Source organism: Schistocerca serialis, chromosome 12 (genome assembly GCF_023864345.2).
Source record: "Schistocerca serialis cubense isolate TAMUIC-IGC-003099 chromosome 12, iqSchSeri2.2, whole genome shotgun sequence".
In the NCBI taxonomy this organism is placed as follows: Eukaryota; Metazoa; Arthropoda; class Insecta; order Orthoptera; family Acrididae; genus Schistocerca; species Schistocerca serialis.
The window spans coordinates 142,335,282-142,479,460 of record NC_064649.1 but is presented as its reverse complement, the minus strand read 5'-3'; the positions used below and the strand labels follow the sequence as shown (position 1 = coordinate 142,479,460).

The 144,179-nt window shown below is 43.7% G+C and overlaps 1 protein-coding gene and 1 pseudogene across 1 annotated transcript; one reads left to right on the top strand and one right to left on the bottom strand.

The window, feature by feature from the left end:
• Window positions 1-11,186: 11,186 nt before the first annotated feature.
• On the bottom strand, window positions 11,187-11,304 carry LOC126428514 (5S ribosomal RNA; annotated as a pseudogene).
• Window positions 11,305-62,551: 51,247 nt separating this feature from the next.
• LOC126428005 (putative uncharacterized protein DDB_G0271606) lies at window positions 62,552-124,159 on the top strand. The gene is made up of 7 exons (XM_050089888.1): window positions 62,552-62,793; window positions 75,109-75,301; window positions 93,964-94,152; window positions 102,166-102,512; window positions 107,254-107,467; window positions 110,337-110,498; window positions 123,956-124,159. Exons 1-7 carry the CDS (start codon window positions 62,552-62,554, stop codon window positions 124,157-124,159), a joined length of 1,551 nt encoding a protein of 516 aa, XP_049945845.1.
• Window positions 124,160-144,179: the final 20,020 nt, after the last annotated feature.

Below are 144,179 nucleotides of genomic sequence, written 5' to 3'. Positions count from 1 at the left end.
GTTGACTCAGGCATCGAGACATGGCTGCACGATCCGTTACAGCTATGCGGATAAGATGCCTGTCCCCTCTACTGCTGTGATACGAGGCCGTTTGGATCCAGCACGGAGTTCTGTATTACCCTCCTGAACCCACCGATTCCATATTCTGCTAACAGTCATTGGATCTCGACCAACGCGAGCTGCAATGTCGCGGTACGATATACCGCAATCGCGACAGGCTACAATCCGACTTTTATCAAAGTCGGAAACGTGGTGGTACGCATTTGTCCTCCCTACACGGTGCATCATAATAAGTTTCACCAGGCAACGCCGGGAAACATTCCTCACACACAAATAAAGAAAAGATGTTATGTAGACATGTGTCCGGAAACGCTTAATTTCCATGTTAGAGCTCATTTTAGTTTCGTCAGTATGTACTGTACTTCCTCGATTCACCGCCAGTTGGCCCAATTGAAGGAAGGTAATGTTGACTTCGGTGCTTGTGTTGACATGTGACTCATTGCTCTACAGTACTAGCATCAAGCACATCAGTACGCAGCATCGACAGGTTAATGTTCGTCGCGAACGTGGTTTTACAGTCAGTGCAATGTTTACAAATGCGGAATTGCCAGATGCCCATTTGATGTATGGATTAGCACGGGGCAATAGCCGTGGCGCGGTACGTTTGTATCGAGACAGATTTCCAGAACGAAGGTGTCGTGACAGGAAGACGTTCAAAGTAATTGATCGGCGTCTTAGGGAGCACGGAACATTCCAGCCTATGACTCGCGACTGGGGAAGACCTAGAACGACGTGGACACCTGCAATGGACGAGGCAATTCTTCGTACAGTTGACGATAACCCTAATGTCAGCGTCAGAGAAGTTGCTGCTGTACAAGGTAACGTTGACCACGTCACCGTATGGAGAGTGCTACAAGAGAACCAGTTGTTTCCGTACCGTGTACAGCGTGTGCAGGCACTATCAGCAGCCGATTGGCCTCCACGCATACACTTCTGCGAATAGTTCATCCAACAATGTGTCAATCCTCATTTCAGTGCAAATGTTCTCTTTACGCATGGGGCTTCATTCCAACGTGATCAAATTGTAAATTTTCGCAATCAACATGTGTGGGCTGACGAGAATCCGCACGCAGTTGTGCAATCACGTCATCAACACAGATTTTCTGTCAACGTTTGGGCAGGTATTATTGGTGATGTCTTGATTGGGCCCCATGGTCTTCCACCTACGCTCAATGGAGCACGTTATCATGATTTCACACGGGATACTCTACTTGTGCTGCTAGAACATGTGCCTTTACGACACAACATGTGGTTCATGCACGATGGAACTCGTGCACATCTCAGTCGAAGTGTTCGTACGCTTTTCAACAGCAGATTCGGTGACCGATGGATTGGTAGAGGCGGACCAATTCCATGGCCTCCACGCTCTCCTGACCTCAACCCTCTTGACTTTCATTTATGGGGGCATTTGAAAGCTCATGTCTACGCAACCCCGGTACCAAATGTAGAGACTCTTCGTGGTCGTATTGTGGACGGCTGTGATACAATACGCCATTCTCCAGGGCTGCATGAGCGCATCATGGATTCCATGCGACGGAGGGTGGATGCACGTATCCTCGCTAACGGAGAACATTTTGAACATTTCCTGTAACAAAGTGTTTGAAGCCACGCTGGTACGTTCTGTTGTTGTGTGTTTCCATTCCATGATTAATGTGATTTGAAGAGAAGTAATAAAATGAGCTCTAACATGGAAGGTAAGCGTTTCCGGACACATGTCCACATAGCATATTTTCTTTCTTTGTGTGTGAGGAATGTATCCTGAAAGTTTGGCCGTACCTTTCTGTAACACCCTGTATATTGCTTCTAATGCCTTAATTTGCGTGAAAAGTTTAGGTGTTGCAATTTGCGAACAGGTTAAAGATCCGATTAAACAATAACGAAAAAGAAGGAGGTCTGAGTACGCCACACAGTGTACCAGAGCGAAGCGGTGGAGTCTGAGGTCGTTACTAATACGCAGGATAACAGGTAGCACCATTAGTTGCGCGGTTGGACCGTAACTCCTGAAGTACCATGCAGGCTGTGTGTGCGGCTGACACATAGCGTCCCTGACACCCTCGGCTCTTCTCTGTTAGGAGACTTTCACCGGCTCGCCGCGCCGGGCATCCCGCGCCCGTAGTGCGTCGCGCCATTAGCACGCGCCTTTCGCTTTGCGATAGCGATACCACTGCAGGCTGACACCGCATCCACGCCGCCGGCACTCAGATAAACTGACGGACAGCCCGCCGTCCCTCTCCAGCGCAACCAGCCGTTGGAACGGCAGCTGTGCCTTTTTCATGGCGTTCACTTGCGTTTCACCAGCCCGACGATACACAGTGTGCCATCAAAGTACCTGAACCCGCATATGAAATCGATTTAAGACGTAATACAATTTGCGAGATATTCGCAATAATCTTTCACAGCGATCCAGGAAATAGTTATCCTAAAACCATTCACTGACTGCAAAACCAGGTAATTGACTTCCGTCAACGATGACCATCGTCAGACCCAAAAACAATGAACATACAGAGGCAGCTCGGTGTACAATCTTCCCAAGTAAATAAAATACAGAATGAGAAATCATTATTCGTATATCCAGTACACTACACGATTCGTTTCAGTACGTGTATAGATAGTACAGTCGGGTTAATCAGCCACATAAGCTAAGTCACAAAATTATATATTCTGAGTACCACGGATTTCGTTATGCTCTACACGAGGCTCCCTGCTAAACTCGCAGGACAGGACAGGTAGTTTAAGTTGTGGAAAGGGGTCAAAGTAAGCGGCTGTCAGTTACTCTCGAACATTACAAGAGCCAAGAAAAATTAAAAAAAAAAAAACACACACAGCTTTAGTTCAAATGGTTCAAATGGCTCTGACCACTGTGGGACTTAACTGCTGAGGTCATCAGTTCCCTAGAACTTAGAACTACTTAAACCTAACTAACCTAAGGACATCACACACATCCATGCCCGAGGCAGGATTCGAACCTGCGACCGTAGCGATCGCAGCCTGCCGGGGTGGCCGAGCGGTTCTAGGCGGTACAGCTGGTACCGCGCGACCGCTACGGTCGCAGGTTCGAATCCTGCCTCGGGCATGGGTGTGTGTGATGTCCTTAGGTTAGTTAGGTTTAAGTAGTTCTAAGTTCTAGGGGACTGATGACCTTAGAATTTAAGTCCCATAGTGCTCAGAGCCATTTGAACTTTTTTTTTTTTTTTTGTAGCGGTCGCGCATTTCCACACTGTAGCGCCTAGAACTGCTCAGCCACTCTGGCCGGCACATATTTAGTTCTCGAACTTAATTATCGGCTGAATGCTCCGTAGAATCTCATGCCTTAACGGCAAGATCACTTTAATTTAAAAACAGCTGAGCCAATAACACAACCAAAATCAGAAATTTAAAAGGCAAAGCCTTATTTTAAAACAGTTCCTTAATTAGGCTGAGCCCCAAAGAATCTGACAGTTTAAGAGCAAAGTACTTAAATTCAAAATCGGCTGAAGGCCCAACTCTTATGACTCAGTAACATTAATTTTAAAAATGGCAAAGGTTTACGTAAAACAGTTCTTAGGCTGAAGGCCTAAACCATCTGACGCACTAAGGGCAAAAAAACCTTAATCGAAAAATAGGCTAGAAGCTATACAAGTAAATACAACAAGAACAAGCAAGAAAAGGCAGTACACTCAAAGGCGCTCACAAGTTGCGAGCGTCGGCCTGCAATTGAAACACTATCGCTCGGTTAGGTGAGACAGGCAGTCGGCCCTGCCATTGTCGATCCGACGACAACCCAACCGACAGACAGTCAGTGGACCCACCGACAGGGTAACCTCCGCTTCACCCGACCAGCACACAACAGGGAGTTCAATGGAACAACGTAGAAGGTGTTGCCGCCCACAGCCAATCATACACGGAGTTGTCAAACTACACACCGTGCTGGACAGCGACAACACAATGAGGAAAATTCACTGGCTGAATTTACGTCAACGGCCAGGGCAGGTGATCGGAACGTTTACGGCCACAAAGCAGAAAATTCTGCTGGTGTAACTCAAAATAACCAAGTACAGTTAAACTCCAGCGGAAGGTGACTAAAATTTGCCAACTTGAAAACAAACGTTGTTCAAATGGTTCAAATGGCTCTGAGCACTATGGGACTTAACATCTATGGTCATCAGTCCCCTAGAACTTAGAACTACTTGAACCTAACTAACCTAAGGACATCACACACATCCATGCCCGAGGCAGGATTCGAACCTGCGACCGTAGCAGTCGCACGGTTCCGGACTGCGCGCCTAGAACCGCGAGACCACCGCGGCCAGCACAAACGTTGTTGCTCGTGGGAATATCCCAACAGTGGACAACGAATTCCAAACGACACGAAGTGAACAGTCGTGATTCGCTGGCAGATTAAGTGAAAACTCAAGTTTCATGTCCAGGATCGTTGAGCCACGAACCTTGTAGGAATGGGAACAGCACTCGATACTGCGACACCGCACAGAGGTCGCCAGCGGGCCCGGCCAAACCACGCGCCGCAGAGACTTCCTCGCTCTTCCGCGCCAACCGACCAAACTGCCCGCACACAGCCCAGCCGGAAACTATAAGCGCCAGGCCAAAGATAGTACAAGGTGCGAATATCGATACACACCGCTGCTGCCACCCGAGGAAAGAGAGGATAACAGCATGATCGCGAGAACCACAGGAAACTAAACACAGAATATCAACCAAGGTTTAATCCAGTGCATAGCATCAGGCAGCCAGGGCTCACTACATATTGACACTTTAAATACACTACTGTCCAAAATTAAAGCAACACACGGAAATTTTGCAAGGTTGCGTTTATCTTTCCAGAAAACAATATAAATGGATGACAGTACAGTAGAAACAATGGAGAGAGTACAAAACGTAAGCAAATGCAACATGCGTAACGGTGGACAAGAATGTTACCCGTTTTTTCCAACTTAACAGATTTGCACACACATTCCGACAACTGGTTGATGGGCTCAGTACGGGGTGTGACCTCCTCTAGAAGCAATAGAGGCCTGACAAAAGACGGAGCATGCAGTGAATGATGTCATCAATCTCACGTTGACTCTGTAACGCCCGTTCTTCCTGCAGCGCTGCTCGCAAGTCTTGGCGAATGCTTGGTGTGTGCTGACGTGATGCAACCCGTCTTCCTAGTGTATCGCAGACGTGCTCTATGGGTTTCACATCGGGAGAGCGACCAGCCACACAATGCGTGCAATATCTTCCGTTTCCAAGAAAACATCAGCCACCCGTGATCCATGAGATCCAGCATTATCGTCCATTGGTACGACGTCTGGGCCCACAGCACGTGAGGTCCAAACATCTCGTCACGATACTTGACAGCAGCCAAACTTTAGCGACTCACTAGTACAATTTCATGGTCAGCATAATGCATGCACACACTATTACGGCTCCTGCTCGACATCGGTCTCTTTCCACATTGTTTGGGTTCCGAAATCGTGTTCTACATTTCAGCCAAATGCGAATCCGTCGAGAATCAGTCTCCACACCGAGTGAAAAGAACACTGGCCCACCGTTGCATCATCCAGGTGTCATATTGACGGCTCCACTCTAGACGTTATCTTCCGTGAAGACGCGCCAGAGGTAAACAGACAGCAGGTCTCCAACAATAAAGGCCACTCTGCTGAAGCCTTCTGTACACCGTTTGCCTCGATACAAAACTTCCAGTGGGTGCTGCGAAGTCAAGAGGCCAGTTGCCGCGCAGTACTAAGGCGGTACCGATATGCCCTTACCGCTAAACAACGGTCCACTCTTTCTGATGTCATACTTGGTCGGCCTTATCCCAGTCTATGAGATACAGTTTCGGTCTGTATAAACTGTCGCCACATCGGAGAAACAACGATTCACGTTAACCGGTCGGGCTGCATCAGTCCGCGACTGTCCTGCTTCCATTCTTCCTATCGCCCTCCAACACAGAGAATGTCTGCCATTCTGCACCATCTGTGGCTGTGCACAAAGCGACTGTGGATCTGGGGCTACCCGGAAAACACTACCAACACCGACTCAAAGGAAGGCCTCGGCGCTTGTTGGTGACGTCACGTCAGCTAGGCACGGCGAACGCCAGGTCTGTTGCAGGCATACTCGTAATTGTGGTGTCTCCCTCCCTGACACAGGAAAATGGGAAACTATTGGCGGTAGTTGACCAACACACATTATTCCGAGAGATTTCTAAAATCAGTTAATTGTGCAATTCATTACACTTCTTAACAAATAGTGTACTCCTGAACTTAAATTTCCACCTGTTTTAAGGATTGACATACAAAAACGCCTTCACGGCCCAGCAGCAACAGAAATCGAGCTTCTTCACCTTATTTCTAAATCTGAGGAAGTTACATTTGTACTGGGTTGCTTTTACAAGAAACTGTGAACATATTGGTGCTCTTCTTTAGGTATCTTGGTTGACTATGGGGTGAGGAGCAATGAATGATAATGAATTATCTTGTGATTGTACACGTTGGGGGAGCGGGTGGGGGACAGAAGAAGAGGCAAAAGAGAGATACTTGTTTTTTGAAATAATTTTTTTTAATCTTATAAAGTTTCTCCTTTCAGTTGCAAGAGAGGAATATTTATCTTTTCTAATGTGCATGTTTAAAAAAGGTTAAGCACAGCAGTATTTTCGATGTATGTAGCTATTTTGTTTCCTGTTTAGAATTCCTTTCGTTGAAAACGACTGTAATCTAATGACTGGCAACAGTTGGACATTTACACATGTAAATTAGTTCACATTTCCAGTGAAGATGTTAAACTACAATAAATAAATAAAGAAACGAGTTAATTGTAAGGGGGTTGGGGTGTTTCGATAACAAAATGGATCAAGTAAATATAGTTTCTTGAATGTAAAAATTCCGAAGCTCGCAGTGGGGCAAAGCATCTTCTCATATTGATATACGTTTGTTTCGACAGGATTCAGTAGTACAGAACTATGATCTTCGTTTGTAGCTTTACGATAGTAAGAAAATCTTTCATCTAAATAAAACTGCAGAATCCAAAAACAACACCAAACGTTTTGTCCAAAAATAAGAGATTTATAGTGATAAGCACGGCCAGCCGTTTCTGCCTGCAACAGACCTGGCGTTCGCCGTGCCTAGCATCTGCACGAACAGTTCGACGATGTTTGCAGCAGCATGGCCTATCAGCTCGGAGACCGTGGCTGCGGTTACCCTTGACGCTGCATCACAGACAGGAGCGCCTGCGATGGTGTACTCGTCGACGAACCTGGGTGCACGAATGGCAAAACGTCATTTTTTCGGATGAATCCAGGTTGTGTTTACAGCATCACCATGGTAGCATCCGTGTTTGGCGACATCGCGGTGAACGCGCATTGGAAGCGTGTATTCGTCATCGCCATACTGGCGTATCACCCGGCGTGATGGTATGGGGTGCCATTGGTTACACGTCTCGGTCACGTCTTGTTCGCATTGACGGCACTCTGAACAACGGACGTTACATTTCAGATGTGTTACGACCCGTGGCTGTACCCTTCATCCGATCGCTGCGAAACCCTACATTTCAGCAGGATAATGCACGACCGCATGTCGCAGGTCCTGTACGGGCCTTTCTGGATAAAGAAAATGTTCGACTGCTGCCCTGGCCAGCACATTCTCCAGATCTCTCACAAATTGAAAACGTCCGGTCAATGGCGGCCGAACAACTGGCTCGTCACAACACGCTGGTCACTACTCTTGAAGAACTGTACACGCCATCCAAGCTCTGTTTGACTTAATGCCCAGGCGTATCAGATGGTTCAAATGGCTCTGAGCACTATGGGACTTAACATCTGCGGTCATTAGTCCCCTAGAACTTAGAACTACTTAAACCTAACTAACCTAAGGACATCACACACATCCATGCCCGAGGCAGGTTCGAACCTGCGACCGTAGCGGTCACGCGGTTCCAGGCTGAAGCGCCTAGAACCGCACGGCCACAACGGCCGGCCCCAGGCGTATCAAGGCCGTTATTACGGCCAGAGGTGGTTGTTTTGGGTACTGATTTCTGAGGCTCTATGCACGCAAACTGCGTGAAAATGTAATCACATGGCAGTTCTAGCATAATATATTTGTCCAATGAATACCCGTTTATCATCTGCATTTCTTCTTGGTGTAGCAATTTTAATGGCCAGTAGTGTAAGTTATCACAATCCATTCTTTGCTTTTGGAAAAGTCACCCGATTCGTGCGAATGACACAAACCGATTTGAGTCCGGCGTGCTGTATTCTGAAGGCTGTGCGTCCGGGTGTTTAGATCGATTGCACTGAGCCCGCACTAGCTTACTGCTTAGAAAAGATCGGTCGTCTTCGGCCGATGTCGGTCGTCGGCGGAATCCCCCGAAGTCGGTACCGCTGCGACCGCAACGTAACGAGCAGAATTACAAGCGCGGTTAATATAAACGCTCCACGCTATTGCGGGTAATGACGTGGTAAAGATGTAATCTGCGGCTATTAACGGTAGCGTTCCACATTTTTAGAATTACCCGAGGAGTTCAGCAAATCACACCTTTCACCTCGCCGGCGCAGAAATTACTAATCCCCGGATAGTTTGACGTAACCGCGCTGCACGCCGTACAATCGGCGAGACGCGGTTAGATGAAGGCCACGCGATGCAGCCGCGACTTTCACGCACCTCCCAAGATCAGATGCTGTCGACTGCAGCTTGTTTCTGCAACTCTTGCCACTTGTCAGGACACAAAACTGCCCTTTACTTCTTAGGAGTAGGCGCTAAGTTGTGCCCTTGCTAGCTCCCATCTCCCAAATTACAGTGAGAATAATGAAGACTGTTAGAGAATGAAGCAGTAGCCCGAGAGTTATCTTATTCTAAAAAAAAAAAACTTAAGTTCGAATAGGCCATAGGGGCCCGACGGTACCGACCGGCCGCCGTGTCATCCTCAGCTACAGGCATCACTGGATGCGGATGTGGAGGGTCACGTGGTCAGCACACCGCTCTCCCAGCCGTATGCCAGTTTACGAGACCGGAGCTGCTGCTTCTCACTGGGAAAGTACTTGGGCTCGAACAAATACACCAAAATCGTGTGAGAAATAATGTGAACGTCTCTTATTGCACTAGTGATACTCCCGCATCTGCAAAACTCTGCAGTCGTCCGTTAGAGGCCTCTGCGTACGCCGTGCCGCATTGCACACTGACCTGCCGGTACGCCAGTCGGGACCAGTAGGGACGGTGCAGTGTGCCTCTGAAGTTGCGTTTTGTGACATTATTTGTGTATTGAAGCGTCAGGTGGCTCGGCGATTGGTAATCAATCCTGCTAATGTACTGCGATTGGTTGAGATGAAGTTACAAAGAACCCTTCTTCGTGAAGATGGTATTGGTGTAGAAGACGAATCACTCGCATGTTATCTGGTATCTATTATAGTGCGGAAATATGAGCATAAGTTAGAAACATATACTGTTGTAACACTAACACATAATGATGATGATAGGGACGATAATGACGAACAACTCACTGCAAACGGTAGTGCTGCGGCAAGTGCTGGAAGAGGCGATGGAAGCAGTGACAGTGAATACCTACCGTCTCCCAAGTAGAAGGTTAAAGTTGCAAGTACCATCACGGCATTTGATGACAACACACTGGAGAACATGTGCGATGATTATTACGTAAGAGGTTTCGACACGTACGACAAGCTTCTGAAAAGATACCCTAAACTGAAGTCTAAAAGCAATATTAAAAACATACTGGATTACGTGGCAAAGAAAAGAGAAGGAAATACAGTTTCCAAAGGAAATCGTACACTGCTGTTCAAGACCATCAAGGAGCGTGTAATGGCGAAATTCGATGAAGCGCGAGAATGCGCTTCAGCCGTTCATTATTGGCATTTACAACATTTGCCATTGGACGTAGCCGGAAATCTCGAGTGTACAAACTTTACAGCTTCACTAGGATTTATTACTAATTTGAAAAAGGAGTTTAGGCTAACATCACGTCGTATCACTGTGCTCCAAGCACGAAAAGATAAGGATGACGAAGAAGAGCTGATTGAAAGACCTCAAACGTTGGTTGCTGACGTCAATGAGCATATCACGAGAGAAAACATCGATATTAGTTCTGTATGGAACTGTGATCAGAGTCAGTTCAACTATGAACTTTCTGGTGGCAGAACACTGTCCATGAAAGGGGAGAGAAACACTGTCGCGATGTTGCAATCAGTTAACTGTGCAACACACAGTTACACGATCGATGTTGCTATATCAATGGACGGACGATTGGCAGACAAACTCTATATTTGCTTCTAAGAATCCAGTGGAAAGTTTGGACCCCGCGAGTCAAGGGAAACAGAAACGCGGTGCCCTCCAAATGTCGTCGTCGATGGAAGTGGGAAGATGACGAAACAACATCCGAAGACGTTTTTTCTGTCAGTTTTGAATCCACATTTGTCGGGAAAGTCATTAGTACTCTGTGACTCCTGGTTTGGATATAAGGATGAACGAGTGCTACTGGAAGCATCTGGAGGAAAACATGTAGATTTAAATATCATTTCGCCTAAAACTACAAAATATGCACAACCTCTGGATGTGTATTTCTGCAGGCAATATAAAATATATGGCAAGAGAATAACAGACGTCATTAACCTACGTTCCAGTAATGTGCAGCCGAAATTGCACGACAGATTCTTTATCATGAATATGCATTCTGTCATTTACAATCAGTTATCTGCGCGAGTATACAAACCGATGCTTCGTTACACGTGGCAGAACGCTGGCTACTATATTGGTGAACCAGTGAACAACTTCAAAAGTGTCATTGACACGGCGTTCAACACTGATATTATAGAATGTGCAAATACGCCATGCGATCAACTTGCATTTCTTCACTGTGCGTTTTGCAGTCATTCGTATTGCTCGGAGCATTTTATTCACATTCCGCATTTACATTTATAGTTAAGATTGCTGCATTGCGTATGGCGTCTACAATTACATTTACAGTGATATCTAGAGCATGACTGCGGAGTTTTGCAGAAAAACGGCACCCACCGGCACATTCAGAGGTACATAATGGTGCAGTAACCAAACGTTCATACAGATCTGTTTGTTCGAGCCCAAGTACTTTCCTGGTCAGTCAAGTAGCTGCTCAGTTTGCCTCACAAGGGCTGAGTACACCCCGCTTGCCAACAGCGCTCGGCAGACCGGATGGTCACCCATCCAAGTGCTAGCCCAGCCCGACAGCGCTTAACCTCGGTGATCTGACGGGGACCGGTGTTACCACTGCGGCAAAGCCGTTGGCAGTTATCTTACACTACCTGCTGAAAATAGACTGACGAGCAGAAAATGTTATTACTACCGCTCACCACGACGTTGGAAGCCGCCTTGTGGCGTCAAGGGCACGTGACGTGGTAACAGAAGTGTGTAATCGGTTCACACACGGAAGGGGGTTCACCCTAGCGAAGATCTGGAAATGGGAAAATCCACTGATACGACTCTGATAGGCAGACTATTATTATGCACAGCCTGTGAACGAGTATCTCGAAAACAGCGAAGCTGGTCGATTGTTCACGTGCTACTGTCGTGAGCATCTACCAAAAGAGGTAGAAGGACAGTGAAACTAAAGCGGTTTGTCGTCCAGGACTCTTCGCAGATCGCGGATTTCGGATGCTTGTCTGTAAAGTGAGATAGATACTCGTCTGTGGAAAAAAATTGTGGTGTCTGGCGGTGACACCACAAAAATGGCACTATGTGACTTAACATCTGAGGTTATCAGTCCCCTAAACTTAGAACCACTTAAACCTAACTAACCTAAGGACATCACACACATCCATGCCCGAGGCAGGATTCGCGCGGTTCCAGACTGTGGCGCCTAGAACCACTCGCCCACTCCGGCCGGCCAGACAGAAAGGTATAAAATACGATGACATGGACGTGCGTGCTACGTATGAAAGTACAACCACTCGATAACTCGTGTCAGTCGCGTCGACTGATAAAGAAACGAACGAACAGCGTGCGGGGTGACTGGTGGGGGCGGTGTGGGTGGAAATGCAGGCGGCCCGGCAAAGGGACGGGGGGGGGGGGGGGGGGAAACAGGGGCAACGAGATGTACGGGCCCTGCAACGAGCTTGTGACGTCATACTAGTCGCCTTGTCCGCCACTCTTCGCGAACGCTCGGCTCCGTGCAAGAGGTCAGTGGGTAATTGAAGAGGTACCCACTAAAGCTCTCAATTTCGTCATGTGCTGTTGAGAACTTACATGCATTTAAATTAATAAACTCGTCTGATATACTTACTCGCTCCCTGCCGGAGACGACTGCTGGCGCTCTGAATACCTGTGATGTCACGTGCTGTGACGTACACACCAGGGTCTGTCGTCCTCGTGGGCCTGATGATGGGGCAACGCACAGATTTGAATAGCACCAGTTTTCTGTCTACATATGCGTCAAAACATACAGTACATTTATTTTATGTTCACCTCATATTCAGATGTTTACATTTCTTTAAGTGTCGTGAACATAGTTTGTACCCTTACGACGATTCACAGTCTTAAAAACTTGTGTTGCAAAATTCTGCAACGCTGATATTAACTGTTGTGTACATAGTTCCGCGTAGTCAGCGCGTACACAACTTTCCCACTAGAGCGCGCCCCGCTAAGCACAACAGCGCAGGCGCAGCGCTCATCCGTCTCCGCACTACGAGATGGCGCTGCCTTAGAGACGGACCAAATTCTGCTTCCACCGATCCACGTATTAATATGTAACGCAGCCAATGAGATCGCTGCTAATGTAGAAGCTTTTCTCCTCACGGATCACACTCGCGCAGTGATACATGAACGCACGAGGTATTATAACGAGTGTACAGACCTCCGATTAGTCAGTCTGCATTTGTCTGCACCAGTCTGCGTTTGTCTGTACCAGTCTATAGTCAAGTTTCAGTCTGCGCCTAATAAGATTATCATATTCCTGTACATAGCCATGAAGATAAATGCATAGACACTTTGTCAAGTATCAGATATATGTGAGAATAAGATTAACGTACCAATACTGAAGGAACTTCAGACTGTCAATTGTAAACAGCATCCAGAATCAAATGAAGTAATTTTTATGCTTGTTATTATTTTAATAAATGTGTGTGAAAATTAATCAAGTTCTGTTTAAAGTCGGTCACCGTCAATCTGCTACTCTAAGCGTGCAAGTGGCATTTCTATCGTCTTACCTAACGGCAGAAGATAAACACGCCACGATAAGACCACGAGACATATTGCAGACACTCGCCTACTTCCTTAGAGCGACAAGTCAAATAATCTGATGGTGTGTGCACCAAAGGTCTTACAGTACGCGCACCACACTAACGATACAATTTTGTAACACGTAAACAACGTAAACATCTTGTAATCTCACCCCATAAAAATAAATACTTGTGAAAACAACTGGTTCCCGCTATTTCATTAAAAATTGACTTCCATTTCAACAGCTTCACTATTCTATGCTGAAGCGCCAAAGAAACTGGTATAGGCATGCAGAAAAATGTAAACAGACAGAATATGGTGCTGTGTTCGGCGACGCCTGTATAAGAGAAAAAGTGTCTGGCAAAGTTATTAGAACAGTTACTGCTGCTACAATGGCAGGCTCAAATAGCTCTGAGCACTATGAGACTTAACTTCTGAGGTCATCAGTCCCCTAGAACTTAGAACTACTTAAACCTAACTAACCTAAGGACATCACACACATCCATGCCCGAGGCAGGATTCGAATCTGCGACCGTAGCGGTCTCGCGGTTCCATATTCTAGCGCCTAGAACCGCTCGTCCACCACAGCCGGCCTTTATCTCTCTGTCACCCATTAATTTCTTCCGCGGGATGAGCTGAATGCATTAGCGGGCCGCCCGTGCTGTAGAATGCGGCATTCACTCGCTGTGACGTCACAGTCGCTGCCTGTGGAAACCCAGGCTATTGCTCGTCGCAGTCCGCCGTACGTAGCGGATGGGCGGAAGTCACGACCTTGGCAGTGGCCAGCCCGGTCCAGCGCGGTCACGCGATGCGCGGCATTCGACGGCACGGCTGCCAACGAAAGCGGCACCGGCTGTGCGACTGGAGTGAACTCGTGTCCGACTGTAGAAAGGCCAACAGCGCTTTCCTTCTCCGCCGCCCGCTGAATCAGCCGCTGCGCAGGGCCGCGTGGGGAATGCGAGATGCGTGTCGTGACCGCGGCCAGAAACGCACACGCGTGCCACGCAGCCCAAAATGCTTGGACGGCAGCGTCATGGTGGCGTGGTGGTGGATTCTGCCAGAACTGCCTCCTACCGCGTCTAAGAGACGCTGTTACACTCTGTGGCCAAAATAATTGGCAACGCCGACGTTAATAACGAATCGGCCCTCGAAGGAAGTGAGGAACATTGCGGCTTAACGTTCCGTCGTCATCGAGATTGTAAACTTTCTGTATAAATTTATCTATAAATGAAAGAATGAATATTATTTTTTCAAAAAACTTTCTCCTCGTCTGCTTCAGATATCGTATTCAACCGTTGAGCAATACTGACTGACCCCGTGTTGCGGATCTGAACAGGATCGTGAAACAAAACTCTAAACTTGCTGAAATACTAAATTTAAAATAATGAAAATAAATCTAATTATATGCCAAAAGAAAAAAAATAGTGTACTTAGTGAGAATCATTTAACTGTAACTCAATACTGAAGTACGGTATTGCCGGCCGGGGTGGCCGAGCGGTTCTAGGCGCTACAGTCTGGAACCGCGCGACCCCTACGGTCGTAGGTTCGAATCCTGCCTCGGGCATGTATGTATGTGATGTCCTTAGGTTAGTTAGGTTTAAGTAGTTCTGCGTTCTAGGGGACTGATGACCTCAGATGTTAAGTCCCGTAGTGGTCAGAGCCATTTGAACCATTTTTGAAGTACGTTATTAAAGTTGCGTAACATCAAAGTTTGGCTTGAAATATCTAAGAAATACAATACTCCTCGGTAAAAAATAACTGTTTAATATTACCTACACTGTTCGCTGTAAATTAATCTGCTTGATAAGCACAACGCGTGAAAAATTTTGACCGTGTACTCTTTGCTGACAAGTACCGGGTGATCAAAAAGTCAGCATAAATTTGAAAACTTAGTAAACCACGGAACAATGTAGATAGAGAGGTAAAAATTGACACACATGATTGGAATGACATGGGGTTTTATTAGAACAAAAAAAAAAAGTATTGCTAGACGGGTGAAAGATCTCTTGCGCGCGTCGTTTGGTGATGATCGTGTGCTCAGCCGCCACTTTCGTCATGCTTGGCCTCCCAGGTCCCCAGACCTCAGTCCGTGCGATTATTGGCTTTGGGGTTACCTGAAGTCGCAAGTGTATCGTGATCGACCGACATCTCTAGGGATTCTGAAAGACAACATCCGGCGCCAATGCCTCACCATAACTGCGGACATGCTTTACAGTGCTGTTCACAACATTATTCCGCGACTACAGCTATTGTTGAGGAATGATGGTGGACATATTGAGCATTTCCTATAAAGAACATCATCTTTGCTTTGTCTTACTCTGTTATGCTAATTATTGCTATTCTGATCAGATAAAGCGCCATCTGTCGGTCTTTTTTTTGAACGTATTGTATTTTTTTGGTTCTAATAAAACCCCATGTCATTCCAAGCATGTGTGTCAATTTGTACCTTTCTATCTACATTAATCCGTAATTTATTCAGTTTTCAAATTTATACTGACTTTTTGATCACCCTGTATGCAGAGTGGGGTCTGCTCTGAAACGTAACTGACCTCATGCTGAGGACGCCGTTTTGTGTATCTTGTGTACTGAGGTTCTCGAAAGCAAATTGAAATCAGCAGATGCAGGAGTTAAAGAAAAAATAGATAAACTACTCACTTCAAAATTAGTTTTTTGCTGTCAGAAACAATGTGTGGCTTCGTGTGCCGTAAGAGGCAATGCATACATGACAAAATATTCAAAACTGTACTGAGAAGAGGCAATGCATACATGACAAAATATTCAAAACTTTACTGAGCATGATGGAGGAAGATTTTGCTTTGAAGAAAGTCGTTCTTGAGAAATTAAATTCTGGTTATTGTTAAAAAGACTGTAGAACCTAAGAAGATCCTAACAATTGCGAAATTCTCTCAATAGAAAAATTACAGAGATTCCAACCAATTGCGTCATTTGTGACATAATAAAAACGAAGAGATTAAATTAACACCAATCATGAATAGCATTAGTTACCTGACGGACAAAGATTTCCTTCAATTAACGGTCCTGGCTCAGATAGCTCTGAGCACTATGGGACTTAACTTCTGGGGTCATCAGTCCCCTAGAACGTAGAACTACTTAAACCTAACTAACCTAAGGACATCACACACATCCATGCCCGAGGCAGGATTCGAACCTGCGACCGTAGCGCCTAGAACCGCTCGGCCACAGCGCCCGGCAATTAATGGTCCTGAGTAAGAAACATTTTATTCTGGCGCATACATTGTCACCTTGCAATATTGCTCCAAAAAACTCTTCTCTAGCAGTAGACTCAGTAACATAGTTGTGCCAGATAATTTCTCTCAGATTCACTAGTATCAAATCTCCTTCTCTAAAAATGTTGCTCAAATGTGTGTGAAATATTACGAGACTTAACTGCTAAGGTCATCAGTCCCTAAGCTTACACACTACTTAACCTAAATTACTAAATTATTCTAAGCACAAACACACACACCCATGCCTGAGGGAGGACTCGAACCTCCACCGGGACCAGCCGCACAGTCCATGACTGCAGCGCCACAGACCGCTCGGCTAATCCCGCGTGGGTCCTTCTCTAAAACCTCGACTGCTGACTACTATGCCTCAAATAAGAATGCCCAGAGCGGACAAATGACAGGCGACCAAGTGCACCACAGATCTCATTAAACACAGAATCAACGATCTTATCCTCTATACGTGCAGCGCGCTCATGCAGCTTTGTCCTAGTAGAGTAAAGGAGAATTATTTACGACGCCAGAAAACGTACGGAAACCTTATAAAATCATTAGTGACGGAGCACAAGATGGGATTATTCCAACGATAAGGAACTAAATCGCCCATGCCTTTCAAAGGAACCGCCCCAGCGTTTGCGTGAGCGATTTGGGAATACCGTAGAAAAACTGAATCTCGATGGCCGGTAGCAGATTTGAACTGTCGTCCTTCTGAATGCAATTCCATGTTGCTGACCACTGGGTCACAACCCTCGATATGTACCTCGAAACGGAAGCAATATATCAAGGTATCGACCCTGCAAAGTGTTGGAGTAATGTTTCATGTACCTTACAAGTGGTACCAACAAATGATCTTGTATACGAGTGTATCGGTTCTGCCGGCCGCGGTGGCCGAGCAGTTCTAGGCGCTTCAGTGCGGAACCGCGCGACTGCTACGGTAGCAGGTTCGAATCCTCCCTTGGGCATGGATGTGTGTGATGTCCTTAGGTTAGTTAGATTTAAGTAGTTCTAAGTTCTAGGGGACTGATGACCTCAGATGTTGTTGGTGTGATGGTGGTATTCAGTCCGAATCTTTGCTTTGATGCAGCTCACCGTGCTAGTCATCCTGTCGAAGTCCCTTCATCTCTGTATAACTACCACAACCTACATCACACTGAACATACCCATGTAATAAAACCTTGGTCTCCCCCCAAAATTTTTACCTGCCCTCACCACACTTCCCTCCATGACCAAAATAATGATTCCTTGATACCTCAGGACAGGTTATATCAACCCGTCCCTTCTTTCACTCATTTTACCCCAAAAATTTCTTTCTTCCCGATTTAACTCAGTACACCCTCATTTGTTATCCGCTCTGCACACTTAATCTTCAGCATTTCTCCGCAGTAACTCTTGTCGAAAGCTTCTACTGTATTCTAGTCCGAACTGCTTATCGTCCACGTTTGACTTCTATACAAGGCTACATTGCCAACAAATAGCTTCAGGATAAGTCCTCTGACTCTTACATCTACATACGATGTTAAGAAATTTCTCCTTTTTAGAAATGTTTTCTCTGCTATTACCAATCTGCATCTTGTAATCCCTCTACTTCTTTGAACATGAACACAAATTTGAAAAATATGTAAAAGTCTACCAACTGGTTGCATAGGTTTTCTATATACCTTGACCAGGTTTCGTCACTCTAAGGGTGACTTCATCATCTACTTCTGCTATCATTAGATATTTTGCTGACCAAATAACAAAACTAATCTACTAGTCGTGATCTCTCATTTCTTAATGTGATTCCCGCAGCCTGATTTAATTCGACTATAATGCATTACAATTGTTTTTAATTTGTTTACGTTCACGTTGCATTTCCTTTCCAAACCACTGTACATAATAAGTCCTTCACTGCCTTTGACGAAATAACACTGTCATCGGCAAACCGAAACGTCTCAATTTTCCTCTGCCTGAACGTTAACTTCGTTTTTCAATTTCTTATTGATTTCCTCACTGCTTGCTCAATGTACAGATTGAATAACATCGGAGCCCGGCTACACTCATTCGCTTCTGAACCACTACTTCCCTTTAACGCCCCTCGACTCTTACAACTACCGTCTGGTTAATGTGCAAGTTGTAAGTAGACGCCGGCCGCAGTGGTCTCGCGGTTCTAGGCACGCAGTCCGGAACCGTGCGACTGCTACGGTCGCAGGTTCGAATCCTGCCTCGGGCATGGATGTGTGTGATGTCCTTAGGTTAGTTAGGTTTAAGTAGTTCTAAGTTCTAGGGGACTAACGACCATAGCAGTTGAGTCCCATAGTGCTCAGAGCCATTTGAACCATTTTTTTTGTAAATAGACTTTCGCGCCATATATTTTACCCCTGATAGCTCCTGAATTTTAAAGAGAGTATTCCAGTCAACATTGTTAAAAGCTTTCTCTATGAACTGGGGACCAAAAACGACGGAGAGGCTTCGTCCCCGCATTTGCCCTCAGTGGTTCACAACCCCACAATAGGCTACAGCAGTCCACCCACCCCACCGCCGCCCCACACAGAACCCAGGGAACGTCTTATTCCAGGCGAGTGTAACCCCAATTTTTGCGTGGTAGAGTAATTATGGAGTATGCGTACGTGGAGACAGTGTGTGTGTTTGTGCAGCAATCACCGACATAGTGCAACTGAGGCGGAATAAGGGGAACCAGCCCGCATACGCTGAAGTAGGTAGAAAACTGCCTTAAAACCATCCACAGGCTGTCCGACACACCGGACCTCGACATTAATCCATCGGGCGGATTCGTGTCGGGGACCGGCACACCTTCCCGCTAGGGAACCAGCGCGGTAGACCGGGCGGCTAGCCGGGCAGGCTAAGCTTTCTCTAAATCCACGAATGCTATAAACTAAGGTTTACCTTTCCGTAAACTATTCTCTAAGAGAAGTCATAGGCTAACCACTGTCTTACGTGTTCCCATACTTCTCTGGAGTGCAAAGTGTTTCTGTAAAGAGGGAAATTATTGTTAAAGAAAATTACCATTTTGTTGAAAATTGTTCATGTTCGGAAAAGATAACGTCCGCTCCCTGCAGTTTACCACTGCTACCTTCAGCGTTTCACATGGAACTACGTAAAAGTAAGAAGACGATATAAATACACTACTGGCCATTAAAATTGCTACACCACGAAGATGACGTGCTACAGACGCGAAATTTAACCGAAGGGAAGAAGATGCTGTGATATGCAAATGATTAGCTTTCCAGAGCATTCACACAAGGTTGGCGCCGGTGGCGACACCTACAACGTGCTGACATGAGGAAAGTTTCCAACCCATTTCTCATACACAAACAGCAGTTGACCGGCGTTGCCTGGTGAAACGTTGTTGTGATGCCTCGTGTAAGGAGGAGAAACGCTTACCATCACGTATCCGACTTTGATAAAGGTCGGATTGTAGCCTATCGCGATTGCGGTTTATCGTATCGCGACATTGCTGTTCGCGTTGGTCGACATCCGATGACTATTAGTAGAATATGGAATCGGTGGGTTCAGGAGGGTAATACGGAACGCCGTGCTAGATCCCAACGGCCTCGTATCACTAGCAGTCGAGATGACAGGCATCTTATCCGCACGGCTGTAACGGATCGTGCAGCCACGTCTCGATGCCTGAGTCAATAGATGGGGACGTTTGGAAGACAAGAACCATCTGCACGAACAGTTCGACGACGTTTGCAGCAGCATGGACTATGAGCTCGGAGACCGTGGCTGCGGTTACCCTTGACGCTGCATCACAGACAGGAACGCCTGAGATGGTGTACTCAACGACGAACCTGGATGCACGAATGGCAAAACGTCATTTTTTCGGATGAATCCAGGTTCTGTCTACAGCATCATGATGGTCGCATAAGTGTTTTACGACACTGCGGCGAACGTACATTGGAAGCGTGTATTCCTCATCGCCATACTGGCGTATCACCCGGCGTGACGGTATGGGGTCCCATTGGTTACACGTCGCGGTCACCTCTTGTTCGCATTGACGGCACTTTGGACAGTGGAGGTTACATTTCAGATGTGTGCTTCTGCCCTTCATTCGATCCCTGCGAAACCCTACATTTCAGCAGTATAATTCACGACCGCATGAAGCAGGTCCTGTACGGGCCTTTCTGGATACAGAAAATGTTCAACTGCTGCCCTGGCCAGCACATTCTCCAGATCTCTCACCAATTGAGAACGTCTGGGCAATGGTGGCGGAGCAATTGGCTCGTCACAATACACCAGTCACTACTCTTGATGAACTGTGGTATCTTGTTCAATCTGCATGGCCAGCTGTACCTGTACACGCCATCCAAGCTCTGTTTGACTCAATGCCCAGGCGTATCAAGGCCGTTATTACGGCCAGAGGTGGTGGTTCTGGGTACTCATTTCTCGGGATCTATGCACCCAAATTGCGTGAAAATGTAATCACATGTCAGTTCCAGTATAATATATTTGTCCAATGAATACCCGTTTATCATCTGCATTTCTTCTGGGTGTAGCAGTTTTAATGGCCAGTAGTGTAAAAATAAGCAATGGTTCACTCTAAAGATGCGTCGCGTTTTTTACGTGCTTTTGAGGAAAAACAAATCCAGGTTTTACGAAATATAGTAAAACATACGATACGAGACACTGTGGCACAAGCTTTAGATTCCCAGCCGCCCAGTGGGCAGGTTAGTACATCTGAAACGTTAGAAAGTGATAGAAAGTTACGACGCACAAAGTGAAACCCGTATGTTCCTTACGAGCTGGTACAGAGGTGTAAGGAGATGCGTGTGGCATCCGCCAGTGAGTCCAGCGGGTAGTCACTCCACTTTCTATGTGGGCTGATGTTACCGGCCGATGTGGGGGCTACCTGTTTGTGGGGAGCAACTATCCGGACCAGATGTAAGAGAGATATACGAATGTCTAACGATGTTGCTGTGTCTCGCTAACGCTACGGACAGAAACTCAGGATATGGACGACAGTATACAACCGACCCAATCAACGACGTATGTGTGACGTCATGGTATACGTTCGGGTTAGGAAGCTTGCATGCGTGACTTACACTGATGAACCAAAACACTGTGATGCTGCCCACGGCGAGTTGGAATCCCTCTTGGTGACGTTGTAGCTACGTCACGCTGTAAGGAGGGTATTCGAAGTGACGAAACTAAGACGAGAATGAATAAATAAACTATGTGATCAAAAGTATCTGGACAACTGGTTGATAATGACTTACAAGTTCGTGGCTGGAATTAAAAATGGTGTTGGCCCACCCTAGCCTGGATGTCAGCTTCCACTCTCGCAGGCATACGTTTAGTCAAGTGCTGGAAGGTTTCTCGGGGAATGGCAGCCCATTCTTCACGGAGTGCTGCACTGAGGAGAGGTATCGATGTCGATCGGTGAGGCCTGGCACGAAGTCTACGTTCCGAAACATCCCAAAGGTGTGCTATAGCATTCAGGTCAGGACTCTGTGCAGGCCAGTCCATTACAGGGACGTTGTGTAACCAATCCGCCACAGCTCGTACATTATGAACAGGTGTTCGATCGTGTTGAAAGATGCAGCCGCCATCCACGAATTGCCCTTCAGCGGGAAGCAAGAAGCTGCTTAAAACATCAATGTAGGCCTGTGCTGGGATAGTGCCACGCAAAACAAGGGGTGCAAGCCGCCTCCATAAAAAACACGACCACACTATAGCACCAACGCCTCCGAATTTTACTGTTGGCACTACACACGCTGGCAGATGACGTTCACCGGTCATTCGCCACACCCACACCCTGCCATCGGATCGCCACTTTGTGTACCGTGATTCGTTACTCCACATAACGTTTTTCCACCGTTCAATCGTCCAATGTTTACGCTCCTTATACCAAGCGAGGCGTCGTTTGGCATTTAGTGACTTGATGAGTGGCTTATGAGCAGCCACTCGACCATGAAATCCAAGCTTTCACACCTCCCGCCTAACTGTCATAGCACTTGCAGTGGATCCTGATGCTGTTTGGAACTGCTGTGTGACGGTCTGGATAGATGTCTGCCTATTGCACATTACGACCCTCTTCAGTTGTTGGTGGTCTCTGTCACTCAGCAGACGAGGTCCGCTTGTAGCTTTTGTGCTGTACGTGTCCCTTCACGTTTCCACTTCACTATCGCGTCGGAAACAGTGGACCTACGGATGTTTAGGAGTGTGGAAATCTCGCGTACAGACGTATGACACAAGTGACACCCAATCACCTGACCACGTTCGAAGTCCGTGAGTTCCGTGGAGGGCCCCATTCTGGTCTCTCGCGATGTCTAATGACTACCGAGGTCCCTGATACGGAGTACCTGGCAGTAGGTGGCAGCACAGTGCTACTAATATGGAAGACGTATGTTTTTGTGGGTGTCCGGATACTTTTGATCACTTAGTGTATATCGAGGAGCGGTTTTGTACGAAGTTGTAGCGGATAATGTTGCTAATTTACTGTCGTTCGTAAATGATTTTTATGGTTTATAGTCGCCAAATTACCACGAGAACTTTCCTTCTTTTTCTAATGGAACTGTTTCTTTTTTCTGCATCATTTGAAAGAAACTTCTAAGAGAACTTCAGCGACATAACAAGTATGAGACTTGATCAAATAGTATCAAGATTACGGCGTAGCAAACTACTGTTCCGCCGCCAGGAGAAGAGTTTCCACCAACATCTGTCCCATTACACGAAAAGCGAGCAAAGACGACAGTTACTTAACGTTTTCTGTGGTTATTGTCACAACTGTCATACCAAGTGCGGAAAATGTTGCTACCCGCCATAAAGTGATTCTGGAGAAACAATACTGAACGTTGAATTTCATCTGGAGATAAGGCAGCACAGCCCGTGTTACAAGGCATTTGTAAGCTATAGCCGGCCGGAGTGGCCGAGCTGTTCTAGGCGCTTCAGTCTGGAACCGCGAGACCGCTAAGGTCGCAGGTTCGAATCCTGCCTCGGGCATGGATGTGTGTGCTGTCCTTAGGTTAGTTAGGTTTAAGTAGTTCTAAGTTCTAGGGGACTGATGACCTCAGATGTTAAGTCCCATTTGAATCATTGTAAGCTATACATGTTTTGCTGTGGGCGGGGTGCGTATGGTACGAAATGAAGCGCACACTTGGTACCCCGCCAGATTTAACGATAAAATTTTCTATATTGCAGTCGCGGCGTACGAAGTATGTGCTACAGATATTTCACGACTTCGTCAGTTGTTGGTGTTTCATAATAGACCTCTTATGTTAATTTTCGAGAGTGTTAAGTTTGGTAAATGTGTAGACCCTTTTGCGTTTCCTGAACGGCTGTTCCAATGATCTCGAAATGTTCTCTTGAGAGAGCGTATCACTATACAGCGTGAAGAAAAATTCGGGCACTCGAACTTCGGTATGCGATTCCTCATATACTAGCAATACAAAAACGTATCTCACAAAATTTAGTCCTGTGCGTATTTAGGGCAGTAAATGGATGTTAAAGACTGGCAGTCTGGCAAAATGGTAATCATATGTACGGTAACTACATGTGCCAGCTTCTTTTCGTAGTGCTGTGCATTGGCGTAGTGGACAGCGTTTTGCGTTAGCATGCAGGAGGTCAAGGGTTCGAGTCTCGGTCGAAGCGTATTTGTTTTTATTTGCCGATTTCTTTCTGCAGTACAATACTGTAGTGAACACCGTTTGTTAAGCCACATTTATTTGATATTTACATAGTACATGTTTGCAAATTATTCGCAAAGCGCATTGTAGGCCCTACTGGTGACATAAGATCATGTTGTTGTTGTTGTTGTTGTGGTCTTCAGTCCTGAGACTGGTTTGATGCAGCTCTCCATGCTACCCTATCCTGTGCAAGCTTCTTCATCTCCCAGTACCTACTGCAGCCTACATCCTTCTGAATCTGCTTAGTGTCACTAATTCCCACTATATCTAACTTTAACCTATCCATTTCCCTTTTTAAATTTTCTAACCTACCTGCCCGATTAAGGAATCGGGCATTCCACGCTTCGATCCGTAGAACGCCAATTTTCTTTCTCCTGATAACGACATCCTCTTGAGTAGTCCCCGCTCGGAGATCCAAATGGGGGAGTATTTTACCTCCGGAATATTTTACCCAAGAGGACGCCATCATCATTTAATCATACAGTAAAGCTGCATGTCCTCGGGAGAAATTACGGCTGTAGTTTCCCCTTGCTTTCAGCCGTTCGCAGTACCAGCCCAGTAAGGCCGTTTTGGTTAGTGTTACAAGGCCAGATCAGTCAATCATCCAGACTGCTGCCCCTGCAACTACTGAAAAGGCTGCTGCCCCTCTTCAGGAACCATACGTTTGTCTGGCCTCTCAACAGATACCCCTCCGTTGTGGTTGCACCTACGGTACGGCCATCTGTATCGCTGAGGCACGCAAGCCTCCCCACCAACGGCAAGGTCCGTGGTTCAAGGGGGTGGAGGTGGGGGGGGGAGGGGCATAAGACGATGACGAAATATAATGGACCTGAACGTGCAAAAGAATAATAGTTCGTACTAATCAATAGGATGATTGGGGGACGGTACACAGAAAACAGATTTGGAATGTAGCAGATGTAGTTCAAATGGCTCTGCGCACTATGGGACTTAACATCTATGGTCATCAGTCCCCTAGAACTTAGAACTACTTAAACCTAACTAACCTAGGGACATCACACACATCCATGCCTGAGGCAGGATTCGAAGCTGCGACCGTAGCGGTCGCGCGGCTCCCGACTGAGCGCCTAGAACGCAGATGTAGTGGTGTGAATCAATTCGCCTACACGACGTGCAGAAGGCTTCTTTAAAAGTTGGCCAGTGAATACGATTTTACATCCATTTTTATGTTAGTGGTAAGGAACTGACCCACTGTAATCGCTGTATGACGTTTAAGACACCAGATACCGTACCACGCAGATCACATTTAGCAAATAAAAACAAATACGTTTTGACCGAGAATTGAACCCTTGACCTCCTGCAAGCTGACGCAAAACGCCATCTACTGCACCACCTCCACAGAACTGCTTGTACCTGTAGCTACCGTACATGTGATTAGAGTGCTGCCATACTGCCTATCCTTAATGTCCATTTACGGCCGGAAATATGCGCAGGACGAAATTTTGTGAGACATTTTTTTGTATTGCTGGTATGTGAGGAATCGCGCTGCGATGTACGACTGCGCGAATTTTTCTTCACCCTGTATGTTCGGAATGGGAGAGGTGTCCGTCATGTTGGTACCACATTGATTACCTTGTACGTCATGACTGCGGCGGCAACGTATCTTAGGAACTCTTAGGAACTGAGTGTATTTAGAGTCCCATCAGTTAAACAGGGCCCGATGATGCGGGTCTTGGAAAACACGCACCCAACGTTGATAGACCAATGGCGTTGTTTTTGTCCACTTCTTTGACTCAGCGTGGATTTTCAGCGGACGATTATTGGAATTTGCGAATATTGATTTGCCTACGGTTTGTAACCGATGTTCCTTTCATAAACAAAATTTTACGTAGATGTGCCGCATAGCTTTGTACTTTTCGTAGATAACATTCGGAGAACTTAACCAAGCTTTGGCATTGAGCGTTAGATGCAGCGAAATGTCATGAGGATGAGGTGCGATGGATGTGTTGTTCTCAGAACACTCATTTGGTTGGTCCCTCTTGTAGTTCTGAGATGACTGTTACTGACATTTACGCTGTCTGTTACTGTTACTAAAATGGTAGTTTCACTCCTTTTCCCAGTTGCTCTTCTTTTTCCTTGGCACGTTATATTCTCCACACTTGCTACTTCTACAACTCTTTTTATAATGTTCGGAAGAAAGACCGTGGGTGTATGACACGATCTGGATGCCCTCCAGCTTACAACTGCGCCGGTGTTCTAGTACTTTGGCGACATTCTGCATAAACCATATTCACTTTTTCGACTGTCGTATACATTGAGAGTGTCTCAATAGCTTTTCGAGCTATAACAGCAGAAGACAGGCTGAAAGACTTCAAGCATACAGGTAAAGACAAGAACCACACCTGAGTCACATGTTTGCTTACATTTGATATAACTGAGAACATGATTGTGGAAACCTCTTCTCCTGACGGCAGGACTTCGGTTTGCGGCGCTGTTATCTTCATACTACTTGATCAAGTGCCATATGTGTTACGTCACTGAAGTTCTCTCGAAAGCATCTTTCCACTGCGCCATATCGTCTGCTTGCCGTTGAGGTAATATCGAATCTATATCCGGATCCCGCTCCAGCTACTGCCGGGTCTCGGTGCCGACGAGTCCTCTCCATTTGGCTCGGTCCCCCCACCACTTTTCTTGCTCCACTTGCTGCCAGGTCGCACCTCTCCTTTCCACAGATATTCTCACTCCCATTTTCCACCGTGTTCTTGGGCGCCGTCTACGTCTTTCCCCATCCATCTTTAGTTCTTCCATAATTTTGGGGGGTCTCTGGCCATGCATCCTCTTAACATGCCCATACCATCTTAATATCTTTTTTTTTTTTTTAATTTCTTCTCTCATACTTTCTTGTTTAAGGTCGTTTCTAATCTCTACATTCCTTACTCTCTCCATTCTTGCTTTTCCCAATACTGCTGTGAGAAATTTCATTTCCCCTGCTTGCAGTCTACTCCAGTACCTTTCTGTCATAGTCCATGTTTCTCCACCATAGGTGACAATAGGGAAGTAATAATTCTTATACATAAGGAGTTTTGCTTTTTCTGAAACTTTCTTATTCCAAATCAGGTGTTTTATTGATTCGTAGAAATTGCCCCCCTTCTGTAACCTCCTATTAATTTCGCTAGTTATTTTCCATCCCTAGATATTTCACTCCCTAAATAAGTGAAACTTTCTTCCACTTTGAGGGGTTCTCCATTCAAAGTAATATTTCCGTTGATCCCTTTCTCTCTTCCAAATACCATTACTTCACTCTCATCTTTATTTATTTTTAATCCATACCTTTTCATTATTTCCTTCCAGGCATCAAGCTGTAACTGTACATCTACCTCTTTATCACCCCATATTACCATATCATCTGCAAAAATCATCTTTTTGACTTTTTCTTTTACTATATCTTTAACTGCTCTATTCATTCCCTCCATCACAATTTTAAAAAGTGCAGGGGATAGAATACTTCCTTCCTTAAGTCCTTGTCTTATTTCGAATAATGAGAGCAAAATGAGGAGGAGTGGTACACAACAGAATTCAGAATTTCATTGAACTCAGATTGCTGCAAGATGTCAAGGTAACTTGTACCTGTTATCGTTTGCTCTGCAAAAAAAAGGATGATGCACAAATCTTAATCTTGCTCATCCATATTCATACAGTCAGCTGGCGTGTTTCTCTTCCATTTTTGTTCCCTCACGAGGACTGCTGGCGCCCAATTTCCGGCAGTTTTTACGGTCCACAAAACCACAAATGTGAAACGTGGCCTTGTCTGTGCAGAGAGAGTTACCTACTACGTTTTCAATTTCCACAGCCTCCAAAATATTAGGACGCATTTCCATAAGAGCGGAATTATCTTCTTCCTCTAGGTGATGCATCACATGAATGCCATAGCCAGTCTTTTTCAGCGCAAAATTGAGAGTAACCCACACAGTGCATCGTGGAATGTTCAGCTGACAAACAGGCTCCTTTCAATGGCCTCTTCAATGCTCCAGACTGCGTCGTACCATGTTGATGGTCCTCTAGGAAGTTCCTCACTGATCACAGTTCCTCTTCATTTGACTTGAAGGATGATACTGGTCCTTGTTGGTTAGTATATTCCATATCGTTGATAGTAGAGCTCACGCATTTCCAGTAATCGGGAACCTACAGCTGTTGTTTCTTCTGTATGGATCATCTCAGAGACCTATAAAACAAGAATTGATTATGAAACTTCCTGGCAGATTAAAACTGTGTGCCGGACCGAGACTCGAACTCGGGACCTTTGCCTTTCACGGGCAAGTGCTCTACCATCTGAGCTACACAGTTTTTATCTACCAGGAAGTTTCATATCAGCACACACTCCGCTGCAGAGTGAAAATCTCATTCTGGAATGTTACTTTTGGGACACCCTCTACTGGATTTCGATACGTTTTTTATGTCCACTGTCAAAGCAGATGGTTGTTATCCACAGGTTCGATATTTCTATTCCACCGAAACTTACAGCTATGCCCACATTCCCCTTCACCATGGTGCTCACTCGGTCACTTCACTTTGTGTCGTATCCTTTCAAGGAGATGCAGATGGTTTTGTTTGCAGTGTATTAGTGCTGGCCCTGGAAGTGACGGGCGCCTACTTCATAGCTGACATTCTACCTACCACCTGCTCTATCCTCCTCGCCGGTTTCCAACGAGCCGACGACGGCCGACGAGGATATTGAGGTTGACGATAGGGAGACGTAGAGACTGATGAGACTATTTTGTCCACAGTGTATAAGCATGCTGGCCGTGGCAGCGCTGGGCGCCTGCCTCACAGCTGACGCACCGCCACCCGGCCTACCCTCCTCGTCGGGTCCCGACGAGCCGACGACGGCCAACGGGGCAGGCGAGGTCGACAAGAAGGCGGCGGCAGCAGTGGCGACCGCGCCAGGATCTCCGATGGCCGGCGCAGACCTGGGTCCGCTACCACCACTCAACATAGACCCGGGGCTGCGCAAGGCGCTGCTGCAGGCGCTCACCAAGCTGGAAGAAGAGGCGCAGGAGCAGCTCGCTGAGGAGGAGCGGCAGCAGGTGGGCTGAAACGTCGCCGCGCTCTAATGGGCCACTCGCTCCTCACATAAGTTTTTAACACTTCTACTTCATTATTATCTACTCGTCGGTAAGGTAATCCTCAAAACTTCGAAGACAGATGAACTGACTTATCAAAAGTGCATGTCTAGAATCATAAGTAGAAGGTTAAAACGAAATTTTTCTCCACATAATTGAAATATTCGTAGATTACCTGGATCTTCATGAAGTGTGTGGTTTACAGTGAAAGTGATTGGTTCCAGTTTTTAAACATTTATTCTTCCGTTCGTGACAGCTGACCAAATTCATCGTGACACATTGCAAACAGGCCGAGTTGTACAGTATGTCTTCGTAAAACAACTAACTGGTTCACAAATCAAGAAACATACTTTCTCACAACTTTAAATCTTGATGAAATAATATTCAAGTAACTAACACAGAGACATCAGCTCAAACTACCTGTTGCAGCAGCCTCACTGCTTACCTATTTATATATTCTAAATAATGGATGGTCACTTGGACCATTATTACTTAATAATGACAACATAATTTTAATCATATTTACAATTAAAAGTTCCAAAGCTAAGATGTTCTGATTACAAAGAATAATATGTCTAAAATAACAGAATTGAATAATATGCGAAATTTATAATGTAAAAATGTTTTTAAATGTGAAAATTCCATCTAAATATGAGTACAATAATGAACTTCACAAAATTAATTAATAGACGCTAATTACACAACGACTCACATTCCTAACAATAATTTAAGCTAAGAGGGTAAAACGAAATAGGTTTCGATCGACAGGATTTGTAACAGATGCCTAGAATTTTATAATTAGGTGTATATCTGGTTTCAACAATACGAGTTTAACTAATAAAGTCATTAAGACGGAATGTTCTTTACAGCTTTCATCCTAAATTTACGTTTTAAAATTTGTGCCTTCATTTGCAAGCGACAGAATAACTTCTTGAATGAGTAAACTACATTCGTTAAAGTCCAATTATTTGAATAATTACAGTTGGTGGTTAATACCATTTATTTTATTTCTACCATTTTCACTAATTCAAGTCTTTCCCATTACTACAATGAATGCCACAGTTTGTTGAAATACATTGTTGTTTGTTTTATTTTGTAATAGTGTCTGCTAATTAGTCTCCAGTTTAGTGTTATTTTTGTGAAATTAACGAATCACCATGATACCAATCATTTTAAAGTGAGGTATTGTACTACACGATATCAGGAATCGAAGTTTTCATTAAGTCTTTGTACATTAGGTATATTACACTATTAAACAGCCTAGTTAGGAACACCTACCGAGCTAATAGTGAAGAATGGGTAAGAACTGTGAGGACAGTAATAAGTCTGGATTTGCAAAAAGTGATAGAGGAGAGACCTGGGTAAATTGAAAGAAGCAGAGATTAGGCAACGATTCATTGAAACAGGAGAAAGGAATACATCAGATAAATGGGTAGATTTGAGAGATGAGAGAATGAACGCAGCATGAAAGAGCAAAATGACAGGGCCCAGCAAAAATAGATAAGAAGTGAGATATTGAATTTAACTGACGAAAGATAAAAAATAAAAATTCAACAGATGAACCAGGCAAAAGCGAGGAAAAATGTTTGGAAATGAAATTGAGTAGTATTGAACCGAGGAGCTGGTATGGTTGCAGGACAAATACAAGGTTGCAGAAGCAAGCGTGACTTGTGGAAAGATAGATCCTGCCTGTAGAAAAATTGAAAAGACCGTTTGAGACAATCGTTAGCCAGTACATAGTAAAGACTAGAGAACTGGAAGATGCAAAGAGTATACTGAAATGCCAGATAGGGGAAATGAAATCAATATCATAGAAATTGAAGATAAAATAAGCAAAACGGTGCACCAAAAGAGTGAAGTAGAAATAAGGCGCCTGGAGTAAACATCAGACATCAAGAAGACTGCAATAATTTGCACGACAAATACGACAGGTGCTGATTATCGGTTCTATAAGACGTGGTTTTAAAATACTGACACGAGTTATTTGTAGAAGTAAGGAAAAGCTAGTGGAAGCTGGCTTCAGGGACGATCAGTTTGGGTTCCGACAAAATGCTGAAACTTATAAGGCAATGCTGAATCCACGAGTTGTTGTACAGGTAGAGGAGAGGCGCACATACCATTGTAGCATTTGTAGATTTAGAAGAAACTTTTTATAATGTTGCCTAGAATACACTCTTTAAAATTCTGAAAGTACGAGCGATAAAACGCAGGGAGTGAAAGATTACAGACAACTTGTACAGAAACCAGGCTGCATTGTGAGGCACGAAGTATAAGCACATAAAATGAAGACTGCTGATTGCAAGGACAGCATTTCTAAAAAAGACAAATTTTTTAACATCGAATTTAAATTTAAGTGTTAGCATATCTTTTTTGAAAGTATTTGTCTTGCACAGAAGTGTATTGTGGACGATAAACAGTTCACCCAAAAAGAGAATAGAAGCATTTGAAATGTTGTGGTACAGAAGATCGAGTACCTAAACATGAGGTTCTGAACAGAACTGGGGAGAAAAGTAATTTATGGTACAATTTGAGTAAAAGAAGAGATGCATTGATATGATACCCTCTGAGATATCAAGGACTCCTCAATTTCGTAATGTAAGAAAGAGTGGAGGTAAATGTTCTGGAGAGAGAAACGTTGAGAAATTGGATAAGATGTGTTAACGATTGTGAGTTATGTACTGTGCTCAGTGGAAGTGAAAAAGATTTACGAGACCTGTTGAAGTAAATCAACTGTCTGATGAATACAGGATATGGACTGGGAGTAAACCAGAGTGGAAGGCAGTGAGGCGCAGCAAAGCTGAAATTTGAGATAAACTTGACATCAAAACTGGGACCCAGTTAGTACAGTAAGGAGCTTTTCGTTGCTAATCTTCCTGATTTCCATGTCTATGTCTTTGGTTATAGTTTTATGTTCATGTTGGTGTAACAGTCAGGTGTATAACTCTTTTGAACTACTATGCGGTTAACATTTTTTTTTAAAAATGGCATTAATTAGTGTAGAACACCTACTACGGCCATAAATAAAAACAAAATTACAACGGTATAGCTATTGGACATACAGATTCATACGTACTATTGTTTACAATGGAATTTCTACTTTAACAGTACCGAATTAAAGTTTATGAGGAAGAATGATTTCTTGAAACCTGTGGTTTCGTTCCTGATTTTTTGTTTACACATTTGGTCAAGAGTGGTTACTTCCATTTCCAACATATTTCTCATCTCTAAAGTGTGTGGTACTTTAAGACTGTCATCTACTGTAACACTGTGTTCTATTTTGCCGATACTTTTAGACATTGCTGAATTGCCGTGTTTGTTACAAACTGATGCAGACATTTCTCTTTAAAATCAGTTTTAAAATTTATACCGTGTTGGCCTATGTAGTATTTGTTGCAAGAACTGCATGTCACTTTATAAATGCTTGAGTTGCTAAGTTTTTTAGGTGACAAACTAAATGCGATATTGATACGTATTATGTTTCTTACCAATGTCGTGGATGGTGGTATTATTAGCTTCTTCAATGATCTGTACTACTAAGAGACTTTCCGGTAAGAGACGCAGATAAGGGTTGAAATGTCGATGTGCACTTAATAAATATTTTATTGTATTCCACAAATAGTTATTTATTAGCACGTGTGGGGTTTCAAATGACAACTGCACAAAAAATACACAATAACACATACCAGCTGATGGAGAATCTCTTCAAATTTCGATTCAAAGTAGGCATGTCAGAGCACATAGACACAGCATTCGCTCCGTACCGTCGCATCGAGTTAGTTCGCGCCTGCGTATAGGCAACCGGATAAACAGATCTGCACAGCGGGCTGCTAGCGCCCTGACTCAATGCATTGCTCGCACCTAACATATTCCGGTATTGACGTGTCGCATGGATGCACAGGTAGAAATGGTGCCCGTACTGAGGAACTGTATTACGGGTTAAGAGGTTGGATGATGCCCTGTCCACTAATATGTGTTTTCTGTACGACTGATAGTTTTCACGCTGTTGTCGTTTTAAACCTCGTATGTACTTACGAATAATGCTGTTAAAATGTTATTTCAGCCTCTACGTTTTAATCATTATTAAAATAAACGCATATTTACTCTTGAGACGTACGAAATCACAGCTAGCTTACAAAATCATTATCTGCAGACTGCTGTCTGCATAAACAGGTAAAAGTTGACATTCATCTACATCTACATCAATATTCCGCAAGCCACATGACGGTGAGTGATGGAGGATAAATGTGGTACCACTAAATTAACCGCCCTTCTCAAATCGGGGAGGGGGGGGGGCGGAGGAGGGAAGAGTATGTACACTACTGGCCATTAAAATTGCTACACCAAGAAGAAATGTAGATGATAAACGGGTATTCATTGGACAAATATATTATACTAGAACTGACATATTAGATTTTCACGCAATTTGGGTGCATAGATCCTGGGAAATCAGTACCCAGAACAACCACCTCTGGCCGTAATAACGGCCTTGATACGCCTGGGCATTGAGTCAGAGCTTGGATGGCGTGTACAGGTACAGCTGCCCATGCAGCTTCAAAACGATACCATATTTCATCAAGAGTAGTGACTGGCGTATTGTGACGAACCAGTTGCTCGGCCACCATTGACTAGACGTTTTCAATTGGTGAGAGATCTGGAGAACGTGCTGGCCAGGGCAGCAGTCGAACATTTTCTGTATCCAGAAAGGCCCGTACAGGACTTGCAACATGCGGTCGTGCATTATCCTGCTGAAATGTAGGGTTTCGCAGGGATCGAATGAAGAGTAGAGCCACGGGTCGTAACACATCTGAAGTGTAACGTCCTCTGTTCAAAGAGCTGTCAATCCGAACAAGAGGTGACCGAGACGTGTAACCAATGGCACTCCATACCCTCGTGCCGGGTGACACGCTTCCAATGTGCGTTCACCGCGATGTCGCCAAACACGTATGCGACCATCGTGATGCTGTAAACAGAACCTGGATTCATCCGAAAAAAATACGAGCACCCAGGTTCGTCGTTGAGTACACCATCGCAGGCGCTCTTGTCTGTGATGCAGCGTCAAGAGTCAGTGAGAGGTTGTCTTCCCTCAAGCTGAATATTTATAGATCGCCCTCATAACTCAGCATGAGGAAGGTGATTCACGCAGGATGTTTCTGTTAACTACGAAGATATGCGTATGCGCTTTAAAATGACACATTGCCGAAATCAGCTGACTGTGTGTAATATGCGACTGCAACCAAGGTGTGAAATGAGACTATCTATTGATTAATGTACGACTGAGGCAACTGATATCAAAAGAAGACCTAATTCCCATATGTTATTGCCTCAAGTTAGGTACCTAGAAAGAGGCGAGCAAAGTGTTGTGGTGTCCGCAGGGCTCACCAGAGCTGGTGCGGCCCTCGGCCAGCGGTCTGCCTGGCACGGCTCCTGCGTCCGGACCGGACACTGGAGTCCAGGTGACGTCACGCGGCACTTCCGGTGCCGGCGGCGACTTCAACTACTTCACCAGCCCGGGGGGCCGCCCCACTGCGGAGGCCAGCAGGGACCCAGAACCTGTCTCCACCACCACGACCACCACAACCACCACCACCACCACCACAAGGTATTCTCGCCGAGGCGTGCACAGACCAGCATTTATTTACAAAACTTGATCAGATTAGCGCCATCAATCCTTCTATTGTATCGGACCAGGCTTACACATATACAGTATCTCTTTTACATTGTACAGTAATTACCTAAGTGACAAAAATTTTAAAATGAAAAACAGCATTAACATGATTTCGGTGTCAATACACGTAATGTAACTAATAGTGCCTAATACACTCCTGGAAATTGAAATAAGAACACCGTGAATTCATTGTCCCAGGAAGGGGAAACTTTATTGACACATTCCTGGGGTCAGATACATCACATGATCACACTGACAGAACCACAGGCACATAGACACAGGCAACAGAGCATGCACAATGTCGGCACTAGTACAGTGTATATCCACCTTTCGCAGCAATGCAGGCTGCTATTCTCCCATGGAGACGATCGTAGAGATGCTGGATGTAGTCCTGCGGAACGGCTTGCCATGCCATTTCCACCTGGCGCCTCAGTTGGACCAGCGTTCGTGCTGGACGTGCAGACCGCGTGAGACGACGCTTCATCCAGTCCCAAACATGCTCAATGGGGGACAGATCCGGAGATCTTGCTGGCCAGGGTAGTTGACTTACACCTTCTAGAGCACGTTGGGTGGCACGGGATACATGCGGACGTGCATTGTCCTGTTGGAACAGCAAGTTTCCTTGCCGGTCTAGGAATGGTAGAACGATGGGTTCGATGACGGTTTGGATGTACCGTGCACTATTCAGTGTCCCCTCGACGATCACCAGTGGTGTACGGCCAGTGTAGGAGATCGCTCCCCACACCATGATGCCGGGTGTTGGCCCTGTGTGCCTCGGTCGAATGCAGTCCTGATTGTGGCGCTCACCTGCACGGCGCCAAACACGCATACGACCATCATTGGCACCAAGGCAGAAGCGACTCTCATCGCTGAAGACGACACGTCTTCATTCGTCCCTCCATTCACGCCTGTCGCGACACCACTGGAGGCGGGCTGCACGATGTTGGGGCGTGAGCGGAAGACGGCCTAACGGTGTGCGGGACCGTAGCTCAGCTTCATGGAGACGGTTGCGAATGGTCCTCGCCGATACCCCAGGAGCAACAGTGTCCCTAATTTGCTGGGAAGTGGCGGTGCGGTCCCCTACGGCACAGCGTAGGATCCTACGGTCTTGGCGTGCATCCGTGCGTCGCTGCGGTCCAGTCCCAGGTCGACGGGCACGTGCACCTTCCGCCGACCACTGGCGACAACATCGATGTACTGTGGAGACCTCACGCCCCACGTGTTGAGCAATTCGGCGGTACGTCCACCAGGCCTCCCGCATGCCCACTATACGCCCTCGCTCAAAGTCCGTCAACTGCACATACGGTTCACGTCCACGCTGTCGCGGCATGCTACCAGTGTTAAAGACTGCGATGGAGATCCGTATGCCACGGCAAACGCTGACACTGACGGCGGCGGTGCACAAATGCTGCGCAGCTAGCGCCATTCGACGGCCAACACCGCGGTTCCTGGTGTGTCCGCTGTGCCGTGCGTGTGATCGTTGCTTGTACAGCCCTCTCGCAGTGTCCGGAGCAAGTATGGTGGGTCTGACACACCGGTGTCAATGTGTTCTTTTTTCCATTTCCAGGAGTGTAGTTAATAATGGTAGCAGTTGAAACTTCCTGGCAGATTAAAACTGTGTGCCGGACCGAGACTCGAACTCGGGACCTTTGGGAGGACGGGGCGTGAGTCGTGCTTGGGGAGCTCAGTCGGTAGAGCACTTGCCCGCGATAGGCAAAGGTCCCGAGTTCGAGTCTCGGTCCGGCACACAGTTTTAATCTGCCAGGAAGTTTCGTATCAGCGCACACTCCGCTGCAGAGTGAAAATCTCATTTTGGAATGGTAGCAGGTGTACTACAGCCGCTGCTGTCGCAAGTAGTGATAGTAGTATTAATAAGAATAATATTAAAAATGACAATAGTAACAATAATAGTAATGCAAGATATAAAGAGAAATTATAGTTGTACCAAATAGATATTTTCCTTTCCAGAGAGTTCTGGGGAAAGGAAATTTAACCCTTTCAGACCCTCTGGCTACATTTGTGTACATTACTTTTTCTGTGTCTTAGTTACAACAGAAGCATTTTTCCCACGGAAACCAGAGGTTCACATCTGTAATGTTCAACCATTTCACATGCACGGTAATTATTGAATGGTCATTTTACCACTTGTTACAATAGAGAATACTTCGTAATTAGCTATTTTAGCCATAAAATGAAGTCAAATGTACGAAGCATAATTTTTAAACATACTTCGTACACTTGGCTTCATTTTATGGACTAAAGTAAAAGCGGTACATAGGTTTTACAAATCTTACATCTAAAATCACTAAAAAGTCATGTGAGAACACTGTCACGTCAAGAAACATTTCCCGTCTTCCAGAAAAAAGTTCAGGTCTGAAAGACTTAAGGAGGCTGCACTAATGAAGAACGCGGCAAATCGAGAAAACGATCTTAACACTGTGGTACTGAAATACATGCGGCAAACTTCAAAGTCTGTTTAATAGCGAAATTTTAAGTTTCATCGAATGCTTTCGTTGATTGGTATTTGAGTTCCGAAGTTCACGTTTCATACATATAAAAAAATACAAAAACTCGATTGCGACGTGATTTTCTTGTGAATGTGTTAAATAGTTTTCCCTGTACACTTATTCTTTAATGAAAAAAACCACTTCAGTTCACATAATAAATGACAGGTATAATTACAAACTTCACTTTGATCCAGAAAGTGTCTATTACTCAGGCCACACCTGTTCAATATCTTACTTGAAAACGTGAAAGGATTAGTTACTAACGAACTATAGTTCGAGAGGAACCTGAAAGGTGTCCCCCATAACTGACAATCCCATCTCTATGTCATACACTTTCTTGTATAGTGACAATAACAACCATAAGTAGACATCCATTAATTAATTTATTTATCGATCGGTTTCGTAGAATAGAAGCCACATTATCAGGTTAAGTACGGTGAATCATGACATTAAAACCGAAACATGGACGGGACCGAACATTCCTTGTCTCCGAATAAATGACGTAATCAGCGGATCGTCGGATAAACTTGCCAATTGTGTCATTTATTCGTAGACAAGGAATGTTCGGTCCCGTCCATGTTTCAGTTTTAATGTCACGATTCAGCATACTTAACCTGATAATGTGGCTTCTAGGCTACGAAACCGATCGATAAATAAATTATTTACAAGACCAGCCACGTGGTTATTATTCAAGACACCTCTGTGTGTCTGTGGAACGAACAGGGCATGTAATGATTAACTTTCCATGGCTCTGAGCACTATGGGACTTAACATCGGAGGTCATCAGTCCCCTAAAAGTTAGAACTACTTAAACCTAACTAATCACACACATCCATGCCCGAGGCACGATTCGAACCTGCGACCGTAGCGGTCGCGCGGTTCCAGACTGAAATGCCTAGAACCGCTCGGCCACATCGGCCAGCTAACTTCCCATGGTCGGGGTTCACAGTCATGTAGAATTTTTTGATGGGCATCGTATTCGCCGTTGACTATAGAAATTATTTATTTCATTAATGCAGTTTCGACCTTTAGCCCATTCTCAAATGGTACTGAGAAATATTTTGCTTCAGCACATGTCAGACTTTAAAATCCTCCAACATGTATCATGTCACTTTCGGCAGATGTTACCGTGTTTCTATAGTGAAAAGGCCTATTTTTAACGACATGTGTCCATGCCGGAGGATTTTGAAGTCTGATATGTACTGAAGCAAAATATTTTGCCGTGCCACATGGAAATGGTCCAAAGGCCGAAATTTCAATAAAGAAGTACATAATTTCTTCAGTCAACATCGAATATGATGTCCATGTCGTTATATAAATACTGTTCTCATTGTATCATTTACGAAATTTCAATCACAAACGTTCTCTTTCGAACGCGAAAATATTTTTTTGACGCCCACCTGCGTAGGGAGAAATTATCATCGTAATAAAATAAGAGAAATCAGAGCTCGAACGGAAAGATTTAGGTGTTCCTTCTTCCCACGTGCCATTCGAGAGTGGAATGGTAGAGAAGTAGTATGAAAATGTTTCGATGAACCGTCTACCAGGCACTTAAGTGTGAATTGCAGAGTAACCATGTAGATGTAGATGTAGATGTATCTGTGCATGCTCAGTTTCGTTCGTCGGACCCGTTTCTACGTTTACAGAAAGTGCCTAGCACCTCTTGACCGCACAACTCCGACGTGTTGCCGTAGCTATTCACTGCAGGCGCACATCGAACTGCTATCTGAGACGAAATCACGTAGACAACCAGCACTAACAATGTTTCCAACTGATGCACCTCTCAAAATGTGTACAAAGACTATAGATAGCTTTACAGAATTTGTGAACCCAGAGAAGTATTTGAAGACTTTAAGGAAGTCCGTAAATCATTGTCGTAGGATATAACAACTGATGGGTAATTCAAAGTGTCAGTAAATCAGTAGTGGGAAAATCTACGATGTTTGAGAAAGATGTATTTGCTTTATAAAGGATATATGGTAGAGCTGCAGCCTATCGAAGAAATCCCGTGTCTTGCGCGTAAATAAGAAAATGAAACGAAACGTCTAATTTCTATGAAACTGCAGGGGCTCCGAAGAAAAGAAAGAAAAACACGAAGAAGACAAGACTTTGAATTGTGAAGTTGATGTTGAATAAATGTGTTGTTTCTTTTCGTACCGTATCGTACCGGCCTGAGGTAACAAAAGTGCTAATATCGCGTAGGACCTCCTTTCTCCCAGTGTCGTTCAGCAACTCGACGTGGCACGAACTCAGCATGTCGTTGGAAATCCACGGCAGAAATACTGCGCTGTGGTGCCTCTATAGGCGTCCAGACTTGCGAAACCGTTGCCCACGCAGTATTTTGTGCACGAACTGACTGAAACCTGGTAGTCAAGGGAAGGCAGGCTTCGGTTAGGATTGTGGACGGCGCCGTTATCAGTTACTACTGGTTGCCTTCTACAGTTACAGACAATTTATTTTAAACCTGTAATTCCAGACTCCACAATAAATAGAAATACCACACGATGCCAATGAAGGAATAAACAACTGTGTAAATAGTGGTGTTTTCAGTGAGTTACAATTTAGCAAATCACCATTAAATACAGATACAGCAGATAGTGTTTTAAAAGCAAGCCACTGTGATCCGGGCAGAAGGCCTTACACGCCAGGAATGGCAGTAAATTAAGAGTTGTTGAAAACTCGCTGCAACTTACAAATTAGGGGTATTGAAATATTAAAGGCAAGTCGCCACAAACACAGCAGAAGGCATCAGACGCCAGGAATGGCAGTAAATAAGGTTTTAAAGGCTTACTGCGTAAATACAAATATTAAATTAGAATTTTAAGGCAAATTACCTCAATCAAGGCTGAAGGCCTTACATCCCAGGAACGGCAATAATATAAAAAATTTAGAAACCTGCTGTAAAACAGCAAATACAACAGCAAAGGTTAATTAAAAAAAACAAGCAACTGGTCACCAAACGAGTGAAATAAGATGATGGTAAACTTTGTAACACAACCCTTAACATCCCCTGAACACTACACTGCTAGGTTTATTCCAGAAGGCGACCAGAACGATTAACTAGACATTTGTAATCTTTAATGGAGACATTATAAGGTACTGTAATAAATAATACAATAATAAAACACAAGGACCAGTACATAAGTCCCTTAAAGGGTACCGAGGCAGATTATACCCGCAGAAGGCGTGGCCTGAAGGAGCATTACACTGAACTACTGGCCATCAGACCTTCTTTTACAACACACATGTCTTACAAGAACCAAGGGGCCACACACGGTGCTCCAGGAATCGACCTCTGAGAAGGTCCGGCAACAAACACTTTCGCGAGCGATGAGAAAGGCAGCCAAGAGTTGCAGTCACTTCACAAGATGGCCGTGCCAGGCTAACGAATGAATAATGATGATCTTGCTGAAGCTACCTGACGTCCGATAAACCAAATGCAACAATGGAACAATACGCCAAAGCCGGAACTGGCGGTCTGATCTACGTCCCCAGAATGCTGTCTTTAGAGCGCCCAGAACGAGAAAGGAACCACTACCATCAGAGTACAAGAATCACCAACCGGCCTACAATCAAAAAATCTGTCAAAACTTCACGCCTTACCGGACAGCAGCGGCAAGGCGAGGAAACGTAGACTGCCGTTATGTACACCAATCCCCAGGGCAGGTAAATGGGGCGTTAGCGGCCACAGGGCAAGAAAAATTACCGCTGGTTGAACTTAACAAATTGTAACAACTTGAACGCAGTAAATAGTAATAACAAATCGAGGAAAGCTAATCAGATCCGCCTTCCCCAAGCACTCCACTCGCTGCTCTTTGCCTTGGCGACACTACGAGCAGCAACACGAACCCAAGTCACTAGAGAATCGCGGGATATCGCAGTGGTGGAGATTTCTCTACTTGGATTGAAATGCGCTCATCTTAAAGCTTGCCGTATCCGGTTTACGACGAGGTCGTGCACCCTCGTGACCACAGCCTTTCCATCTGGCAGTCCATGCGTGTCTCCAGTGGTCCCGACGTGTTCTCGCACTGCGCGGACCTGGCTCCACCTGAGTCCCCAATCGAACTGCCACACTCACACGACCCGGAAAAACAACGACGTCGCCCCAAAGATATATATATATATATATATATATATATTGGCCACGACACCTTGGTAGATGATTGTTGCAGTGTCCGTGTGTTTATGGGTTGCATTTTTTCATATGACTTGTCAAGCCAGTGGCAGCACGGCATCTCTTGCCGCAGTTGTCACAAGTGTATCTGGCTGCTGAGGCAGGAGCAGTGGTAGCATTGCGAAGCTTTTCTGCCTTAATCTGCCTAACAAGCCTTCATCGTGCTTCGACATCCCAGATGATATATCATCACGCCACTCTGGTCTCATGATAGCCCCTGCCTCCCATCTGTTTGTGTCGATTCCAATACTCTCCATATCTCATTTACAAGAGTCCTTGAACCTCAATACAGGACGTCCTACAGGTCTTTTGGCTGTAGAGATCTCTCCGAGCATCACCTCACGTGCTAATCTGTCAGGATCCATATGGTGGACGTGTCCCAGCCAGCGGAGTCGTCTCTGTTTCAAGATAGCTGAAATACTGTTGCAGTTAGATAGGGCAACAGTTACTACTTATCGATAACCGCCGCTGCTGCCACTAGTGGACAGGCAATGCTTTCGAAACTGAGTGGCACCAGTCAACACGAGAAGAAGACAAACAACGGCAACCGTGCCAAATAAACGATACCGTCTGGCCTCCAACAGAGGGCGCAAACCTACAAACAGCGCCAACGCGAGCCGCACCACGGCTCAGTGACCTCTCCATTATGTCCCACAAATGTGCGATGGAAATCGTGTCGGGAAACCTGGGTGGTCAAATCATTCGCTCTAACTGTCCAGAATGTCCTTCAAACCAGTCGCAAACAATTGTGGAAAAGTGACACGCCACATCGTCATCCGTAAAAATTGCATCGTTGTTTGCGGTCATGAAATTTATAAATGGCTGCAGATGGTCTACAAGTAACCGAACATCCATAGGACCCGGTCCATTCCATGTAGATACAGCCCACTGCCTTATATAGTGACCACCAGCTTGCACAGTGTCATTTGCGCCACAGCCGAACCCTACCATCAGCTCTTACCAGCTGCGGGACTCATCTGACCAGGGCACGTTTCTCCAGTCGTCTAGCATCCAACCGATATGGTCTCGAGCCCAGGAGAGGCGCTGAGGCGATGTCGTTCTGTTTAGCAAAGGCACTCGTGTCGGTCGTCTACTGCCATAGTCCATTAACACCAAATTCCGTCGTACTCGTACTGCCCTAACGGATACATTGATTTCTGCGGTTGTTTCACGCAGTGTTGCTTGTTTGGTAGCACTGACAACTCTACTCAAATGCCGCTGCTGTCGGTCGTTAAGTGAAGGCCGTCGGCCACCGCGTTGTCCGTGCTGAGAGGTAATGTCTGAAATACGGCTTTCTCGGCACACTCTTAACACTGTGAATCTCGGAATATTAAAACTGCTAACGGTGGAAGGAGTATACAGAGAGTCTATACAAGGGCGATGTTCTTAAGCAGAATATTATAGCAATGGAAGAGAATGTAGATGAAGATGAAATAGGAGATATGATACTGCGTGAAGAGTTTGACAGAGCAATGAAAGACCTGAGTCGAAACAAGGCCCCGGGAACAGACAACATTCCGTTAGAACTACTAATAGTCTTGGGAGAACCAGTCATAACAAAACTCTTCCATCTAGTGAACAAGATGTATGAGACAGGCGAAATACCTTCAGACTTATATTCTTCAGACTTATATTCTTCAGACTTATATTCTTCAGACTTATATTCTTCAGACTTATATTCTTCAGACTTATATTCTTCAGACTTATATTCTTCAGACTTATATTCCAATCCCAAAGAAAGCAGGTGCTGACAGATGTGAAAATTACCGAACTATCAGTTTAATAAGCCACAGCTGCAAAATACTTACACGAATTCTTTACAGACGAATGGAAAAACTGGTAGAAGCCGACCCCGGGGAAGATCAGTTTGGATTCCGTAGAAATGCTCGAACACGTGAGGCAATACGGACCCTACGACTTATCTTAGAAAATAGATTAAGGAAAGGCAAACCTACGTTTCTAGCATTCGTAGACTTAGAGAAAGGTTTTGACAATGTTGACTGGAATACTCTCTTTCAAATTCTGAAGGTGGCAGGGGTAAAATACAGGGAGCAAAAGGCTATTTACAATTTGTACAGAAACCAGATGGCAGTTATAAGAGTCGAGGGACATGAAAGAGAAACAGTGGCTGGGAAGGGAGTGAGACAGGGTTGTAGCCTATCCACGATGTTATTCAATCTGTATATTGAGCAAGCAGTAGAGGAAACAAAAGAAAAATTTGGAGTAGAAATTAAAATCCATGGAGAAGAAATAAAAACTTTGAGGTTTGCCGACGACACTATAATTCTGTCAGGGATAGCAAAGGACCTGGAAGAGCTGTTGAACGGAATGGACAGTGTCTTGAAAGGAGGATATAAGATGAACATCAACAAAAGCAAAACGAGGATAATGGAATGTAGTAAAATTAATCGGGTGATGCTATGTGAATTAGATTAGGAAATGGGACGCTTAAAACAGTAAATGAGTTTTGCTATTTGGGGAGAAAAATATCTGATGATGGTCGAAGTAGAGAGGATATAAAATGTAGACTGGCAATGGCTAGGAAAGCGTTTCTGAAGAAGAGAAATGTGTTAACATCGAGTATAGATTTATGTGTGAGGAAGTCGTTTCTGAAGGTATTTAACTGTAGCCATGTATATAAGTTTAGACAAGAGAATAGAAGGTTTCGAAATGTAGTACTACAGAAGAATTCTGAAGATTAAATGGGTAGATCACATAACTAATGAGGGGGTATTGAATAGAATTGGAGTGAAGAGAAATTTGTGGCACAGCTTGACTAGAAGAAGGGATCGGTTGGTAGGGCATATTCTGAGGCATCAAGGGATCACAAATTTAGCATTGGAGGGCAGCGTAAATCGTAGAGGTAGACCAAGAGACGAATGCACTAAACAGATTCAGAAGGATGTAGGTTGCAGTAGGTACTGGGAGGTGAAGCAGCTTGCACAGGATAGAGTAGCATGGAGAGCTGCATCAAACCTGTCTCTGGACTGAAGACCACAACAACAACAACGGTTTCCGAAATGGAATGGCCCGTGCCTCTAGTTCCAACAACCACTCCGCTCTCAAAGTCTGCTAATTGCCATCGTGCGAGCGTAATCATGTCGAAAGCCTTTCCGCGTGAATTACTTGGTTACAAATGACAGCTCCGACAATACACTGCAGTTTTGTATCTTGTGTACGGTATACCACCGCCATCTGTATATGTGTCGACGTACAGGGCTATTACGAATGATTGAAGCGATTTCATAAATTCACTGTAGCTCCATTCATTGACATATGGTCACGACACAACAGATACGTAGAAAAACTCAAAGTTTTGTTCGACTGAAGCCGCACTTCAGGTTTCTGACACCAGAGTGCTCGAGAGCGCAGTGAGACAAAATGGCGACAGGAGCCGAGAAAGCGTATGTCGTGCTTGAAATGCACTCACATCAGTCAGTCATAACAGTGCAACGACACTTCAGGACGAAGTTCAACATAGATTCACCAATTGCTAACTCCATTCGGCGATGGTATGCGCAGTTTAAAGCTTCTGGATGCCTCTGCAAGGGGAAATCAACGGGTCGGCCTGCAGTGAGCGAAGAAACGGTTGAACCCGTGCGGGCAAGTTTCACGCGTAGCCCGCGGAAGTCGACGAATAGAGCAAGCAGGGAGCTAAACGTACCACAGCCGACGGTTTGGAAAATCTTACGGAAAAGGCTAAAGCAGAAGCCTTACCGTTTACAATTGCTACAAGCCCTGACACCCGATGACAAAGTCAAACGCTTTGAATTTTCGGCGCGGTTGCAACAGCTCACGGAAGAGGATGCGTTCAGTGCGAAACTTGTTTTCAGTGATGAAGCAACATTTTTTCTTAATGGTGAAGTGAACAGACACAATGTGCGAATCTGGGCGGTAGAGAATCCTCACGCATTCGTGCAGCAAATTCGCAATTCACCAAAAGTTAACGTGTTTTGTGCAATCTCACGGTTTAAAGTTTACGGCCCCTTTTTCTTCTGCGAAAAAAAACGTTACAGGACACGTTTATCTGGACATGCTGGAAAATTGGCTCATGCCACAACTGGAGACCGACAGCGGCGTCTTCATCTTTCAACAGGATGGTGCTCCACCGCACTTCCATCATGATGTTCGGCATTTCTTAACAGGAGATTGGAAAACCGATGGATCGGTCGTGGTGGAGATCATGATCAACAATTCATGTCATGGCCTCCACGCTCTACCGACTTAACCCCATGCGATTTCTTTCTGTGGGGTTATGTGAAAGATTCAGTGTTTAAACCTCCTCTACCAAGAAACGTGCCAGAACTGCGAGCTCGCATTAACGATGCTTTCGAACTCATTGATGGGGACATGCTGCGCCGAGTGTGGGAGGAACTTGATTATCGGCTTGATGTCTGCCGAATCACTAAAGAGGCACATATAGAACATTTGTGAATGCCTAAAAAAACTTTTTGAGTTTTTGTATGTGTGTGCAAAGCATTGTGAAAATATCTCAAATAATAAAGTTATTGTAGAGCTGTGAAATCGCTTCAATCATTTGTAATATCCCTGTAGCTGTCCCACGAGTTCTGTCACCTGAGTCTATGTTATGTTATATCGCTATATAAATACTGTTCTCATTGTATTCTATCACTGCATGCTCAGTTTCGTTCGTACGAACGTTTTCCATGTATTGGAGAGGATCGCAGACAGCGCCTAGCGCTTCGTGACCTCAGAACTCTAACGTAAGGTGGGTTGTCGGCGTTCGTGGCTGCAGGGGCACGTCATACTGCTAGCTAAAATGTAAATGTGTGACTAGGGCCTCCCGCCGGGTAGACCGTTCGCCGGCTGCAACTCTTTCGATTTGCCGCCACTTCGGCGACTTGCGAGTCGATGGGGATGAAATGATGATGATTAGGACAACAAAACATCCAGTCCCTGAGCGGAGAAAATCTCCGACCCAGTCGGGGATCGAACGCGGGCCCTTAAGATCGACATTCCGTCTCACTGGCCACTCAGCTACCGGGGGTGGACAACTGCTAGCTGAAAGGACATCACAGCCGTTGTAGGAAACCAGCTCTAAGAATGTTTCCAGTTTATGCGCCTCTCAATATGTGTCGCAACAATTTTGGTACCTGGCCAGAGTTTGTCAACCCAGAGAAAGAGTTGTAGACTGTAAGGTGGTATAAGACGTTTAACGTCGTATATTCATCATTTGGATTTGCAGCTCCCTGTGTTTACCGTCTCTGCAGTTAAAACTGTTGGATGTAAGGTCCGCAAGTCATAAAAGACACCGTCTTTTTTCACGTTCCGAAACATGTTTCAGCACCTCTGTGCCATTATCAGTGGGTTCCGGTTTATTTAATCTGTAATATGAATATTTTTACTAAATAATTACAGAGTTATGGGAATATTCAGTTCAAACAACAATTTGTTTCTTTTTGTTAGTACCATTGGCTGTCCGTGCACGAATCACGGCCACACGCAAACTTCCATATGTCGTCAACCATGCGTCTGCAGCCTGTACTCGAACATCCATTGTGGACATATCTGATGAGATGTCGAAGTTTGGGCGTGGCTGTGAATCATGCACAGGTAGCCAAACAGTAAGGCGACCGCTCGCGGGAAATCTGGGTTCGAGTCCCGCCGGTCCGGAACAAAATATCATTGTCGTCATTCCATTCCACAGCTGATAGTTGTCCACACTCGCAATTGCGAATACGTGTAATGTACATGGTGATTCTGAAGTCACTATAAATTTTGTACCTAAACAAATTGTATTAACCAATATGTAATGGCACTGCCAACGTATGTTACAATAGAACATAATTTCAGTACATTTCAATGTGACCACCTTGCATGTCTAGGCACACTCTCCAGCGCTCTACTGTAGACCCGAAAGACCCGCCCTAGCATATCTGGTGTAGTCTCAGTAGCTGCGGCTCGAATCCGCTGTGTTAAGTGTTCAGTGCTGCGGATCTTCACCTGGTATACCGTAGACTGGATAAACACCCATGCAAAAAAGTGTAAGGGTGTCAAGTCAGGAGAGCGGGGTGCCCACATCCGTGGAGAGGCACGACCAATCAATCTGCCGTGAATTCCTTGATCCGGATAATACCGAACAACGAGGGCAAAATGGGGTGGTGCACCGTACCGTTCAAAAACAACGGTATCCATAATCCCATCAGATACCAACTGGGGCTCCAAAAACTGTTCCAACATATCTAGTTCTGTGGTTCCAGTAACGGTTTGTTGTGCGAAGAAGGAGGGCCCGTACACTGTTGACCTCGTTATCCCAAACCAGACGTTCACTTTTGCCGTGTCCCATTGCCACTCCCGCAGCACACTTGATTGTTCGTCTGCCCAGATCCTGCAGTCGTGTCTGTTCACATGTCCACAGGTATGAACAAGACATTTTGCATCAAAGTATCATTTTCCACAGCTTGTAGCAGGTCATGACACATAGCCTGTCTGGCTGCGTAGTCCTCCGCTTCAAGCTTATATACGACCTGGATATGGTACGCATGTTTGTGAAGCTTGTAACGAAGAACTCTCCATACAGTGATTTGAGAAATACCAAGCTCCCTACTTCGTATCCTGGGAGATACGGAACGGCTACGTGTGATCGCATCCTGCACACTTTTCACGGTGTCTGGCGCTATGGCCGGCCTCCCTGGACGTTCTTCATCTACAACACTACCAGTAGGCTGGAATTGAGAAGGGTCTGGTGGGGCCTGTTTACCGGAATAGACGGGGAAAGATGGTTCAAATGGCTCTGAGCACTATGGAACTCAACATCTGAGGTCATCAGTCCCCTAGAACGTAGAACTACTTAAACCTAACTAACCCAAGGACATCAAACACATCCATGCCCGAGGCAGGATTCGAACCTCCGACCGTAGCGGTCGCGCGGTTCCAAACTGAAACGCCTAGAACCGCTCGGCCACACTGGCCGGCACGGGGAAAGTCTGTCCACACATCTTCATACATTCCACATAGACCAGAAGAAACAACAGCGATTCGTTCTACTTTGGTTAGAATTCTGTCGCAGTACCTGCAAGAAACATATATTCCGTTAATGTATCATTGAAATGTGTACTGACTTACTACACTACTGGTCATTAAAATTGCTACACCAAGAAGATATGCAGATGATAAAAGGGTATTCATTGGATAAATATATTATACTAGAACTGACATGTGATTACATTTTCACGCAATTTGGGTGCATAGATCCTGAGAAAACAGTACCCAGAACAACCACCTCTGGCCATAATAACGGCCTTGATACGCCTGGGCATTGAGTCAAACAGAGCATGGATGGCGTGTACAGGTACAGCTGCCCATGCAGGTTCAACACGATACCACTGTTCATCAAGAGTAGTGACTGGCGTATTGTGACGAGCCAGTTGCTCGGCCACCATTGACCAGACGTTTTCTATTGGTGAGAGATCTGGAGAAGGTGCTGGCCAGGGCAGCAGTCGAACATTTTCTGTATCCAGAAAGGCCCGTACAGGACCTGCAAGATGCAGTCGTGCATTATCCTGCTGAAATGTAGGGTTTCACGGGGATCGAATGAAGGCTAGAGCCACGGGTCGTAACACATCTCAAATGTGTTCAAAAGCCGTCAATGCTAACAAGAGGTGACCGAGACGTGTAACCAATGGCACCCCATACCACCACGCCGGGTGATACGGCAGTATGGTGATGACGAATACACGCTTCCAATATGCGTTCACCACGATGTCGCCAAACACGGATGCGACCATCACGATGCTGTAAACAGAACCTGCATTCATCCGAAAAAATGACGTTTTGCCATTCGTGCACCCAGGTTCGTCGTCGAATACACCATCGCAGGCGCTCCCGTCTGTTATTCAGCGTCAAGGGTAACCGCAGCCACGGTCTCCGAGCTGATAGTCCGTGCTGCTGCAAACGTCGTCGAACTATTCGTGCAGATGGTTGCTGTCTTGCAAACGTCCACATGTGTTGACTGAGGGATCAAGACATGGCTGCACGATCCGTTACAGCCATGCCGATAAGATACCTGTCATCTCGACTGCTAGTGATACGAGGCCGTTGGGATCCAGCACGGCGTTCCGTATTACCCTCCTGAACCCACCGATTCCACATTCTGCTAACAGTCATTGGATCTCGACCAACGCGACCAGCAATGTCGCGATACGATAAACCGAAATCACGATAAGCTACAATCCGACGTTTATCAGAGTCGGAAATGTGATGGTATGCATTTCTCCTCCTTACAAGAGGCATTACAACATTCACCAGCCAACGCCGGTCAACTGCTGTTTGTGTATGAGAAATCGGTTGGAAACCTTCCTCATGTCAGCACTTTGTAGGTGTCGCCACCGGCGCCAACCTTGTGTGACTGTTCTGAAGAGCTAATCAATTTGCATATCACAGCATCTTCTTCCTGACGGTTAAATTTCGCGTCTGTAGCACGTCATCTTCGTGGTGTAGCAATTTTAATGGCCAGTAGTGTATATCACTGAAACGTATAGTGTACTTCAAAAAGGATGTAGTCGCCGCAGTGGCTATTCCTTTGGACATGCATGAATGACGATGTTTGGTTTATCGGGCGCTCAACTGCACGGTCATGAACGCCCGTACGAACTCCCAATCTTTACACAGCCCAGTCTAGCCACTTTCACGAATGATGACGAAATGATGAGGACAACACTATCCCTGGGAAGAGAAAATCCCCAACTCGACCGGGAATCGAACCCGGGACCCCGTGATCCAGAGGCAGCAACACTAGCCACTTTCACGAATGATGACGAAATGATGAGGGCAACACAAACACCTAGTCCCCGGGCAGAGAAAAGCCCCAACCGGGCCGGGTACCGAACCCGCGACCCCATGGTCCAGAGGCAGCAGCACTAGCCACTAGAGCTAGACTATGAGCTGAGCGCCATATGCATGAATGTTCAAACGAACCTTCCGTCGCAATACAGAGTATCACAGACACTGCATATCGTACTTTGAAAGTAAATTCGAGAAGTGTCGTTGCACTGTTATGACTGACTGATGTGAGTGCATTTGAAGCACGACATAAGCTTTCTCGGCTCCTGTCGCCATTTTGTCTCACTGCGCTCTCGAGCACTCTGGTGGCAGAAACCTGAAGTGCGGCTTCAGTCGAACAAAACTTTATGAGTTTTTCTACGTATCTGTAGTGTGTCGTGACCATATGTCAATGAATGGAGCTACAGTGAATTTATGAAATCGCTTCAATCATTTGTAATAGCCCTGTACGTCCACATATATACAGATGGCGCCACTCGCTTTTGAGTGTGCTGGTATTGACGAGATTGTCTGGTACGTAACAAGGTCCAAAATGAAACGAATGCCGGACATTTGCCACGCCGGACATTTGCCACACTTACCCCTTCACCAGGTAGCTTGAGTAGCGATCCCTCAGGTAAGGGACGCTCTTCCTCGTATTTCACCTGTCCGCTTTCAAATCGCCGTCTCCACGTCTTATTCGATACAACCATGGACCTTCTTCTTCGACATCTTCTCGAAATACAGAACTTCTTTTCCGAAATGGCGAAATACAGAGCTTCTTTTCCGAAATCGAAATATTTATAACTTTTGGGAAACGAAAGCAATTACGACGATTATGTCAGTATGTAATTAGTTCTGTCAAGTATAAATATAGATCCCTCTGTCTGTACGGTAGCTTCCTTTCACGCTTACTGATTGTGATAGAAACAGTCCATCGCCATGGGAGCAACAAGAAAAGAACGCTGTAAACAGAATGCGAATGTACGCTAATCATTTCTTTTTGACCACTGCATTTGTGCCTACTTTAATTACTACAACTGCATGCCCAAAAGACAATAAGGAAAGAAGAAATGGGTATGTGAATGTTTGAAAAGAAGAACAACATACACCATATTAATTTACTCAATAAAGTGTAGCGCGACAATATTCAAAAGATGACTGAAAGTACGTTCATAAACAGAGATAAGAATATCTATGATTGACATGTCACCTAAAGTCGACGTACAATTTTAAAATGTTAGAAATAAGGAAATGAAGTAATACAGAATGCTATGCTTGTAACGTACGTTGTTGTTCTACATTGTTTAGCTCTGGTATCTACAGGGTCACAAGAAAGCATCCTAGGTTTTGGAGGGAAAAGCCGTAATTGTAATGATCTGCACTACAACAGAAACAAGAAGCACAACTTAAGGAAAAATAATGTAATGTGTGTTCCAGCTCACAAGCGACATTGAAGTAGATAGTTCCTGTGACTTAGTATGGGCGGAGGTTATATTCGACAACCGGAATAAATTAATAACTGACTCCTTTTACCGACCCCCGGTCTCAGATGAACATTTCAAAGAAAAGTTGAGTCTCATCGCAAATAGGTACCCTACGCATACTATTATAGTTGGCAGTGACTTCAATCTACCTTCCGTATGCTGACAAAAATACATTTTCAGTCCCTATTGTAGATAGAAAACAACTTTCATAATTGTTCTAAATGGTTTTTATAAAATTATTTTGAACAATTAGTTCACGAGCCAATTCAAATTGTAAATGGTTACGAAAACACACTTGATCTCTTACAAGGGGAGGCCGCCAATTGTGAAATTCAGATTCGATTCATACTGCGCATAATAAAAGCTCATGGCCAGAGGTGTAATGTGGCAAAGCACCAAGATGCACTTCTCAGCCGTTGTCGAGAAAATCGACAGTTAGAAGAAACCGTTGCGGTGAAATACTCTCTACGATTAATAATGTTCTACAGCTTCGTGGCGCAGCGGTAAGCGCTCGGATTCGTAATCCGTAGGTCGCCGGATCGAATCTCGTGCTATGCAACATTTTTTTATTATTAGTTTATTGTAATTCACATATATATATATATATATATATATATGTGTGTGTGTGTGTGTGTGTGCGTGTGTGTGTGTGTGTATACACACATAAACTATTAATGAATTGCTTATGCATGTTGGTGAAGGCGGATCGCTCTCCAATTGTACCCCCTCCATTTTTCCGTTTGTTTAACAGGGTGTACCAAAGCTCTCACGTCCGCACTGATTTTCGCCGATGTTATAAGTTACGCTAGGGACCGCATCTACCTTCTTTCGAAGTTAGCAGGCAACTACGCTGTTATGCGGCGGCTCGTTTCGGCCCATTCAACATCTGTCCTTCAAGTGTAACGAGCGAGTAACGGAGTTTATGTTTCATACCTGCCACAGCAAATTTGTGTTTGTGGGGTTTCTATTCTAATTCGAACGTTTGACTTACGCTATACGTATTCGTTTCGGAATATCGTTTCTACGTCTTCCGTTAACTATACGTGGTAAACATTATGAAGACAATTGACAACATTTGTGAAATACAACTTTGTTTGCGGAAAACATAATGATGTTCGAAGTCGCCAGTTTTTCCACGACAAACAACTTTCAACAACTTATTATATGCATAATTGTTGCAACTGATTGCCGGGAATTATATATATATATATATATATATATATATATATATATATTAGTATTTGTTTTTTGTAATTCAAATGTGTGTATAAAAACACACACACACACACACACACACACATATATATATATATATATATATATATATATATATATATATATATATATATATATATATATATATATAGTGTGTTTGTGTGTGTGTGTGTGTGTTTTTATACACACATTTGAATTACAGAAAACAAATACTAAAAAAAAAGGGTTGCATGGCGCGAGATTCGATCCCCCAACCTTCGGATTACGAACCCGAGCGCTTACCGTAGCGCCACGACGCTGTAGAAAATTATTAATCGTAGAGAGTATTTCACCGCAACGGTTTATTTTAACTGTCGATTTTCTCTACAACGGCTGAGAAGTGCATCTTGGTGCTTTGCCACATTACACCTCTGGCCATGAGCTTTTATTATGCGCAGTATGAATCGAATCTGAATTTCACAATTGGCGGCCTCCCCTTGTTGGCCACAAATAATCCTGAGCATCACGACGGATACAGGGATTAGTGGAAACACAGTTGCAACGAGGCTCAAATTCCGTAACAAAGAAATTCACCAAAACTAATAGCGAAATATATATATTTATAAAAGCAATTAAAAATTCGGTTGACGTCTTTCTAAGAGACAGTCTCCAATCCTTCCAAACTACGTAAGTGAAGACCACATGTGGCTTAAATTCAAAGCAATAGTATCAACAGCACTCGAGAGATTCATACCAAATAAATTAATAAGAGACGGAACTGATCCCCCACGGTACACAAAACAAGACAGAAAGCTGCTGCAGGAGCCCCGAAAAAGGCACGTATAATTTAGACGAGCGCAAAATCTCCAAGATTGGCGAAGTTTTGCTGAGGCTCGAAATCTGGTGCGGATTTCGATGCGAGATGCATTTAATAGTTTCCACAACGAAAGTCTCTCTAGAAATGTGGCGGAAAATCCAAAGAGATTCTGGTCCTATGTTCAGTAAACCAGCAGAAAGGCTCCGTAAGCGATGAGGAGGAGGAGGAGGCAAATGTCCGGCGTGGCAAATGTCCGCACACCAATGAAACGGCACGCTGGGAGCTAGAGGCAGGGAGGGGGAGGGGGGGCAGGGGCTGTAATGAGGGAGAGAGCAAACACTTGTGGTGGCCGCTATCTGCTGACAAGCTTTTCGCGTCCCACTTGTAGCCCTGGGTAAGCGTGCCGCTTCGTCACCCACTCGGAGGGGCCCTGTCTGTTAAGGAGAGGCTTTTAGCCGAGCCGGGCCAGGTATGAAGAAGGCGAGGGGTCATGTGTAGGGGCACGTATACTCTGGAGGCCAGGTGTTAGACTCGTAGCTGCGGTAATGTGGCCGCCGATGGATGTTCGTGAAACGTGCCGTGTCATAGGTGGGACTTTCTCGCCCCGCGTACCGGCTTCCAAAATGGGGGGCGGGGGGAGGGGGGGCAGAAACCGAAGACCACAACGTTATTTGTCCCTGACAACGACGCAAGTGTGGTGATGCTTTGGGCAAAGTAGGCAGGAAATGCAGATGAAATTAAAAGAGGGTGGATAAAAAAAAAAAAGAGAGGATGAGACAGAATACTGAAAACGATGAGCCATATGAGGGTTACTAGGGGACCGCACCTACCTGTCATCACCATTTTCGTTCAGATTTATAGTACACGCGAGGTTTGGCCAGTAACGAAAATAACAGATGCGGGAGATCTAGAAGGCCTAGCGTTTAGAAAGAAGAGCATTTTTGGTGGGGATCGGACAAGCATGAGCCAATTACTTGACGGTGGTTTCCAGATACCAGTTGGCGCGACGGAGAACGGTAACGCGAGAGTCATGAGGTCGAATCTCTAATCAGAAACTTCATTTTTTTCATTTTCGATTCTTAGGATGTTGTTCAACGATGCTGTCAGGGTGTTTCTCTTAACATGGCTCGGGATCACTCTACATCTACATCTGCATCCGTACTCCGCAAGCCACCTGACGGTGTGTGGCGGAGGGTACCTTGAGTCCCTCTATCGGTTCTCCCTTCTATTCCAGTCTCGTATAATTCGTGGAAATAAGGATTGTCGGTATGCCTCTGTGTGGGCTCTAATCTCTCTGATTTTATCCTCATGGTCTCTTCGCGAGATGTACGTAGGAAGGAGCAATATACTGCTTGACTCCTCGGTGAAGGTATGTTCTCGAAACTTCGACAAAAGCCCGTACCGAGCTACTGAGCGTCTCTCCTGCAGAGTCTTCCACTGGAGTTTATCTATCATCGCGATTACTAAATGATCCTGTAACGAAGTGCGCTGCTTTCCGTTGGATCTTCTCTATCTCTTCTATCAACCCTATCTGGTACGGATCCCACACTGGTGAGCAGTATTCAAGCAGTGGTCGAACAAGCGTACTGTAACTTAGTTCCTTTGTTTTCGGACTGCATTTCCTTAGGAATGTTCCAGTGAATCTCAGTCTGTCATGTGCTTTACCGACGATCAACTTCATATGGATCAGTCCATTTTAAATCACTCCTAATGCGTACTCCCAGATAATTTATGGAATTAACTGCTTCCAGTTGCTGACCTGCTATATTGTAGCTAAATGATAAGGGATCTTACTTTCTATGTATTCGCAGCAATTGCCATTCCCTGCACCATGCTTCAATTCGCTGCCGATCCTCCTGCATTTCAGTACAATTTTCCACTGTTACAACCTCTCGATATACCACAGCATCATCGACAAAAGCATCAGTGAACTTCTGATGTTATCTAGGAACTCTTCAATCCAATCACACAATTGGTCTGATAGTCCATACGCTCTTACTTTGTTCATTAAACGACTGTGGGGAACTGTATCGAAGTCAAGAAACACGGCATCTACCTGGGATCCCGTGTCTATGGCCCTCTGAGTCTCGTGGACGAATAGCGCGAGCTGGGTTTCACACGATCGTCTTTTTCGAAACCCATGCTGATTCCTACAGAGTAGATTTCTAGTCTCCAGAAAAGTCATTATACTCGAACATAATACGTGTTCCAAAATTCTACAACTGATAGACGTTAGAGATATAGGTCTATAGTTCTGCACATCTGTTCGACGTCCCTTCTCGAAAACGGGGATGACCTGTGCCCTTTTCCAATCCTTTGGAACGCTGCGCTCTTCTAGAGACCTACGGTACACCGCTGCAAGAAGGGGGGCAAGTGCCTTCGCGTACTCTGTGCAAAATAGAACTCATTCAGGTTAAACATGAATCGCAGTTATTATTTGTACATTCTCGGATATGAAGATCTAGCTTAGCGCCAGCTCACGTAGACTGTTTGGCATGCAGATTTTTATTTAAAATTTTTACTTAATCGAATTTTCATGTTGTTAAAAAACTGCAAGACCTAAGTTTTTCGCGCTAATTAAGACCATATTAGCATGGTCTTTTGAAGTATACTCCTGGCCATAGAGGGATTCTGGCAGCTGCAGTTCAAAATTTTTGTTAATCATGCCTTTTGCGTTCTTGTGGAGACGGTTCCGTAGCAACTTTCATCTCCTAACAAATATTTCTTTAGATCTAACCGACAAGTGAAACACCAATTTTCATAAATTAAGCTGTAAAATTTTTTTTATCTAACGAAATATTTTCTTAAAAATTTACATGTCCGACTGCATTCCATTGGGAGTTGAATTTCCAGAAACACTGAAACGCGTATGTTTTTTTATTTTTAACCGAGAAGTCAAATACCAAGTGTCACAGATATAACCTTAAGAATCTCTTCCTAGTTCTTTAGCAATTATTTATTTTCAAAAAAACTTTCAACTACTTTTTTACCCCTTGGTGGCTGAATTTCCAAAACCGTTGAAACAGGAATTTTTTGTATTTTGACTGTGAAACCAAATACCAGTTTTCGTAATTCCAGCTTCCAAATTCCCTGAATACCGACCTACTTTCAAAAAGCCTTTCATCGCCTATGTCAGCCCCTTAGGACTGGAATTTCGTGCAATTCGTGCTTAAACGATGCCTACAGTATAAGATCCACACCCTCTCCAGACTACAAGTTTTTATCCTTCGCGGTTTTGCCTGATCGATGATGGGTCATTGAATAAGTCTGACCTTATTTCGCCCCCATAGGGACTGAATTCCCAAGAACAGTCAAACACACTGTTTTTGTTTGTAACTCAGAAGCCAAATTTATTAATAGATTTTGCTTTTAAAATGCGTACACAATAAAATATTTTCACGAAATATCTCATCTCCTATTGCACTCCCTTAGAGGTCAAATTTCCAGAAACTCTGAAACATGTAACTGTTGTTTTATTTGTAACCGAGGAATCAAACATCAATGTTCATAGATGTACCTTTAAAAATAGTTCCTTTAATAGTGATATGTTGTCAAAAAAAAATCTTTCATCCACCATTTTACCCCATCGGGTTAAATTTCCAAAAATGATGAAACATATATTTCCTTAGTTCTGACTGAGAATCCAAACACCAATTTTTGTAAGTCTCACTTTAAAATTGCCTTCATTTTTCAATAAAACCCCTCATATCCTATTACACCCTCTTACGATGCATACTTCGAAAAATCCTTTCTTAAAGAACGTCTATAGTGTAAGATTCGCAACTTCTCCAAATTTCAAGTTTCTGTGCTTAGCGGTTTGGCTCTGCGATGAGTCAGTCAATCAGGACATTGGCTGTTGTACACAGAGACATGTGTCTATTTGTCTACACGTTTACTACAGCAATGTATAAAAATTTGAAGTCAATCTGAAAGGAAAATTTTGAGATATTTCGTAACAATGTTTTCCAGTTACGACTGACTGACTCATTGCCCAGACAAATTGCTGAGTACAGAAACTTGAAATTTGCAGAAGGTGTGAATCTCACACTGTAGGCGTTGTTTAAGAAAGGATATATATATATAATTATGAATTTGGCCAGCTATGGACCGCATACAACTTAAGACTTATGGTGTTTCTTTTTCTTCCGTTCTTCCCAGTACTTCTTCATTTTCTCGCCAACTGCTCGTCTCTGCTCATCTGTCCACACTCTCTTGGGTCGAGGTTCTGGCGCATCTTCTTCATAGTTTGCGTTTTCTATAAGTAGCCTAAAGTTATTCCTGTCACGTATTATTTCTTCTGGAACACCTATTTTGTTGGCGTCTTTCTTTACTGCTTCTATCCATCCTACAGTGTTTTTCAGCTTACTAACGTAATTAAAAATTTTCTTTGTAATCCGTGTTTCTTCCATTCTTTTTAAATGTCCATAAAATTTTAGCCGTCTCTTCCTCATTGTATCTGTGATCTTTTCTGTATTTTTGTATAGGTCTTCATTTCTCCTTTTAATCCACCTATTTTCCTTGTTTTTCTCAGGACCTAGAATTTTTCTTAATATTTTTCTCTCTCTTTTTTCTAGGTCTCTTAATTCGCCTTTCTTATTCAATGTTAGGCACTCTGATCCATATGTTGCTTGTGTCCTAATAACTGAATTATAATGTTTGATGACCTTAGCTGTTTAGTCCCCCTTAAACATCCCAACAACCACCACCACTAAAAATTTAAAAATATACATATATTAAAGAAATATGTATCTCAAAACACGTCCATATTAGAATTAAATGATTTGTCTAAATTTCAAAGCAATCGGTGAAGAACTATCAGCCTCCAACATTTACCTTTTTATAATGTTCCCCCTTTTATTATATGTACATTACATGTATACCAGATGACGTTCTAGTGGGTGTGTAAAAACACGTGAATATTCCAATACAATGATGTGTCAAGAAATCCGTAAAGTACTTTCGGAGATTTGAGATTATGAAGAAATGAACTTCTACGTTTGTTCTTATATAGAAATACAAATGCTCCTATTAACAAATCTCCGAAAGGTTTTTATCGAATGCTTTGAAATTATGATGCACTGTTGCATTGGAATACATGTGTGTCTTTATTTTAATATGTTTATTATATATTTTTTATAAATTTAAAAATAGGGAAACATTGCTACAAAAACATCTCAAATATATATATATATATATATATATATATATATATATATACTTAACGACATATATTTATAGATATGTTGTTAAGTATCTACTTCTTTAATATAAATTTCAAAGGAGCCGGTCAACAAGTTTCGGAGATTTCGGATGAACAATTGCGTTTTTATTTCCGTAGATGAAGGCTCGGGCCAAATTACTACACAATTCAGTGGTTTGTAGTGTAAAGGAAAGGTAGGCCTACTCGCACAGAACCATTTTCATCCATGCAACCGATGTTTATAAGATATAATTTAACAGGGCTGAATAGTAGTTATAGAAGTATTTAAGAAAGCAAGTTTTTCAAAAGCATTGCCAACATTAAATCTGAAATGAATGTTATGGTCGCGCATATGAAACAATTGCATTAGATCATGGGAATATGAATTTTTCCAGGTTCTGTGTGTGAAATGTATTCTTTGTCCTCATATTGGTTCTGAATTTTTCATATTAATTAAAATATTGGTTTGTGCTGGGAATAAGGCCTGTGAATAGAGGTATTGGCTGCCTGTGACTGCAGCAGCTGCTTGAAAAAGCTGTTTCTACGCAAGGCCTCAAACGAAGTGGGGCACCGTCTTATGGGATTAGTTCGTGGAAGTGTTATACCGCTGCAAATAAAATTTAGTTCTGACCGCCAACAAACGTTAGTAATGTTATGCATAATTACTTGTAAAAAACTCGAGTTACAATCATTGTAGACTACTGAGTGAGCAACTTTACGTAAGGTGATGGTTACGAAATGGGACAGGAAAATTCAAGGAATCTTGTTGTAGTCGAGAGTCAGTGTTGTATTACATGAATACACGAAGATGTAGGTTAGAAACCCAAAGAACTTTTAGTCAGAAGCAATCGACATGCTACTGATGTTTGACTGTTGTGAGCTGTGAATAATGAGAAGTACGCCGCGCGGGATTAGCCGAGCGGTCTAGAGCGCTACAGTCATGGACTGTGCGGCCGATCCACGCGGAGGTTCGAGTACTCCCTCGGGCATGGGTGTGTGTTTTTCTCCTTAGGATAACTTAGGTTAAGTAGTGTGTAAGCTTAGGAACTGATGACCTTAGCTGTTAAGTCCCATAAGATTTCACACACATTTGAACAATGAGAAGTACGTCACACTCAATGTGTTGCCCCAACATGACTACAGCGCCGCCAACGGCTCTGCCGCGCAATTAAATGTGGAGTGTCCCCTAAGGTTCAGTACTAGATCCATTTCTACTCTTCATGTGCGAATGTGTAAATGAAGCTCCAGTGACCTACGAATAAAACGACACTGTTCTTTTGGGTTGAAACCTGATAATGCGTTGTATGCTGGTCGTGAGCTCCACCAACGTCTCCCGTGCACAGTACAACGTGTGATGCCCCCCACCCCCCCATATTTCAGTACCAGGTCCGCTCCAGTTTCCATGTATCGGTATGTATGCGACAGTGTGCGCTATGTGATATGATCCAAAACTCTGTGCACAAAAACGGGATCATTCTGGGGCTTATACCTTGGTTGCTATTGTTGATAAAAAGGTAGGGTCAAATGTTTCACACAGCTCTTGGGCTAGGGACCATTTGTATACCCAACAGAAGGATCGTCTTAGTGTCACTAACGTACAGTACAACGTGAAAGTATGAATATTACACACTTGTTCCTGCTTAGGCGAATGGAGCAAAAAAGTTGGTTCTTTTGCACTTGATGTGGTCTACAGTGGGCCTTAATGGGCTTATACAGGTACAATTAGTTCATGAGCGATTCCTTAGAAAACCACAAAAACTTTTTACCATTTTTTCGTACCATAACAAAGCTGCGGATTCAAAGACGTCTATGCACAACAAATGGCTGAAATTTTTACGATATATTTCTAAAATTCTGACTTTAAAAAACCTGAGAATTTTCTTTACATAGTTATATTTCTGGGATACAGGGGTCCAAATTATCTTACTTGTACTCCTAAAACGGGCACATAAACTCTGGTGCGAGGACACGTATCACGGACAAATATGCTATAAAGTGTCTCCATCCTCACACAAGGGTGCCGGAAACCCTACGTCATAGTACTGAAGGACATGCTATATTTCTGTGCTTATAAAATCCGGACTGAGGTGTAAAATTAATTTTGCGTTACTTCAGTGTCCCATAAGTACACTACTGGCCATTAAATTTCGTACATCACGAAGTTGACGTGCTACAGGCGCGAAATTTAACCGACACGAAGAAGATGCTGTGATATGCAAATGATTGGCTTTTCAGAGCATTCACACAAGGTTGGCGCCGGTGGCGACACCTACAACGTGCCGACATGAGGAAAGTTTCCAACCGATTTCTCACACACAAACAGCAGTTGACCGGCGTTGCCTGGTGAAATGTTGTTGTGATGGCTCGTGTAAGGAGGAGAAATGCGTACCATAACGTTTTCGACTTTGATAAAGGTCGTATTGTAGCCCATCGCGGTTGCGGTTTGTCGTATCGCGACATTGCTGCTCGCGTTGGTCGAGATCCAATGACTGTTAGCAGAATATGGAATCGGTGGGTTCAGGAGGGTAATACGGAACGCCGTGCTGGATCCCAACGGCCTCGTATCACTAGCAGTCGAGATGACAGGCATGTTATCGGCACGGCTGTAACGGATCGCGCAGCCACGTCTCGATCCCTGAGTTAACAGATGGGGACGTTTGCAAGACAACAACCATCTGCACGAACAGTTCGACGACGTTTGCAGCACCACGGACTATCAGCTCTGAGACTATGGCTGCGGTTACCTTCGACGGTGCATCACAGACAGAAGCACCTCGGATGGTGTACTCAACGACGAACCTGGGTGCACGATTGCAAAACGTCATTTTTTCGGATGAATCCGACTTCTGTCTACAGCATCGTGATGGTCGCATCCGTGTTTGGCGACATCGCGGTGAACGCACATTGGAAGCATGTATTCGTCATCGCCATACTGGCGTATCACCCGGCGAGATAGTATGGGGTGCCACTGGTTACACGTCGCGGTCACCTCTTGTCCGCATTGACGGCACTTTGAACACTGGACGTTACATTTCAGATTTATTACGACCTGTTTCAGTAGGATAATGCACGACCGCATGTTGCGGGTCCTGTACGGGCCTTTCTGGATACAGAAAATGTTCGACTGCTGTGCTGGCCAGCACATTCTGCAGATCTCTCACCAATTGAAAACGTCTGGTCGATGGTGGTCGAGCAACTGGCTCGTCACAATTCCCCAGTCACTACTCTTGCTGAACTGTGGTATCGTGTTGAAGCTGCACGGGCAGCTGTACCTGCACACGCCATCCAAGCTCTGTTTGACTCAATGCCCAGGTGTATTAAGGCCGTTGTTACGGCCAGAGGTGGTTGTTCTGGGTACTGATTTCTCAGGATCTATGCACCCAAATTGCGAGAAACTGTAATCACATGTCACTTATAGTATAATATATTTGTCCAATGAATACCCGTTTATCGTCTGCATATCTTCTTGGTGTAGCAATTTTAATGGCCAGTAGTGTAAATTATCAAAACTGTAAGGATCCATAAGATTCTTTTCATGTGAGTGACATGAGGATAAAGAAGGGTATAAGGTTACATAAATGCATGAAAAAGACGCTCATCCATGGGTTTCGTACTCTGCTGATGGGCCGGGCGTTGGTGCTGTGTTGCAGCACGACGGCAGCGCCGCCAACGGCCATCCCACGCAACCACCGCCCAGAGAGCGAACCGCCACGCCCTTTGCCCTTCAACCTGCCAGCCAGCCCTCTGCCTACGGCGGCGACCCTGCTGTCGCAGCCACCGTCTGCGAGGTAAGCCACTTAACTGTACCTGTTTTATTAAATGTTTTCACAACCGTCACCTGTAGAATGGAATGACGACAACCAAAATTTGTGCCCAGCCGGGACTCCAACCTGGGACCCCAGTTTATCGTGAGCTCTCGCCTTACCTTTGGCTGTCTTTTTTTTTAATTTTCTGACATATATTTGTAAAAGGCTTACAACTTTGGCTCCGCTGTTTGCCGATAGGTGGCGATAACGGTAAGTAGCGGTAGAAAGAAACAGATCGCAGACGTCAGGCAGTTAGCTTGGACCTCCGTCAACACAACCTCATTCAAACGTTAGTCGATTCCCTCGAGGGGAACGATCTATTGATACGTAATCAGCATGGTTTCAGAAAACATCGTTCTTGTGCAACGCAGCTAGCTCTTTATTCGCACGAAGTAATGGCCGCTATCGAAAGGAGATCTCAAGTTGATTCCGTATTTCTAGATTTCCGGAAAGCTTTTGACACCGTTCCTCACAAGTGACTTCTAATCAAGTTGCGGGCCTATGCGGTATCGTCTCAGTTGTGCGACTGGACTCGTGTTTTCCTGTCAGGAAGGTCGCAGTTCGTAGTAATAGACGGCAAATCATCGAGTAAAACTGAAGTGATATCAGGTGATCCCCAGGGAAGTGTCCTGGGACCTCTGTTGTTCCTGATCTATATAAATGACCTGGGTGACAATCTGAGCAGTTCTCTCAGGTTGTACGCAGATGATGCTGTACTTTACCGTCTAGTAAGGTCATCCGAAGACCAGTATCAGTTGCAAAGCGATTTAGAAAAGATTGCTGTATGGTGTGGCAGGTGGCAGTTGACGCTAAATAACGAAAAGTGTGAGGTGATCCACACGAGTTCCAAAAGAAATCCGTTGGAATTCGATTACTCGATAAATAGTACAATTCTCAAGGCTGTCAATTCAACTAAGTACCTGGGTGTTAAAATTACGAACAACTTCAGTTGGAAAGACCACATAGATAATATTGTGGGGAAGGCGAGCCAAAGGTTGCGTTTCATTGGCAGGACACATAGAAGATGCAACAAGTCCACTAAAGAGACAGCTTACACTACACTCGTTCGTCCCCTGTTAGAATATTGTTGCGCGGTGTGGGATCCTTACCAGGTGGGATTGACGGAGGACATCGAAAGGATGCAACAAAGGGCAGCTCGTTTTGTTTTATCACGTAATAGGGGAGATAGTGTGGCAGATATGATACGCGAGTTGGAATGGAAGTCATTAAAGCAAAGACGTTTTTCGTCGCGGCGAGATCTATTTACGAAATTTCAGTCACCAGCTTTCTCTTCCGAATGCGAAAATATTTTGTTGAGCCCAACCTACATACGTAGGAATGATCATCGAAATAAAATAAGAGAAATCGGAGATCGAACAGAAAGGTTTAGGTGTTCGTTTTTCCCGCGCGCTGTTCGGGAGTGGAATGGTAGGGAGATAGTATGATTGTAGTTCGATGAATCCTCTGCCAAGCACTTAAATGTGAATTACAGAGTAATCATGTAGATGTAGATGTAGATGTAGATGTGTTTGCATCATTAAATTGTTCTGACTGAAAATGTCAGTTTACAAGCGTAATTCTCGTCGTTTGCGAGAGGTGTTACTGTTTTGTTCCTATATGAAAAAAAAACAGCGGCTGAGTCTCTCAAGTACGTATCGTACGGGCGCTATCAGTGAAAGAACGTGTCGTGAGTGGTTTCAACGTGTAATAGTTCTTGAATTACGTAACCATTGCGGCACCTCACCTCAACCTCTCGATACCAACAATATTCACTGTGTTTCTGTAAAATAGTTCACATATTTCTGTAGTGATGGTGCAACAAAAGTAATAAGAAAGAAGTGTAACTTAAATTCGGAGAGCTCATTATTTTTTTGCATCACCGTTCTGCTAACTTGCAAAAGTTTAATCTTCAATAATGGTTTATGAAACGCATCTATAAAACTTTTGAATATCGCAGAATAATACCTAGGCCTCTTTGCATCCAAGGTTGGAATCATCACCACCTAGATTTTCGACGATTGAGCCATGAGTTCACAACGAGACCAGCGTGGGAAACACGAAAAGATGAGTGCCTAGTTTATTCATTATTACATGTAATGACTTTATTAACTGTGCTCTAATGACACCTGCCACGTAATATAACTTTGTTGTTGCCGGAAAATGCAATATTTAGCCGCGTGAGCAACACTACAATCATAATTAATTTTTGACCTTTGTTGTGGTAGGGTTGTTAGAAAGGCTTCAAGAACGGTGTTTTTAACGTCATAGACGTGGTGGAAGAGAGAATGTTTTCGAAGATGCAGAATTGGAGTCATTTCTGAGTGAAGACTCAAGAAGAATTGGCACAATTAGTGGGAGTGACACGGCAAGCCATTTCAAAACGTCTCAAGGCTATGGGCATGATTCAGAAAGAAGGAACGTAGGTCCCGTGTGAGCTGAAACCAAGAGGAATTGAACGGCGTTTGTGAACAGTTGCTTCAGAGGCAAAAACGGAACTGATTTCTTCATCGCATTGTGACCGGGGACGAAAAATGTGTTCATTGCGATAACCCTAAACGAAAAAAAATCATGGAGATATCTCGGCCATGCTTGCACGTCGCCGGCCAAACCGTTTGTTTGAATAGTCCATTAGTAGTGTAGCGCTTGACACAGTCACGTCGATTAAATACACTCCTGGAAATTGAAATAAGAACACCGTGAATTCATTGTCCCAGGAAGGGGAAACTTTATTGACACATTCCTGGGGTCAGATACATCACATGATCACACTGACAGAACCACAGGCACATAGACACAGGCAACAGAGCATGCACAATGTCGGCACTAGTACAGTGTATATCCACCTTTCGCAGCAATGCAGGCTGCTATTCTCCCATGGAGACGATCGTAGAGATGCTGGATGTAGTCCTGTGGAACGGCTTGCCATGCCATTTCCACCTGGCGCCTCAGTTGGACCAGCGTTCGTGCTGGACGTGCAGACCGCGTGAGACGACGCTTCATCCAGTCCCAAACATGGTCAATGGGAAACAGATCCGGAGATCTTGCTGGCCAGGGTAGTTGACTTACACCTTCTAGAGCACGTTGGGTGGCACGGGATACATGCGGACGTGCATTGTCCTGTTGGAACAGCAAGTTCCCTTGCCGGTCTAGGAATGGTAGAACGATGGGTTCGATGACGGTTTGGATGTACCGTGCACTATTCAGTGTCCCCTCGACGATCACCAGTGGTGTACGGCCAGTGTAGGAGATCGCTCCCCACACCATGATGCCGGGTGTTGGCCCTGTGTGCCTCGGTCGTATGCAGTCCTGATTGTGGCGCTCACCTGCACGGCGCCAAACACGCATACGACCATCATTGGCACCAAGGCAGAAGCGACTCTCATCGCTGAAGACGATACGTCTCCATTCGTCCCTCCATTCACGCCTGTCGCGACACCACTGGAGGCGGGCTGCACGATGTTGGGGCGTGAGCGGAAGACGGCCTAACGGTGTGCGGGACCGTAGCCCAGCTTCATGGAGACGGTTGCGAATGGTGCTCGCCGATACCCCAGGAGCAACAGTGTCCCTAATTTGCTGGGAAGTGGCGGTGCGGTCCCCTACGGCACTGCGTAGGATCCTACGGTCTTGGCGTGCATTCGTGCGTCGCTGCGGTCCGGTCCCAGGTCGACGGGCACGTGCACCTTCCGCCGACCACTGGCGACAACATCGATGTACTGTGGAGACCTCACGCCCCACGTGTTGAGCAATTCGGCGGTACGTCCACCCGGCCTCCCGCATGCCCACTATACGCCCTCGCTCAAAGTCCGTCAACTGCACATACGGTTCACGTCCACGCTGTCGCGGCATGCTACCAGAGTTAAAGACTGCGATGGAGCTCCGTATGCCACGGCAAACTGGCTGACACTGACGGCGGCGGTGCACAAATGCTGCGCAGCTAGCGCCATTCGACGTCCAACACCGCGGTTCCTGGTGTGTCCGCTGTGCCGTGCGTGTGATCATTGCTTGTACAGCCCTCTCGCAGTGTCCGGAGCAAGTATGGTGGGTCTGACACACCGGTGTCAATGTGTTCTTTTTTCCATTTCCAGGAGTGTATTTGGGCGTAACATTGCAGAGCGATATGAAGTGGGAGAAGCATGTAATGGCAGTTGTGGGGAAGGCGGATAGTCGTCTTCGGTTAATTTCTACCAATGAAAGGAGACCGCTTATAAAACACTGGTACGACCTATTCTTGAGTACTGCTGGAGCGTTTGGGATTCCTATCAAGTCGGATTGAGGGAGGACATAGAAGCAATTCAGAGGCGGGCTGCTAGATTTGTTACTGGTAGGTTTGATCATCACGCGAGTGTTACGGAAATGCTTCAGGAACTCGGGTGGGAGTCTCTAGAGGAAATTTAGAGAACCAGCATATGGGGCTGACTGCAGTACAATTTTACTGCCGCCAACTTACATTTCGCGGAAAGACCACAAAGATAAGATAAGAGAGATTAGGGCTCGTACAAAGGCATATAGGCAATCATTTTTCCCTCCTTCTGTTTGGGAGTGGAACAGGGAGAGAAGATGTTAGTTGTGGTACGAGGTACCCTCCGCCACGTACCGTATGGTGGATTGCGGAGTATGTATGTAGATGTAGAATATTCACGGCTCCAAGATCATGCTCTGCATTTGGTGGGACCAGCTCGGCGTCGTGTACTATGAGGTGTTAAAACCAAGCGAAACAATCATAGGTGCTGATGTGTTGGTAAATGTGCCAACACCTTGTAGATAGAGGCGGCCTAAATGCACGCTATCTAACGCAGATGGGCGTGAATTCTGGAACAGGATAAGTAGTGAATTCTAATAAGAAAAGTATGCAGCTCCTCGGATACTTAACTTTATTCTATCCTTGTGGTACATCGCTGTTGATAATACAAATAAGGCAATCTTCAGATACGGTTAATGGCGCCTTGCTTGGTCGTAGCCATGGACTTAGCTGAAGGCTATTCTAACAGTCTCTCGGCAAATGAGAGGAAGGCTTCGTCAGTGTAGTCGGTAGCACAGTCGTCGTACAACTGGGGCGAGAGCTATCCCGTATCTCGAGACCTGCCTTGTGGTGGCGCTCGGTCTGCGATCACACAGTGGCGACACGCGGGTCCGACATGTACTAAATGGACTGCGGCCGATTTAAGCTACCACCTAGGAAGTGTGGTGTCTGGCGGTCACACCACAGGTGCTAGTTCACGAACGCAATTAATGCGTTTGAGCAGAGCATTAAAAGACAAACGACCGCAATACAGCAAGATGCACGATAAAGTGATTTTGCAGCACGACAACGCTCGACCCCACGTTGCAAAAGAGGTCAAAACGTACTTGGAAACGTTAAAGTGGGAGGTCCTACCCCACCCGCCGTATTCTCCAGACATTTCTCCCTCTGACTGTCACCTGTTTAGATCAATGGCGCATGGACTGGCTGACCAACACTTCCGATCTCATGAAGAAGTCACAAATTGGATCGATACGTGGATCGCTTCAAAAGATGAACAATTTTTTCGACGCCGGATTCGTACACTGCCCGAAAGATGCGAGAAAGTAGTGGCCAGCGATGGAAAATACTTTCAATGATACATGTGTAACCAGTTTGTTTCATTAAAGCCTCAAATGTTGGGGAAGAAACGGCGGAAGGAAAGTAGTACACCTTGTAATTTGTATTTACCTTATACCACACGGCGTCGTGCACTGAGTAAGCAAAACAAATGTCTCTGCACTTTCCTATAGCGAGGTAATATATATGGAGAAACGAAAAATATGCTTCGTACACGATGCAGAAGGGCTGTCGCTACTCACGCTGCATCATCCAGGTACGTCTTCACGAATGCCGTATGTTATTCCACCGAGAATCGGACATGTTCTAGTCAGCTCAATCAATGGTTATCTTCTTCTATCTGTTGGGGATACAGCTGCCTGGAGGGTCACGTAGGGCTCTTCCTAAGTAATCGGAAAAATATTGTCCATATTTTGGGTTCCGTACAATCTTGCAATGAGGCCGACTGCCAATTGCGCGACAAATTCTTGAAGAGGCTGTTGTTGCTATGGTAGAAGATGCTGGTCTCAATGCGCGATATTCAAGCAGTGGACGAACTAAGACAGCTGAACGTCCGATGGCCCACCGTTCGAAAGTTGTGAGAACAGTTGTGAAACGGTGTCTCTGGTCGGTTCCAGTCCATCATGGATGCACACCGAACAACGTTCGTTACCTTGAACATAAACATGGTACGCAGTTAACAAATGTTACCGTCTCTTATCGAAATTAAAATGTGTTTCTCCTCAATGGCCTATTCGTTATTTCTCTTTCGCGTGTTTTTACAATTGCTTCCGCAAAGTTTCTTCGTCTTACTTACCACTCGTTTTTCAAAGGAGCACTTTAAAATATCGAAAGTTGAATTATAACTACCCTGTATACAGGACTACAGGGCGATTTAGAATGTAACGACCACACAAAACTAATCGCAACTAAGGGAGACGCGAGAAAGATCGGCGGAAGACTGCCTAGGTAGTGCAATGCGCACACGATATAGGTGGCTAACAAAACCTTCGTTCAACTAATACTTGAATTTTGATTTTATCCATACTGGATGAGAGGTCGTGGTTGTGAATGTCAATGTAAAAAAATATATCGGCTCAACCACTTGTTTGTAGTGTAAAACACTAAGATTGACGCGTTTCGGAAGTCAAGCCTCAATCATCAGAAAAATAAAAAAGTAAAAGAACCTGTTAAAACTCGCTAAAATGGAACATGCACCAGGCACAATAAAACTGATAATCAAATTAAAACATCTTCGCTACTTCCCTTGTTGCAGCCGTGTCATCCAAGGTGCATCTCCACACAGTCGTCAAAATATAAAAAACTCTAAAATGGTGTCGCCTATGGTGTTCAATATCTAACCACATGGCTCTCTCTTCTATCGTCGTTGATACCACACACCGCGTAGCCAAACACGACACTGAAACGCGAGTGAGCTCACGCGCAAGTAAACAAGGAAGTCACAGAGATGTCTATACAAACAGATAACGTATACATGTCCAAGGACCTCATGAAATGATGGGATCCTGCCTATTGCTAAAAACGTAGTTACTAAAAGAAACCAGTGAAATGTTTGAAAAAGTTATTTGTATCACCAGTTAGCTGTTCATTCAGTGTGTTCTGATTATCCACGCTATGTATCGTAATTTCCAGATGTTCTAGAAGATCTAGCTTTTTGCCTTTGTCCTGTCTATGTAAAATAACGAGATCCTGATCTATTCCAGCCATGGGATGTCCCGTTTCCCAAATATGCGTGGCAACAGCTGACTTTTCGAAATTATTAAGCCGGAAAGCATCGCTGTGTTCTTTGGAACGTACTTTAAAGGACCTACCAGTTTGGCCTACATAGCTTGCCTCGCAAAATGGCTAAGGAAGGATGGCTAGAGGACAAATGTAAGGATGTAGAGGCTTATCTCACTAGAGGTAAAATAGATACTGCCTACAGGAAAATTAAAGAGACCTTTGGAGAAAACAGAACCACTTGTATGAATATCAAGAGCTCAGATGGAAACCCAGTCCTAACCAAAGAAGGGAAAGCAGAAAGGTGGAAGGAGTATATAGAGGTCTATACAAAGGCGATGTACTTGAGGACGATATTATAGAAATGGAAGAGAATGTAAATGAAGATGAAATGGGAGATACGATACTGCGTGAAGAGTTTGACAGAGCACTGAAACACCTGAGCCGAAACAAGGCCCCGGGAGTAGATAACATTCCATTAGAACTACTAACGGCCTTGGGAGAGCCAGTCCTGACAAAACTCTACCATCTGGTGAGCAAGATGTATGAGACAGGCGAAGTACCCTCAGACTCCAAGAAGAATATAATAATTCGAATCCCAAAGAAAGCAGGTGTTGACAGATGTGAAAATTACCGAACTATCAGTTTAATAAATCACAGCTTCAAAATACTAACGCGAATTCTTTATAGACGAATGGAAAGACTGGTAGAAGCCGACCTCGGGGTAGATCAGTTTGGATTCCGTAGAAATATTGGAACACGTGAGGCAATACTGACCTTGCGACTTATCTCAGAAGAAAGATTAAGGAAAGGCAAACCTACGTTTCTAGCATTTGTAGACTTAGAGAAAGCTTTTGACAATGTTGACTGGAATACTCTCTTTCAAATTCTAAAGGTGGCAGGGGTAAAATACAGGGAGCGAAAGGCTATTTACAATTAGTACAGAAACCAGATGGCAGTTATAAGAGTAGAGGGACATGAAAGGGAAGCAGTGGTTGGGAAGGGAGTGAGACAGGATTGTAGCCTCTCCCCGATGTTATTCAATCTGTATATTGAGCAAGCAGTAAAGGAAACAAAAGAAAAATTCGGTGTACGTATTAAAATCCATGGAGAAGAAATAAAAACTTTGAGGTTCGCCGATGACATTGTAATACTGTCAGAGACAGCAAAGGACTCGGAAGAGCAGTTGAACGGAATGGACAATGTCTTGAAAGGAGGATATACGATGAACATCAACAAAAGCAAAACGAGGATAACGGAATGTAGTCGGGTGATGCTGAGGGAATTAGATTAGGAAATGAGACAAAGTAGTAAAGGAGTTTTGGTATTTGGGGAGCATAATAACTGATGATGGTCGAAGTAGAGAGGATATAAAATGTAGACTGGCAATGGCAAGGAAAGCGTTTCTGAAGAAGAGAAATGTGTTAACATCGGGTATAGATTTAAGTGTCAGGAAGTCGTTTCTGAAAGTATTTGTATGGAGTGTAGCCATGTAGGGAAGTGAAACATGGACAATAAATAGTTGGGACAGGAAGAGAGTAGAAGCTTTCGAAATGTGGTGCTACAGAAGATTGCTGAAGATTAGATGGGTGATCATATAATTAATGAGGAAGTATTGAAGAGAATTGGGGAGAAGAGGAGTTTGTGGCCCAACTTGACGAGAAGAAGGGATCGGTTGGTAGGACATCTTCTGAGGCATCAAGGGATGACGGATTTAGCATTGGAGGACAGCGTGGAGGGTAAAAATCGTAGAGGGAGACCAAGAGATGAATACACTAAGCAGATTCAGAAGGATGTAGGTTGCAGGAGGTACTGGGAGATGAAGAAGCTTGCACAGGATGGAGTAGCATGGAGAGCTGCATCAAACCAGTCTCAGGACTGAAGACCACAACAACAGCTTGCCTTGCACGTGTTACACTGAATTTTATAGCCCCCAGCTATCTCATATTTATCGCTTTCCTGCTGTAAATTATTTCTTAGTTTAAACCGCAGCGTATTATTGGCCTGAAAAACGGTATCAACTTTAAAAGGTTTGAAAATGTTAGCCACTTTTTGCGAAATATCACCGAAGTATGGTATTGTGACTCTCGTAATATTATTTGCGGTATTCTTCCTTGCATTCTCGTTCTGTTTCTGTCATATTAATTTATTGAAAGCGTTTGTATCAACACATCAGTTGTGGTTGGTTTCCTAAATATTTTAAAAACATGCCTACCATTTTGTTTCCTAATACTTTAAGAGTTTTTTATATTTTGACGACTGTGTGGAGATGCACCTTGGAAGACACGGCTGCAACTAGGGAAGTAGCCACGATGTTTTAATTTTATTATCAGTGCCTGGTGCATGTTCCATTTTAGCGAGTTTTAACAGGTTCGTTTAATTTTTATTATTCTGATGATGGAAGCTTGACTTGCGAAACGCGTCAATCTTAGTGTTTTACACTATAAACAAGTGGTTGAGCTGATATATTTTTTAACAATCAATACTTGAAGGTTGCTGACTTGTCTGGAATATGAACCAGACAGAACTTATAGAGGACACAGAGAAGATCCAATGAAGAGCTGCGCGTTTTGTAACAGGTTCATTTGGTAAGCGCGAAATCGTCACGGAGATGATCAGGCGACTGCAGCGGCAGACACTGCAAGAGAGGCAGTCTGCAAACGCGGCACGGTCTGCCGTCTAAGGTCAATATATTGCTCCCTGCTGCGTACTTATATCTCGAGAAAAGACCATGAAGGTAAAGTTAGAGCGAGTCGCGTCCACACGGAGGTTTACCAGCAATCGTTCTTCCCGTGAACCATTCGCCACTGGAAGAGGAAAGTGGACACAAAGTATTTAGTTTTCAGAGTCCAAAAGCGTGTAATACGTATTATTTGTGGAGTAAATTGACGGACGTCCTGTAGAAACCTCTTGAAAGAACCGGGTATACTAACTACTGCCTCACAGTATATTAATCCTTAATGAAATTTGTCCTAAATAATGTATCTCTTTTTCCAACAAACAGCTCAGTTCATACATACAGTTCCAGGAACAAAAATGATCTGCACAAAGGCTTAAAAGCACTTACTTCAGTTCAAAAAGGGGTCCACTACTCAGGAACACTCATCTTCAATTATTTGCCAGCAAACATAAAAAACAAATAAAGATCAGTTTAAAAGGAGTATGAGAGACTTACCAGTGGCCAACTACTTCTCCTCCATTGACGAATTTTTTTAATAGAAACAAATGATGGATTGTATATATTCATACTATTAGTATTGTTATTCAGCTTAAAAAAAGGACATGTTCCACATCCACGAGGATCTCCTCAGCACGGATCTATGGAACGAAAAACTAGTCTAATCTATCTAATCTACACAAAGTACCCTCCGCCACATAACGTAACTTTGCTTGCAGCGTATAGATGCAGACGAAGGCAATGAAACAGAGTGGAAAGACTATCACACTGCCTGCCCTGTCGCACCCAACCTGTGTGCAGGAACAGCTGACATCATCAAACAACCGAATGTTGCACCCACGTCTTCAGCACACGTTCGAGTCGTCTGCAGTTTTCACTATTTGTGTCGTGCTGAGCTACATCCCCCTAGCACAGACAGAATTTATGGATACCAACGGGCGTTCTAAGAATCCTTATACCGTTGTTCATTTTTGGTTCATCCCCCATCTTCGTTTCTGGGTCATGACCTCGAGACTTTTGTACAGTGATAATGTATTGAAAGTGGCTTAGCCAGCGCCTAGCGAACAAGTGAGAAACTATAGTTCAATTCTTTTATCTTGGCGGTTCGCGCATGCCCGGCCAGACGCGGGAGATTGCTGCGTTGCCAGTTGCACGCGCCAGGAGAAGCAGCGCCATAGTATAGTATAGTTCGCAAACTTACGTTTAGGGGGGAGCGCGCAGTTTATGAAGTAAAGCCACCACGGCCGCATTAACCCTTTCGCTGCTACAGAGACGTGCTCCCCGCTTTCCGCGCTGTGCGCGATTTTGTCATCACTGCACTGCTCGCCTGTGCAGACACACGGTGTTCCGACTGCTCTGACACACTTATCATTCGATTTCACAAAAACTATTTGGCCCCAAAATTTGATTTTTACACTTCTTCTTGACTGATACCTTCCCCCAAAAAATGACTTAATTTTGTTTCGATGTTCAACGCAGTTATTGTGCAGCATTAAATGTAGTAAACCATTGCACGAAATTTTGGTAGAGTTTACAGAGGTAAAAGTCCATAGCGTATACTTTCCGTATGGTTGATTTCAGTTACCACTAGAAATTTCAAAAAATTAGATTCAAACAAATAAAATTCATGAAGTAATACACTTCGATATTGTTTTTAAATAAAGAAAATATGAAGCACAGAATAAGATTTGAACCCACAACCTTTCGATTAGCATCCAAACACTTTAACCATTACACTAACGCAGTTCATCATTAAATACAGTTCCTGGAGGACTTTAAACAGGGACGCAAAATACTGACAAACGCTGTTGGTATGACTATGAATCACTCACGTTTCGTCGAAGTACAATAGGAAATAAACAATTACGGCTGTTCTTTATTGTGGAAAAGCTATCGCCTGAATTAGGAGGCTTATGGCTTGTTTGGTTTAATTAATTAATAGAATATGAAGCAATTGGTATAGAGAATGCTTTTTCCAAACTTTCTATAAAAGAAATTCTGCTGGACTTTCGTTCAGTTACTTTATTTATGACTGAACGCTTCTAAAACTGAAGACACTCATCCGTGATCTGTGCTGCAGTCGAGCTCTGGCAACGTCGTTCTCTGTTCATTGGCTGACTGTGTTCTGTGACGTCAGATGCGCAGAACGAACCTAAACTCGGCCGCCGTCGTAAATGACGCGCACTTTAGTTCAGGAAATAAACAGCGAAATATGTAGCTAGCCCAAGCGGCTTCAGATCGAAAATTTTTAGCAGACAGCAGACTGTACCGAAGTGGATAATGGAGACTTGGCGCTACATCTGTCCGTGTATTCTGTACACAGAGCAAACACAGGCATGACCGGCGAAGACATCCGCTCCAACGTCATCCCCTCGTCGTCGTCGCTGGTCCAGCAGAAGCCCGTCGTGACGTCAGAGCTGGTGAAGAGCATCTCCACCAACCTCCCCAGCGCGCCAGCGGCCAGCAACATCACCAACGGCACCTCCGGCGGAAAGCCAGAGGTCGCCATATTCCAGGTACTTGAAACGCACCCAGCGTACTGAGCTGTGCTAAGTATTTCTTTGAATAAGTCACCTTTCAAAGTCTTAACCACGTCAGTCACGTTTTTAGACACATGATGATTTCTCGCACTAACCACAACTACGTTTCCAATGCGGCTGAAAATATCTGACTTTTGCTCGGCTGCATAGTCTAGGGTTGTATGTTCCCAGATTCACTGTTCGAAAATTACTATGCTTTTTACATGTCAGTTAATTAATCTGAAGAAACAAGCTCAACACTACGTGAATACTTTCTACAGAAAACTAACAACACTAATACTTGTTTACAAACCAGTACTGTTAAGATATTGACAACCAACGTTATTCAGCAGACACACATCCAGTTCGTCAGAGAGCTCACAATCAGCCACTTACCGTCGGAAAGAGTTCCACTCAAAAAAAAAAAAGTAATGAAGTCATCATTTGTGAGACAAAAGACCTTTTAACAACATCATTCTTAGCCGAGTACAAATGCAAATGAACAGATGGCAAAATTTAAATTATGTCCCTCACAAAATGCCATTTATTTTCATATTGATTCTGTTACAAGTATCTGATTGACCTTGGGTTGCAAGAAAAAGGTATTAAGAGTGACGCGTAAGAATTAAAGTAACTACTTTTTTCCCAAATATTAAGACTGTAAAAATAATTTAGTAAAGCATGTGACTCACTTCGTTTTAGTACTTAAACGTTGTTTTTGTCTCTAAAATATCTTTGTGATGAATTTTATTGAGGTAACAAATTTTTTAATGCTTAATATAGCTATTTCAGTTCATTCTGTGTTAAATAAAATTCAGCCTTTTACTCATTTTTGATTTCTCTGCAGCGTGTTAATGCAGCAGTGCCCTACAAATTGTATTGCTTCACTATGGGCCACATATACTTATGTCTGCCAATAAATCATCTCATACTGCAGTTTCGTTATGCTGGTCGAGCGGGACTATGCGAACGTATGAATGTCACTGTTGTCATATTTATCTTGTTCTGCTATTATTCGCGCACCTTACGACTCATTTACGCATGACATTCTCAAGAGTTCCATTAGTCTCTCCGATTCCTTACACTCCGCCTCCGTTTTGCATCCGTTTGTCCTAACCCACCATCATCTCATCAAATTCCCACAGCTCCTCGCTCACACTGAACGCCTCTGTATATCCTACACTATCCACAAACTACATTCCCACAACCCCGTTGTTTCCCCTGTAATCCCAAATCGCGGTATGATGCCACATCTTGAGAAACACGTCCCACCGTGCGTATACCTTCACACACTACATACCCTATCTCACCACATCTTCAAGCGATGCTACTCTGTAGAACACCTTTTCCTCTCCCCAACGGCCGCGGTGGTCTAGCGGTTCTGGCGCTGCAGTCCGGAACCGCGGGACTGCTACGGTCGCAGGTTCGAATCCTGCCTTGGGCATGGGTGTGTGTGATGTCCTTAGGTTAGTTAGGTTTAAGTAGTTCTAAGTTCTAGGGGACTTATGACTTAAGATGTTGAGTCCCATAGTGCTCAGAGCCAGCCTCTCCCCAAATCATTTTTCCTGGCGCAGCTCGTGCAGCTTTTTAACGAAAGGGCGGCACTACGTTTTATCTTAGTATCACCATCTTGCCATGTGAGTTAAAGATTTATTTCGGTTTTCATCTTTGTCTTTTAGTCTTTCGGCTTTAAGTAACAAAATAAACCATAGTCGTATTGTTTATGTAAACACCATACGAGAGTTACCCAGAAAATAATGCAGTCATTTTTCCCCGTCAACAATTGTTTATTGAACATGATGAGAATTATACTCACGAGTGTTGTTTCATCTACACACCCTATTTTTCCACGTAATCTCCATCCTGTTCTATGGCGGTTCTCCAGCGCGAAACAAGGGCGTGTATGCTGTGTCGGTACCAATCGTTGTCCTGTTGGCGGAGTCAGTGCTTCGCTGTCTGAATCACCTCCTCATCGTCCTCAAAATGTCTTCCACGAATGTGTCTGTCCTCGCGAATGACAACACCAGCTCGCTGCAACACGTCAGGTGTGACAACCGTGGATGGTCTCCCCGACCGCTGCAAATCGTGGAGCTCCGCCGAACCGCCTTCTGATGACGTCACCCTCCGTGGCCAGCGACTAACTGTACTTCTGTCGACAGCAGATGCTCCGTAGATTTAGCACAAGCGTTTGTGAATATTCCACACAGTTTCTTTGTCTATAGTGAGAAATTCAATGACGGCACGTTGGTTGTAACCATGGAGGTAAGAATAGAGCGACACGCCCTGACGTCACAGCTGTGAAGCTATGTGAAGCTGAGGGTAGCCATCTCAATCCGACCAAAACATTGCTGCTGTAAGCTTGTATGCATAGGCTTGTCGCTCGCTTTTGGAAGGATTTTGCGCTATTATGGTGACTTGTGTGGTGTTCGGATGTACGAATCGTTCTGATTGTGATGCGAAATAGAAGGCAATAACATTTCATGTGTAAGCTGTCTCGTTAAGTGTGATTTTACAACTTCATTGTGAATGAACGTGTGCTACATCGGTACTTGTACTGTAGCGTGTTTCTCTCCTGTATGATTTTACATTTCCTAAAAATGAAAGTCGGAAAGCTCTGTGGGAGAATGCCGTGAGGAGGAAGAATTGGCGTGCGTCTAAATGGAGCACTATATGTTCTCAGCATTTCCGAGAAGAGGACATAGACCGAACTTCCCATTCAACAGTAAGGCTCCGAGAAAATGCTGTACCATCAGTTTTCCCTACACACCCAAAACATTTGCAAAAGGTATTTTAATTCAAAGAATTAAATTCTTAGTTTTCGAGTTCACGTTTCAGTATAATACGTACGTATCGTCGATAACCGAAGTGTTGAGTAACTCACTTTGTCTTCATCGTGTACCAAATTAAAAGCTAACACTACATTAACTGGCGTAAAGTACAGGCCTAAACAGGACACTGTGTAGATTTGCCATTCTATGTACCGTATTTCAGTAAATATTGGTGGTAATGAACAGTGTTTCCCAGTAGTGTATCGTAACTGAAATGTCCCAGTATGTATTACAAACAAGATGTATTTATGGGGCTTTGGAGGGAGGGTATAGCTAACTTAGTTTTCAGTTTCTATTATTTAGTTTGTGATACACGTTTATTACTGAATTAACAAAACTGTATCGTTTACATTGAAGGCTAGCTATTCGTAATATTACATTAAAAACTATTTTTAATCAGAAGAAACGCGGAATTTCGCCTTTACGAGATTTTATTTTAAACAAAAACTTTGAAACAACCAATCTGATGGCGTTAGATGCATATATGGTGCAATTAGCGACTGTAATACACGCAGCGCTATAGCACACTGGCAATGTTTTGGTCAGAGTGTCATGGCAGCGAGCCACGCCTCCATGGCTTCAAAACGTAGTACGGCTGGAATACGTAGCGCCATCTCCCCTTATTCTTACCTCCATGGTTGTAACGTACATCACCTAAAGATGCCATTTTGAAACTGTCAACGATATCTGTCGGAAGTGGCGAAAACTTGGTGCGCTCGCTCATGAGACTGTGATACATACGTGACGTTTCGCATTCGTAGCATTGCTTCCGGCTCAGAAAAAAAAATGCGATGCATTACTTTCTGGCCAACCCTCGTAAAATATTCCAAGGCTACATGTTGTCAAAAATCAGCATTTGCAAGAAACCTAAGAGGAAAGTCTATCTGAACGTCTGCGTCACGTGGAAAAAAATTGTGCGTATTGTAAAGTACGTAAAGATACCATTTCACATTTGTTCGCAGCACTTCTAGGTCAGTGGACCACGGAATGTTCAGATGTAGTAATACAGCTCGTGCACTGTTTGAAGATAGCACTTTGCGTCCATTATTCTCAGCCATGGGAGCAGTAACGTCTTCCACAGTTTGTGCCGCAATTGGCAGTCGGCGTCTCCTAGGAGCAATTCCCAAATCGCCAGTTAATTACAACTTCTGAATCGTGTCCTTCAACCATGGTGGAGAAAAAGGACCTCGCCGTAATCCTTTAATGCGTCGATTCTAGCGAAGATCCGCAGCACTGTTGGTGTTGTTTTGATAAAAGAAGTTTGCGGAAAGCCCTGCTCACCTTGTGCAGAACCATGTTGACCGTCTGCAACTGTAATGCACGGCGATGCCTGTGCTTCAGGTCTACGTCGCCGTACCGGAAGCGGCGCCTAACGCCAAGTCGTTACGCTGACGGTACTAACAACGCAAATCCTGCAGACCACAGTCCGAACATCATTCCTATACAGTTGGGTACCCATACGTAAATAGTTTTTAGTCTACACTGGGCGAAGTAACGAAAGATTCATTATAGCCAGCCTGTACTTTATTCCGTTTGAGCTCAGAAAATGCTCTGAGCTTCTATAACACATCCATGCCTACGGTACTGGACGGTACTTTCCCCGATCACTTGTGCAGCCCTTATTACATTACCTGCTGCCGTTTTTAAAGACTAGAAGTTTTTAATACCTGAAGATAAAAGAGCAACGCCGAAATTCATAAAGTTGAGTACATGAAGGAAAAGCAGGTCAGAGGGTATCACGTATATTGAAAACAAACAAATACACTATTGACACGAGTTATCCAATAAACAAATAAATTAAACAATTATGCTGTGTACTTCAGAGTCGTTTAAATTGGATGGAAGATAAATTGCACCTTATTATTATTATTAACAACTGGCAAGGGGCTAATGGAACATACGCTTGCTCTACAAACCCCTTCCACTGCGTTGTGTTGGGCGCCCTGTTTGTCCATCCAGTGCTCGTATTCATTCCAGATGCGTCCTCCCGGATGTTATCCTCTCCACTCACTTATGGGTCTTCCTCTTCCTCTCCTACCATCTATCGTCCTTCCGAATGCTATTTTAGATAGTCTCTTTTCTGTCATTCTTGCTATATGGCCTGCCCAATTCACCCTTCTCTTCTTTAGCACATCTACGATGTTACGGTGTTTGTACAGCGCTCTTAATTCTTCATTTTTTCTTATCCTACATTCCATGTTATCTTCATCCAATAGTAGCCAAAAAGTTTTTCGTGGTATTTTTCTTTCAATTATTAACGGTTTCTAAATATTAATGCTTCAAATCCGCGTAATGTTGCTGGTATAATAGTCGACTGACACAAGCGAATTTTCAAGTACTGAGTGATCTTTTCTCTTAAGATTTTGATAAAACTAAAGTGTGTTTCGTTCGTTGTTGCTAGTCGGCATTGCACCTTATATATTCCATATAGGCACCTGAATGCAGCCGCGTAATACATTACAAATGTTTCAAAATGGTTCAAATGGCTCTGAGCACTATGGGACTTAACTTCTGAGGTCATCAGTCCCATAGAACTACTTAAACCTACCTAACCTAACGACATCACACACATCCATGCCCGAGGCAGGATTCGAACCTGCGACCGTGGCGGTCGCGAGGTTCCAGACTGTAGCGCGTACAACCGCTCGGCCACTCCGGCTAGCAATTTTGCTTCAAACGCACCTCCAACCCCTCACTCGTCGCTCACGAGTCAGGATTTCTAGTCTATTGTTCGTGGCACTCCTTCCTACCACTGTACAGAAATTTGCTACTGCAGCTTTTTTGGTCTCTCTTGATTGGCGTTATTACACCAGCAACGTAGTAGAAGTCAGACTGTGGTGTGACCGCCAGACACCACACTTGCTAGGTGGTAGCCTTTAAATCGGCCGCGGTCCGTTAGTATACGTCGGACCCGCGTGTCGCCACTGTCAGTGATTGCAGACCGAGCGCCACCACACGGCAGGTCTAGAGAGAGACTTGCTAGCACTCGCCCCAGTTGTACAGCAGACTTTGCTAGCGAAGCTACACTGACAAATTACGCTCTCATTTGCCGAGACGACAGTTAGCATAGCCTTCAGCTATGTCATTTGCTACGACCTAGCAAGGCGCCATAGCATTTGATAATTAATATTGTGAAGCATGTACCGTAACGAGAGATGTACACCGATTATGGATTAAAGTTAAGTATTCTACCAGTTACCTCCTGTTTTGCTAGTCTTATTTCTCTGACCTGTTCCAGACCACACGCCAGACTGCGTGAGCTTAAACGCGTGCATTTCGGCCTCCTCTAGCAACACGGTGTTGGCTCTTCTGCCAACACATCACAAACAACTTAAGTAACTTACGCAGACATTTGTAATGTATTACGCGGCTGCATTCAGGTGATTGTACATCCTCTCTGCTTGACTTCTTAATATGTTGTGTCATAGTTGATGTCTGCGGCAAGTGCATCAGCAAATTATACATTCGACAGACCAGCGATGAATGACAGTCAAGAAATCATCAACATCGTTCTGATTTGTTTCGTCTCCCCCTTCTGCATCTCCAGAGCCATCAGCTTCTGTCTGTTTTGTAAAAATTCTCAAAAGTATAATGGTATTCTGGCAACGAGGACGTCTTTACTACTCCACGTTTCTTACTTCCTCCCATTCCACTGGCGATTCTTTTCCATTGTCACACTTCGTCAGATTTCACGTAGATGACTGAAAAACGAAACCTCCGTAGGTGCGTTCCACCAGTTCCCATTCATCTTATAGAGCATGTGCAGGAAAAAAATGGATCAGGCCCAAAAAATGTTTTATACACCTTGTTGTTGTTGAGGCCTTCAGTCCAGAGACTGGTTTGATGCAGCTCTCCATGCTACTCTATCCTGTGCAAGCTTCTTCATCTCCCAGTACCTACTGCAGCCTACATACTTCTGAATCTGCTTAGTGTATTCACCCCTTGGTCTCCCTCTACGATTTTTGCCCTCCACGCCTCTTTCCAGTACTAAACTGGCGACCCCTTGATGCCCCCCAGAACATGTCCTACCAACCGACTCCTCCATGTAGTCAAGTTTTGCCAAAAATTTCTCTTCTCCCCAATTCTATTCGATACCTATCTCATCTTGAGCATTCTTCTGTAGCACCACGTTTCGAAAGCTTCTATTCTCTTCTTGTCTAAACTATGTATCAATTTTAATTTTAATACTTAACAGTCTCAGTTGCACTGTTTGCTTAGAATTTACCTAGGTTTCATTCGGGATAACCGAACATTCTTCAGAATAACAGTAACTACCATCTTTCCATAGTGGACATCGTCAAGCTAAAACTACAAATCCATAAATTATCGTCAGTATAGCACTCGTGGCAGCGGCATCGGGGTCGCGAAGTGGGGCCAAGGCAGTTCCAGATAAGTTTTATAGTCTGACGATAATTTATGGATTTGTAGTTTTAGCTTGACGATGTCCACTATGGAAAGGCGGTAGTCACTGTTATTCGGAAGAAGGTTGGGTTATCCCGACTGAAACCTAGGTAAATTCTAGGCAAACATTTCCTTATCTAATTCCCTCAGCATCACCTCATTTAATCACATTCCATTATCCTCGTTTTTATTTTTTATGCACCTTAGGATAGGCAATACAACTTGAAATGATAATTAAATGGACACCCTAACTGCAAACAGGCGTTGATGTACTTCATTGGGGACATGTTGAAAACGTGTGCCCCGACCTGGACTCGAACCCGGGATCTCCTGCTTACATGGCAGACGCTCTATCCATCTGAGCCACCGCGGGCACAGAGGATAGTGCGTTTGCAGAGACTTATCCCTTGCATGCTCCCCGTGAGATCCACATTCCCAACATGTCCACACCACTACATTCGTAGTGCGCCTGATAGATGTTTGCCCGTCATACTCATTACTCGTGGCAGATTAATCTACCAAGTCCCGTACGACTTCGGGCATAGCGTGTGCGTTCGCACAAGAAGGTCAATGGCCAGGAAGCCATATCTTAACTATATATGACGGTAGTACCTGTTCCCAAAGAACAGTTACCGTGGATGAGCATGCAGCTTTGCTAGAAATGAAATGATAATTAAATGGACACCCTAGCTGCAAACAGTACATCCACGGTAACTGTTCTTTGGGAACAGGTACTACCGTCATATACAATACATCTTTCTTCATTTTTTCCCAGGGCAGATGACATACACTGGGGAGCGAAAACATTGTGACCACCTGCTTAATTGCTTATTTGTCCGTCTTTGTCCCGAAATACATCACAGATTCTGCCTATCAGGGGTCCAGCATTTTGTTGGTAGGTTTGTGGTGATATGATGCATTAGATGTCGGTACACAGATCAGGTAACTGACGTAAATAACGGGCCGCTGACTTGAGGATGCTGTGATGGCGCCCGGTACCGATCCTGATGGATTCCAGATGATTCGCGTCAGGCGAATCCGGTCGCCGAGACATCAACGTGAGTTTACTATATCGCTCCTCAAACCACCGTAGCATGGTTCCGGCTCCGAGACACGGGCAGTTATACTGTTGAAAGATGACATCGCCGTCGGCAAAGACATCAAACATAAAAGGATTCAAATGGTTCATAGCTTCCAGGGCGTCACCGAAAACTACCACAGGTCCCATGCAAGCGCAGGAGAATGTCTCCCATAGCGTAATACGAGATGCATTCAAGTTCTAACGCCTCCGATTTTTTCTCCGGACTGGAAAGAGATAGAAACATGCGCATTGTTTTAAAATGAGGCCACGTTCATTGTCAATACGTCCCAGAGATGGCAGCACCGTACGGCAGATGGAATTTTACCGCCAGCGGCGAGAATGAGAACTGTTTTAAATACTCAAAATGGCGACGTTTTCCTTACTTGAACACCGTGCAATCATTCGTTTTCTGAACTTGCGTTGTGTGAAACCAATTGAAATTCATCGACAGTTGAAGGAGACATGTGGTGATGGAGTTATGGATGTGTTGAAAGTGCGTTCATGGGTGTGACAGTTTAATAAAGGCAGAACATCGTGTGACAACAAACCGAAACAACCTCGGGCTCGCACAAGCCGGTCTGACGACACGATCGAGCAAGTGGAGAGAATTGTTTTGGGGGATCGCCGAATGACTGTTGAACAGATCGCCTCCAGAGTTGGCATTTCTGTCGGTTCTGTGCACACAATCCTGCATGACGACCTGAAAATGCGAAAAGTGTCATCCAGGTGGATGCCACGAATGCTGACGGACGACCGCACGGCTGCCCGTGTGGCACGTCGCCGAGCAATGTTGACGCGCAACGACAGCACGAATGGGACTTTCTTTTCGTCGGTTGTGACAATGGATGAGACGTGGATGCCATTTTTCAATCCAGAAAACAAAGCGCCAGTCAGCTCAATGGAAGCACACAGATTCACCGCCACCAAAAAAATTTCGGGTAATCGCCAGTGCTGGAAAAATGATGGTGTCCATGTTCTGGGACAGCGAGGGCGTAATCCTTACCCATTGCGTTCCAAAGGCGCATCCTACGAAAATGTTTTGAAGAACAAATTCCTTCCTGCACTGCAACAAAAACGCCCGGGAAGGGCTGCGTGTGTGCTGTTTCACCTAGACAACGCACCCGCACATCGAGCTAACGTTACGCAACAGTTTCTTCGTGATAACAACTTTGAAGTGATTCCTCATGCTCCCTACTCACCTGACCTGGCTCCTAGTGACTTTTGGCTTTTTCCAACAATGAAAGACACTCTCCGTGGCCGCACATTCACCAACCGTGCTGCTATTGCCTCAGCGATTTTCCAGTGGTCAAAACAGACTCCTAAAGAAGCCTTCGCCGCTGCCATGGAATCATGGCGTCAGCGTTGTGAAAAATTTGTACGTCTGCAGGGCGATTACGTCGAGAAGTAACGCCAGTTTCATCAATTTCGGGTGAGTAGTTAATCAGAAAAAAAACCGGAGGCCTTAGAACATGCACCTCGTACAGATCCCACCAGCCTGCGTCCGTGGGGCGCTGCACGCTTCGAGCTGCCGTTCTCCTCGATGGCGGCGTCTGTGGAGACGACCATCGACTTAGTGTAGCAAAAAATTTGATTCACTCGAAGAGTCGACACGTTTCCATTGATCGGCGGTCGAATCCTGATGGTCCCCTGCCCACTGCAGTCTTAATTGACAATGTCATTGGGTCAACATGTGAACACGTAATGATGGTCTACTGCAGAGTTGCGTGTCCAACTGTGTACGATGAACGGTGTGCTGCGAAACACTTATGCGTGCAGCAACATTGTCCTCTTTCGGCAGAGATGCCGCAGATCACCATCTATGCCACTTTACAGAGCAATGGACGTACAATTTAGTGCCTAAAGGTAGTTTCACTGTCCTTCTACCTCTTTCCGTAGGTGATCACGACAGTAGCACGTGAACATTCGACCAGCTTCGCCGTTTTCGACATAATCGTTCACAGGCGCTGCGTAATAATAATTACGTGGTGTTCAAAAATCCTCTCCGCAGTGCCATATGATTGTTCGCCTGACTGGGTTACTTCCCTTCAAGTGGACTCTCCCAACATTCCACTGTTTCGTTTATCTCAGCCAGCGTCAGTAGTATCGTTGGTGTGTGTCGTTACGTGTTGACGTGGAAGTTTAAGTTTAGTGCCTTTGTTAGTTTGTTTCGTTTTTGTTACTGTTAAAATGCTAACCATTGAAGAACGTGTGTTTTTAGTCGAACAAGCGTTCGAAACTGGCGGTAAATACAAAGTTTCAGTTCGTCAGACATTTAATTCAGTTTTCCCGGAGACAACACTCCCACATCGCGATACTGTGCGAGATTTGATTAACCAATTTCGAAGTACGGGTTCAGTGACTGATGCACCGAGAAGTGATCGTCCTAGCGTTTTGTCTGAGGATACTCGATATTTCCGATAAAATGTCCACGAGTCCGAACAAGTCAGTAAGAAAACTCGCCCAGGAAATCGATGTTAGTCTCTGAACGGCCCACACAGCTGTAAGGAAAAAATTAGAACTTTTCCCATACAAAGTGACAGTCGTGCAAGAACTGAAAAATACTGATCATCGCAAGAGACTGCATTATTGTCAATGGTTCAAAAATTTCGTTCAAGAAAATGGAAGGGATATTCTTAATGAAACGTTTTTCACTTATGACGCGTGGTTTCATTTATCCGGGTACATGAACTCGCAAAATTCTCGTATATGGAGTACTGCAAATCCATTGTGTATTCTTAAGAAACCACTTCATTCTGTGAAAATAGGAGTTTGGACTGCAATTCCTAGACGTCGGATTGTGGTTGCCATATTTTTCAACGAAACAATAAACGCACAACCATACTGCAGTGATATTCTGCACCCATTCATAGGAGAACTTGTGTTAAGTGAAATACTGAACGGTTATTTTCATCAAGATAGTGCAACCAAGGATACAGCTCGCGTTTCAATGTCACTGCGGTTCTAGCCGCTTCAGTCCGGAACCGCGCGACTGCTACGGTCGCAGGTTCGAATCCTGCCTCGGGCATGGATGTGTGTAATGTCCTTACGTTAGTTAGGTTTAAGTAGTTCTAAGTTCTAGGGGACTGATGACCTCAGATGTTAAGTCCCATAATGCTCAGAGCCATCAATGTCACTGATTGCTGATGTTTTTGGTAATCACATAATTTCACAGGGACTTTGGCCTCCACCATCGCCTGACCTAACACCACCTGAATTTTTCTTCTGGGGTGCAGCGAAAGCAACTGTCTATAAAAACCGTCCAAAATCCATCGATGAATCGAAAATTGCAATATCTACTTTCACTGCTACTGTTACAGAAGAAATGTTACAGCTTGTGTTTACAAACATGATTATACGAATTGAACTGTGTATTCAACAAGAGGGGGGACACTTTCAACATTTAATGCGAAAATTTGTTAGTAAAAATGAATATTCAGTAAGTTAATAACTTTTATCTCACTGAGTTTCATTTCGGTATATTCACTGCGGCAAACGGCAAGCGCGGCTAACAATCATACGGCACTGCGGACAGACTTTTTGAACACCCCGTATAATAATTTAGCCTTTGTCAAACTCTCTTATCTCAATGGATTCAGTCATTTGGATCGTTATATTTCCTAGGGTGATTTCCCATTCGTGTTTGCTCCGCTTACATTCTTTTGTTTCCGCATCATGTGCCCGCAATGCCACCAAACTGCATAAAACGTCGCGGTCATAATGTTTTGGCTTATAAGTGTAAGTTGGTTTGCCTATCTTCAGATGGATGAAACATTTTTCGCATCAGATTTTTTTTTTTTTTTTTGCTCGCAAAAGACCGGTTGCTTCCAGTGCTAGGCTATAACAACATTTCTCAGCAGACAGCATTCTGACAGCTGCTCACAATGAAAGCTGTTGTAAAGGAGGCGAGGACATTGGCAGTCTGTTCTCGTCTCCATAAAGCTGTGAGGATGGGCAGGTATCGAGGGTGAAATATCGTTGGCTGACTTTTTATGGTTACCCTGTCGAAGATTTATGGAGAGGAATTTACGGCTGTCTTGCTTAACGCGGGGTTTCCATATCAAGACTCAAGAGTTGCTACGAAGTTCATTTACGTTCTAAGGTCCCCAATTTTTCTTTTCCACAAAATATTAACTCAGACAGTCTGAAAGCTCTGTCATCTGCCATAGTTTCCTCCCTGCAGCTTTACACTCTTTTCACAACGTCGACCCCATGGCTGTTGTGAATGTTTCTTGAGGAGTTTGCTTTGTTTACTGGAAGATCGCTGATGCAATAGTGGCAGGACTGGAGAATATGCGAAAGCAGATCATGTGTTGTTGCTGGGAAAAGCCAGTCGTCTCTAGAAGCCGGACTAGGTGAATAAAGAGCATGAGAAGCATTTAAAAGTGTTTTTCTTTTTTTCCATGAAGAAACTTACGCACCGCATTCGGCCAAGTTGCTGGTGCATCGTCTTGCTGAAACACCATGCCTCAGTGCTGGAATGATCTTACTTTATAGCGCGCCTTGCTAGGTTGCATCAGTTACTAAAAATGGTTCAAATGGCTCTGAGCACTATGGGACTTAACATCTGAGGTCATCAGTCCCCTAGAACTTAGAACTACTTAAACCTAACTAACCTAAGGACATCACACACACCCATGCCCGAAGCAGGATTCGCACCTGCGACCGTAGCGGTCGCGTAGTTCCAGACTGAAGCGCCTAGAACCGTTCGGCCACCAGACCAACTGCATCAGTTACTGTTGGGCCCTTTGGGACATATTGATGCCATTACGCTGTCACGTCGTCAACATCATTTTTTCAACACTGGTCCATTGCCGAAAATTATTTTGTGTCCTGGCGAGTCTGTGTTGTTCGCTGGACAAAAAAATTGTATCCATGTCTTGTCCAGTCTCAAATCTGGTGAAAGGAAAGCTGCATTCATGCTGTGATCATGTTCAACATTACCAAGTGTGCAGTCTTGCAGTCGCCTATCACCATGCAAGGATCCTATGTCAGGGACACACCGCAGTCTCGGATCATCATAGATGATTGCGTGTAAAGTTCCCAAGTACGGAGCTGATACCTTTCACACAGCCGTAGATCCCTCAGACCAACTCATCACACTCGCTTCGCCGTGTTGTCATACCATCCGGTGTGTGAGCAAGTGTGCTTTGGGGAAATAGTTCTTGGATTTCCATCTGTATCAAGTGATTAAAATCAGACGAGCTTTTCGCCGAACATTGGCAATCTTCAGGTGCTCAGTCACACTGCTTTACAAGGACTGCTTGGCCGAGCATTCGTGTCATTTCATCACTTGACGTGACTGTAAACTTGTGAATTTATTATTAAATGCTGCTGCATTCTTACAGGTTTGTTTTTTGTTGCCACAAAACGTTTGGCTTTGTTGGAACTGTGGCACCAACATTTATGATGCAATCGCTACACATCTAACTCCGGTGTCGTTCAGGTTCTCTATGCAAGCGAACAAAGCCGGATGATAACAAGATGTTAGAGTAATGTCACCTTCGCCATTTCTAGAACAAAATCACTAACCACTCCGACCGCTGAGGTTTCGTGTGCTGTACCGTGCTGCCATCTGTGGTATGCATATTTTAAGGTCAACTGCACGCCTCTCTGTGCTCCCTGCCCCGACAAAGGAAAGTGAGAGACCTCTGAACTCGAATACCCTCGTAAATGTAAACAGCTGTCTTGAAAACAAAACGACATATCCTAAGTATGTGATACCCTTGTGTTTTGTAGCTCGGTGCAATATCGGGAAATATATTTAGTGCATACTGAACCGTGAATTTACTCTCAAAAGCTTTTCTTAAGAATATACTTCATTTACTAACGACTCATCAAGAACATTAACACATTTAATCACGCTATGTGAGCGTGGAAGTAGTTGCCAGTGGGTAACTGATGAAAAAGAATTAAATCTCTTTCAACAAATGGAAATTTTATTCCAAAAAGCCCTTTTTTTTGTTTGAAACAGATTTAAAATTATAATCTCAAAGCACCCTCAAAATATCAAGTTACAGTTGTATTCAGAGGCAGAAAGAACAAATATTGACAGTATGAGCTTTCGGGCTGAGACCCTTGCCCCTGCCTTTTGACCCGGCCGTAGTCACGATCGCTCAGAACAACCTCTGAAAGACTACGCTGGTGCAAATCTGCAGCACACCAGATTACTTTAAACTAAGAGTTTTAACAACTCACGCAACCACGTAAACTATGCACCCCGTAAGAGGGATGGAAATGGTGCAAAACACTAACAATTAAAATATTAACCTTGCCACCGAAGGTGCGACTTGATTTTAACTTCTAAGAAAAGTCTTACGGTGGAAGGGTGGCAACTTTATATGCTAAAATTATTATTTAAATAAAGACCCATGAAATGCAGACCTACATAAAATACACAAACATGCTCTACATTACACTTATACCGCCTCTCAAGATGATAGCCAAGATGAAAACATATTTCAGGAATTCGGCCGTTACACTTGAAGCAATAAATTCGTTAACACCGAATCCGACAAACATGACAGAGGCAGCTATTAACGTACGGCAGACCGACAGACAGACACTAACTGCCTAACAATTGCGGACGAGAGACAGACGAGCAAGCTTGGGACGAGAGATTGACCAGGAAAACAAGTAGTATTTAAGACGTACATGAAACAACATATCACGAATCACTTACCTACTAATAAACTGCGATGTCTGGCGAAGACCTGGCGCAGCACCCCCCAAATCGCTCTCCCGAACCGTCCGCTGCCAGCCGCTTCAACGGACGCAGGAAGGCGCGCCGATCTCCCGTCTCACGGCGTCGCAGCTCGCACCGGCCAGACCGATGTCGTGGGTTGACTCCTGCTGCTCTCGTGTCGGCCGCGAAGCCACTACCCCTCGCTATATGGCGCGGCCCACTGGACTCACGTGGCGACCTCACATGCGCCGACGCTCGAGGCGGACAAGTCATCTCGTGTCTCAGTGCGCGACCGACCGACTGATCGATGCAACCGCCAATGACCATTGCCTGAGCAGACTGGCGGCCTAACACATACTAGCACTCCGGACGACAGACAGACACTGACTGCCCCACACTGACCAACTCACCAGACTCCCCTAGCGAGTTCATAGCGCCCCTTAAATGCACGTGAACAGGCAACTTTCCTCCCTTTCCCACCAGAGGGAGACACCAAAGCTGCGACTGCCACAGCGGCGCCACCGCCAGAAACGGAGGGCGACTGCTTCACACTACGCGCTGCAGCGCGCTCTTCAAAACAGCATATTTTTACCAGGGCTGTTGTAAATCAGACAGTGATAGGCCTACATAACTGCAGTATCTGTAATGTAAATGTAGGAGTTTATGTCGGCGAATGGGAGCCTCATACGCAGTTCCTCTATGAAAAAGGGTTCCCTGCGGGAACAAGAGTTTTCACGACCCCGGCAGTGGCTGTGTGTATGCATTGTGCGACCGACCCTGTGACCAGGTGTAAAAAACGAGTAAAATCACTGGCAGAGCTCTGTACATAACAAACAATGTGAACACTGAAATGTGACGAACGAGGTGTGATATCACAAAGCTATGTAATTTGTGTAACTTATGCATAACTTGTGCGCATTTTTTCTAATAATATTCTAATAACGTAATCTAAATGGATGGCAGGGACTTCACTCTTGAGTGACTCCAATGCAGAAAACAGCACCAAAAACTACATAAATAACAAATTCTGTGCAAGCTCAAAAGACGAAATTGTGTTATAATGAAATTATATATTCATAATTTTATTTTTGTACGCTCGCCATTCTATTTTGGTGATCCACCATGAACGATAAAGTTCGCTGAGGTGCATTGGTTTACTTGCTTCCACAGTGCAGATGGCCGTAGTGTAGACGCATCCATATGGCATGGATATCTGTGGAGACAGGCAGTAGTGTGGTCAGTAGCTGCAGTGGCAACCGTCTGGATGACTGACGGATCTGGACTTGTGACATTAGCCAACGTGGCCATATGTGGTGGTAATGTTCCCGAGGGCAAGCTTAATGATGATGGCACTTTTTTGGACCAAGTATTTTGGAGGGAAGACAGTACCCCACATTCTGGTACCAGGATCAATCCTCACTGTCGTAGCAGCCATTAGAGTTATGTTTGCCATCCAGTGATGCCATGTCTGTCACCCACACGAAAACAGTGACCACCTGTTTTAAACCAAGTTGCGCGTTTCTCTTGCTGCTCCCAAAGACGAAAATAAAATGGAAAACCACAGAACTTGATCCATATATATATAGGGTGGTCCATTGATAGTGACCGGGTCGAATATCTCACGAAATAGGTGTCAAACAATGTGAACAAACGAAAAAACTACAAAGAACAAAAGTCGTCTAGCTTGAAGGGGGAAACCAGATGGCGCTATGGTTGGCCCGCTAGATGGCGCTGCCATAGGTCAAACGGATATCAACTGCGTTTTTTTTTTTTTTTTTAAATAGGAACCCCCATTTTTTACTACATATTCGTGTAGTGCGTAAAGAAATATGAATGTTTTAGTTGGATCACTTTTTTCGCTTTGTGATAGATGGCGCTGTAATAGTCAGAAACGTATAAGTACGTGGTATCACGTGACATTCCGCCAGTGCGGACGGTATTTGCTTGGTGATACATCATTCGTCTTAAAATGATCTGACGTCGCCGGATTTCTTTCTGTGGGGAAAGTTGAAGGATATTTGCTATCGTGATCCATCGACAACGCCTGACAACATGCGTCAACGCATTGTCAATGCATGTGAGAGCATTATGGAAGGCGAACTACTCGCTGTTGAGAGGAATGTCGTTACGCGTATTGCCAAATGGACTGAGGATGACAGACATCATTTTGAGCATTTATTGTATTAATGTGGTATTTACAGGTAATCACGCTGTAAAAGCATGCGTTCTCAGAAACGATAAGTTGACAATGGTAGATGTATCACATTGGAACAACCGAAATAAAACGTTCAAACGTACCTACGTTCTGTATTTTAATTTAAAAAACCTACCTGTTACCAACTGCTCGTCTGAAATTGTGAGCCATATGTTTGTGACTATTACAGCGCCATCTATAGCAAAGCAAAAAAAGTGGTCCAACTACAACATTCATATTTCTTTCCGTACTACACGAATACGTAATAAAAATCTGGGTTCCTATTTTAAAAAAACGCAGTTGATATCCGTTTGACCTAGGGCAGCGCCATCTAGCGGGCCAACCATAGCGCCATCTGGTTCCCCCTTCAAGCTAGACAAGTTTCGATCTTTATAGTTTTTTAGTTTGACGCTTATTTCGTGAGATATTTGGCAAGGTCACGATCAGTGTGTGTGTGTGTGTGTGTGTGTGTCGCTTGCGCTTGTAAGCTGCTACTGATCGCTTCCCCACGTGTTTTACTCATGTAAGCAAGTCCCCTCCCCCTCCCCCTCCCCCTCCCTCTCTCCCTACATTTATCCTTCCTATCAACTATGATCCTCACCCCCCCTCCTTCCCTCAGTCCTTTTCCTGGGCTCCGTCTCCACCGCTTCCATCCTGTTTTTTCTCCGTCTACCCACTCCTTCACTCCATTCTCTCCCCATGAGTCCTTTTTCTCTGCCCTCCACTGTCTTCCTCACTCCTTTCTCGCATCCACCATGCTCCGCCCCCATTTTCTCTGTGCCCTCTCCCTCCATCCTCTCCTCCCCCCCTTCCCACCGTCTGTCCGTGTACTCCTCCCCCTCCCCCCATACCCATATCCCTTCGTACTATATCGTGCAGTGCTTTCCGGGAGTGTTCAGCGTCGTGCATGCCCTTTTTAAAGTGTTGCGAACAGAAACCAGACTGTCGCTGTTTTTGTTTTAATTGTGCACTCCTATCTCCTAGGTGTTTTTAATCAGCATCACTGACCACTTTGTTTCTTTTTTGTTTTCTTCACAACTTTTTCGCCATGTACCAGTTTTAAACAGTCACCGTTTCAACACCTTTTTATTGTTATAGCACCTCATTATACTAGAACAAATAAGCCCTCGGTCACAAATATTAAGGCAAAATTGACCAGGTTTCGACGCTACTATGAGCGTCGTCTTCAGAATTACACTAACTGTTCTAAAACATATTAGGTATATAATACATTAATAAAATTAAAGTTTGTACTGACTGGAAAAAGATGCAGTACTTACAAGTCACATATTAAAACAGATCTAAGCCGGAAAGGCGACGTCATGAATAGTTGTAGGTGAGATGGCGAGCCGCTAAGGGCTGCTCGTACTGTGAACAGTAAAGAAAAAAAATGTAGCATTCAAGGCGACACTGGGTAATATAGACTGAGGCGATTAGCGTGACGTGACGTGTGTGTGTGACGGTGTTCTCCAGGCGCCGCTGGTGGCGGCGTTCACGCTGCACCACGACCTGACCGGCCTGCCGCAGAGCGTGGAGCCGCTCGTGGAGGCTCCAGTGGCGTCTCCGATCGCCTTCCAGCAGCAGCTGCTGGCCGTGCACCAGCGCCACGTCTTCCTCAAGCAGCAGCGCCAGAAGATAGAGGAGCTGGAGACGCAGCGCCAGGTGCGTGTAACACCAACTGTCCATTACTGTATACAGCTGGAGGAGGTTTTGCAACGTTTAACCGTAGCGTGCAAGTGCAATTACAGGCCAAGAATTCGATGCCATTTCAGGTGGTGATCAATTTGTTATGTTATCCAGCTTCAGAAACTACACTACTGGCCATTAAAATTACTACACCACAAAGATGACGTGCTACAGACGCGAAATTTAACCGACAGGAAGAAGATGCTGTGATATGCAAATGATTAGCTTTTCACAGCATTCACACAAGGTTGGCGCAGGTGGCGACACCTACAACGTGCTGACATGTGGGAAAGTTTCCAACCGATTTCTCACACACAAACATCAGTTGACCGGCGTTGCCTGGTGAAACGTTGTTGTGATGCCTCGTGTAAGGAGGAGTATTGTGTACCATCACGTTTGCGACTTTGATAAAGGTCCGATTGTAGGCTATCGCGATTGCGGTTTGTCGTATCGCGACATTGCTGCTCGCGTTGGTCGAGATCCAATGACTGCTAGCAGTATATGGAATCGGTGTGTCCAGGAGGGTAATACGGAACGCCGTGCTGGATCCCAACGGCCTCGCATCACTAGTAGTCGAGATGACAGGCATCTTATCCGCACGGCTGTAACGGATCGTGCAGCCACGTCTCCATCCCTGAATGAACAGATGGGGAAGTCTGCAAGGCAACAACTATCTGCACGAACAGTTCGACGACGTTTGCAGCAGTATGGACTATCAGCTCGGAGACCGTGGCTGCGGTTACCCTAGACGCTACATCACAGACAGGAGCGCCTGCGATGGTGTACTCAACGACGAACCTGGGTGCACGAATAGCAAAACGTCATTTTTTCGGATGAATCCAGGTTCTGTTTACAGCATCACGATGGTCGCGGTGAACGCACATTGGTAGCGTGTATTCGTCATCGCCATACTGGCGTATCACCCGGCGTGATGGTATGGGGTGCCATTGGTTACATCTCTCGGTCACCTCTTGTTCGCATTGACGACACTTTGAACAGTGGACGTTACATTTCAGATGTGTTACGACCAGTGGCTCTACCCTTCGTTCGATCCCTGTGAAACCCTACATTTCAGCACGATAATGTACGACCGCATGTTGCAGGTCCTGTACGGGCCTTTCTGGATACAGAAAATGTTCCACTGCTGCCCTGGCCAGTACATTCTCCAGATCTCTCTCCAATTCAAAACGACTGGTCAATGGTGGCCGAGCAACTGGCTCGACACATTACGCCAGTCACTGCTCATGATCTACATCTACATCTACGTCCATACTCCGCAAGCCACCTGACGGTGTGTGGCGGAGTGTACCCTGAGTACCTATATCGATTCTTCCTTCTTTTCCAGTCTCGTATTGTTCGTGGAAAGAAGGATTGTCGGTATGCCTCTGTGTGGGCTCTGATCTCTCTGATTCTATCCTCATCGTCTCTTTGCGAGATATACGTAGGAGGGAGCAATATAATGCTTGACTCCTCGGTGTAGGTATCTTCTCGAAGCTTCAACAAAAGCCCGTACCGAGCTACTGAGCGTCTCTCTTGCAGAGTCTTCCACTGGAGTTTATCTATCATCTAAGTAACGCTTTCGCGATTACTAAATGATCCTGTAAAGAAGTGCGCTACTCTCCGTTGGATCTTCTCTATCTCTTGTATCAACCCTATCTGGTACGGATGCCACACCGGTGAGCAGTATTCAAGCAGTGGGCCTACAAGCGTACTGAACCTACTTCCTTTGTTTTCGGATTGCATTTCCTTAGGATTCTTCCAATGAATCTCAGTCTGGCATCTGTTTTACCGACGATCAACTTTATGTGATTATTCCATTTTAAATCACTCCTAATGCGTACTTCCAGATTTATACTTGTCTACATTGAGATTCAATTGCCATTCCCTGCACTATGCGTCAATTCGCTGCAGATCCTCCTGCATTTCAGCACAATTTCCATTGTTACAACCTCTCGATACACCACAGCATCATTTGCAAAAAGCCTCAGTGAACTTCCGATGTCATCCACAAGGTCATTTGTGTATATTGTGAACAGCAACGGTCCTACGACACTTCCCCTGCCGCACACCTGAAATCACTCTTACTTCGGAAGACTTCTCTCCATTGAGAATGGCATGCTGCGTTCTGTTATCTAGGAACTCTTCAATCCAATCACACAATTGGTCTGATAGTCCGTATGCTCTTACTTTGTTCATTAAGCGACTGTGGGGAACTGTATCGAACGCCTTGCGGCCCTATGACTCTTGTGGACTTATAGCGCGAGCTGGGTTTCACTCGATCGTCTTTTTCGAAACCCATGCTGATTCCTACAGAGTAGTCATTATACTCGAACATAACACGTGTTCCAAAATTCTACAACTGATCAACGTTAGAGATATAGGTCTATAGTTCTGCACATCTGTTCGACGTACGTTCTTGAAAACGGGGATGACCTGTGCCGTTTTCCAATCCTTTGGAACGCTACGCTCTTCTAGAGACCTACGGTACACCGCTGCAAGAAGGGGGGGCAAGTTCCTTCGCGTACTCTGTGTAAAATCGAACTGGTATCCCATCAGGTCCAGCGGCCTTTCCCCTTTTGAGCGATTTTAATTGTTTTTCTATCCCTCTGTCGTCTGTTACGAAATCTACCATTTTGTCATCTGTGCGACAATCTAGAGAAGGAACTACAGTGCAGTCTTCCTCTGTGATACAGCTTTGGAAAAAGACGTTTAGTATTTCGGTCTTTAGTCTGTCATCGTCTGTTTCAGTACCATTTTGGTCTCAGAGTGTCTGGACATTTTGTTTTGATCCACCTACCGCTTTGATATAACACCAAAATTTCTTAGGATATTCTGCCAAGTCAGTACGTAGAACTTTACTTTCGAATTCATTGAACGCCTCTCGCATAGCCCTCCTCACACTACATTTAGCTTCACGTAATTTTTGTTTTCATGGAACCTGGTGTGTCCATCACTGGGGAACAGTAGTGAACAGCATTGCAGAAATTATGGTGCGCAATTAAGGCGGAACATCCGGGAAAACTGCGTTAAGGGGTGCTCCTGCTTCATGGTAACACACATCCCCATATCGCAAATGCTGTAACGCCGAAGTTATGCCACCTCAATTGAGAGACACTCGAGCCCCACCCAACTGTCCTGATCTCTCCAAACGCCATTATCACGCCTTCGGTCCCTCAAAAAATGTGTAACGTATTACTATGTTTACGACGTTTCTTCGATCCATACACGTTATCTCCCATTTCTAGCTGCTTTTCTCACACAAATACAGTAGAGCGTCGATTATCCGAACGTCGGTGAACCCAACGACCGTGTAACCGGACTGTGTGCTCGCTCGTCGCACCTGTTACTCTCCCACCCTACCGTCCATCATCCCACTCACTCCCAAACCAAGTTTCCCACAGTAGTCGCAGCACTGGGCCAGCGCTGGCGGAACATTGCTTCTAATGGGGCCTTCACGAGGCGCTGCTGACCGGCCGACCCGCCAGTCGCTGTGTTTCAACAACCAGCACACTTCTGTCGGCTCGGCACTGGCAGTAGAAGTAGAGGCAGTGTCAAAGCTGTTCACAGCAACAGCTGCGCCAGCTTTAGAGTTGAGGCGCAGTTTGAAGGATTGCGCGCCCACCAAGAAGAGCTTCTCACGATGCAGTCACCTTCTGTTCTCTGTTACGACCACTTGTGTGCTGCTGCGTGAAGAAGTGAACTTGACGATATGAAATGCTTAAACGTAAACGTGTTGTCCTTTCTATGAGGGACAAATACGAGATTATTAAAAGGTTAGAAGAAGGTGAATCTGCAACCACTTTATCCAATGAGTACAAGGTGGGGAAGTCGACAATTACGGATATAAAAGAACAAAAGACGAACATAGCAAATTTTATAGCTATGCTCGATTCTACTGATGGATCAACAAGCTGTAAAACTATGAAGCTCGCCACTAACACAGATCTAGATGACGCTGTTTACAAGTGGTTTACACAAAAGAGATCGGAAGCAGAACCTATCTCAGGTCCCATTCTGTGTGAGAAGGCAATGCAGTTCAACGGAAAACTTGGAGCCGGCCTTCGAACTTTAAAGCGAGCATGGGCTGGTTAAAACGCTTCAAGTCAAGACACGGCATTCGTGAGCTTACAATACAGGGAGAAAAACTGTCGGCTGATTATTCAGCAGCTGATTCTTTCAAACTAAGGGACATATTAAGGGAAGAAGACTATGCTCTCGAAAACGTATTACTTTGTAATACTAAAAGAGATGCCTGTTTTTACGAATAAATTTACTGTACAGTACTTCTTTTGGCAAATAAACATGTACAGTTCGATTATCCGAACAAGCCAGTTTTCCGAACACCCATGTCCCCCAATTACTTCGGATAATCGACGCTCTAATGTAATGATAAAAATTCAGAAATTCAGGGTCGCCACCAGCGCAAGCCCTTTCTAACCATTTAGAAAAAACGGAGCTGAAACGTTATTAGTTTAATTACTTTAATAATTTAATTACAAGTACACACATTTCTTTAAGCAGCCAGATAAATATCACTCCATGTCGTGCATGAAGCAACTTGATTAATTCAGGAATGGAAATCAGAGTAAGGGGGTAAGATCGACACCAAAGAATTTAGAATTAAATTTTCACTCTACAGCGGAGTGTGCGCTGATATGAAACTTCCTGGCAGATTAAAACTGTGTGCCGGACCGAGATTCGAACTCGGGACCCTTGCCTTTCGCCGGCAAGTGCTCTACCAACTGAACTACCCAAGCACGACTCACGCCCCGTCCTCACAGCTTTACTTATGCCAGTACCTCGTCTCCTACCTTCCAAACTTTACAGAAGCTCTCCTGCGAACCCTGCAGAACTAGTACTCCTGAAAGAAAGGAAAGGTTCGCAGCAGAGCTTCTGTAAAGTTTGGAAGGTAGGAGACGAGGTACTGGCAGAAGTAAAGCTGTGAGGACGGGGCGTGAGTCGTGCTTGGGTAGTTCAGTTGGTAGAGCACTTGCCGGCGAAAGGCAAGGGTCCCGAGTTCGAATCTCGGTCCGGCACACAGTTTTAATCTGCCAGGAAGTTTCACCAAAAAGTTTATCTCTCACGTAAATTGTTTATTGTAACTAAATATTTGGTTGCATATCCTAACTACACATAACTGGTGCCTGACTCGAAATATTTAAGTAAGAATTACGTGAGAATGAAACAGAGCACGATTTAACCACAGCAAGAAGAAACACAGAAGACGAGGGTGGGAGACAATTAGACTATCATCTCCTTTGCATTAATACCATAGAAATATCTCAGTGAGATTCGCATTACGATTCTACGCATGCACTGTTCTGGACAGAGGTTTAACCAATACACGAGGCTGTGCGATAATTATTTAACATACTACGTGTGTCTGCTGCTTGCAAACGGCCGAGCTAGAGCACGTGGTGCATTCTGACTCAAACTGCTGTGCTGCTCTGTAGAAAGCGCACGAAAGAACAGATATTCTTGCAGAAATTGTAGCTCATTAAACAAGCAAACTGTTAAAATGAAGCCTATTGCGGTGCCGTGGTGGACCAGAAGGGTCATTGATTACCAAACACGTGGCACAAAATCGACACACAAAAGCAATTTCCACAAAATATAACATCAAAAATCATTAAAAAAATAACTCGCTTCACACTCTTCAGATAAGCTAAAGTTCTTAAGTATTTCACCAGTTAAACATGACGAAGTCCTAACTCAACCAGCTTCCTATCACCTGAAACCCCCCTTAGGAGCTACGATCCGTACTCACCAAGCATTCACCGAACAGTGCCGCTTTCTCTCCAGATTACCTAGCTCCTCGTGCAGCGGAACCTACCAGAAGTGTAGCCCTCCGTCACCAGCCTCACCCACAAAAACGGCCTACGACACAGCCTTCGACTAAGATGGGTAAACCTCTCTGTTCAGGTTTTGGAAACCTAAGTTGGTCATCCTGTGCTCTCCCTTGAACGAGAAGCAACATCGTCTGCTCCCAGCAGACGATGACCAATTCAGCGATTCCCACAAAACAAAACCGAAAACCACATTAAAACACACCTATAATATTCAATGTGCATTATTTGAGTGCTCAGTCATTGTGGAAGAGTTCATGAATTGAGCTAAAATCAGGTTCAAATGGCTCTGAGCACTATGGGACTTAACATCTATGATCATCAGTCCCCTAGAACTTAGAACTACTTAAACCTAACTAACCTAAGGACGTCCCACAACACCCAGTCATCACGAGGCAGAGAAAATCCCTGACCCCGCCGGGAATCGAACCCGGGAACCCGGGCGTGGGAAGCGAGAACGCTACCGCACGACCACGATATGCGGGCTAAAATCAGGTAGTAAAATGAATAGGTTGTACCGAATTCGACAAGCGTCTTATGAAACGACTTCACAGAGGCGTTTCAAAGGCCTTGAAGGATCGATGATACCTGTTGGTGAAGGAAGTGCAGCAAAAAGTTACAGGCTTTTACACTCACCAGGGCATGGTGTTCCACTAAACAGGTATATTCTAACTACTGTATCTGTGGGGTGATTGCTTGAATGTCCTTGGTGATTTTGCCTCATTGGTATTCCATTTCTGGACTGTATGACCTTCGAATGGGGCGGTGCGAATGAGAGTGAAAATTATTACTGAAATATTCCATATACTCTACAAGAAAATAGTTTGCAGCTGATGTGGCCATTATGCGGCAACATGGAAGCCCTTTTCGTGACAGCCACGGACAAACACTTAATGACATAAAGTAACAATTATTTCTGCCTTTGTTCCTGTACGCACTCATACACGGATATAGCAGAATATCTTTCATTACAACCAAATGTTCCTCATTTCCCAAAAAGATATTTTGTACAGTTTACCTAAACTGCTCTGCTTCAGAACTTGCTGTCTCAGAAGATACCACTTACACGAAGAAATACATTTTTCGTCTCCTAACGTCACTATTTTTTTCTTGGTTTGGCCCATCGAGAACTACGTGAAGTAACTTAGGTCTTCTTTCCTTCCTTAATCCTTTCTTTCTCGTAGTTTTCCATTTTTGTCTATTGTGCTTTCGTCTTTTTTCTGTCAACATTGTACGTGTCTTCCTATGTGCTTTTTCCTGCAAGGCCCTGAAACCTTTTACTTTTACTCTGAACGTTTCTTCCAACATTTCCATTCCCCTCATGTCTACTTTCACTCTTTTGATCCACATCTCTGATTTTCTTGAGCTCCGGTAAAGAAAAGGTCAAAAATTCATTTTTCATTCTGTGCTCATGTAGCCTGTTTAGTTATCCATATAATTATACTTCAGCATATCGTATTAAAATTCGGGACTCGCGTTTGTGATTAAGGTTTTCCGTGATTTCCCTAAGTCGCAGCAGAGAAATGCTGGGATGCTGTTTTATTCCAGTCTCTGATCACAATATGAATTCTTTAGACGATGACCGGTTTCAGTCTGTAATAGACCATCCTCAGATCTTTTTTACACCATGTCCTAAAGTGATACGGCCATAATGGCATCGTCAAAACATATAAATATAATCAGCATTTTGACGATGCCATTATGCCCGTATCACTTTAGGACATGGCATAAAAAAGATCAGAGGATGGTCATTACAGACTGAAACCGGTCATCGTCTAAAGAATTCATATTGTGATCAGAGACTGAAATAAAGAAGTATTTTACAGTATTGGATCACTGTTTGTATATGCGATTATGTCGCAGTTGGTGAAATGCTGGGATGGTTCCTTTGATGGGGCACGGCCGGGTTCCTTCCCCATCCTTGGCACAATCCGAGCTTCTGCTCCGTTTCTTATGACCTCGATGTTGACCGGACGTTAAATGCAATGCTCCTTCCTTCCTTCGAATGGCAACTTTTTGACTGACACTTGTATTAAGTACCAGCAAAATTTGTCTCTATAGTTACTTTATTAAAAAATTTGTATTATAACATGTGTAGTTTCGCTCTGCTGGAGTGTTGCTTCTATGCCTGACCGTGTTGCAGCTGCTGGCCCAGCAACGTGCAGAGCAGGAGCGCCAGAGGCAGGTGGAGGAACAGCAGCTGCGCCTGCAGCTGGAGTTGCAGAGACAAAGGCAGCTGCAGCAGCAGCAGCTGCTGGAACTGCACCGGCAGAGGCAGCTGCTGGAAGCACAGCGGCTGCGGCAGCAGCAGCAGCTGGAACTGCAGGCGCAAAGGCAGCAGCAGCTGCAGCTGCAAAGGCAGCAGCAGCTGGAGTCTCAGAGGCAGCAGCAACAGCAGCAGCTGTTCCTGGGACAGCAGCCGCCGCCGCCGTCTGTGGTACAGCAGCAGCAGGCCTTCTTCTCTGGCAGGCCGACACTGCAGGGATTCAGGTGAGACCACGTCACACAGTTTGTGGTGATCTATATCTACATCTATATACACTACTGGTCATTAAAAGTGCTACATCAAGAAGAAATGCAGATGATAAAGGGGTATTCATTGGACAAATATATTGTACTAGAACTGACATGTCATTACATTTACACGCAACATAGGTGCATAGATACTGAGAAATCAGTAACCAGAGCAACCACCTCTGGCCGTAATAACGGCCTTGATACGCCTGGGCATTGAGTCAAACAGAGCTTGGATGGCGTGTACAGGTACAGCTGCCCGTGCAGCTTCAACACGATACCACAGTTCATCAAGAGTAGTACTGGCGTATTGTGACGACCCAGTTACTCGGCCATCATTGAACAGACGTTTTCAATTGGTGAGAGATCTGGAGAATGTGCTGGCCAGGGCAGGAGTCGAACATTTTCTGTAACCAGAAAGCCCCGTACAGGGCCTGCAACATGCGGTAGTGCATTATATTGCTGAAATGTAGGGTTTCGCAGGGATCGAACAAAGGATAGAGCCACGGGTCGTAACACATCTGAAATGTAACGTCCACTGTTCAAAGCGCCGTCAATGCTAACAAGAGGTGACCGAGACGTCTAACCAATGGCACCCCATACCATCACGCCGGGTGATACGCCAGTATGGCAATGACGAATACACGCTTCCAATGTGCGTTCACCGCGGTGTCGCCAAACACGGATGAGACCATCATGATTTTGTAAACAGAACCTGGATTCATCCGAAAAAATGACGTTTTGCCATTCGTGCACCCAGGTTTGTCGTCGAGTACACCATCGCAGGCGCTCCTGTCTGTGATGCAGCGTCAAGGGTAACCGCAGCCACAGTCTCCGAGCTGATAGGACGTGCTACTGCAAACGCCGTCGAACTGTTCGTGCAGATGGTTGTTCTCTTGCAAACGTCCCCATCTGTTGACTCAGGAATCGAGACGTGGCTGCACGATCCGTTATAGCCATGCAGATAAGATGCCTGTCATTTCAACAGCTAGTGATACGAGGTCGTTGGGATCCAGCACGGCGTTCCGTATTACCCTCCTGAACCCACCGATTCCATATTCTGCTAACAGTCATTAAATCTCGACCAACGGGAGCAGCAATGTCGCGATACGATAAACGGCAATCGCGATAGGCTACAATCCGACCTTTATCAAAGTCGGAAACGTGATGGTACGCATTTCTCCTCCTTACACGAGGCATCACAACAACGTTTCACCAGGCAATGCCGGTCAACTGCTGGTTGTGTATGAGAAATCTGTTGGAAACGTTCCTCATGTCAGCAAGTTGTAGGTGTCGCCACCGCCGCCAAACTGCTGTGAATGCTCTGAAAAGCTAATCAGGTGCATATCACAGCATCTTCTTTCTGTCGGTTAAATTTCGCGTCCGTAGCACGTCATCTTCGTGGTGTAGCAATTTTAATGGCCAGAAGTGTATGTTTGACATCATTGATAGATGGAACCTAAACCTGAAAAAATATTTATTAACTCAATTCCGCTGAATGTGTACAGTTTTGTGGCTTTAGTTTAATATTAATAACAACATAAGAAAAGACTCCACAAAGCATTCTCCCAGCCTAATCAATTAACACCATAGAAATTAAGTACTTCTCGAAACTACTGAGGGAACAAGAGCTGCCAGTAGTTTATTTCCACAGCTCTGCTTCCATTGCTTTGATCCACATCACTGATATTTTTGAGTCTGCATGCAAAAGTTAAAAATTTGTTTCTTATTTTTTTCTAGTCTAGCCTTTTTAGGTGCCCATAGAACTTCATTTTACGTATCATATTAAAATTCTTAAGCAACAACGATGTAAAAATACCATATGTATGGGAGGGTCCCGAAGGGTCTCATTGATCATGTTATATAAACAAAGGTATTGCTTAAGGTGTTATTGTTGACATTGCTATTTCGAACTTATGGCGAATATTTTTTCTTGTAATACCCACTCAATAAATAGGAGAAGGCGGGGTATGGTGTAACATGGGACACATGGTAACATTCCAGTTTGTGAGTAAGTGAACATGTTCGTAGCCTTGTGAGTAACCTTTTACGGTTTTCATTCGTTACAACCTTTGGCCAGCATGCTTTGGATTAAAATTCATCTTCAGTATGTAGTGCAAAAAATGTGTTTTGAGGTGTATGAAGTATCATAGTATAACATTTTCTCTGTTATTTACATTCTTGAAAAATTGCTCTAATTGTGTGTATTATTGCCTTAGTCGTATACTATTGTATAATTATTATTCTCGGCCATAATGGCTATGTTAGTGAACCGTGACTGTGTGGGATAATTATTTATGGAGGATAATTATTATATTCAAATGCCGCACCAGCCGCTACAGTAACAAACAATGGACAAACAGTTTTAGATTAATCTAGTTTAATACTGTTTATTTTTAAGTAACATTTCTCTGTATGTTTGTATGTATGTATGCATGTACGTATAAACGCCTGAAGATGAACAGAACATGTTAGAAACGCGTTGTATTATTTTAGATTAAACACAAAATAAAAAAGTGACTGGTAGCAGAAATTAGAAATAAATAACTACTGTATCATACTGTATCGCAAAAAAAATTCGTAGTGTTTTGCACTTTTTTCGAAACTTACAAAATTATATAAATGGTTTAATGTGGTACACAGTGTAACACTGTTTCAGCGATGTGGACAGTACAACCCCTGCTCTGGTTGGCACTAAAAATAACGAGGTACAAAGTGAGTCTCAGGAAGCCCAACTCAGTATAATATACCAACTGAGCTAGCCGTACGATGCCGAGAGTTGGTTGGTCCTGATATTTTGCAAGCTTCCCCTAAAGCTAATGAAAGAACCAGCAAACAAAAAGTTAGACAGAGGGAATAACATGCGTTGTAACAAATAAGCCAGTAAAAGAAAGCAGTGAGTGACTATACAGGATACTAAAAATTAAAACCAAGAAGGGAAATCTTTTTTCCAGAGAATCTGACTTACCTAGAACAACGAAATACAAAAATAAATGGAGATATTAAAGATTAAAAGCAGGGCAAGGAAGAAAACAGTAGAGCAGCTGCTGAACTCAGTTCTACCTCAATAGGGTTCCTTTCCAAGATCTGAAGAGTGATAAAGTGATCAGGAATAAGTAAGATGAAGATGTGTATGAAGTAACATTTCTCCATAGCAGGGCCAAAAAGACAAATGCGTTTGTGTATCCACACACAACCGATACAACATATATGATGGAAAAAAGTGTAGCAACAGTTTTTATTAAAATATTCCGCTGTATAATGCCACAGTTTGAGGAATATCTTGTTGTTGGTTCTGAATAAGAAATTCATAAGAAAACAGCTAAATAGCCTGGAATTTCCAGCCAAGTTTACATTTAGCAATGGTTTTACCAAACACCTGTTTACTCAGAAGAATCAAAAGGCAGCAGCGATGCCTTAAATTTGACATCAATTTAAAATTTTTTTGCTCAATGAAAATTATAAAAAACACTGAAATTATTTTCAAAGGTTTTAAATATTAATTTTTTCTAGCCTTTAGGTTGTATTCTGAAGCAGTTGAGTAATACAAATTATACCAATAGAAATACTTGTTGCATCATACTCAATATGTGTTACACTCTACCCCACACTGGGCACACTGTAACAGTTTACATTTTTACTTGACAGGAAATTAAAGAAACGATTTCAGCGTATTCCTCACCACAAAAATGCAAACGAACTTCTCCTTCTCATGACAATGCAAATCTTCATACAAGTCTGCGGACGCGAAACGGCCTCACAGAGCTTTGGACTGCCCTTCCTCATCCTCCCTACAGCCCGGGTCTCACATCTTATTACTTCCACCTATTGTGTCGAGTGAAGGATGTGGAAGCAGTACGTGGGTGATGAGGAAGTTATTGATCCAGCAAGACGTTGGCTCCGACGTCGGCTAGTAGAGTGGCACCGTGCAGGCATATGTGCCAGTAAGGTGGTGTAAGACCGACGCATTGAACGGAGATTATGTTGAAAAACAGGGTTTTGTAGCCAACAGAGTGGGGAATAATATGATGTATTGGGATTCCGAATACTCGTAAAATCAACCTCCTTACAGAATGTCTGTCATTATGTACTGAACGCCGCTCGTACTATCGATAATGAAGTAAAACTAAAGTAAACACCGCCAGAACAGGCTATGAACGCCCAACGGTACCGACCGGCCGCCGTGTCATCCTTATCCCACAGGCATCACTGTATGCAGATACGAAGGAGCATGTCGTCAGCACACCGCTCTTCCGGCCGTATGTCAGTTTCCGAGACCGGAGCCGCTACTTCTCAGTCGAGTAGCTCCTCAGTTTGCCTCACAAGTGCTGAGTGAGTGCGCCCTGCTTGCCAACAGCGCTCGGGAGGCCAGATGATCACCCATCCTAGTGCTAGCAGTAGTTTTTTAACTACATCAGTTTCAAAGCCTTACTGAGGCTGTGAGATGATTGTTAAGGGAGATAAAATGTATGAGAAGAAGAATGTCTTCACAAACAAATTTTTCAAAATTTAAGGAAATAACTGTTTTGTTACAGTGTGCCCCACCTCCCCCCTACAGTAGTTTCTTTCTTTTTTTGCATTCTTCTCTGACAGGATACTAACCGATCAAAACCTTAGCCACAAGGGTTCACAGAAGGCTAAGTAGTAGAGTGAAGTTTGGAGGTTGGTTATCCTGACGGCTCACTGGTTGGCTACCCTGTGTGTGTGTGTGTGACAGGTCCCAGAGGCAGGAGCAGCAGTCGGCGACGGCCAACCCCGGCGTCGTGGACGTGCTGCCCAGCGTGGGCGCCGAGCTAAAGCCGCCGCCCCCACCCCTGCTGCGCAACAACAACAACAACAACAACAACGCGGCGCAGTTCCGCGGGTTTTCCCCAGCGCTGAGTCAGCGCCTGCCGGCTTTCCTGCCGACGCCCGCATCGCCTCAGCAACAGGTACCTCAGCCACACAGGCCGACAAACAACTGAACACTAACTCATCATGGGTTTCTGACTACCCGACAGACAACACATTAGGCAAGCAGTAAAGGAAACCGTGGAGATACGTGGAAAGAAAATTAAACTCTGTTTGCAGCACTTTAGGCCACTTCTCGAAGCAACTCGACTCTTAAAATCCGAAACTCCGCTCAAACAGGCCATGAAGGCCCAACGGCACCAATCGGTCGCCGTGCCATCCTCAGCCCACAGGCATCAGTGGATGTGGATATGGAGGAGCATGTGGTCAGCACACCGCTCTCCCAGCTGTTTTGTCAGTTTATCTTGAACCTTGTATGAAGTTACAAGAAATTTCCTAGTTTCAGGTCCTCCTCCACTTGATTTTTAGGATTCTGTGTGTCAATCTGATAAAACAGAAGGACAACAGTGCTATGACATAAGGGTTCTGTCTTTCTGCCTCTCTCTAACTTTTTCTCACGAACAGCTGGACAAATCAAGTTAAAATTTGTGTCACATACTAGGGTCTACAGTCCCCTGGCGTTGTAAGAATTTTAAGCTTCTAAGACACTGCACTCAAAAGATATGGCCATAAGAAGCTCATCTGCAGAAATCAACACGGTTTTAAGAAACAGCGGTCATGCAAGACACAGCTGGCCCTCTTTGTGCATGATACGCAACAGGCTCTAGATGCCAGCTCCCAGGTTGATGCGCCGGCCGCGGTGGCCGTGCGGTTCTAGGCGCTCCAGTCCGGAGCCGCGCTGCTGCTACGGTCGCAGGTTCGAGTCCTGCCTCGGGCATGGGTGTGTATCATGTTCTTAGGTTAGTTAGGTTTAAGTAGTTCTAAGTTCTAGGGGACTGATGACCACAGCAGTTGAGTCCCATAGTGCTCAGAGCCATTTGAACCATTTTGAGCCAGGTTGATGCCACATTTCTCGACTTTCGAAAGGCGTTCAACTCAGTTCCGCACTGTCGCTTGCTACAAAAAGTGCGCGCTTACGGTCTATCCAATGACATATGCAATTGGATGGAAAGTTTTCTAACAGACAGAGAGCAGTATGTCGTCCTGAATGGAGTGACTTCAACAGAAACAAGAGTAACATCATGTGTGCCCCAGGACAGCGTAATGGGTCCGCTGCTTTTTACGATTTACATAAACGATCTGGTTGATGGTATTGACAGTGGCATTAGACTGTTTGGCTATGATGCTGTAGTCTACAGGAAAGTAGTATCACACGAAAGTTGTGAACAAATCAACGAGGATTTGCAAAAAATAAATTGTGTGGTGTAATGACTGGCAGTTATCTCTCAATATTATTAAGTGTAACCTACTGCGTGTAACAAGGCGAAAATCCCCATTAATGTGTGAGTACAAAATAAATGATCAGTCTCTGGAAGCTGTAACATCAGTCAAGTATCTGGGTATGATTATTCGAAATGATCTCAAATGGAATGATCAGATTACACAAGTAAGGGGTAAGGCGAACTCTAGATTGCGGTTTATTGATAGAATCCTGAAGCGATGCAGTCCTTCAACAAAGGAAATAGCTTACAATACGTTGGTTGGTCCAGTCCTACAGTATTGTTCGTCTGTATGGGACCCTTACCAGTTGGGTCTCATTGAAGAGACTGAGAAGATCCAAAGAATAGCGGCAAGATTCGTGAACATTTAGCCATCGCGAGAGCGTTACAAATCTCATAGAAAGTCCGAAGTGGGACACACTTGCAGACAGATGGCGCGCTGAACGGAAGGGGCTGCTCACTAAATTCGTAAATCCGATCTTCGCCGAGGATGTAGAGCATATATTAATACCAGCAACTTTCATATCGCACAGTGATCACCATTCAAAGATGAGGGAAATTAGAGCTCGTACTGAGGCGTTCAGACAGTCGCATTTCCCTCGCGCGATCCGCGAGTGGAACAGAGGGGGAGGGGGGGGGGGGGGGAATATGACTTTGGCGCGATTGTGCACTCCGTCACTCACCGCTTGGTGGCTAGCGGAGTATCTATGTAGATGTAGATGTTTTGTTTCTCGAAAACGCACTCATCAAAACCTATAGGGTACTCCCCGTTCATGTTGAATCATGAAATTTGGCACGATGCTACGTTTCACAGTGCAGATAAAAGAAATATCAGAAAGTCGTTAATTTTTAAGTATGTGACACAAATTTTTTTCTCATTTCTTTATCCGTCTGTCTCTCCGTCTGCTCCCTTTTACTCTTGAACAGATTGGCTTATCAAGTTTACATTCGTGTCACGAACTAAATTCTATGGTTCCTGAGCGATGTAAAATATATCAGGCTCTCAAAAGATTCGGCCACTTATGTCATATGTTTTGATACTCAAAAACTCACTCATGAAAAGTTATAGGGTGCTTTCCGTTAACTTAGAATCGTAAAACATGGCAAGTACCAAGGTTTTACAATACAATTACAGGAAAAAATAAAAAATTGTTACTTTGTAACAATATCTCAGGGAAATATTTTTTTCTTATTTTTATCCATTTGTCAGTCTCTCAGTTTGTTAAGACCTATTTTCGTGTGAAACAGTTAGCCGAATTTTCAGATTTATGTCAAAACCTTAATTTTACATTCTCCTGTCGGTGTAAAAGATTTATACTTTCTAAGTCAAAGCAAGATTAGGCCACTTACGTAAAGTAAAATAAACTGGAAATTGTTAAATTGTAGTTATATTACACAAAAAATAGCTTTTTACCTTTGGCACATACATTGCATTCATGATCTGTCATGAACGTTACTGCATTCAAACATGAAATGCTAGTTGCAGTCATGTTCTAGTAAGTAAATTAAAAGAAATATTTGACTAAATCTTCTCTTCCTACATATATAAAGTGAAGTGTCTGCTCTGCAGGTGCGGGCGCAGCAGCAGCAGCAGCAGCAACAGCAGTTGCTGCAGTCCGGCACAAGCCCCGTGCTGAGTAGGCAGGTCCCAGATGGCAGGGGACAGCAGGTGCTGATACAGCAATCAGTGCCCTTCTCGCTGCCCGTACAGCCGCAGCCGCAGGACGTTTCGGTAGGTTCACTCTCATCGTCAGTAGCACACTCCATCAGAAGTGAGCCTTTAAGCTTGTGCAATTTGCAGGGATTCACACAAAATAATGTTCATAGTTCCCCCATGATGTAATGGAAGATAACCAAGATTTTACTTTCGTAACACTATTATAACACAATGATGCAGGCTGAAACAATGGCCTGCCGGTGTGGCCGAGCGGTTCTAGGCGCTACAGTCTGGAACCGCGCGACCGCTACGGTTGCAGGTTCGAATCCTGCCTCAGGCATGGATGTGTGTGATGTCCTTAGGTTAGTTAGGTTTAAGTAGTTCTAAGTTCTAGGGGACTGATGACCACAGCAGTTAAGTCCCATAGTGCTCAGACACATTTTTGAACCTCAGATGTTAAGTTCAAATGGTTGAAATGGCTCTGAGCACTATGGGACTCAAGATCTTAGGTCATAAGTCCCCTAGAACTTAGACCTACTTAAACCTAACTAACCTAAAGACATCACACACACCCATGCCCGAGGCAGGATTCGAACCTGCGACCGTAACAGTCCCGCGGTTCTGGACTGCAGCGCCAGAACCGCTAGACCACCGCGGCCGGCTCAGATGTTAAGTACTCATAGCCATTTGAACCATTTGAAACAATCCATCCCGTGTCCCCTCCTTGCTCTGCATGCACCATACTGGCACTGCAGTTACCACAGTTGCATCATCACCGTAGATAAGGTGAGGCCCATTATATCTTAGGAACATCAACAGTGTATGATTATTATATCATTTATGCCTGAAGTATATTCAGGATTAACCCTACTTTGCTCATGTCTAAGGTGGAATGCCTTGGCAATACTGATGTGAGTCAGGTTAGATGGAGATTAGCAATGTCTGATGGGTGAATTGGAGTTTATATCAGGGACGGAAACGTAATCTGTGCAGCTGTGATAGCTGTAGTGCCGAGAGGGCGTCATGGATAGCACATGTGCCTAGTAACTAGGAAACAAAGGTTCGAATCCTGGTGCTGGTACAAATTTTAATACATTGCTTCAGCGTAGAACACTATCATTCTTAAACGTGAGATTCATTATGTCTCAGGAAATCAGCCATGTATGATTAGTATCGCATACAGGGTGTACAAAATTACTTATACAGATATGTAGAATTATTAGGGGAGATTAAAAGAAACATCCTTTTACATGACACAAATACGAGAAGTGCGCCGGTTTCCTGCTTGGGGCTCTTGAGTGGTTTGTAGACCTTCCCTTAGCGTAAGGTAAACAGTTCTCTGACTGCTTCGTATGCAAAGAGTTGGCCCTGGAATGTGATCTGTAAGGCATTTTCATGTTACTGCTACGAGATTTCCGAACGTATGTATTGTATACTGAAAAGGGAGGTAATATTCAAGAGCCACAACAACCATGTCTGGAAGTTTGAAAATCCTAAGGAAACTCACGTGTTCCACTATGAGGCGAGGTATTGTTCACGATCATGTAATTGGGCCATATTTACTACCCAGTACGCACAGAGGAAGTTACTTCATCTTTATCCTTACCCCCCTTCGTACCGTTAAGACGTAACTGTCTCACAGATCGTATTCCAGGGTCAAAGTTTCGCATACAAAGCAGTCAGAAAACTGTGGACATTAGCCTTCAAGCCTTGGAGTACTATCATCAATGTTGGAGAATGTCCCCCACTAGCAGAAAGACAACGATTACAGTTCCAGCATGACAGGACCTCACCACAGTTTCCCACTGCCGCCAGAAAACGACAATCTTTTCCTCAGTCATGATTTAAATAATGAAAGGTGCACCAGTTCCTTGTGTTTTGATGCTTAGCACGGCATGTTCCGAAAGTTTATCCACATGTTCAAGTGCATTTGTGGATTTGTTTATATGAATATGTTTGGCGATGTTTGCATGTGTGATTTTCTGCCTCTCTCGCATTTGTGATAGACTGCAATCAGAAATTCTAACAAAATTAATCAGTCTAACCGGAAAAAGACGCAAAAGAGGCGGATAATCACATATGTAAACATCACCAAACATTATCATGTAAACAAATGCACAAATGCACTTGAAAATGAGAAAAAAAATTCTCGAAACGCGTTGTGCTAAGCATCAAAACGTAAGTAACTGGTGCAGTTTCATTACTTAAATCATGAGTGACACAATTGCAGGATTCCCCGAAACATCTAATATGATGAAAGAAGTTAAATTTTCCTCAGTTGTTGGACTGGCAGAAGTGGGTCAAGGAGAATAACACGCTTAATTGTGACTCCCATGTATCCATATATTAACTCTGTTATTAAAGTCAGTCAGTCAGTGTATACAGTTTTAAACATAGTACAACAGTAATTTGGAAGCAAACTTTTTATTTGATCAATAGTACAGGGTGGCCAGAATAAAAGAGACTCCTTTCACATAGACAGTTCACTCGTCTGTTGTAAACACTGAATACAAGTAAATTATTGTTATGAGAAATAGTGTACTGAACATTCAGTAGGTAAGCAGTTCACAGGGGTACTGAAAATGTTCATCATAAACTTCGGCACACACTCAGCACGTCTCAATATGTTTCTGGAAGCTTTTTCCATTTCATCTGGTGTGATTTTTGCAATCGCATTGTGAATGTTTGTTTTGAACTCTATAAATTGTATGCTCGTTGTTACTGTAGACTCTACCCTTTAAACTGCCCCCAAATGAAAAATCACAGCTAGACAGATCGGTGAATGTGGAACGCCATAAACCTGCGGAAACTGAACGTTCTTCTCCGAAAGCTTCATGGACGTATGACATCGAAAACCGTGTTGCTGGAAACCCGCATACTCTCGTTCTTCGTCCGTTAGCTGCGCTGTGAATGGTTGCAAAATTCCCTTACATACACTTGTGAGTTGACGGTGTTATTAAAGAAAATGGGGCGTTAAATCCGTTGGCCGGAAACTGGCCACCAAATGCCTACTTTCCAATCACGCAGATGCACCTCAAAGCGTTCCCTGGGATTATCTGTTGACTAATAGCGTGTCGTTTGAGAGGTCACGAATCCGCTAAGGTGAAGCCATGCCTCGTCTGAGGTCAAGTAGTGATTTGCATCCAGATAACCATCAGCGACATGCATGAGTAACCATTCGCAATAGTGTTGTCGTTATTCGTAATCCTTCTTTTAATCATTGCATCACTCTTACTTTGTATGCTTGCGTATGTGACAGCTTCAACATGATCTGGCATGACGTTCGTTAGATATTTAGCTGTGAGGATAGACGTCTAGTTGATTACCGTGGACTTTTTACCATATTCTCCTAAATACATTCAGTGTTACCCAGCGAACAAACTTTGTTTATACGGTCACGTTTGGCGTTAGCGACTGAATCTGTTGCCCTAAATGCAGTGATCAATTTCAGGACAACACTTTTGTAGGAACAGCTGTTTCTGCTTATTTTATCGTGAATCTTCCAATTAATGTTTTAAACGATTGACATCCAAAAAAAGTTTCAACCATCAACAATTCAATCTTTGTTTCATGAAAAAGGCATCCTGCAGATTTATTTATTTTTTTATTTGCTTATTTAGCCTGTCCAGATTAGGGCAGCATTCATGAAAATGATAACAATCTTAGATATGATAATAAGCATAGTAATAATAATAATAATAATAATCATAGTAATAGTGGACAATAATGAAAATAAGGATAAATGACAATAACAACAGTAATAATAAATGAAAGTGTATTAAAAATAATATAGACTAGTTTAGAACTTAAATAATGTTTAGTATTGTCAGAAAAAAAAAATCAAATGGTTCAGAGCACTATGGGACTCAACATCTTAGGTCATAAGTCCCCTAGAACTTAGAACTACTTAAACCTAACTAACCTAAGGACATCACACACACCCATGCCCGAGGCAGGATTCGAACCTGCGACCGTAGCAGTCCCGCGGTTCCGGACTGCAGCGCCAGAACCGCTAGACCACCGCGGCCGGCTAGTATTGTCAGAAAAAGAAAGGATGAAGAACAAGAAAATTGGAATGACAATAATATTGGCTGTTAGGAGAGGACTTGATTTAGGGAGATAACTCTGTAAGCGAGGAGAAGGGAAAGTTGTAGGGGGAGGGGGGATTCAAGGGTGTCGGCTGCAGACCAATACGTGGGAGAGATAGCTATTGCGAGAGAAGGTGAGCCATTAGCTGCTTTTTGAAGCCTGGAAATGATTTAATTTCTCTGATATTTTGAGTAAGATTGTCCTAAAGTCGAGTTCCTGATACAGAAAATGTTTTAGAAAACATGACGGTGTTGTGTAATGGTACTGAGAGGATCTTACTTTGTTGAGAAGGAGTATTTCTGCTGTGCTGTTCAGATAGTAATGTAATGGCTGAAAATAAGTAAGAGGGAGTATGATGATTGAGAAGACGATGGAGTAAACATAAAGTATGGCAGTCCCTACGTTTATCAGCACGTAGCCACAATAATTGTTCATAGGCTGGAGTGATGTGATCGTAGAACGTCACAAATATATCGTACGCAAGCATTCATCGCCAGTTCACGCCCTCGAGAGTTTTCGTACGAAAGTCCTTGAACAATAGCATCCGAGCGGTTCTAGTGGCTTCAGTCTGGAACCGCGCAACCGCTACGGTCTCAGGTTCGAATCCTGCCTCGGGCATAGATGTGTGTGATGTTCTTAGGTTAGTTAGGTTTAAGTAGTTCTAAGTTCTAGGGGTCTGATGATCTCAGAAGTTAAGTCCCATAGTGCTCAGAGCCATTTGAGGCATTTTTTCGAGTTGGGATTATTCCCTGAGCAAGAAAAGAAAGTCCCAGGGTCGTTCAGAAAGTATTGCCTCCCATTTTTATTCGTGGATGCTGCAGGAGATACATAAATCACAACAGCTAAATAGAGCCACAGACTGTCATTTTTCCACATAGTGCCACCATTCGTTATGCACTTTGCCAACGCCGAACCACAGCCTGCATGCCGCCCTTGTAAAAATCCGCACCAGCTGAGGCTAACCACTTCCGTACCGCTTTGACATCACCATCTGAGCCTTGAAAATGTTCGCCACGAAGTCCATCTTTTAGAGGCCAAAGAGGCGGAAGCCAGAAGTCGCTAAATAGGGACTGTATGGTGGATGTGGTAAGACAGTCCTATCAGAATTTTGCAGTGTTGCGTGGTCGCCAAACTGATGTGGGGGGCCTGGTGTTATCGTGTTTCAGGTGGAAGTTGATATTTTTCTCTGGTCTTACCCTGGAAATTCGGGCTTTCAGCTTAGTCACTGTCGTCCTGTAGCGTGTTGAACTGACAGTTTCTCCAGGCTCCAGGACATCCAAAAGAACGACACGCTGGCTATCCCAGAAGACTGTGCACATCACTTCGCCTGCTGTGTCTTGAATTTCTTCTTTGACGGAGAATTCACATGTCGCCATTCCGTGGACTGCCTGTAGGATATCGGCTTGTGGTTGTGACACTACGTCTCATCTCCAGTTACGGTGCTATTCAGAAAATTGTCACCTTCAGCTTCGTATTGGTCCAGCAGGTCCCGAAAAATTTCCAGTCGATGAGTTTTTTGTTCTTCTGTAAGCATCCGCGGGACCCATCTCGCACAGACTTTGAGATACTCCAACATCGTTTCCAAGGCATTACCCCCGACATTCAGCTTTGCACACAGTTCTCTGGTTGTTATCCGCCGATCAGCACTGATGAGTTGATCAAGACGCTCACCCTTGACAACTGCGCCGGGTTTAACGGACCGTGGCTTGTAGATACCTTAGGTGTTGCGAAACAACTCAAATTACTTAAGAAAGGCAAGTCTTCCGCTCCGGATGGTATACCAATCAGATTCCTTTCAGAATATGCAGATTTCTTAGCAATCATATACAACCGCTCACTTGACGAAAGGTCTGTTCCTAAAGACTGGAAAGTAGCACAGGTCACACCAATATTCAAGAAAGGAAATAGGAGTAACCCATTGAATTACAGATCCATATCACTGACCTCAATTTGCAGTAGGATTTTGGAGCATATACTGTAGTCGAACATTATGAATCACATTGAAGAAAATTATTATTGATACATAACCAACACGGATTCAGAAAATATCGTTCTTGTGCGACGCAGCTAGCTCTTTATCCCCATGAAGTACTGAGTGCTCTCCACAATTGATCTCAGATCGATTCCATATTCCTAGATTTCTAGAAGGCTTTTGATACCGTTCCTCACAACCGACTATTAATCAAATTGCGTGCATCTGGAGTATCGTATCATCAGTTGTGTGACTGTATTCGTGATTTCCTCTCAGAGAGGTCACAGATCGTAGTAATAGACGGTAAATCATCGAGTAGAACAGAAGCGATATCTGGCGTTCCGCAAGGTAGTGTCATAGGCCCTCTGCTGTTCCTGGTTTTCATAAATGATCTAGGTGATAATCTGAGCAGCCCCCTTAGATTGTCTGCAGAGGACGCTGTAATTTACCGTCTAGTAAAATCATCAGACGGATAAATGCCAATTAAAAAATTATCTAGAGAGAATTTCTGTATGGTGCGAAAAGTGGCAATTGGCACTAAACAACGAAAAGTGCGAATGTCATCGACATGAGCACTAAAAGAAATCCGATTAATTTTGGGTATACGATAAACCGCACAAATCTAAGGGCTGTCAATTCGACTAAATACCTAGAAGTTACAATTACGAGCAACTTATATTGGAAAGACCACATAGATAATATTGTGGGGAAGGCGAAACAAACACTGCGCTTTGTTGGCAGAACACTTAGAAGATGCGACAAACTCAGTAAAGAGAGAGCGTACATTATACTTGTCCGTCCTGTGCTGGAATATTGCTGCGCGGTGCGGGATCCTTACCAGGTAGGATTGTCGGAGGACATCGAAAAAGTGCAAAGAAGGGCAGCTGGTTTCGTGTTATCGCGCAATAGGGGTGTGAGAGTCACTGATATGATACGCGAGTTGGGGTGGCAGTCACTGAAACAGAGGCGGTTTTCTTTGCGGGCGAGAACTATTTACGAAATTTCAATCACCAACTTTCTCTTTGGAATGCGAAAATATTTTGTTGACACCCACCTACGTAGGGAGAAATGATCATCATAATAAAATACGAGAAATCAGAGCTCGAACGGAAATATTTGTGTTCACTTTTTCCATGCGCCATTCGCGAGTGGAATGGTAGAAATGATTCGATGAACCCTCTGTCCTGCACTTAAGTGTGAATTGCAGAGTACCCATGTAGATCTAGATCTAGATGTAGATGTCATACATACCCTTTTCAGAACTTTGAAAATACCGTATCCATCGCCTCACATTGCTCATGTATCGTCTCCATAGCCCTTTAGCAAGCGTCGATGGATTCCAATCAGCGTAGTTCTTCAGCAATAAGGAACTCAATCACTCATCGCTGTCCATGTGACACTCCATTTTGCAGCACTCCCTTGCTGGCACCAACAACCGCAGAACAACGGAACCACCTGCAAATGAAAGAGAAAGGTTCAAGCATTAACACTACACCAACGACATCTGGTGCGGACATCCAAAGTTACCTCAAAAAAAAAAAAAAAAAAAATAGAACGGAGGCATCACTTTTGGAACGACCCACGTAGCGTATATGCTACACAGGAACAGACGAGGATACGCCGAGTAGCGTGTTCATGACGGCGGTTAACGCCTGCCAGGCCGGCAACCAGCGCACCTTAGATGTATTGCTGTGAAGCTACCGTCCTTGCATAAACACGGAGATAATGCAGCTATTACGTTCTCATGACCTCACTACTACGATTGTCTTTTTGTGGTTCAAATGGCGCTATGGGACCTAACATCTGATGTCATCAGTCCCCTAGAATTGAGAACTACTTAAACCTAACTAACCTAAAGACATCACTCACATCTATGTCCGAGTCAGGATTCGAACCTGCGACTATAGCAGCCGCATGGTTCCGGAATGAAGCGCCTAGAACCGGTCGACCACAGCGGCCGGCTTCGTTTCGTGGGGAAACATGAAGTGTACGAGATACTGATATACCCTCTGAAGACTTGTTTGCTCTTCCCATTAAGGCTGCAACCACTATGCGTGAAACGCCTCATTGTTTTGGCACGTTAGACAATAATTAGCGCACAGATGCAGTAATGGACCACAGTAACGGACGACACTAATCAACGTCTCAAAAACATTATTCGCTGCAAAGCAGTTTGGACACTGTCTTGAGTTCCACCATCATCAAAATCTTATGGACCCTTAGCGGAGAAACGATGCAACTGTGACAATTTTGCCACATAAAAACGTGCTTCTTTGTTACCTTCTCTAAACACTGTAAAATTTTGTTCACGTCGCCTTTTTGCATCCTGTATGAGCAGTAAAGGTTGAAAATTACCTGTGGTGAAGTTTCTATTGAATATGGGTTCGGTTTAGTCACCATGTGTGGTAGCGGGGTGATTCCAACGATGTTGTTGTGGTCTTCTGTCCTGAGACTGGTTTGATGTAGCTCTCCATGCTACTCTATCCTGTGCAAGCTGTTTCATCACGCAGTACCTACTGCAACCTACATCCTCCTGAATCTGCTTAGTCTATTCATCTCTTGGTCTCCCTCTCCGATTTTTACCCTCCACGCTGCCCTCCAATGCTAAATTTGTGATCCCTTGATGCCTCAGAACATGTTCTACCAACCGATCCCTTCTTCTAGTCAAGTTGTGCCACAAACTCCTCCCCAGGTTTATTCCGTACCTCCTCATTAGTTATGTGATCTACCCCTTTAATCTTCAGCCTTATTCTGTAGCACCACATTTCGAAAGCTTCTTCTCCAAACCGTCCATGTTTCACTTCCATACATGGCTACACTCCATACAAATACTTTCAGAAACCACTTCCTGACACTTAAATCTATACTAGATGTTAACAAATTTCTCTTCTTCAGAAACGCTTTCCTTGCCATTGCCAGTCTACATTTTATATCCCCTCTACTTCGACCATCATCAGTTATTTTGCTCCCCAAATAGCAAAACTCCTTTACTACTTTAAGTGTCTCATTTCCTAATCTATTTTCCTCAGCATCACCCGACTTAATTCGACTACATTCCATTATCCTCGTTTTGCTTTTGTTGATGTTCGTCTTATATCCTCCTTTCAAGACACTGGACACTAAGGATATATGGAATTTTTCAGACAGTATTTCAGCTTTACATAATGCACAGCAGATTTTGTAAAAAAATGTAGATGTATGCAAGAGAACGTCCACGACAAATATTCTGATTCTGATGTCATCCAGTTATTAGAACAGTGTTAATCAGTTAGAGCCCATTACTTCAGTAATATCGTCATTGTACTCATCAGCCATCTTCGAACTACTGCTGAACAAAAGTCAAATCCCGCTATTTTCGAGGGATGAGTATTGCTCATAGACGTTTCCCAATATCGTTTGCCCACCTTCCCATTAGTCGTCAGCTTTGTTCATACCCATCTGTGGTGTTCATTTTCAAGGATGTTTGTAGCTGTTGATTTACGGTAGAAGACTGGTGCGCTACACATCTTCTACTGCACTGTGGACTGATAGTTATAGCTGACAACAGCAACTAAGGAGGCCAACTTTCACTCGTATAATGAGGTGGCAAAAGCCATGGGCTACCTCCTAATACCGTGTCGGACTTCCTATTGGCGGTAATAGTGCAGAAACTCGAAGCAGCACGGACTCAAACGGAAGTATCCTGCAGAAATATTGGGCCCTGTTGCCTACATAACCGTTCACAATTGCCGATGTGTTGTTGGTGCAGATTTTTTGCACGAATTGACCTCTCCATTACATCCCATAAATGTTCGATGGGATTCATGCCGGGCGATATGGGTGGTCGAATCATTCGCTCGAATCGCCCAGACTGTTCTTCAAACCGATCGTGAACAGCAGAGGTCGAAAACACCGTTTCAGTTGTAAATTTCTTTATTTTCACACGACCGGCTTGGGGCTGTTATAAGCCCATCTTCAGGTATCGTACTGGAAATAGCAAAAGACGGGAGATAATTTTCATACGCCGCAACACACATAAAAATAAAAAAAATTCAAACATTTTTATAAACTTAAAAAAAAAAAAAACACTTTGAAACCGCCGGTCGGGCTAGGTGCTGTGAAACCTATGTCAATGCGCAAGTGACACCACACAGTACTATGGACGACTGCCTGGGTAGGGAATGTATACAAATGGTGTCACGACACTTAGGCTGTGCTGTGGTCCCCGAGCGCCGGCGTGTAGCAGGCGCGGTGCGCTGCCTATGAGCATAGAACAGGGAGAAGCGGGTGTGAACGAGGAGGCAAATTGGTAAACCAGAGTGGCAAAAGTGCTGCCACCTATTGACGGAGAGGAGAAAGCCGGAGCCACTAGCTCGGCTCTTCACAAATTGAATTTAGTGGTTTACATTCAAAATTAAGAAGAAAAAAAAATTCATAAAAAATACACGAAATAATTTAAAAGTGCATTTTGCGTAGTAAAGGAGCGTATTGAACACGTCGGTACAGAACTGTCGTAAAACTGAGTGGAAGGTGCGATATAAAATTATTGTATGAACGGTAAACCGCAATGAAACTTTCCTTTTACATGAGTGGAAAACAAGTTTTAAATTTAGTGGAGATATACAGGGTGGTCCACTGAAAGTGACCGGGAGAAACATCTCGCGAAATAAGCGTGAAACGAAAAAACTACAAAGAACGAAACTCGTCTAGCTTGAAGGGGGAAACCAGATGGCGCTATGGTTGGGCCGCTACATGGCGCTGCCATAGGTCAAACGGATATTAGCTGTGTTTTTTTTTTAAATAGGAACCCCCATTTTTTATCACATATTTGTGTAGTACGTAAAGAAATACGAATGTTTTAGTTGGACCACTTTTTTCGCTTTGTGATATATGGCGCTGTAATAGTCACAAACGTATAAGTACGTGGTATCACGTAACATTCCTCCAGTGCGGACGGTATTTCCTTCGTGATATATTACCCGTGTTAAAATGGACCGTTTACCAATAGCGAAAAATCAAAATGCCCAGTGGACGTTTTCTATGTATGCTGCTCGGTATCCTGGACGACATCATCCAAGTGTCCGGACCGTTCGCTGGATAGTTACGTTATTTAAGGAAACAGGAAGTGTTCAGCTACATATGAAACGTCAACCACGACCTGCAACAAATGGTGATGCCCAAGCAGGTGTTTTAGTTGCTGTGGCGGCTAATCCGCACGTCAGTAGCAGACAAATTGCGCGAGAATCGGGAATCTCAAAAACGTCGGTGTTGAGAATGCTACATCAACATCGATTGCACCCGTACCATATTTCTATGCACCAGGAATTGCATGGCGACGACTTTGAACGTCGTCTACAGTTCTGTCACTGGGCACAAGAGAAATTACGGGACGGTGACAGATTTTATGCACGCGTTCTATTTAGCGACGAAGCGTCATTCACCAACAGCGGTAACGTAAACCGGCATAATATGCACTATTGGGCAACGGAAAATCCACGATGGCTGCGACAAGTGGAACATCAGCGACCTTGGCGGGTTAATGTATGGTGCGGCATTATGGGAGGAAGGATAATTGGCCCCCATTTTATCGATGGCAATCTAAATGGTGCAATGTATGCCCTATTTCCTACGTAATGTTCTACCGGTGTTACTACAAGATGTTTCACTGCATGACAGACTGGCGACGCACTTCCAACATGATGGATGTCCGGCACATAGCTCGCGTGCGGTTGATGCGGTATTGAATAGCATATTTCATGGATTGGTCGTCGAAGCACCATACCATGGCCCGCATGTTCACCGGATATGACGTCCCCGGATTTCTTTCTGTGGGGAAAGTTGAAGGATATTGGCTGTCGTGATCCACCGACAACGCCTGACAACATGCGTCAGCGCATTGTCAATGCATGTGCGAACGTTACGGAAGGCGAACCACTCGCTGTTGAGAGGAATGTCGTTACACGTATTGTCAAATGCATTGAGGGTAACGGAAATCATTTTGAGCATTTATTGCATTAATGTGGTATTTACAGGTAATCACGCTGTAACAGCATGCGCTCTCAGAAATGATAAGTTCACAAAGGTACATGTATCACATTGGAACAACCGAAATAAAATGTTCTAACGTACCTACGTCCTGTATTTTAATTTAAGAAACCTACCTGTGCGTCTAAAATTGTGAGTGATATGTTAGTGACTATCACAGCGCCATCTGTCACAAAGCGAAAAAAGAGGTCCAACTAAAACATTCATATTTCTTTACGTACTACACGAATATGTAATAAAAAATGGGGGTTCCTATTTTGAAAAACGCAGTTGATATCCGTGTGGCCTATGGCAGGGCCATCTAGCGGGCCAACCATAGCGCCCTTCAATTTAGGGTAGTTTCGTTCTTTGTAGTTTTTTCGTTTGACGCTTATTTCGTGGGATATTTGGCCCAGTCACTATCAATGGACCACCCTGTATATCCCCACTAAATTTAAAACTTGTTTGCCACTGTTTACTGTTCATACAATAATTTTATATCGCATCTTACACTCAGTTTTACCACAGTTCTTTACCGACCTGTTCAATACGCTCCAGCTGAGCATGGATTACAACTTCGGTGTCATCTATAACCAGCATGGAACTGCACCCCACAAACTGACATCCGGCGCCGGCCGGTGTGGCTGAGCGGTTCTAGGCGCGTCAGTCAGGAACCGCGCTGCTGCTACGGTCACAGGTTCGAATCCTGCCTCGGGCATGGATGTGTGTCATGTCCTTAGGTTATGTCCATTAGAATTACCCGGGCTGTTATGCCGTGGTCGGTTGATGAATTCTGTGTCAATTCCCAACGTTTCGTCTCCGACTGCGGGAGACATCTTCAAGAGGGTCCGAAGCTCGATGGAAGGTCCAACACACCCACTGACTCGCTACTGTCAGTGGGTGTTTGGACCTTCCATCGAGCTACGGACCCTCTTGAAGATGTCTCCCGCAGTCGGAGACGAAACGTTGGGAATTGACACAGAATTCATCAGCCGACCACGGCATAACAGCCCGGATAATTATAATAGACATGATATTTCCGGCCGTGAAAGGCTACATTTTAGTGTCCTTAGGTTAGTTAGGTTTAAGTAGTTCTAAGTTCTAGGGGACTTATGACGTGAGAAGTTAAGTCCCATAGTGCTCAGGGCCATTTGAACCATTTTGAACCTTTACACGGATGATGGAATGAATAGGTTTCAGTCCTGTCAATAGCGATCCATAGTGTGAATGTAATTCTTCATAGGCGCTACAAACGCTCTTGGGCTTCTCCAAGAAATCCGTAGAAGGTAATGTTTTAATATGTATGTGTGGGGTGTCCCAGTGGGACGTGTGGTATAATAAGCTGGTGTGTCAGTTCCAGCAGTTCCCGCAACTGGGCAGCTTCCAGCCGGGCCCGCAGGCCTTCCGCCCCCAGCGCCAGCAGCCGCCCCCGCCGCCCTTCGGCTTCCGGCCGCTGTCCCCCCAGCAGTACGACACCATCACGCCGGCCCTGCAGTCCCTGCAGAGGCAGCAGCAGCAGCAGCAGTTCCGGCAGCGGCCCAACCTCCTGCAGAACAACGTCCTGGGCGGGGCCCTCCGGGAGGACATCGACATCGTGTCCAAGGTGCTCAGCCTCAACCACCAGCGCCGCAACGACACGGCTGAGGAGGAAGAGCCCTCACTCAGCCCTTGATGTCAAGTGTCGGTGACATCATCCGGGCCTCCAGGCCGAGAACTTACTCAGCACCACTGCCTCTCATCCCATATACATTCCAACCATCTCTTTCAACTCCCTATTCACCTAACTCAACTTACTCCTCTCAACACTCAAACACTTGTACTTGAAAGCTGTTACATCTAACTATGACCGGTGCATTCACTTGGCACTCATTCTAACCAGTGCCTATGGCTATGAACACCAATCTTTCTTGAATAATGCTCCTATCTGTCATACTGAGGCCATACACTATTAAGTCACAAAATAAATTTGGCAGGCTCCCTACAATTATGGAACTAGGAAACAGCTGCAGTTCCATGAAATGAGATGTTTATCACTCATTACTGGCATCTATTATAACTTTAATCATCTTCAGATTAAATATCTTCAACGTTTCGCGCCCCTGTCAGCAACTGTATAAATATTAATTTTAATAATCAGCAGCGTCAGTTGCACCGTTTACCTAGAATTTACCTAGGTTTCAGTCGGGATAACCCAACCTTCTTCAGAATAGCAGTAACTACCGTTTGTCCATAGTGGACATCGTCAAGCTAAAACTACCAATCCATAAATTATCGTCAGACTGTAAGAACTTACCTGAAACTGCCTTGGCTCTACTTCGTGACCGCGATGCGGCAGCCACGAGTGCTGTACTGGAACTCAAGTAAAATTAACCTTCAGATTATGTTACTTCATATTTAATAAGAAAGAACTGTAAGCAGAAGCCAAAATACTCTTAAAGAACCTTAGATCTTAGCTCCTCCAGCGCTAAGTAATACATGCCTACAATTATGGAGCTAGGAAACAGCTCCAGTTCATTGAAATGAGATGTTTATTACTCAATACTGGCATCTATTATTACTTTAAACATATTAATACTAAGTTACTTCATATTTAATAATGTCCTTGCCATATCTGTCTTGGAGCCTGCTGGAAAAAACGACGGAGAAGTCTTAAAGAACTCTTAAAGTACCTTAGATCTTAGCTCCTCCAGTGGGCAATAAGATTCCTCCAACAAACTTGATCATCTGCCAGGTTTTCAGCTTCCTCCATGCCCATTCATTGAAGGTCCTTTGCAAAAGGCTGTTATGAGGGCTTCCTCTACTTATGTATCCATTTGTTGCTTTTCACATTTTGGTATTGTCCCATCTTTCATGCATAGAAAACGCGCTGTAAGCTTCAGTTAATTTCGTGCGATCTTCGTACAAAACTTATTCTCAGCACTTCACCGTTTAAAATGTGGTCGCGATAACTGAGCTTCAAAATTCGCTCAAGCGTCGTTGTCGAAAAAGTTGAGCTTCTGTGGTCGTTTTTCTCACTTTTCCAGGTCTCATATGTATATATGGCTGTCGACAGGATGATACAGAAATACTGCTGAAGCTTTGAAAATCGCATTCGTCGGAAGACTGGAGTAGTTTTCCCAGTGCACCTACTCATATCTGCAGCTACGTCCCTGTTATTGCACATAAGGCAGCCAAGATGCGAAAAATCGGTCAACATCTTGTACTACCTTGTGTTTCACCGTAATTTGAGTAGATACATTTGCACCTTTTAAGCACATTGTGTTTCTCTTATCACCATTTATTTTTAACACTACAGAACTCACCTTTGCATACAACATGACGGTCGTTAGTTGTAAACTTCGTGCTGTTTCTGCCAGAACAATCACGTAATCAGCAAAATCCAGATCCGTAAGCCTATAACAATCATTCCAATGTTGGCCCATGTTGGATTTTTTCATGGCTTTTCTCATTATGAAATCTGTGACGAATATTAAAAGGAATGGTGACTAAATGTGTCCATGTCTGGAACGTTTGAGAATGCTAAGAAAATGTGTGTTTCCATATTACACAGCATCTCGAGTATAGTAGACAACTAACGAGCACAAAATACCGATATAATACATGCCTATAGCCCTACAGCGTAATCACCATTGCAGGTGTGGTATCTACTTTACAAACACAAGTCAGCTACGACTGGTTCGTTTCGGCTCCTGTTATGGTGGTTATAAAAGTGTTTCAGTTGCATTAACTGTATGTTAATCACTCACTCCCAGTATCAATCAGCTTTAATGATCTCGAGATCATGTCCAAGGCGTGTTGTGAGCATCGGAACATATGCATTTCATATGCATATAGTCCAGAAGCATTTCTATTGATCTACGTCACTGACCTGTGACGAAAAAGTTGATTAAGTTGATGGGCGCGGTTATAATTCCCTCAATATGTCTGCCGTTGTTGGCACTGCACTGTGTCTCTCCTGGTAGAGTGCTCTAGGATCAAACTATGAATACTAGGCACCGTTGCACAACTATAACTGTGTTTTTTTGTGATGTACAGGTGCTCACTATCAAAATACTTTGTGTCCCCAAAGTGAGCCATTTTTGATAGGATATTAAGTGGAAGTTAATGCCTCACGTTGCGAGCCGATTTCTGGACACATAATTAGTAAATGCTGAGTTTACCCAAACCCAGCAAAACACACATTTTCGTAGAAATACCTACCGGAAACTTCCTCATCTACATCTGGACGGCAGAGGCTATAGTTCATTATGTCCTCTCCAGACCATTAGAGCAGTAACTTAGGCTATCGTAATACTGAGTTCCTAAACATGATCACGAAATCACACCAAGGCATAAACAAATGATGGGACATGTAATACCCCAGCGTTGCACATCCATATGTCAGGTCATCAACCAGTAACCATTATATCCAATTCTGTTTGGTTTATTCCTAGAGCTGCGACTTACGACAATGGCCTCCAGCCGCTTTTCAGCTACCAGAAATCAGAACAGATATTGCTCCTTCGCGATTGCAGTGTGATGTATGAGACCATTTTTCTACACAAAACTTCGCCTTGAAGAGGTAATGCGACCTATGATTTCAGACGCCTGCACTTACGCCATATTTTTACATAGCATTGCATGGCTCGCTGATTGACACATGGCAGTAGTTGAATAAGGCTTGCATCCACCTTTCTGGTCTGTCTGACAACTCCCCACAGCATTTGATGTAACTATTTAGCTGAATGTTAGCCCGAGTTTGTACTCGGAAATGAAAACGTTCCGGTCTAACGATACAATCAGTAACGAGTGCAAATTTCAGATTTTAACAGAGATATTAAGACAATTTCTCGACGAATGTTGTCTAGAAAATTGATATCATCAATATCAGGAAATATTTCTTCCCTTAGAGGATAAAAATTATTGCATATAGGCATAGTACCAATTAAATTTACCCTCGGAAAAAGACAAAATGCCACCAGAAATATTTATTGCAAGTCATTATTGAAACAATTCGTTTTATATCTTTCTTACCTCATGAATGTGATTTAATTGTACGTTTCACTGAATATAAAGGCACTAATAGTTAGCATTTACTTTCACACAGTTCTGTATTATTTCACAATGGTACCTTCGAACAGTTTTCCATATTTTCCGTTTAATAAAATTTGCTATTCTTGTAATTATTACGCCTTACACGTGGAAAATATTATTGTCTAATAGATTTCCTGATGTCAAACTTACTTCCTCTCCTGCCACTACTAAACAATATCTGTATCCGTTTCTGTTCAGCGATTGTTTCCTTTCATGTCCTTCACTGGCTGACACTTGCCTATCATCATTCACATCATTTTTATATGAATACATCATCACATTCACAATCATTTCATTAATATTTATATTCATCGAGTAACACAAAAATATATTAATTTTAATTTAGATGTTAGTCTGAATGCTCAGTTTGAACAATGATGATCAAAATAACAATCAAATAATTTTTTCGATATGAGATTTTATTTTTTACTGAACACATCTGAAATCGTTAATTATGAAACAGACAGACTGTTTTTTAATACAAAGTTATGTCACACATGTGCTTCTCATCATTGAGCAATTTTTGCGGTCTATTCCATTTTATTTATATACAATATTTTCAGCTATAATTAAAACTTATGAGTGCAACATGTAACTGGTTTAAGATATAACTTGATATAGCTTTGTTCACTTTAACACTGCATATATCAATTGAAAACTGATACAACTTTATCTCTGAACAGTGTCCTGCAGAAATGCTAAAAATATTTTGTAAAATTACGTTATTTAATATGATGCTATGCTGTTATTTATACTGATAGAATTCTTTCAGAAATCTGAATTTTGTTTGATGTAACATGCTGCACTTTCTTTGACTTCTGTTTTGCAAAAGTTTTCAGATCATTTCATGATAAATTATGCTCCAGTTGTATTTATTGTTAAATTTCAGCTCAAAGACATTGATTCCCTATAATTTACCTGTGTTTTCTTTGACAAAGGAGATATCAGGAATGTCTAAAGCGCTTTTACGTTAAAAAATATAGACTTTTATTCCGAAAATTTCAATAGTTAGAGAACATTTTCTTCTGTAAAACAGCACATTACTTTCCTCAGAGCTAAAAAGGTTTATTAACTTTGCTTTGTTTACAGTGAAAATATCTCAATTTAAATAGTTGCATAACCTTTGTTGGATATCTTAATGTTTCCCAAAACATGGTTATTGAGTGTAATTGATTTATGTCTGCTTCTCGCCATTCCCCAAACTTGGAAAAGAATTAGTTACATACAAGAACATATTTTCTAAATTTAAAAAAAGTGTTCTCAAGTTTGTTTTTGTATGATGTAAAATGTATATGAACGTTACACATTGTAATCAGATGTATTTCAATACTGTATTAAATTGTTTTTACTTTATATTTTTAGCTATTTCTATATTTTTTTATGTTCCTTATCGGTCAGTACTATGAGGTACAGTATAATGCTCTTTGCATACAATGAGGACACTCTATTGTATGAGATATGGCTGAAACAAATGCATAGGAAAGGCTATGGATGTTAAGTGCCTCATGATACGTTTCTAATCTTAAAAAGAAAGATTCTTCTTTCCAGGTTTTTCATAATTGGCTAAACATGTGACTAGAAAATGTGTACTCACAACTCTCCATCTTTTTATAACTTTCGATCCCAACTCGTCCTGGCGCTTTTCAGTTTATAACCATTTTTTTTATAATTACATCCAGTCCTAGCACAGTCATGTTACTGAAACATGTTGTGACAGCTGTGAACATCTATTCCCCTAATGATTAACATCTGTGCACAAATAAGCTTCTGTAGTAAAGGAACCCTCTTCAAAAAAATTCAGGTTTGTAGTAAATGGGGGAACTTGCATATTTCACCAACATATGAGGAATATTAAAGTTAGGGGTGTGTTGGCTCTGACATGACTGGTATATGAGAACACCACATAAAGAAGGTGACAATTCAAACGTTTCCTGTACAAGGATGCAGATTATCTGGCTATTTTTCAAGAAGCTCTTTGTGGAGTGGGGAAATGGACATACGTATGCAAAACGGCATACAGTTTTAACCTACTGATGTATCAGAGCACTGCACTGAACATTTCATTGAATTTTGTGCAGCTGAATTAAATGAAACTAATCGTTTGGTTATAGTTATCTACAGGTCCCCTGACTGTGATTTCAGGACATTTCTGTTCAGACTAGAGAGATTTCTTGGTTCGCTTTACAGAAAATACCAAAAGTTAATTGTATGTTGTGACTTTAATATTAATTCAGTAGGTGATTTTAAATCGAAGAGAATGTTATAAGCTCTACTAAATTCATTTCATTTGACACAATCTGTATTATTTTTTTGCAGACAGACTGCAGAGAACAATAGCACAGCCATACACAACATTTTTGTTAATTCATTACTACAGGGGCATTCTGTTAGTAAATAAGCTTTAAAACTCTGATGTACAAATTTTAACACTAAAAGGAAATTGCACACACACACACACACACACACACACACACACACACACACCTTAAATATAACTGCAAACAATTTAGAAATTCTAACCCGGTGGCAACAGAGATTTTTTTAAACCTCATTCAAGAACAAGATTGGCAGGATATTTTTAGCACTGATAACACAGATTATGAATATAATGTTTTCATCTTCTCATTTCTCCTCTCTTTGATAAATGCTTTCCTTTAGAAAGCTTAAACAAGGGTGCTAACACTCTAAGAGGCAACTTAGTCTTCTGACTTATGAGATAAGAATATCACGTTGAACAAAGTGGTAATTATATCAAAACGTTAGAAACAGTCATAATAGAACTGCAATAACCAAAAAACAGTACTGACTGCAAGGCCCTTAAAATGTCATTAGGAAGGCAAAAAGTATGTGGAATGGAAACAAAACAGCTAATTCTCTGCGTACAGCTTAAACAATATTGTATGTCATGAAAGAAGTGTGCGGTCAGAAGATAAAGTCAAGGATATATAGCCAATATAAGGAAAAATATTTTTGTTACTAATAAATCAGACATACTGTCATTCCATTAATGTATGTCCATCTTATTGCATGGACGAGGGACTTCATCTGATGACATACAGTGTAAATTTCAAGTTGACAAACCAGAAAATAAGCTTCACGCGAAAAAATGTGTAAAATCCAAAGTTGATTATTTTCGAGCGGGACATACGCCAGTCAGTATTCTTGATGAACTGTGCTATCGTGTTGAAGCTGCATGGGCAGCTGTACCTGTACACGCCATCCAAGCTCTGTTTGACTCAATGCCCAGGCGTATCAAGGCCGTTACTACGGCCGGAGGTGGTTGTTCTGGGTACTGATTTGTCAGGATCTATGCACGCAAATTGCGTGAAAATGTAATCACATGTCAGTTCTAGTATAATATATTTGTCCAATGAATACCCGTTTATCATCTGAATTTCTTCTTGGTGTAGCAACTTTAATGGCCAGTGGTGTATATTTATCTTCTTCATATGGAAATAGATCATTTGAACAAATTATTACAAAATAGGTAGCAATGTCAACCAGAGAAGGAACCGAATTCGATGAACAATAATTACAAAAAAAATTTAGAAGAGCATTTTGACATACACAGATGCTGAAGCCGTAACGCTCTTGTCTGGTACATTGTGCATGCCACCCGCAAATATGGACAGTTAAAATGTGTACCTCAAGGTAGTAGCCCAATATTGTAGGGCTTTGCGACATCGGTTCCAACAGACATTTAGTATGGCATGAAGAAGGCTGGAGACATGAGGCGATTGACTGAGACATGCAGGCACTACCTACTGTGGTAGCTGGCCCTTTATGAGCGAACGAGTGTGCGAATTGACCCATTGAACAGCCAAAGAATGATTCAGCAAATAAAATAGTCAACAGCTACAACTAAAACCGTATAATACTAATGAGAAAGAGGCGTGTAATGGTACTTGAATTACGTAACCATTACGGCACCTCACCTCAACCTCTCGATACCAGCAGTATTCTACTGTGTTTCTGTGAAGTAGTTACCATATTTCTGAAACAACATTCAGATTTGATTTCATTAATGTAGAGGTACTTTGATACATCGATATGTTTATATTGCAATGATATTAGTCTTATGTGTATTCATTCTTTTGTCACTATGATCTTTGACGTACTTGTAACTCTGATTTTTGGGCGCGTATGCGGTTATTATAAAGTCAAGTCTTGGTCGTCATGTTGAAAAGACGCAAATTGTAGTCAGTTTATGAAATGTGAACTTTAACAGTGAGGAAGATATTTTCAAGTATGTTTGATATTGTGAAGTGAGGTTTATGTGAGTTACGTGATACTGCAACAAAAGTAATAAAAAAGAAGTGTAACATAAATTCGGAGTGCTGATTGCTTTTTTACATCACCATTGTGCTAACTTGCAAAAGTTTAATCTTCAAGAATGGTTATGAAACACATCTATAAAACTTTTGAATATCGCAGAATAACGCCTAGGCCTCTTTGCATTCGAGCTTGGAATCATCACTACCTAGATTTTCGACGATTGAGCCATGAGTTCATAACGAGACCAGCGTGGGAAACACGAAAAGATGAGTGCCTAGTTTATCCATTATTTCAAGAAACGACTTTATTAACTGTGCTCTAATGACACCTGCCACATAATATAACTTTTTTGTTACCCGAAAATGCAATATTTAGCAGCGTGTGAGCAACACTACAAATCATAATTAATTTTTGACCTTTGTTGTGGTAGGGCTGTTAGAGGCAGAAGGGGCGTAATGAGGGAGGGAGACGTTAAAGGCACATAGCGTGTAATGAGACAGCAGGCTCACGCAACCAGTGCTAATTATTTGCATATGCATGCATAAAGTAGCTCGAGAAGAGCTAGTAAATAAATACGGGTGTGTGTCATCCAACAGTAAATGATGCCAATACACTTCGTGAAAGGTAATGTAAAAAAAAATCATTAGTACGTAGACCTGTATTAATCAGCACATAACTGGCATGACGGGAAAGATGTCTATAAGAAGGAATGTTACAGATTAAAATAAAAGTAAACATGCATACGGGGAGGGGGGGGGGGGGTAGAATTATAACCTATGAAGTAACAACTAGGTCAAGTTGCTGTGAATGATAAAGCATACTTGTGGTGTGCGTACCATAAGACCTTCGGTACACACACCATCAGATTATTTAACTCGTTGCTCTAATGAAGTAGGTGAGTGTCAGCAATATGTCGCGCTTAGAGTAGCTGATTGAAGGTGACCAACTTTAAACAGAACTTGATTAATTTTCACACTCATTTATTGAAATAATAACAATCATAAACCTTACTTAACTTGATTCTGGATGCTATTTACAATTGACAATCTGAAGTTCCTTTGGTCTTGGGACATTAATCTTATTCTCACATATATCTCTGATACTTGACAAAGTGTCTATACATTTATCTTCATGGCTATGTACAGGAATATGAAAATCTTATTAGGCGCAGACTGAAACTTGACTGCAGACAAATGCAGACTGACTAATCGGAGGTCTGTACACTTGTTATAATACCTCGAGCGTTCAGGTATCACTGCGCGAGTGTGATCCGTGAGGAGAAAATGTTCTACGTTAGCAGCAATCTCATTGGCTGCGTTACATATTAATACGCGTGTCGGCGGAAGCAGAATTTGGTCCGTCTCTAAGGCAGCGCCATCTCGTAGTGCGGAGACGGACGAGCGCTGCGCCTGCGCTGTTGTGCTTAGTGGGGCGCGCTCTAGTGGGAAAATAGTGTACGCGCTGACTACATGGAACTATGTACACAATAATACTATACAAAAAAGTAAAAATCGGATGGAAATAGTTTTCTGAGGAAAGCAAGCCAAATACATAGTAAAGTGTTAGAACAGTGAATACAAAGAAAAACACTTAAAGCTGCACTGAGCAGTACATACGTAACTTGCATGAAAAAGGTACTTAAAAAAGATATAAGCACATTAAAATACAATGAAAACAGTGGGGGAGGGGGAAAGGGGGGAGCTGAAAGGAAACGAAGAAGTACATTAAATATGAATGTGCTTTATGAAATTATAAAATTGAAAGTATGCTTCATAGATGGAAATAGAATTCTGTGGAAAAGAAACACACAGCGAGTGGTAAACTTGGCTACGTAGCCAGACGTAGCGGCTTAAAGCCTTCAAGGACATGTCTACTTGCAAGCGTAGTTTTAGTTTTGTAGTTTCATATAAAACACTTTGACATCCATAGTCACTTTCTCTCTTTTAATGTTTCATATTTGATGTATCCCCATGGCTTCACTCTCCCGTTTTCCTCTCCCCGCCCCTTTATCTTCATCATATTTTAATCATCTGATACCTTTTTCAAGTATCTTGTTCCTGCAACTTATGTAAGTACTCGACAGTGCGGTTTTCAGCATTTTTGCTTTTATTCTCTATTCTAACAGTTTACGATGTATTCTGGTCTGCTTTCGTCACAACATTATTCCCATCCGATTTTAATTCGTTTACACAGCATGCTTTATGTGGTGTCACCGCCAGACACCACACTTGCTAGGTGGTAGCTTAAATCGGCCGCGGTCCATTTAGTACATGTCGGACCCGCGTGTCGCCACTGTGTAATCGCAGACCTAGCGCCACCACCAAGGCAGGTCTCGTCATACGAGAGAGCATTCGCCCAGTTGTACGAGAACCTAGCTACCGACCAGATGTACGAAGCCTTTCTCTCTCATTAGCCGAGAGACAGAATAGCCATCAGCTAAGTTAATGGCTACGAACTAGCAAGGCGCCATTAGCCATACAGTGATTGTACTTAAAGTCTCCTGTGTATCGTCAAGATAGATGTACCACAATGATTGAGTAAAGTTAAGTATTAAACCTTCTCCGTACTTTTCTTCCTAACATTAATTACGTATCCTGTTCCAGTACTTCACGCCCGTCTGCGTTAGTCTAGCTTGCCTTTTCAGCCATCTCAACTTCACGGTGTCGGCCCAGATACCGACACAACACTTTACCACTCACAGCTACTTTCCCTAGTTGTTACTTTGAAGGATGTAATCCCGCCCCCATCTCCACCCCCCCCCCTCACCCCCACCCACGCCCCATTCCTTTATTTCAATCTATTACATTCCTTCTAATAAGTATCTTCTTCGTGTTAGTTACGTGCTGATTAATGCAACTCTACGTAGTTATGGACTTTTTTACAGTATGTTAACACGTTTTCATGGAGAGCATTAACTTCATTTCAGTTACTTGACATGTTCCCGTAATTATTTACTTCTTCTTGTGCTGCTTCATACTCCTATATGCATATAATAAGGACTGCTTTACCTGAACCTGTTTGCTCCTCACGTGCCCTATTACATTAACACCTTGTTGTGTACATAGTTCCGCGTAGTCAGCGCGTACACAACTTTCCCACTAGAGCGCGCCCCGCTAAGCACAACAGCGCAGGCGCAGCGCTCGTCCGTCTCTGCACTACGAGATGGCGCTGTCTTAGAGACGGACCAAATTCTGCTTCCACCGATCCGCGTATTAATATGTAATGCAGCCATTGAGATTGCTGCTAACGTAGAACATTTTCTCCTCGCAGATCACACTCGCGCAGTGATACATGAACGCGCGAGGTATTATAACGAGTGTACAGACCTCCGATTAGTCAGTCTGCATTTGTCTGCACCAGTCTGTACCAGTCGGCATTACTCTGTACCAGTCTGTACGAGTTCTACATTTGTCTGTACCAGTCTATAGTCAAGTTTCAGTCTGCACCTAATAAGATTACCATATTCCTGTACATAGCCATGAAGATAAATGTATAGACACTTTTGTCAAGTATCAGAGATATATGTGAGAATAAGATTGACGGACCAATACCAAAGGAACTTCAGATTGTCAACTGTAAAGAGCATCCAGAACCAAGTTAAGTAATTTTTATGGTTATTATTTTAATAAATGTGTCTAAAAATTAATCAAGTTCTGTTTAAAGTTGGTCACCGTCAAACTGCTACTCTAAGTGTGCCAGTGGCATTTCTATCGTCTGACCTAACGGCAGAAGATAAACACGCCACGATAAGACCACGAGACACATTGCTGACACTCGCCTACTTCGTTAGAGCGACAAGTCAAATAATCTGATAGTGTGTCTACCGAAGGTCTTACAGTACACACACCACACACCTCCCTTCTTTTGCTATTTTCATTAGTTTTGTGCTGATGTGAAAGTTGCTGGATTTGGACGGGTTACTCCTGTAACCGAAATATCAGATCTGAAGATGGTTCTAGATGAATCGAAACCGGTCATATGAATAAACATTTTGCGATCAAGACCAATTACAAATAACATTGGGTCCCATATACTGAAAGGTTCAGAAACGCTGATTTATGGCTTTCAAGATGTCGTGGGAGACAAACGCGAGTTTATTTTCGCGTGAACCATGTTTTAGGAGTCCATTTTGATGGGCATGTAGGAGGTACTCCATTATGTCTGGCATCTTCATAGTGTCCTATGCACTAGCTGTCATTTTCTGTAACGAACGAATAATTGAAAAGATCAATTGAAAGTGAGGATCTTAATGAGAAGGTGTTGGGTGGAATTGATGTGTTGAGTTATGAAGATTAATAATTCACCTGCACCCTCCCCCTCCACAGTCTCTTGGTTGATGGCCGTCAGTTTTAGCACATTTTGTAAGATGCGGTAAAATGGTACATTCATTGTGTCAATGTTGGTATTTGTAGTTAAATACTGTAAATAAGAAATTACACAGTTATGTGGTTTTATTCCAACACTACTGCCCATTAAAACTGCTACACCACGAAAATGACGTGCTACAGACGCGAAATTTAACCGACAGGAAGTAGATGCTGTCATATGCAAATGATTAGCTTTTCAGAACATTCAAACAAGATTGGCGCCGGTGGCGACACCTACAACGTGCTGACATGAGGAAAGTTTCCAACCGATTTCTCATACACAAACAGCAGTTCACCGGCGTTGCCTGGTGAAACGTTGTTGTGATGCCTCGTGTAACGAGGAGAAATGCGTACCATCACGTTTCCGACTTTGATAAAGGTCGGATTGTAGCGTATCCCGATTACGGTTTATCGTATCGACACATTGCTGCTCGCGTTGGTCGAGATCCAATGACTGTTAGCAGAATATGGAATCGGTGGGTTCAGCAGGGTAATACGGAACGCTGTGCTGGATCCCAACGGCCTTGTATCACTAGCAGTCGAGATGACAGGCATCTTATCCGCATAGCTGTAACGGATTGTGCAGCCACGTCTCGATCCCTGAGTCAACAGATGGGGACGTTAACAAGACAACAACCATCTGCAGGAACAGTTCGACGACGTTTGCAGCAGCACGGACTATCAGCTCAGAGACTGTGGCTGCTGTTATCGTTGACGGTGCATCACAGACAGGAGCGCCTGCGATGGTGTACTCGACGACGAACCTGGGTGCACGAATGGCAAAACGTCATTTTTTCGGATGAATCCAGGTTCTATTTACAGCATCATGATGGTCGCATCCGTGTTTGGTGACATCGCGGTGAACGCCCATTGGAAGCGTGTATTCGTCATCGCCATACTGGCGTATCACCCGGCGTGATGGTATGGGGTGCCATTGGTTGGTCACACGTCTCGGTCACCTCTTGTTCGCATTGACGGCACTTTGAACAGTGGACGTTACATTTCAGATGTGTTACGACCCGTGGCTCTGCCCTTCATTCAATCCCTGCGAAACCCTACATTTCAGCAGGATAATGCACGACCGCATGTTCCAGGTCCTGTACGAGCCTTTCTGGATACAGAAAATGTTCGACTGCTGCGTTGGCCAGCACATTCTCCAGATCTCTCACCAACTGAAAACGTCCGGTCAATGGTGGCCGAGCAACTGGCCCGTCACAATACGCCAGTCACTACTCCTGATGAACTGAGGTATCGAAGCTGCATGGGCAGCTGTTCCTGTACACGCCATCCAAGCTCTGTTTGACTCAATGCACAGGTGTATCAAGGCCGTTATTACGGCCAGAGGTGGTTGTTCTGAGTACTGGTTTCTCAGTATCTAAGCACCCGAATTGCGTGAAAATGTAATCACATGTCAGTTCTAATATAATATATTTGTCCAATGAATACCCGTTTATCATCTGCATTTCTTCTTGGTGTTGCAATTTTAATGGCCAGTAGTGTATTATGTCCTCAAGCTGGCTTCTCAGAGCTCCCTACTCAAACTGTTCGGTGGAGCACCCCATATCTCCTGTTAAAATTTTATACCCTCGTATGGAAACACCTTGCATGCTTTTCAGTAGTTTTATTATCTGGCGATGTGAGGACAACTCTAATAACGTATCCTTTCTGTGTTATATGTTTTCTTTTTTAACCAGTACTAAATGAGCAATACTACTTTTGAGCGTTTCTTGTTAATGGAAACAGCAATAACAGCTATGAGACAACATATAAGACATAAATACAAGAATAAAAAAAATCACTTGTCCCTTCCTCCACGACCTCGTACAGTAATACTAACTGATTCACATTAATTCAACTTGGCGGTTCCAGTTAATTGATTATCTTATGCGGCCGTCCGCATTCCTCCCTGTTCGTACCAGCGTATAATTTTCCGCCTGTCCTTTCTCTCGTCTCCGCTTTTCAGTGACATCTGAATGTTACGCCGAGACTGCAATTAATGTCTCAAGTGAAACCTCTGACTTGGGAAAAAGATATCTATGAATAACGAGCAGAAGTGCGAAGGTCTAAACCGCGGAACTGAACGGAAAGTTTTACGTTCAGAGCCTTAGCACATTACTTATTCTGCTATCCTTGACAGGGTCGACTAGTACTTTAAGATTAGTGGCTACATCTGCCAGGAGGTGAGCGTCGCGTTAACGTAGAGAGGGTATTCCAAGGCAGGAAATTACTTGTTTGCCGGGACATTATGAGTGAGTTATCTGGAGGATCTGAATAATTAGCTTCGCCAAGGAGAGTCACATTGTAAGGCAGTACTTAGAGACGTCCTCTGCCTTGCACCATTGTTGTCTCTCTGATGACAGCGTCTGGCGGGACGCCGCGCGGTGTAGTGTGGAGACCACGCAGTGCAGCGTCAGAACCGTGCGCCTAACCTACACTACAAGTGTCTAAGCAACGACTCTATTCCCAGCACACTCGATTTTTGGCACTAAGATTTTTCGCGTCGGCATCCACGCATAAGATTTTCTCGGAGTTCAAGTCCTTCGTGCTTTAATTTGAGGAAGATGTTTCCGAGAACGTACGTCTGAAGTGCGGCATTGTATGGTAGTGAAATATGGACAGTGGGAAAACCGGAACAGAAGAGAATCGAAGCATTTGAGATGTGGTGCTACAGACGAATGCTGAAAATTAGGTGGACTGATAAGGTAAGGAATGAGAAGGTTCTGCGCGGAATCGGAGAGGAAAGGAATATGTGGAAAACACTGATAAGGAGAAGTGACAGGATGATAGGACATCTGTTAAGACATGACTTAATGTACACCTAGGAAGACGCAAATTGTTCACCGACGTCTTGTGTTTGCAAAATGTCGAGGTTGAAATAAGGTGACCCGTGTCTGAGATAAGTGGTTTTTCCTGCACCCGAGTTCAATGTTTCAGAGAAGCTCGGTTTTCCTCGTGTTGTGTTGTAATGTTTGAGCTTAGAATATGCTCTAGGATTCTACAACAGACTAACATTAACCATATTGGTTTCTGTCGGCAGTTCACTATGACACATAACGTTTGTGTGTGACATTATTTATTTTTTAATCTTTCGCGCGGAGTCTGGCTCGATATCGATGGTATGCAAGTAGAAATACAGTGAGGATTCTGGAGCAAATTTGCACTTAAATGAGGTATTTAAGTATGCGATACTACTGTCGTCACTGATAAGATTTCCCTGTCATGTAGGCAACCCGCACCAACGCTTGCACTTTTCTATGTCGAGGGCTGCCATCTTGGATTTGCCACGTCAGTCTCATTCCCTACTTCATGACCTCTTTTAAGTACGAACTTTGACCAGAATACTCACTATATTCCTGCGTTCATACAGTACGTGACAAAGAGTTGGACAATATGTAGAGCTGCTCCAGCAACTTATTTAACGCTTCCTGCGGTGACTCGGCGTCCTATATTTTCTAAGGGATTTCAGCAGGTGTTTTGAAATTAAGGGAACTGTAAAGCGCGAAAACTGTAGAGGAAGTCAGAGATTTGAATACATCCGACAAATAGTTGAGGACGCAGGTTCCAAGTGCTACTCTGAGATGAGGAGGTTGGCACAGGAGAGAAGTTCATGACGGGCCGCATCAAACCAGTCAGTAGACTGATGACCAAAAAAAAAAAAAAAAAAAAAAAAAAAAAAAAAAAAAAAAAAATGCACCTTCTAAGTAGATGGCTGCACATGTATAAGAAACTGGTTGCGAGAGGTTATCCACATGTATAAGAAACTGGTTGCGAGAGGTTATCCCCCCCGCACCAGTGTTCCTGTTTTACTCCACCGTTTTGATAAATTTGAGTATCGCTTGCTCGCAGAAAGCCAGCAGCATCCAAATTTAATTTATGTGTTGCCGAGGTTTTCTTTTTCAAATGGCAGGAGCCCGGTTTGTCTGGAGCTCGTCTAATTGCGCTTTTATTTCACTTTAAGGGTGTGTTTGTATGCCAACTTCGTAATTTTGTGCTATTCTGCTTTTTTGCGCCAACGTTGTTTTGTCTTTTCTTGGTGCTTTATAACCGTTGTTAGCTAGTAAGACGTGTATATTTCTATTGTTTATTGTCAAAATACAATTTATGAAAGATGTTTATATTTTATTTATAGGATTAAGTAGGAATAATTAATATCTGTCATGTTGGAAATAATTGTGGCAGCGGGGAATGTCTGCGCCAAAGTATTGTTGGCAAGAGAGACCGCACATTGATATAGTTTTCAAAAGGGCGGGAGAGACCGCGTATGGATACACTTTAAGAAAAGAGCGGAAAGACCGCGCATTGATACATTTTGTAATGGTAGCAGGGATTGTCTGCACCAGAAAGCATTGTTGGCGGGAGAGACCGCACTTTAGCGATCGTAGGGAGTCAGTAGTAAGCGAGAAGTGAAGCGAGTCGGTAGCAGGTCTGAAGCGAGAGGTTGAGAGGAGCGGTGTGCCTGCCAGCCACCAGCTATGATTCACAAGAGATTATAAACGGATGTACGGAGACATCAGCTAACTATTATCATAAGAGGAACTAATATTATTGAATTTCCTTTTTGAGAAACTCAAGGTATGTTTGCGCAATGCTAGTTGTAAGATTATTGTAAAAAGTAAGTCCCATTCGAACTTTTGTAAAATCATTTCATCACCAACAGTAAATATTTGAAGGATCGTTTTCAGAATATAATTAATTTTTGCCAGGAATATTGCATTACTGATTATAACCCATCTCAAAAACCATCAACGTAAAACTTCGAAAAATTTTATTGTTGTCAAGAAAAAGTTTATAACTATGAATTACGTAACTTCAGTCAAATTAATTAAAGAATAACGTCAGCTTTGCTATTAAAGAATAACGTCAGCTTTGGTAATAAACACAACCACTTATTATGACAGCCCACCAGCAGATAATAGAGTAAAACAGAGTAAGTATATTCATGTCGCAGTTCGATGTAGCAGTCAGATGGCGATCCAGTAACAGTAAAAAAGGTGAGGAACAGTTTTGGCTTATTGCAGGTAACGACTGAGGGCCACGACGAAGACACATTCTATATTTCGTCGAAATAATCAGAAAATAACTTTTAATAAGCAGCATTTAAGTTTGTATGCGAAGATTGAGAAAGAGAATCAGTTTCAAAGGGAAGATTTCATTTGTTATTATTAAGGAAGAGGTAGAAATCCTAAGGGAAGGTTTCATAGGTTATTGTAAAAGGGAAGTTTGCGTAACAAAAGAGATATAGAGGAGACGGGAAGGTTTCAAGCTGTATGGTCGTTGTAACCCAAATCCAAAATACAAGTATTGAAAAAAAAAAAAAAAGTGATGCGAGGAAGCAAAGGGTACGTGTGTTTCTTATCCCTCTATTTTCCGCTTTGCTCCTCCATATCCGCATCCAGTGACGTCTATCGACTGAGGATACTGTCAAACGCCTGTCCAGAGCTAACTTTGCTGCCTCTACGGAAGTCTGCACGATTAGAGGACGAAACGCTTGGTATAGAAACATGTCGTCGGCCACAGCCTGTTGCACACGTAGCAAAGTCAAGAAGGTCTGCGCCGTGTTATGAAGACGGCTCATTGCGGCGGGGTACTTTGTGGCTAACCTCCTGGTCGTTTTCTCAGTAAAACAACGTACCGGCGTTTCAAAGGCACTTCAGTACCCACAATAATAGAGGAGATACGTACAAGAAACAGCGCCGACTCGTAAGACTTCCGATGTTCGAGAAAACAAGTGACATCACGACCCTGTATTTTCAGCTACAGCGTGTTTGACGGACGAGTCCCTGACTGCAGAAGTAATAATCTCGAAAACTAAGATCAATAGACGAGAGCAACGAAATATACTTTTGATGAAAAACTGTAAGAACTTTACTGGTGTATTTACTTAAGAATAAATTGCAAAGGAGCTTAATTAAAGAGAAAAGACTAATATTAATGAATAAATGCAATAATTTTACTAGCTGTGTGACCGGTTACGAAGTCTCGTAACCGGTTGGCCCTCGCTAGTATTAGCACGCAGATTACATAAAAATAAAAATAAAGAATGACAAGGAATTTCCATTAACACAATTGATTAATTAAGACCCCTGCAACCACAAAAGCTATGAAACAACAAAGCACAAGTGTAATTGTTCTGTGTGTGGTAGTGTGACTCAACGTACATGTATCTGGCTCGGTTCCTTCTCAATACAACAGAATATTTTAAACACTATTTACAAAGAACTAATTGAAAAACCAGAAATACTATAATTGCACATAGAAACCAGAATTACAAGTCTAATAACTGAACACAGGCCAGATGCTTTGTTGACAGTACCTGTGAGCAAGAGGGATTGTTATTAAACAAAACTGTAATACCTTTTTACCTCATAATATATTGACGAAAATATTCCCTTACACAAGCATCATAGATCAAAAGTCCATCTCCTTTCTCAAATATATTCTGACAATTGCATCTTCTTCCCTCTATACGCAACACCTACCGAACAGTACAACATTTCTGTCAACACTCAGACCGTCTACTCTCTCGCCCAGCAGAACAACGACTGCCCTCGACACCCTCTGAACTACTACTGCACTCGTGGAGGCGGCGGAATAATAATCTCTGGCGCAATCTCTGGCGCTGTGACTCAGTGAAGCCACCTATCAAAATTTGCAATCAGTCGCTTTTTTGGATTTTAGATACGATTTATTGTACCAATAAGTAGTTTTCGAGCCACTGCAGGATCATCATCAGATGGAAGTGTTACAGGAACTTTATATTGTGGAGCCAGGGTCCCATAAAAAAAAAAATTGTCTGTCTTCCATTCCTTGGAGAAGTGACATATAAACTGGCAAACCTTAACAGAGTAAATAACATAAAATTGTCCTTCCACCTTGACAGTAAACTAAGAAGCGAAATTGTTCAAAAAATAAATCCACAGCAGATTGCCATCAAAGTTCCAGCATACACAAACTCAATGCTCATGTTCTTGCTTCCGTACAGGACAAACAGAGAGAAATTTCACAACACGCTACAAAGAAAAAATGGACCACATTCGACTGAAAAACTCCGGTTTTCCGTCACATATTGCTTATCATCAACATTCTGTTGATGACACCAATGACAATCTTTCTGTTCTACATAATGCTGAGAAATGCCTGCAGATAGATCTCCTTGGACAATTAGAGAACGTCGTTTACAAACTAAAATCACCTCCAAAAAATTCTTGATGTAAAAACTGAATCAATGCATAAAATTTTCTTACAGAATTTCCGAGACATAATGGCAGCAAAACACCGGAAAAGGCAATAATGGGGCATATTCCACTGCCCGCATAAATTTTCTTGTACTAGTCACTTAACAACTATGGCTCTGTTTTCTGCATTAAATTTTAATTACTTAACAAATATTTCACTTTATTTGGTTATCTTTTGTATACCTTTTAACCCATGTTCCGTTGCATACTGCCAATATAAGAACACTCTGCAGCTAGCAAAATTCGCCTACGTGTAATATCTATAGATGTAAGATTTGTACTGTAATACTGTGGTAATACTATGCATCTCAAGCCAAAGATAATACGTAGAAAAGTGTGAAATCCATGAAGCTAAAAAAAAAGAAGGTAGATGGCATTACATACTTACGCTGGACGTTTTTTGGAGTCAGCCCAAACATTAGCAGATTACTGTTTATGATTGCTTCTTGTTCATTATTTCTGTCGTGTGCGCACAACAACTGTTTGAAATACTACACATTATAGAGCTTACATGAATAACATAGTCTCACGAAGAAAATTTAGAACGTTTATTTGTTCTTTAATGCGTATTTGCTCTAGTAACACGACGCAGTCCGATTGACGTCACAGGTAAGTGTCACTGCGGTGAACCTAATGTTTTGGGCTACTTAAGATGGCGGACATCCTTTTGTAAGGTAATCCCATCTCCCTTCTTCTTTTACCTCGACAGTTAAATCTATAGCACTCCTATATTTTGTACTAA

Excerpts from the sequence above, each read along its gene's own strand:
- LOC126428005 (XM_050089888.1), top strand. The coding sequence starts at position 62,552 with ATGAGGATAAAGAAGGGTATAAGGTTACATAAATGCATGAAAAAGACG. Across the intron at positions 75,302-93,963 it reads CAGAGGTCGCCATATTCCAG|GCGCCGCTGGTGGCGGCGTT; the intron begins GTACTTGAAACG and ends GGTGTTCTCCAG. Across the intron at positions 102,513-107,253 it reads CCGACACTGCAGGGATTCAG|GTCCCAGAGGCAGGAGCAGC; the intron begins GTGAGACCACGT and ends TGTGTGTGACAG.